Source organism: Mesoplodon densirostris, unplaced genomic scaffold (assembly GCF_025265405.1).
Source record: "Mesoplodon densirostris isolate mMesDen1 unplaced genomic scaffold, mMesDen1 primary haplotype scaffold_35, whole genome shotgun sequence".
In the NCBI taxonomy this organism is placed as follows: Eukaryota; Metazoa; Chordata; class Mammalia; order Artiodactyla; family Ziphiidae; genus Mesoplodon; species Mesoplodon densirostris.
Genome location: NW_026778195.1, coordinates 15,114,899 through 15,259,077, shown reverse-complemented (window position 1 = coordinate 15,259,077; position 144,179 = coordinate 15,114,899).

Genomic DNA, 144,179 nt, shown 5'->3' with positions numbered 1-144,179 from the left:
TGCCCTAGTCATAACAATGCTCCAAGACCCCTGTAATCACAATGCTCCATGCCCCTTTTCATCAGAATGCTCCATGAGACTTGCCATCACAAGTCTCCATGGTCTTCTCATCACAATGTTCCAGGACCTTGACATCACAATGATCAATTCCCTTGTCATCACAATGCTCCATGACCCCTGTCATCACAATAATCCATGAACATTTTCAGCCCAATGCTCCACGACCTTCTCATCACAATGCTCCATTGCCAATATCATCACAATGCTCCATGACCACTGTCATCAGAACACTCCATGACACCTGACAACACAATGATCCAGGACTCTTGTCATCACAATGCCCCATTCCCTTGTCGTCACAATGCTACATGACACCTGTCATCACAACTCTCCATGAACATTTTCAGCCCAGTGCTCCATGACCCTTATCATCACAATGATCCATGCCCTTGTCATCCCAATGCTCCATGACCCCTGTATTCACAATGCTCCTTGACGCTTGTCATCACAGTGCTCCATGACACATGTCATCACAACGCTCCATGCCTTTGTCAGCAAAATGCTACATGACCTTGTCATTACAATGCTGTATGCACTTGTCATCACAATACTCCATTTCCATTGTCATCACAATCCTCCATGAACTTTCGGATCACATTGCTTCATGCCCTTGTCATCACAATGCTCCATGCTCCTTGAAATCAAAATGATCCATGACCTCTGTCATCACAATGCTCCAAACACTTGTGATCACAATGTTCCATAACACTTGTCATCACAACGCTCCATGATGCCTGTCATCACAATACTCCATGCCCTTTTCATCACAATGCTCCATGACGTTTGTCACCACAATTCTCAATACACTTGTCATCACAATGCTCCATGACCTTTGTCACCACAATTCTCAATACACTTGTCATCACAATGCTCCCTGACACTTGTCATCAGAATGCTCCTTGAACACTGTCACGAAAAGGCTCCATGCCTTTTTCATCTTAATGCCCCATGCCATTTTCAGCACAATGCTCCATGACATTGTCATCAACATACTCCACAAGCTTGTCATCAGAATGCTCCATGACCCTTGTCATCACAATTCTCCATGCACTTGTCAGCACAATGCTCCCTGACCCTTGTCATCACAATGCTCCAAGCAATTGTCATCACAATGCTCCATTACCTTTGTCATCAGAATCCTCCCTGACACTTGGCATCACAATGCTCCATGTCATCCTCATCACAATGGGCCATTACATATGTGATCACAATGCTCCCTGACACCTGTCTTCACAATACGGCATGACCTGGTCATCACAATGCTCCATGCCCTTGTCATCACAGTGTGCCATTCCAACTCTCATCGCAATACTCCATGAAAGTTATTAGACCAATGTTCCATGCCCTTGCCATCACAATGCTCCAAGCCCTTGTTATCACAATGCTCCATGACCCTGTCATCACAATGCTCCATGACTCCAGTCATCACAATGCTTCATGACCTTTGTCATCACAATGGTCCATGCCCTCGTCATCAACAGTCTCTGTGACCTTTTTAACCACAATGTTCCATGAACTTTTCATCACAATGCTCTTTGACCCTTGTCATCACAATGCTCTATGCCTTTCTCAGCACAATGCTCCATGACCCTTGTCATCACAATGCTCCATGCGCTTGGCAGTACAATGCTCCATGACACATGTCATCACAATGCACAACGCCCTTTCCATCAAAATGCTCCATGACCTTTGTCATCACAAAGTTCCATGACCCTTGGCATCACAATGCTCCATGTCATTGTCATCACAGTGCTCCATGAACGCTCTTATCACATTGCTCCATGCCCTTGTCTTCACATAGCTCCATGACACATGTCATCAGAATGCTCCATGGCCTTCTCATCACAATGCCCCAAGCCCTTGCCATCACAATGCTCCATTACACCTGTCATAACAATGCTCCATGACCCCTGCCATCACGATGTTCCATGGCCTTGTCATCACAAGGCTCCATGACCCTTCTCATCACAGTGCTCCAAGAACACTGTAATCACAATGCTCTATGCCCCTTTTCATCTCAATGATCCTTGAACCCTGTCATCACAATGCACTATGCCCATCATCATAATGCTTCATGTTATTGTCATAACAACGAAATCAGAATGTTCCATGACCTCTGTCATAACAATGTTCTAAACCCTTGTGATCACAATATTCCATAACACTTGTCATCACAATGCCCCAGGATGCTCGTCATCACAATTATCCATGGTCTTCTCATCACATTGCTCCATGACCTTCGTCATCAAAATGCTCAATACACTTGTCATCAACATGCTCCCTGACACTTGTTGTCTGTATGCTCCTTGAACCCTGTCATGACAAGGCTCCATGCCTTTTTCATCACAATGATCCATGCCCTTTTCATCACAATGCTCCAAGTCCCATGTAATCACAATGGTCCATGCCATTGTCATCACAAAGCACAATAACTCATGCCATCAGAATGCTCCTTGGTCTATTCTTCACAATGCTCCCTGCCCTTGTCTTCACAATGTTCCAAGACCCCTGTAATCACAATGCTCCGTTCCCCTTTTAATCAGTATGCTCCATGAGACTTGTCATCACAAGGCTCCATGGTTTTGTCATCACAATGCTCCAGGACCTTGTCATCACAATGCTTCACGACTTTGTCATCAAAATTTTCAATGGCCTTTGTAATCATAATGCTCTAAACCCTAATCATCACAATGATCCATTATATTTGTCATCACACTCCTCCATTACATTTGGTATCACAAAACTCCATGCCATTGTCATCGCCATGGACCATGACATATATCATCACAATGCTCCCTGACACCTGTCTTCACAATACTCCATGACCTTATCATCACAATGCTCCATGCCCTTGTCATCACAATGCACCATGCCCACTCTCATCACAATAATCTATGAAACTTGTCAGACCAATGCTCCATGCCACTGTTATCATAATTCTCCATGCCCTTGTCATCACAATGCTCCATGACCCCTGTCATCACAATGCTCCGTGACTCCAGTCATCACAATGCTTCATAACGTTTGTCATCACAATGGTCCATGCCCGCGTCATCACAGGGCTCTGTGACCTTTGTAACCACAATGCTCCATGAACTTTTCATCACAATTCTCTGAGAAACTTGTCATCACAATGCTCCATGTCTTTGTCAGAACAGTGCTCCATGAACGTTGTCATCACAATGTGCCACGCGCATTTCATCACAACGTTCCAAACCTTGTCATTGCAATGCTCCATAAACCTTGTAATCACAATGGTCCATGCACTTCTCATCAAAATGCTCTCTCACCAGAGATATCACAATGTTCCATCACTAGTCATCACAATACACCCTCATCCTTGTAATCACAATGTTCCATGACACTGTCATCACAATGCTACATCCCCTTATCATCACAATGTTCCATGACCCCTGCCATCACAATGTTCCATAAGCCCTGTCATCAAAATGCCTCATGTCCCTTTCCATCCCAAAGCTCCAAGACCCCTGACATCACAATGTTCTATAACCCCTGCCATCAAAATGTTCCATTACACTTTTTATCAAATTGCTGCATGACCCGGTCATCAAAATGCTCCCTGCCCTTCTCATCAAAATGCTCCATGACTTGTCATCACAAAGCTCCAAGACCCTTGGCATCACAATGCTCCATGTCATTGTCATCACAATGCTCCATGAACCCTCTCATCACATTGCTCCATGCCCTTGTCATCACAAAGCTCCATGACACTTGTCATCACAATGCTCGATGCCCTTCTCATCACAATGCTCCATGCCCTTGTCATTACAGTCCTGCATGACCCATGTATCACAGTGTTCCGTGCCCTTGTCATCACAATGCTCCATGCCCACTCTCATCACAATAATCCATGAAACATTTCAGACCAAAGTTCCATACCCTTCTCATCACAATGCTCCATTACCCCTGTCATAACAATGCACCATGACACCTGCCATCACAATGATCCACGGCCTAGTCATCAAAAGGTTCCATGATAATTCTCATCACAATGCTCAAGACCCCTGATATCACAATGCTCCATGCCCTGGTCATCACAAAGCTCCATGACGCACGTCATCAGAATGCTCCATGGCCTTCTCATCACAATGCTCCTTGCCCTTGTCATCACAATGCTCCAAGACCCTTGTCATCACAATGCTCCATGCCGCTTTTCATCTCAATGCTCCATGAACCCTGTCATCACAATGCACCATGCCCATCATCATAATGCTTCAGGCTATTGTCATCACAATGAAATCAATATTCTGCATGACCTCTGTCATCATAATGCTCCAAACCCTTGTGATCACAATGTTGCATAACACGTATCATCACAACACCCCATGACGCTCATCATCACAATTATCCATGGTCTTCTCATCACAATGCTCCATGATCTTTGTCATCACAATGCTCAATACACTTGTCATCACAATGCTCCCTGACCCTTGTCGTCAGTATGCTCCTTGAACCCTGTCATGACAAGTTTCCATGCATTTTTCATCACAATGATCCATGACCATTTCATCACAATGCTCCAAGGTCCCTGTAATCACAATGCTCCATGCCCTTGTCATCACAAAACTCCATGACGCATGTCATCAGAATGCTCCATGGCCTTCTCATCACAATTCTCTATGCCCTAGTCATAACAATGCTCCAAGACCCCTGTAATCACAATGCTCCATGCCCCTTTTCATCAGAATGCTCCATGAGACTTGCCATCACAAGTCTCCATGGTCTTCTCATCACAATGTTCCAGGACCTTGACATCACAATGATCCATTCCCTTGTCATCACAATGCTCCATGACCCCTGTCATCACAATAATCCATGAACATTTTCAGCCCAATGCTCCACGACCTTCTCATCACAATGCTCCATTGCCAATATCATCACAATGCTCCATGACCACTGTCATCACAACACTCCATGACAACTGACAACACAATGATCCAGGACTCTTGTCATCACAATGCCCCATTCCCTTGTCGTCACAATGCTACATGACACCTGTCATCACAACTCTCCATGAACATTTTCAGCCCAGTGCTCCATGACCCTTGTCATCACAATGATCCATGCCCTTGTCATCCCAATGCTCCATGACCCCTGTATTCACAATGCTCCTTGACGCTTGTCATCACAGTGCTCCATGACACATGTCATCACAATGCTCCATGCCTTTGTCAGCAAAATGCTACATGACCTTGTCATTACAATGCTGTATGCACTTGTCATCACAATACTCCATTTCCATTGTCATCACAATCCTCCATGAACTTTCGGATCACATTGCTTCATGCCCTTGTCATCACAATGCTCCATGCTCCTTGAAATCAAAATGATCCATGACCTCTGTCATCACAATGCTCCAAACACTTGTGATCACAATGTTCCATAACACTTGTCATCACAACGCTCCATGATGCCTGTCATCACAATACTCCATGCCCTTTTCATCACAATGCTCCATGACGTTTGTCACCACAATTCTCAATACACTTGTCATCACAATGCTCCATGACCTTTGTCACCACAATTCTCAATACACTTGTCATCACAATGCTCCCTGACACTTGTCATCAGAATGCTCCTTGAACACTGTCACGAAAAGGCTCCATGCTTTTTTAACCTCAATGCCCCATGCCATTTTCAGCACAATGCTCCATGCCATTGTCATCAACATACTCCACAAGCTTGTCATCAGAATGCTCCATGACCCTTGTCATCACAATTCTCCATGCACTTGTCAGCACAATGCTCCCTGACCCTTGTCATCACAATGCTCCAGGCAATTGTCATCACAATGCTCCATTACCTTTGTCATCAGAATCCTCCCTGACACTTGGCATCACAATGCTCCATGCCATCCTCATCACAATGGGCCATTACATATGTGATCACAATGCTCCCTGACACCTGTCTTCACAATACGGCATGACCTGGTCATCACAATGCTCCATGCCCTTGTCATCACAGTGTGCCATTCCAACTCTCATCGCAATACTCCATGAAAGTTATTAGACCAATGTTCCATGCCCTTGCCATCACAATGCTCCAAGCCCTTGTTATCAAAATGCTCCATGACCCTGTCATCACAATGCTCCATGACTCCAGTCATCACAATGCTTCATGACCTTTGTCATCACAATGGTCCATGCCCTCGTCATCAACAGTCTCTGTGACTTTTTAACCACAATGCTCCATGAACTTTTCATCACAATGCTCTTTGACCCTTGTCATCACAATGCTCTATGCCTTTCTCAGCACAATGCTCCATGACCCTTGTCATCACAATGCTCCATGCCCTTGTCATCACAATGCACCATGCCCACTCTCATCACAATAATCTATGAAACTTGTCATACAAATGCTCCATGCCTCTGTCATCACAATGCTCCATGCCCTTGTCATCACAATGCTCCATGACCCCTGTCATCACAATGCTCCGTGACTCCAGTCATCACAATGCTTCATAACGTTTGTCATCACAATGGTCCATTCCCGCGTCATCACAAGGCTCTGTGACCTTTGTAACCACAATGCTCCATGAACTTTTCATCACAATTCTCTGAGAAACTTGTCATCACAATGCTCCATGTCTTTGTCAGAACAATGTTCCATGACCATTGTCATCACAATGTGCCACGCGCATTTCATCACAACGTTCAAAACATTGTCATTGCAATGCTCCATAAACCTTGTAATCACAATGGTCCATGCACTTCTCATCAAAATGCTCTCTCACCAGAGATATCACAATATTCCATCACTAGTCATCACAATACACCCTCATCCTTGTAATCACAATGTTCCATGACACTGTCATCACAATGCTACATCCCCTTATCATCACAATGTTCCATGACCCCTGCCATCACAATGTTCCATAAGCCCTGTCATCAAAATGCTCCATGACCCTTTCCATCCCAAAGCTCCAAGAACCCTGTCATCACAATGTTCTATAACCCCTGCCATCAAAATGTTCCATTATACTTTTTATCAAATTGCTGCATGACACGGTCATCAAAATGCTCCCTGCCCTTCTCATCAAAATGCTCCATGATTTGTCATCACAAAGCTCCAAGACCCTTGGCATCACAATGCTCCATGTCACTGTCATCACAATGCTCCATGAACCATCTCATCACATTGCTCCATCGCCTTTAATCACACAACTCCATGACACTTGTCATCACAATGCTCGATGCCCTTCTCATCACAATGCTCCATGCCCTTGTCATTACAGTCCAGCATGACCAATGTATCACAGTGTCCCTTGCCCTTGTCATCACAATGCTCCATGCCCACTCTCATCACAATAATCCATGAAACATTTCAGACCGAAGTTCCATACCCTTCTCATCACAATGCTCCATTACCCCTGTCATAACAATGCAACATGACACCTGCCAACACAGTGATCCACGGCCTAGTCATCACAAGGTTCCATGATAATTCTCATCACAATGCTCAAGACCCCTGATATCACAATGCTCCATGCCCTTGTCATCACAATGCTCCATGACGCATGTCATCAGAATGTTCCATGGCCTTCTCATCACAGTGCTCCATGCCCTTGTCATCAAAATGCTCCAAGACCCTTGTCATCAGAATGCTCCATGCCCCATTTCATCTCAATGCTCCATGAAATCTGTCATCACAATGCTCCAAGACCCTTGTAATCACAATTCTACATGCCCATTTTCATCTCAATGCTCCATGAACCCTGTCATCACAATGCACCATGCCCATCATCATAATGCTTCAGGCTATTGTCATCACAATGAAATCAATATTCTGCAGGACCTCTGTCATCATAATGCTCCAAATCCTTGTGATCACAGTGTTGCATAACACGAATCATCACAACACCCCATGACGCTCATCATTACAATTATCCATGGTCTTCTCATCACAATGCTCCAGGATCTTTGTCATCACAATGCTCAATACACTTGTCATCACAATGCTCCCGGACCCTTTTCGTCAGTATGCTCCTTGAACCCTGTCATGACAAGTTTCCATGCATTTTTCATCACAATGATCCATGACCATTTCATCACAATGCTCCAAGGTCCCTGTAATCACAATGCTCCATGCCCTTGTCATCACAAAACTCCATGACGCATGTCATCAGAATTCTCCATGGCCTTCTCATCACAATGCTCTATGCCCTAGTCATAACAATGCTCCAAGACCCCTGTAATCACAATGCTCCATGCCCCTTTTCATCAGAATGTTCCATGAGACTTGCCATCACAAGTCTCCATGGTCTTCTCATCACAATGATCCAGGACCTTGACATCACCAGGATCCATGCCCTTGTCATCACAATGCTCCATGACCCCTGTCATCACAATAATCCATGAACATTTTCAGCCCAATGCTCCACGACCTTCTCATCACAATGCTCCATTGCCAATATCATCACAATGCTCCATGACCACTGTCATCACAACACTCCATGACACCTGACAACACAATGATCCAGGACTCTTGTCATCACAATGCTCCATTCCCTTGTCGTCACAATGCTACAGGACACCTATCATCACAACTCTCCATGAACATTTTCAGCCCAGTGCTCCATGACCCTTGTCATCACAATGATCCATGCCCTTGACATCCCAATGCTCCATGACCCCTGTATTCACAATGCTCCTTGACGCTTGTCATCACAGTGCTCCATGACACATGTCATCACAATGCTCCATGCCTTTGTCAGCAAAATGCTACATGAACTTGTCATTACAATGCTCTATGCGCTTGTCATCACAATACTCCATTTCCATTGTCATCACAATCCTCCATGAACTTTGGGATCACATTGCTTCATGCCCTTGTCATCACAATGCTCCATGCTCCTTGAAATCAAAATGATCCATGACCTCTGTCATCACAATGCTCCAAACCCTTGTGATCACAATGTTCCATAACACTTGTCATCACAACGCTCCATGATGCCTGTCATCACAATACTGCATGCCCTTTTCATCACAATGCTCCATGACCTTTGTCACCACAATTCTCAATACACTTGTCATCACAATCCTCCCTGACACTTGTCATCAGAATGCTCCTTGAACCCTGTCACGAAAAGGCTCCATGCCTTTTTCATCACAATGCCCCATGCCATTTTCATCAGAATGCTCCATGCCATTTGTCATCAACATACTCCACAAGCTTGTCATCAGAATGCTCCATGACCCTTGTCATCACAATTCTCCATGCACTTTTCAGCACAATGCTCCCTGGCCCTTGTCATCACAATGCTCCAAGCCATTGTCATAACAAGGCTCCATTACATTTGTCATCAGGATCCTCCCTGACACTTGGCATCACAGTGCTCCATGCCATCCTCATCACAATGGGCCATTACACATGTGATCACAATGCTCCCTGACACCTGTCTTCACAATACGGCATGACCTGGTCATCACAATGCTCCATGCCCTTGTCCTCACTGTGTGCCATACCAACTCTCATCGCAATACTCCATGAAAGTTATTAGACCAATGTTCCATGTCCTTGTCATCACAATGCTCCATGCCCTTGTTACCACAATGCTCCATGACCCCTGTCATCACAGTGCTCCGTGACTCCAGTCATCACAATGCTTCATGACCTTTGTCATCACAATGGTCCATGCCCTCGTCATCAACAGTCTCTATGACCATTTTAACCACAATGCTCCATGAACTTTTCATCACAATGCTCTTTGACCCTTGTCATCACAATGCTCTATGCCTTTCTCAGCACAATGCTCCATGACCCTTGTCATCACAATGCTCCATGCACTTGTCAGCACAATGCTCCATGACACATGTCATCACAATGCACCATGCGCTTGTCATCACAGTGCTCCACAACTTTGTCATCACAATGCTCCATAAAATTTGTCATCACCATGCTCCATGCACTTCTCATCAAAATGCTCTCTCACCACTGATATCACAATGCTACATCACTATTTGTCACAATACTCCCTCACCCCTGTCATCACAATGTTCCATGACTCCTGTCATCACAATGCTACATGCACTTATCATCACAATGTTCGATGACCCCTGAAATCACAATGTTCCATAACACCTGTCATCAAAATATTCCTTGACACTTTTCATTAAATTGCTCCATGACACTGTCATCAGAATGCTCCCTGCCCTTCTCACCACAGTGCACAACGCCCTTGCCATCAAAATGCTCCATGACTTCTCATCACAAAGATCCATGACCCTTGGCATCACAATGCTCCATGTCATTGTCATCACAGTGCTCCATGAACGCTCTCATCACATTGCTCCATGCCCTTGTCTTCACATAGCTCCATGACACATGTCATCAGAATGCTCCATGGCCTTCTCATCACAATGCTCCAAGCCCTTGCCATCACAATGCTCCATTACCCCTGTCATAACAATGCTCCATGACCCCTGCCATCACGATGTTCCATGGCCTTGTCATCACAAGGCTCCATGACCCTTCTTATCACAATGCTCCAAGAACACTGTAATCACAATGCTCTATGCCCCTTTTCATCTCAATGATCCATGAACCCTGTCATCACAATGCACCCTGACCATCATCATAATGCTTCATGCAATTGTCATCACAACGAAATCAAAATGTTCCATGACCTCTGTCATAACAATGCTCCAAACCCTTGTGATCACAATATTCCATAACACTTGTCATCACAATGCCCCAGGATGCTCGTCATCACAATTATCCATGGTCTTCTCATCACAATGCTCCATGACCTTTGTCATCACAATGCTCAATACACTTGTCATCAACATGCTCCCTGACACTTGTTGTCTGTATGCTCCTTGAACCCTGTCATGACAAGGCTCCATGCCTTTTTCATCACAATGATCCATGCCCTTTTCATCACAATGCTCCAAGTCCCATGTAATCACAATGGTACATGCCATTGTCATCACAAAGCTCAATGACGCATGCCATCAGAATGCTCCTTGGTCTTCTCCTCACAATGCTCCATGCCCTTCTCTTCTCAATGTTTCATGCCGTTGTCATCACAATGCTCCATGCCCATGTTATCACAATGCTCCATGACCCCTGTCATCACAATGCTCCGTGACTCCGGTCATCACAATGCTTCATGACTTTTGTCATCACAATAGTCCATGCCCTCGTCATCAACCGTCTCTGTGACCTTTTTAACCACAATGCTCCATGAACATTCTCAGCACAATGCTCCATGACCCTTGTCATCACATTGCTCCATGCGCTTTTCATCACAATGCTCCATGACACATGTCATCACAATGCACCATGCGGTTGTCATCACAGTGCTCCACAACATTGTCATCACAATGCTCCATAAAATTTGTCATCACAATGCTGCATGCACTTCTCATCAAAATGCTCTCTCACCACTGATATAACAATGCTACATCACTATTTGTCACAATACGCCCTCACCCCTGTCATCACAATGTTCCATGACTCCTGTCATCACAATGCTACATGCACTTATCATCACAATGTTCGATTATCCCTGAAATCACAATGTTCCATAACACCGGTCATCAAAATGTTCCATGACACTTTTCATCAAATTGCTACATGACCCTGTCATCAGAATGCTCCCTGCCCTTCTCATCACAATGCACAACGCCCTTGCCATCAAAATGCTCCATGACCTTTGTCATCACAAAGATCCATGACCCTTGGCATCAGAATGCTCCCTGCCCTTCTCATCACAATGCACAACGCCCTTCCCATCAAAATGCTCCATGACCTATGTCATCACAAAGATCCAAGACCCTTGGCATCACAATGCTCCATGTCATTGTCATCACAATGCTCCATGAAACCTCTCATCACATTGCTCCATGCCCTTGTCATCACACAGCTCCATGACACTTGTCATCACAATGCTCGATGCCCTTCTCATCACAATGCTCCATGCCTTTGTCATTACAGTCCTGCATGACCCATGTATCACAGTGTTCCATGCCCTTGTCATCACAATGCTCCATGCCCACACTCATCACAATAATCCATGAAACATTTCAGACCAAAGTTCCATAGCCTTCTCATCACAATGCTCCATTACCCCTTTCATAACAATGCACCATGACACCTGCCATCACAATGATCCACGGCCTAGTCATCACAAGGTTCCATGATAATTCTCATCACAATGCTCAAGACCCCTGATATCACAATGCTCCATGCCCTTGTCATCACAAAGCTCCATGACGCATGTCATCAGAATGTTCCATGGCCTTCTCATCACAATGCTCCATGCCCTTGTCATCACAATGCTCCAAGACCCTTGTCATCACAATGCTCCATGACCCATTTCATCTCAATGCTCCATGAAATCTGTCATCACAATGCTCCAAGACCCTTGTAATCACAATGCTCCATGCCGCTTTTCATCTCAATGCTCCATGAACCCTGTCATCACAATGCACCATGCCCATCATCATAATGCTTCAGGCTATTGTCATCACAATGAAATCAATATTCTGCATGACCTCTGTCATCATAATGCTCCAAACCCATGTGATAACAATGTTGCATAACACGTATCATCACAAAACCCCATGATGCTCATCATCACAATTATCCATAGTCTTCTCATCACAATGCTCCATGATTTTTGTCATAAAAATGCTCAATACACTTGTCATCAAAATGCTCCCTGACCCTTGGCGTCAGTATGCTCCTTGAACCGTGTCATGACAAGTTTCCATGCATTTTTCATCACAATGATCCATGACCATTTCATCACAATGCTCCAAGGTCCCTGTAATCACAATGCTCCATGCCCTTGTCATCACAAACTCCATGACGCATGTCATCAGAATTCTCCATGGCCTTCTCATCACAATGCTCTATGCCCTAGTCATAACAATGCTCCAAGAGCCCTGTAATCACAATGCTCCATGCCCCTTTTCATCAGAATGCTCCATGAGACTTGCCATCACAAGTCTCCATGGTCTTCTCATCACAATGTTCCAGGACCTTGACATCATCATGATCCATTCCCTTGTCATCACAATGCTCCATGACCCCTGTCATCAAAATAATCCATGAACATTTTCAGCCCAATGCTCCACGACCTTCTCATCACAATGCTCCATTGCCAATATCATCACAATGCTCCATGACCAATGTCACCACAACACTTCATGACACCTGACAACACAATGATCCAGGACTTTTGTCATCACAATGCTCCATTCCCTTGTCGTCACAATGCTACATGACACCTGTCATCACAACTCTCCATGAACATTTTCAGCCCAGTGCTCCATGACCCTTGTCATCACAATGATCCATGCCCTTGTCATCCCAATGCTCCATGACCCCTGTATTCACAGTGCTCCTTGACGCTTGTCATCACAGTGCTCCATGACACATGTCATCACAATGCTCCATGCCTTTGTCAGCAAAATGCTACATGACCTTGTCATTACAATGCTCCATGCTCCTTGAAATCAAAATGATCCATGACCTCTGTCATCCCAATGCTCCAAACCCTTGTGATCACAATGTTCCATAACACTTGTCATCACAACGCTCCATGATGCAAGTCATCACAATACTCCATGCCCCTTTCATCACAATGCTCGATGACCTTTGTCACCACAATTCTCAATACACTTGTCATCGCAATGCTCCTTGACACTTGTCATCAGAATGATCCTTGAACCCTGTCACGAAATGGCTCCATGCCTTTTTCATCACAATGCCCTATGCCATTTTCATCACAATGCTCCATGCCATTGTCATCAAAATACTCCACAAGCTTGTCATCAGAATGCTCCATGACCCTTGTCATCACAATTCTCCATACACTTGTCAGCACAATGCTCCCTGACCCTTGTCATCACAATGCTCCATTACCTTTGTCATCAGGATCCTCCCTGACACTTGTCATCACAGTGCTCCATGCCATCCTCATCACAATGGGCCATTACATATGTGATCACAATGCTCCCTGACACCTGTCTTCACAATACGGCATGACCTGGTCATCACAATGCTCCATGCCCTTGTCATCACAGTGTGCCATACCAACTCTCATCGCAATACTCCATGAAAGTTATTAGACCAATGTTCCATGTCCTTGTCATCACAATGCTCCATGCCCTTGTTACCACAATGCTCCATGACCCCTGTCATCACAGTGCTCCATGACTCCTGTCATCACAATGCTTCATGACCTTTGTCATCACAATGGTCCATGCCCTCGTCATCAACAGTCTCTGTGACCATTTTAACCACAATGCTCCATGAACTTTTCATCACAATGCTCTTTGACCCTTGTCATCACAATGCTCTATGCCTTTCTCAGCACAATGCTCCATGACCCTTGTCATCACAATGCTCCTTGTGCTTGTCAGCCAATTGCTCCATGACACATGTCATCACAATGCACCATGCGCTTGTCATCACAGTGCTCCACAACATTGTCATCACAATGCTCCATAAAATTTGTCATCACAATGCTCCATGCACTTCTCATCAGAATGCTCTCTCACCACTGATATCACAATGCTACATCACTATTTGTCAAAATACTCCCTCACCCCTGTCATCACAATGTTCCATGACTCCTGTCATCACAATGCTACATGCACTTATCATCACAATGTTCGATGACCCCTCAAATCACAATGTTCCATAACACCTGTCATCAAAATATTCCTTGACACTTTTCATCAAATTGCTCCATGACCATGTCATCAGAATGCTCCCTGCCATTCTCATCACAGTGCACAACGCCCATGTCATCAAAATGCTCCATGACCTTTGTCATCACAAAGATCCATGACCCTTGGCATCACAATGCTCCATGTCATTGTCATCACAGTGCTCCATGAACGCTCTCATCACATTGCTCCATGCCCTTGTCTTCACATAGTTCCATGACACATGTCATCAGAATGCTCCATGGCCTTCTCATCACAATGCTCCAAGCCCTTGCCATCACAATGCTCCATTACCCCTGTCGTAACAATGCTCCATGACCCCTGCCATCACGATGTTCCATGGCCTTGTCATCACAAGGCTCCATGACCCTTCTCATCACAATGCTCCAAGAACACTGTAATCACAGTGCTCTATGCCCCTTTTCATCTCAATGATCCATGAACCCTGTCATCACAATGCACTATGCCCATCATCATAATGCTTCATGCTATTGTCATAACAACGAAATCAGAATGTTCCATGACCTCTGTCATAACAATGTTCCAAAACCTTGTGATCACAATATTCCATAACTCTTGTCATCACAATGCCCCAGGATGCTCGTCATCACAATTATCAATGGTCTTCTCATCACAATGCTCCATGACCTTCGTCATCAAAATGCTCAATACACTTGTCATCAACATGCTCCCTGACACTTGTTGTCTGTATGCTCCTTGAACCCTGTCATGACAAGGCTCCATGCCTTTTTCATCACAATGATCCATGCCCTTTTCATCACAATGCTCCAAGTCCCATGTAATCACAATGGTCTATGCCATTGTCATCACAAAGCTCAATGACGCATGCCATCAGAATGCTCCTTGGTCTATTCTTCACAATGCTCCCTGCTCTTGTCTTCACAATGTTCCAAGACACCTGTAATCACAATGCTCCATTCCCCTTTTAATCAGTATGCTCCATGAGACTTGTCATCACAAGGCTCCATGGTTTTGTCATCACAATGCTCCAGGACCTTGTCATCACAATGCTTCACGACCTTGTCATAAAAATTTTCAATGGCCTTTGTAATCATAATGCTCCAAACCCTAATCATCACAATGATCCATTATATTTGTCATCACAATCCTCCATTACATTTGGTATCACAAAGCTCCATGCCATTGTCATCGCCATTGACCATGACATGTGTCTTCACAATGCTCCCTGACACCTGTCTTCACAATACTCCATGACCTTATCATCATAATGCTCCATGCCCTTGTCATCACAATGCACCATGCCCACTCTCATCACAATAATCTATGAAACTTGTCAGACTAATGCTCCATGCCACTGTCATCACAATTCTCCATGCCCTTGTCATCACAATGCTCCATGACCCCTGTCATCACAATGCTCCGTGACTCCAGTCATCACAATGATTCATAACGTTTGTCATCACAATGGTCCATGCCCGCGTCATCACAAGGCTCTGTGACCTTTGTAACTACAATGCTCCATGAAGTTTTCATCACAATTCTCTGAGAAACTTGTCATCACAATGCTCCATGTCTTTGTCAGAACAGTGCTCAATGAACATTGTCATCACAATGTGCCACGCGCATTTCATCACAACGTTCCAAACTTGTCATTGCAATGCTCCATAAACCTTGTAATCACAATGGTCCATGCACTTCTCATCAAAATGCTCTCTCACCAGAGATATCACAATGTTCCATCACTAGTCATCACAATACACCCTCATCCTTGTAATCACAATGTTCCATGACACTGTCATCACAATGCTACATCCACTTATCATCACAATGTTCCATGACCCCTGCCATCACAATGTTCCATAAGCCCTGTCATCAAAATGCTCCATGACCCTTTCCATCCCAAAGCTCCAAGACCCCTGCCATCACAATGTTCTATAACACCTGCCATCAAAATGTTCCATTACACATTTTATCAAATTGCTGCATGACCCGGTCATCAAAATGGATCCTGCCCTTCTCATCAAAATTCTCCATGACTTGTCATCAAAAAGCTCCAAGACCCTTGGCATCACAATGCTCCATGTCATTGTCATCACAATGCTCCATGAACCCTCTCATCACATTGCTCCATGCCCTTGTCATCACAAAGCTCCATGACACTTGTCATCACAATGCTCGATGTCCTTCTCATCACAATGCTCCAGGCCCTTGTTATTACAGTCCTGCATGACCCATGTATCACAGTGTTCCGTGCCCTTGTCATCACAATGCTCCATGCCCACTCTCATCACAATAATCCATGAAACATTTCAGACCAAAGTTCCATACCCTTCTCATCACAATGCTCCATTACCCCTGTCATAACAATGCACCATGACACCTGCCATCACAATGATCCACGGCCTAGTAATCAAAATGTTCCATGATAATTCTCATCACAATGCTCAAGACTCCTGATATCACAATGCTCCATGCCCTGGTCATCACAAAGCTCCATGACGCACGTCATCAGAATGTTCCATGGCCTTCTCATCACAATGCTCCTTGCCCTTGTCATCACAATGCTCCTTGCCCTTGTCATCACTATGCTCCAAGACCCTTGTCATCACAATGCTCCATGCCGCTTTTCATCTCAATGCTCCATGAACCCTGTCATCACAATGCACCATGCCCATCATCATAATGCTTCAGGCTATTGTCATCAAATTGAAATCAATATTCTGCATGACCTCTGTCATCATAATGCTCCAAACCCTTGTGATCACAATGTTGCATAACAAGTATCATCACAACACCCCATGACGCTCATCATCACAATTATCCATGGTCTTCTCATCACAATGCTCCATGATCTTTGTCATCACAATGCTCAATACACTTGTCATCACAATGCTCCCTGACCCTTGTCGTCAGTATGCTCCTTGATCCCTGTCATGACAAGTTTCCATGCATTTTTCATCACAATGATCCATGACCATTTTATCACAATGCTCCAAGGTCCCTGTAATCACAATGCTCCATGCCCTTGTCATCACAAAACTCCATGACGCATGTCATCAGAATGCTCCATGGCCTTCTCATCACAATGCTCTATGCCCTAGTCATAACAATGCTCCAAGACCCCTGTATTCACAATGCTCCATGCCCCTTTTCATCAGAATGCTCCATGAGACTTGCCATCACAAGTCTCCATGGTCTTCTCATCACAATGTTCCAGGACCTTGACATCACAATGATCCATTCCCTTGTCATCACAATGCTCCATGACCCCTGTCATCACAATAATCCATGAACATTTTCAGCCCAATGCTCCACGACCTTCTCATCACAATGCTCCATTGCCAATATCATCACAATGCTCCATGACCACTGTCATCACAACATTCCATGACACCTGACAACACAATGATCCAGGACTCTTGTCATCACAATGCCCCATTTCCTTGTCGTCACAATGCTACATGACACCTGTCATCACAACTCTCCATGAACATTTTCAGCCCAGTGCTCCATGACCCATGTCATCACAATGATCCATGCCCTTGTCATCCCAATGCTCCATGACCCATGTATTCACAATGCTCCTTGACGCTTGTCATCACAGTGCTCCATGACACATGTCATCACAATGCTCCATGCCTTTGTCAGCAAAATGCTACATGACCTTGTCATTACAATGCTCTATGCGCTTGTCATCACAATACTCCATTTCCATTGTCATCACAATCCTCCATGAACTTTGGGATCACATTGCTTCATGCCCTTGTCATCACAATGCTCCATGCTCCTTGAAATCAAAATGATCCATGACCTCTGTCATCACAATGCTCCAAACCCTTGTGATCACAATGTTCCATAACACTTGTCATCACAACGCTCCATGATGCCTGTCATCACAATACTCCATGCCCTTTTCATCACAATGCTCCATGACGTTTGTCACCACAATTCTCAATACACTTATCATCACAATGCTCCATGACCTTTGTCACCACAATTCTCAATACACTTGTCATCACAATGCTCCCTGACACTTGTCATCAGAATGCTCCTTGAAACCTGTCACGAAAAGGCTCCATGCCTTTTTCATCACAATGCCCCATGCCGTTTTCATCACAATGCTCCATGCCATTGTCATCAAAATACTCCACAAGCTTTTCATCAGAATGCTCCATGACGCTTGTCATCACAATTCTCCATGCACTACTCAGCACAATGCTCACTGACGCTTGTCATCACAATGCTCCAAGCCATTGTCATCACAAAGCTCCATTACCTTTGTCCTCAGAATCTTCCATGACACTTGGCATGACAATTCTCCATGACATCAACATCATAATGGGCCATTACATATGTGATCACAATGCTCCCTGACACCTGTCTTCACAATATTGCATGACCTGGTCATCAAAATGCTCCATGCCCTTGTCATCACAATGCACCATTCCAACTGTCATCGCAACAATCCTTGAAACTTATTAGACCAATTTTCCATGCCCTTGTCATCACAATGCTCCGTACCCTTGTTATCACAATGCTCCATGACCCCTGTTATCACAATGCTCCGTGACTCCAGTCATCACAATGCTTCATGACCTTTGTCATCACAGTGGTCCATGCCCTCATCATCAACAGTCTCTGTGACCATTTTAACCACAATGCTCCATGAACTTTTCATCACAATGCACTTTGACCCTTGTCATCACAATGCTCTATGCCTTTCTCAGCACAATGCTCCATGACCCTTGTCATCACAATGCTCCATGCTCTTGTCAGCACAATGCTCCATGACGCATGTCATCACAATGCCCCATGCGCTTTTCATCACAGTGCTCCACAACCTTGTCATCACAATGCTCCATAAAATTTGTAGTCACAATGCTCCATGCACTTCTCATCAAAAGCTCTCTCACCACTGATATCACAATTCTACATCACTATTTGTCAGAGTACTCCCTCACCCCTATCAACACAATGATCCATGACTCCTGTCATGACAGTGCTACATGCACTTATCATCACAATGTTCGTTGAACCCTGACATCACAATGTTCCATAACACCTGTCATCAAAATATTCCATGACACTTTTCATCAAATTGCTCCATGACCCTGTCATCAGAATAATCCCTGCCCTCCTCATCACAATGCACAACGCCGTTGCCATCAAAATGCTCCATGACCTTTGTCATCACAAAGATCCATGACCCTTGGCATCACAACGCTCCATGTCATTGTCATCACAATGCTCTATGAACGCTCTCATCACATTGCTCCATGCCCTTGTCTTCACATAGCTGCATGACACATGTCATCAGAATGCTCCATGGCCTTCTCATCACAATACAATGCTCCATGCCCTTGCCATCACAATGCTCCATTACACCTGTCATAACAATGCTCCATGACCCCTGCCATCACGATGTTCCATGGCCTTGTCATCACAAGGCTCCATGAGCCTTCTCATCACAATGCTCCAAGAACACTGTAATCACAATGCTCTATGCCCCTTTTCATCTCAATGATCCATGAACACTGTCATCACAATGCACCATGCCCATCATCATAATGCTTCATGCTATTGTCATAACAATGAAATGAAAATGTTCCATGACCTCTGTCGTAACAATGTTCCAAACCCTTGTGATCTCAATATTCCATAACACTTGTCATCAAAATGCCCCCTGACGCTCGTCATCACAATTAACCATGGCCTTCTCATCACATGCTCCATGACCTTCGTCATCACAATGCTCAATACACTTGTCATCAAACTGCTCCCTGACACTTATTGTCTGTATGCTCCTTGAACCCTGCCATGACAAGGCTCCATGCCATTTTCATCACAATGCTCCATACCCTTTTCATCACAATGCTCCAAGACCCCTGTAATCACAATGATCCATGCCCTTGTCATCACAAAGCTCAATGACGCATGACATCAGAGTGCTCCTTGGTCTTCTCCTCACAATGCTCCATGCCCTTGTCTTCACAATGTTCCAAGACCCCTGTAATCACAATGCTCCATGCCCCTGTTCCTCAGTATGCACCATGATACTTGTCATCACAAGGCTCCATTGTTTTGTCATCACAATGCTCCATGCCCTTGTCATTACAATGCACAATTCCCACTCTCATCACAATAATCTATGCAACTTGTCAGACCAATGCTCCATGCCACTGTCATCAAAATGTTCCATGCCCTTGTCATCACAATGTTCCATGACCCCTGTCATCACAATGCTCGATGACTCCAGTCATCACAATGCTTCATAACGTTTTTCATCACTATGGTCCATCCCGCATCATCACAAGGCGCTGTGACCTTTGTAACCACAATTCTCCATGAACTTTTCATCACAATTGTCTGTGAAACTTGTCATCACAATGCTTCATGTCTTTGTCAGAACAATGCTCCATGACCACTGTCATCACAATGTGCCATGTGCATTTCATCACAACGGTCCACAACCTTGTCATTGCAATGCTACATAAACCTAGTAAGCACAATGGTCCATGCACTTCTCATCAAAATGCTCTCTCACCAGAGATATCACAATGTTCCATCACTTGTCATCACAATACTCCCTCACCCTTGTAATCACAATAGTCCATGACGCTGTCATCACAATGCTACATCACTTTATAATCACAGTGTTCCATGACCACTGCCATCACAATGTTACATAACCCCTGTCAACAAAATGCTCCATGACCCATTCCATCCCAAAGCTCCAAGACCCCTGACATCACAATGTTCTATAACCCCTGCCATCAAAATATTCCATTACACTTTTTATCAAATTGCTGCATGACCCGGTCATCAAAATGCTCCCTGCCCTTCTCATCACAATGCACCATGCCCTTGTCATCAAAATGCTCCATGACATTTGTCATCACAAAGCTCCAAGAAACTTGGAATCACAATGCTCCATGTCATTGACATCACAATGCTCCATGATCCCTCTCATCACATTGCTCCATGCCCTTGTCATCACAAAGCTCCATGACACTTGTCATCACAATGCTCGATGCCCTTCTCATCACAATGCTCCATGTCATTGTTATTACAGTCCTGCATGACCCATGTATCATAGTGTCCCGTGCCTTGGTCATCACAATGCTCCCTGCCCATTCTCATCACAATAATCCATGAAACAGTTCAGACCAAAGTTCCATATCCTTTTCATCACAATGCTCCATTACCCCTGTCATAACAATGTAAAATGACCCCTGCCATCACAATGTTCCACGGCCTAGTCATCACAAGGTTCCATGATACTTCTCATCACAATGCTCAAGACCCCTGAAATCACAGTGCTCCATGAACTTGTCATCACAATGATCCATGCTCTTGTCATCCCAATGCGCCATGACCCCTGTATTCACATTGCTCCTTGACGCTTGTCATCACAGTGCTCCACGACACATGTCTTCACAATGCTTCATGCCTTTGTCAGCAAAATTCTACATGACCTTGTCATTACAATCCTCTATGCGCTTGTCATCACAGTACTCCATTTCCATTGTCATCATAATCCTCCATGAACTTTGGGATCACATTTCTTCAAGCCCTTCTTATCACAATGCTCCATGCTCCTTGAAATAAAAATGATCCATGACCTGTGTCATCACAATGCTCCAAACACTTGTGATCACAATGTTCCATAACACTGGTCATCACAACGCTCCATGATGCCTGTCATCACAATACTCCTTGCCCTTTTCATCAAAATGCTCCATGACTTTTGTCATCACAATTCTCAATACACTTGTCATCACAATGCTCCCTGACACTTGTCGTCAGAATGCTCCTTGAACACTGTCTTGAAAAGGCTCCATGCCTTTTTCATCACAATGCACCATGCCGTTTTCATCACAATGCTCCATGCCATTGTCATCAGAATACTCCACAGGCTTGTCATCAGAATGCTCCATGACCCTTGTCATCACAATTCTCCATGCACTTGTCAGCACAATGCTCCCTGACACTTGTCATCACAATGCTCCAAGCCATTGTCATCACAATGCTCCATTACCTTTGTGATCAGAATCCTCAATGGAAGTTTGCATCACAATGCTCCATGCCATTGTCATCACAATGGGCCATTACATATGTCATCACAATGCTCCCTGACACCTCTCTTTACAATACTGCATTACCCGGTCATCACAATGCTCCCTGCCGTTCTCATCACAATGCACCACACAATTGTCATCAAAATGCTCCATGACATTTGTCATCACAAAGCTCCATGACCCTTGGCATCACAATGCTCCATGTCATTGTCATCACAATGCTCCATGAACCCTCTCATCACATTGCTCCATGCACTTGTCATCACAAAGCTCCATGGCACTTGTCATCACAATGCTCGATGCCCTTCTCATCACAATGCTCCATGCCCTTGTCATTACAATCCTCCATGACACATGTATCACAGTGTACCGTGCCCTTGTCATCACAATGCGCCATGCCCACTCTCATCACAATAATCCATGAAATATTTCAGACCAATGCTCAATGCACTTCTCATCACAATGCTCCATTACCTCTGTCATAACAAGCTCCATGACCCCTGCCATCACAAAGTTCCACGGCCTTGTCATCACAAGGCTCCAGGACCCTTGTCAGCACAATGCTCCAAGACCCATGTAATCACAATGCTCCATGCCCTTGTCATCACAAAGCTCCATGACGCATGTCATCAAAATGTTCCATGGCTTTTGCCTCACAATGCTCCATGCCCTTGTCATCACAATGCTTCAAGACCCCCGTAATCACAATGCTCCATGCCCCTTTTCATAAGAATGCCCCATTAGACTTGTCATCAGAAGTCTCCATGTTCATCTCATCACAATGCTCCAAGACCTTGTCATCAACATGCTCCATTCCCTTGTCATCACAATGCTCCATGACCCCTGTCATCACAATACTCCATGCACTTTTTTAGCCCAATGCCCCATGACCCTTGTCATCACAATTATCCATGCCCTTGTCATCACAATGCTCCATGCACTTGTCAGCACAATGCTCCCTGATCCTTGTCATCACAATGCTCCAAACCATTGTCACCACAATGCTCCATTACCTTTGTCATCAGAATCCTCCATGACACTTGGCATCACAATGCTCCATGCCATTGTCATCACAATGCTCCATGACCCCTGTCATCACAATGCTCCGTGACTACAGTCATCACAATGCTTCATAACGTATGTCATCACAAAAATCCATGCCCATGTCATCACAAGTCTCTGTGACCTTTGTAACCACAATGCTCCATGAACTTTTCATCACAATGCTCCGTGACCCTTGTCATCACAATGCTCCATGCCTTTGTCAGCAAAATGCTAAATGACCTTTTCATTACAATCCTCTATGCGCTTGTCATCGCAATACTCCATTTCCATTGTCATCACAATCCTCCATCTACCTTGGGATCACATTGCTTCATGCCCTTGTCATCACAATGCTCCATGCTCCTTGAAATCAAAATGATCCATGACCTCTGTCATCACAATGCTCCAGACCCTTGTGATCACATTGTTCCATAACACTTGTCATCACAACGCCCCATGATGCCTGTAAACACAATGCTCCATGGCCCTTTTCATCTCAATGCTCCATGAACACTGTCATAAAAATGCACCATGCCCATCATCATAATGCTTCAGGCTATTGTCATCACATTGAAATCAAAATGCTCCATGACCTTTGTCATCACAAAGCTCCATGACCCTTGGCATCACAATGCTCCATGTCATTGTCATCACAATGCTCCATGAAACCTCTCTTCACATTGCTCCATGCCCTTGTCATCACAAATCTCCATGACACTTGTCATCACAATGCTCGATGCCCTTCTCATCATAATGCTCCATGTCCTTGTCATTACAGTCCTCCATGACCCATGTATCACAGTGTACCGTGCCCTTGTCCTCACAATGCTCCATGCCCACTCTCATCAAAATAATCCATGAAACATTTCAGAACAATGCTCAATGCCCTTCTCATGAAAATGCACCATTACCTCTATCAACAATGCTCCATGCCCCCTGCCATCACAATGTTCCACGGCCTTGTTATCACAAGGCTCCATGACCATTGTCATCACAATGCTCCAAGACCCATGTAATCACAATGCTCCATGCCCTTGTCATCACAAAGCTCCATGACACATGTCATCAGAATGTTCCATGGCCATCTCCTCACAATGTTCAATGCCCTTGTCATCACAATGCTCCAAGACACTCGTAATCACAATGCTCCATGCCCCTTTTCATCAGAAGGCTCCATTATATTTGTCATCACAAGTCTCCATGTTCAACTCATCACAATGCTCCAAGACCTTGTCATCACCATGCTCCATTCCCTGGTCATCACAATGCTCCATGACCCCTGTCATCACAAGGCTCCATGACCCTTCTCATCACAATGCTCCAAACCCCTGTAATCACAATGCTCCATGCCCCTTTTCATCACAATGCTCCATGAACCCTGTCATCACAATGAACCATGCCCATCATCATAATGCTTCAGGCTATTGTCATCATAATGAAATCAAAATGCTCCATGACCTCTGTCATCACAATGCTCCAAACCCTGGTGACCACAATGTTGCATAACACTTATCATCACAAAACCCCATGACGCTAATCATCACTATTATCCATGGTCTTCTCATCACAAGGCTCCATGACCTTTGTCATCACAATTCTCAATACTCTTTTCATCACAATGCTCCCTGACACTTGTCGTCAGTATGCTCCATGAACTCTGTCATGACAAGGCTCCATGCCTTTTTCATCACAATGATCCATGCCCTTTTCATCACAGAGCTCCAAGACCACTGTAATCATAATGCTCCTTGCCCTTGTCATCACAAAGCTCCATGATGCATATCATCAGAATGTTCCATGCACTTCTCATCACAATGCTCCATGCCCTTGTCATCACAATGCTCCAAGACCCCTGTAATCACAATGCTCCATGCCCCTTTTCATCTCAATGCTCCATGAACACTGTCATAACAATGCACCATGCCCATCATCATAATGCTTCAGGCTATTGTCATCACAGTGAAATCAAAATGCTCCATGACCTCTGTCATCACAATGCTCCAAACCCTGGTGATCACAATGTTGCAAAACACTTATCATCACAACACCCCATGACGCTCATCATCACAATTATCCATGGTCTTCTCATCACAATGCTCCATGATCTTTGTCATCACAATGCTCAATACACTTGTCATCACAATGCTCCCTGACCCTAGGCTCTGTAGCTCTGTTGTTTACTTGTTTTAGGGAACACAATGCACTCCTCCAGTGAGGCAGTTGGCAATTTACATCCCGCCCATCAGCATAACAAGGCTCCCTGTTCTCCAGGGCCTGTCTTGCCTTTCTGGTTCTTACACATTTTGTGGATGTCCCTTTTGACCGGTGGGAAGTGATACTTCTTTGTAGTGCAGATTTGCATTGCCTGCTTGCTTGCTTGGCCAAAAAGGGCGTATGCGTTTTCTCCTGAATATATTCAGGAGAAAACGCATACGCCCTTTTTGGCCAAGTGCATCATTGTCCAAGTTGTGCCCCTCTTCCTGTGCTTTACAGGCGATTCCAAGGTACCTCTTGAAATCTGTTTCCTGCTATTTTGCCTCGCTTTCAAGTCCACCTCGTTGACTTCCCTCAACAGATTTTTGGACGATAGTTGTCCTTTATCACTCTGCCAGTTTGTGAATTGCTGTGCCGTTGAGCTCCATTTCTCAACTCGTTTTTTGTGAGCTGAACGCAAGTCCAAAATTTTGGATCATGTCCTATACTGGTTCTCGGTGGGTGGCTGAGACTTTGGTTAATTCTTCTTCCTGCCGGGAAATTAGAGTGACATGTGCCTGTCCAAATGCCTAACAGCTACTCTCTCATGGGTTCTCCCTCGTCCCTTCCATCCTCTGCCAAATTGGTAACGTGTGCAAACCAGAAGGTTAAATGGCCTGTCTCTCCAAGTTGGGAGATTGATAGTAATGCAGTTGGAATGTCAAACTGGAGCACCAGGAGAGGGACTATTCGTTGAGTTTTAGAAACCTTTCGTATTCACAGTGTGTCCATTCTCTAGGTTTCCTGTACATGTTATAGCTGTAGTAATATTCCCTTGAACCTGGAGAGTTGGGACCCATGGAATGGGGGCCATGCATTATTGCTTGAAAGGGTCTGCATTTGCTCACCCAATCTCACCAATCCTCTCAGTCCCAAGTGTCCAGCCTTATGCCACATCCAGCTGTCATTGTAGATAGGGTCTTTCCAGGTTTCCTCAGACACCCTGAAGGAATTGTAAAGAATTTCCCTGTTTTTTGGTTTTGCTTTTGAAATTCCTTTTTAGAGTGGGTTTGAGCTGATTCTCGCTGCCATGTTTATGCCACTCTAGACACACTTGATTCCCTTATGGAGTCATATCAATACATAGGTTTTAAGATTCTTACTAGTCAGATATATTCTTCTGCGGGAAATATGGGGTTTTGAGTCTCTTTCACTGAGGAAGGTGTAGGTCTTGTCTATTCCAAAGTTCGTTTTTGGAACGGACCCTGTGCTTATATCAAACTCTGGTTTTATGCATCACCCCACCTCTCCTTCCCCTTTATGCAGGCATAAGAGTGTTTTCTAAAAGTGAGACTCTGTTCTCTTTCCTAACTCAGTTCACGTGTAGCCATGTTTACAGGATCTTCATAAGTGATATCTTATGATAAGTTTCTTTTTCTGTGTGACTTATTTCACTTAGAATCATCGTACCTGAATCCACTCACTTTGCTGCTACTGGTCTTATGACATTGATTTCATGGCTGAGGGATATTCCATCGTACGTAAGTACCACAATGTTTTGAACCATTTTTATATTTCCTGGGATATTTAAGGTGTACCCAAGTTGAGGTTCTTGTAGTCAGTGCAGCCCTAAATTTGGAGGTGGCTCTTTCTTATTGATTTTCAGTTTTTGCAAGGTATATTCCCTAGACTGGAAGTGGCCTTGGCTCTGTAGCTCTGTTGTTTACTTGTTTTAGGGAACACAATGCACTCCTCCAGTGAGGCAGTTGGCAATTTACATCCCGCCCATCAGCATAACAAGGCTCCCTGTTCTCCAGGGCCTGTCTTGCCTTTCTGGTTTTTACACATTTTGTGGATGTCCCTTTTGACCGGTGGGAAGTGATACTTCTTTGTAGTGCAGATTTGCATTGCCTGCTTGCTTGCTTGGCCAAAAAGGGCGTATGCGTTTTCTCCTGAATATATTCAGGAGAAAACGCATACGCCCTTTTTGGCCAAGTCCATCATTGTCCAAGTTGTGCCCCTCTTCCTGTGCTTTACAGGCGATTCCAAGGTACCTCTTGAAATCTGTTTCCTGCTATTTTGCCTCGCTTTCAAGTCCGCCTCGTTGACTTCCCTCAACAGATTTTTGGACGATAGTTGTCCTTTATCACTCTGCCAGTTTGTGAATTGCTGTGCCGTTGAGCTCCATTTCTCAACTCGTTTTTTGTGAGCTGAACGCAAGTCCAAAATTTTGGATCATGTCCTATACTGGTTCCCGGTGGGTGGCTGAGACTTTGGTTAATTCTTCTTCCTGCCGGGAAATTAGAGTGACATGTGCCCGTCCACATGCCTAACAGCTACTCTCTCATGGGTTCTCCCTCGTCCCTTCCATCCTCTGCCAAATTGGGAACCTGTGCAAACCAGGAGGTTAAAGGGCCTGTCTCTCCAAGTTGGGAGATTGATAGTAAGGCAGTTGGAAAGTCAAACTGGAGCACCAGGAGAGGGACTATTCGTTGAGTTTTAGAAACCTTTCGTATTCACAGTGTGTACATTCTCTAGGTTTCCTGTACATGTTATAGCTGTAGTAATATTCCCTTCAACCTGGAGAGTTGGGACCCATGGAATGGGGGCCATGCATTATTGCTTGAAAGGGTCTGCATTTGCTCACCCAATCTCACCAATCCTCTCAGTCCCAAGTGTCCAGCCTTATGCCACATCCAGCTGTCATTGTAGATAGGGTCTTTCCAGGTTTCCTCAGACACCCTGAAGGAATTGTAAAGAATTTCCCTGTTTTTTGGTTTTGCTTTTGAAATTCATTTTTAGAGTGGGTTTGAGCTGATTCTCGCTGCCATGTTTATGCCACTGTAGACACACTTGATTCCCTTATGGAGTCATATAAATACATAGATTTTAAGATTCTTACTAGTCAGATATATTCCTCTGCGGTAAATATGGGGTTTTGAGTCTCTTTCCCTAAGGAAGGTATAGGTCTTGTCTATTCCAAAGTTGGTTTTTGAAACGGTCCCTGTGCTTATATCAAACTCTGGTGTTATGCATCACCCCACCTCTCCTTCCCCTTTATGCAGGCATAAGAGTGTTTTCTAAATGTGAGACTCTGTTCTCTTTCCTAACTCAGTTCACGTGTAGCCATGTTTACAGGATCTTCATAAGTGATATCTTATGATAAGTTTCTTTTTCTGTGTGACTTATTTCACTTAGAATCATCGTACCTGAATCCACTCACTTTGCTGCTACTGGTCTTATGACATTGATTTCATGGCTGAGGGAATTTCCATCGTACGTAAGTACCACAATGTTTGGAACCATTTTTATATTTCCTGGGATATTTAAGGTGTACCCAAGTTGAGGTTCTTGTAGTCAGTGCAGCCCTGAATTCGGAGGTGGGTCTTTCTTATTGATTTTCAGTTTTCCCAAGGTATATTCCCTAGACTGGAAGTGGCCTTGGCTCTGTAGCTCTGTTGTTTACTTGTTTTAGGGAACACAATGCACTCCTCCAGTGAGGCAGTTGGCAATTTACATCCCGCCCATCAGCATAGCAAGGCTCCCTGTTCTCCAGGGCCTGTCTTGCCTTTCTGGTTTTTACACATTTTGTGGATGTCCCTTTTGACCGGTGGGAAGTGATACTTCTTTGTAGTGCAGATTTGCATTGCCTGCTTGCTTGCTTGGCCAAAAAGGGCGTATGAGTTTTCTCCTGAATATATTCAGGAGAAAACGCATACGCCCTTTTTGGCCAAGTGCATCATTGTCCAAGTTGTGCCCCTCTTCCTGTGCTTTACAGGCGATTCCAAGGTACCTCTTGAAATCTGTTTCCTGCTATTTTGCCTCGCTTTCAAGTCCGCCTCGTTGACTTCTCTCAACAGATTTTTGGACGATAGTTGTCCTTTATCACTCTGCCTGTTTGTGAATTGCTGTGCCCCTGAGCTCCATTTCTCAACTCGTTTTTTGTGAGCTGAACGCAAGTCCAAAATTTTGGATCATGTCCTATACTAGTTCCCGGTGGGTGGCTGAGACATTGGTTAATTCTTCTTCCTGCCGGGAAATTAGAGTGACATGTGCCCGTCCAAATGCCTAACAGCTACTCTCTCATGGGTTCTCCCTCGTCCCTTCCATCCTCTGCCAAATTGGGAACCTGTGCAAACCAGGAGGTTAAAGGGCCTGTCTCTCCAAGTTGGGAGATTGATAGTAAGGCAGTTGGAAAGTCAAACTGGAGTACCAGGAGAGGGACTATTCGTTGAGTTTTAGAAACCTTTCGTATTCACAGTGTGTACATTCTCTAGGTTTCCTGTACATGTTATAGCTGTAGTAATATTCCCTTCAACCTGGAGAGTTGGGCCCCATGGAATGGGGGCCATGCATTATTGCTTGAAAGGGTCTGCATTTGCTCCCCCAATCTCACCAATCCTCTCAGTCCCAAGTGTCCAGCCTTATGCCACATCCAGCTGTCATTGTAGATAGGGTCTTTCCAGGTTTCCTCAGACACCCTGAAAGAATTGTAAAGAATTTCCCTGTTTTTTGGTTTTGCTTTTGAAATTCCTTTTTAGAGTGGGTTTGAGCTGATTCTCGCTGCCATGTTTATGCCACTGTAGACACACTTGATTCCCTTATGGAGTCATATAAATACATAGATTTTAAGATTCTTACTAGTCAGATATATTCCTCTGCGGGAAATATGGGGTTTTGAGTCTCTTTCACTAAGGAAGGTATAGGTCTTGTCTATTCCAAAGTTGGTTTTTGAAACGGTCCCTGTGCTTATATCAAACTCTGGTGTTATGCATCACCCCACCTCTCCATCCCCTTAATGCAGGCATAAGAGTGTTTTCTAAAAGTGAGACTCTGTTCTCTTTCCTAACTCAGTTCACGTGTAGCCATGTTTACAGGCTCTTCATAAGTGATATCTTATGATAAGTTTCTTTTTCTGTGTGACTTATTTCACTTAGAATCATCGTACCTGAATCCACTCACTTTGCTGCTACTGGTCTTATGACATTGATTTCATGGCTGAGGGATATTCCATCGTACGTAAGAACCACAATGTTTTGAACCATTTTTATATTTCCTGGGATATTTAAGGTGTACCCAAGTTGAGGTTCTTGTAGTCAGTGCAGCCCTAAATTTGGAGGTGGCTCTTTCTTATTGATTTTCAGTTTTCCCACGGTATATTCCCTAGACTGGAAGTGGCCTTGGCTCTGTAGCTCTGTTGTTTACTTGTTTTAGGGAACACAATGCACTCCTCCAGTGAGGCAGTTGGCAATTTACATCCCGCCCATCAGCATAACAAGGCTCCCTGTTCTCCAGGGCCTGTCTTGCCTTTCTGGTTTTTACCCATTTTTTGGCTGTCGCTTTTGACCGGTGGGAAGTGATACTTCTTTGTAGTGCAGATTTGCATTGCCCGCTTGCTTGCTTGGCCAAAAAGGGCGTATGCGTTTTCTCCTGAATATATTCAGGCGAAAACGCATACGCCCTTTTTGGCCAAGTGCATCATTGTCCAAGTTGTGCCCCTCTTCCTGTGCTTTACAGGCGATTCCAAGGTACCTCTTGAAATCTGTTTCCTGCTATTTTGCCTCGCTTTCAAGTCCGCCTCGTTGACTTCCCTCAACAGATTTTAGGACGATAGTTGTCCTTTATCACTCTGCCAGTTTGTGAATTGCTGTGCCCCTGAGCTCCATTTCTCAACTCGTTTTTTGGGAGCTGAACGCAAGTCCAAAATTTTGGATCATGTCCTATACTGGTTCCAGGTGTGTGGCTGAGACTTTGGTTAATTCTTCTTCCTGCCGGGAAATTAGAGTGACATGTGCCCGTCCAAATGCCTAACAGCTACTCTCTCATGGGTTCTCCCTCGTCCCTTCCATCCTCTGCCAAATTGGAAACCTGTGCAAACCAGGAGGTTGAAGGGCCTGTCTCTCCAAGTTGGGAGATTGATAGTAAGGCAGTTGGAAAGTCAAACTGGAGCACCAGGAGAGGGAATATTCGTTGAGTTTTAGAAACATTTCGTATTCACAGTGTGTACATTCTCTAGGATTCCTGTACATGTTATAGCTGTAGTAATATTCCCTTCAACCTGGAGAGTTGAGACCCATGAAATGGGGGCCATGCATTATTGCTTGAAAGGGTCTGCATTTGCTCACCCAATCTCACCAATCCTCTCAGTCCCAAGTGTCCAGCCTTATGCCACATCCAGCTCTCATTGTAGATAGGGTCTTTCCAGGTTTCCTCAGACACCCTGAAGGAATTGTAAAGAATTTCCCTGTTTTTTGGTTTAGCTTTTGAAATTCCTTTTTAGAGTGGGTTTGAGCTGATTCTCGCTCCCATGTTTATGCCACTCTAGACACACTTGATTCCCTTATGGAGACATATCAATACATAGGTTTTAAGATTCTTACTAGTCAGATATATTCCTCTGTGGGAAATATGGGGTTTTGAGTCTCTTTCACTGAGGAAGGTGTAGGTCTTGTCTATTCCAAAGTTGGTTTTTGGAAAGGTCCCTGTGCTTATATCAAACTCTGGTTTTATGCATCACCACACCTCTCCTTCCCCTTTATGCAGGCATAGGAGTGTTTTCGAAATGTGAGACTCTGTTCTCTTTCCTAACTCAGTTCACGTGTAGCCATGTTTACAGGATCTTCATAAGTGATATCTTATGATAAGTTTCTTTTTCTGTGTGACTTATTTCACTTAGAATCATCGTACCTGAATCCACTCACTTTGCTGCTACCGGTCTTATGACATTGATTTCATGGCTGAGGGATATTCCATCGTACGTAAGTACCAGAATGTTTTGAACCATTTTTATATTTCCTGGGATATTTAAGGTGTACCCAAGTTGAGGTTCTTGTAGTCAGTGCAGCCCTAAATTTGGAGGTGGCTCTTTCTTATTGATTTTCAGTTTTCCCAAGGTATATTCCCTAGACTGGAAGTGGCCTTGGCTCTGTAGCTCTGTTGTTTACTTCTTTTAGGGAACACAATGCACTCCTCCAGTGAGGCAGTTGGCAATTTACATCCCGCCCATCCGCATAACAAGGCTCCCTGTTCTCCAAGGCCTGTCTTGCCTTTCTGGGTTTTAGACATTTTGTGGATGTCCCTTTTGACCGGTGGGAAGTGATACTTCTTTGTAGTGCAGATTTGCATTGCCCGCTTGCTTGCTTGGCCAAAAAGGGCGTATGCGTTTTCTCCTGAATATATTCAGGGGAAAACACATACGCCCTTTTTGGCCAAGTGCATCATTGTCCAAGTTGTGCCCCTCTTCCTGTGCTTTACAGGCGATTCCAAGGTACCTCTTGAAATCTGTTTCCTGCTGTTCGGCCTTGCTTTCAAGTCCGCATCGGTGCCTTCCCTCAACAGATTTTTGGATGATAGTTGTACTTTATAATCTGCCAGTTTGTGAATTGCTGTGCCCCTGAGGTCCAGTTTTCAACTCGTTTTTTGTGAGCTGAACGCAAGTCCAAAATATTGCTTCACGACCTATGCTGGTACATAGTGCGTTGTTGAGACTTTGGGTAATTCTGCTTCCGGCGGGGAAATTAGAGTGACATGTGCCCGTCCAAATGCCTAACAGCTACTCTCTCATTGGTTCTCCCTCTTCCCTTTCATCCTCTGCCAATTTGGCAACCTGTGAGAAGCAGGAGGTTAAAGGGGCAGTCTCTCCAACTTGGGAGATTGATAGTAATGCAGTTGGAAATTCAAACCGGAGCACCAGGAGAGGGACTATTCGTTGAGTTTTAGAAACCTTTCGTATTCACAGTGTGTCCATTCTCTAGGTTTCCCGGACATGTTATACCTGTAGTAATATTCCCTTCAACCAGCAGATTTGGGACCAATGGAATGGGTGCCACTCATTATTGCTTTAAAGGGTCTGCATTTGCTCACCCAATCTCTTCAATCCTCTCAGTCCCAAGTGTCCAGCCTTATGCCACATCCAGCTGTCATTGTAGATAGGGTCATTCCCGGTTTCATCAGAGACCCTGAAGGAATTGTAAGAAATTTCCCTGTTTTTTTGTTTTGTTTTTGAAATTCCTTTTTATAGTGAGTTTGTGCTGATTCTCACTGCCATGTTTATGCCAGTCTAGACACACTTGTTTCCCTTATGGAGACATATCAATACATAGGTATTAAGATTCTTACTAGTAAGATATATTACTCTGTGGTGAATATGAGGTGTTGAGTCCCTTTCATTGAGGGAGGAGTAGGTCTTTTCTATTCCATATTTGGTTTTTGGAACGGTACATGTACTAATATCAAACTCTGCTTTTATGCATCACCCCACCTCTCCTTCCCCCTTAAGAAGGCATAAGGGTGTTTTCTAAATGTGAGACTCTCTTTTCTTTCCTAACTCAGTTCATGTGTAGCCATGTTTACAGGATCTTCATAAGTGATATCTAATGATAAGTTTCTTTTTCTGTGTGACTTATTTCACTTAGAATCATCGTACCTGAATCCAGTCATTTTGCTGCTACTGGCCTTATGACATTGATTTTATGGCTCAGGGATATTCCATCATACGTAAGTACCACAATTTCCTGAACCATTTTTGTCTTTCCTGGGATATTAAAGTGTACCCAAGTTGAGGTTTTTGTAAGCAGTGCTGCCCTGAATTTTTGTGTGGATCTGTCTTATTGATTTTCAGTTTTCCCAAGGTATATTCCCTAGATTGGAAGTGCCCTTGGCTCCATAGCTTTGTTGTTTACTTGTTTTAGGGAACACAATGCACTCCTCCAGTGAGGCAGTTGGCAATTTACATCCCGCCCATCAGCCTTACAAGGCTCCCTGTTCTCCAGGGCCTGTCTTGCCTTTCTGGTTTTTACACATTTTGCGGATGTCCTGTTTGACCAGTGTGAAGTGATACTTCATTGTAGTGCAGATTTGCATTGCCCGCTTGCTTGCTTGTCTGAAAAGGGCATATGCGTTTTCTCCTGAATATATTCACGTGAAATCCCATATGCCCTTTATGGCCATTTCCATAATTTTTGAAGTTGTGATGCTTTTCCTGTGTTTAAAGGCCATTCCAATGTACCCTTGAAATCTGTTTCATGCCATTCTGCCTCATTTTCACTTCCGCCTCGTGGCTTTCCGTCAACAGATTTTTGGAAGACAGTAGTCCTTTATAACTCTGCAGGTTAGTGAATTGCTGTGGCCCTGAGCTCCATTTTTCAACTTGAGTTTTTGTTAGCTGACCGCAGATCCACAATTTTGCTTCTGGAACTATACTGGTTCTGGGGGGGCAGGCTGAGACTTTGGTTAATTCCTCTTCATGACGGGAAATTAGAGTGACATGTGGCCATCCAAATGCCTACAGCTACTCTCTCTTTGGTTCTCTCTCTTCCCTTATATCATCTGCAGAATTTGCCAACTGTGTGAACCATGAGGTTATAGGGGCTGACTCTCCAAGTTGTGAGAGTGATAGTAAAGCAGTTGGAATGTCAAACTGGAGCACAAGGAGAGAAAAAAGTAGTAGAGTTTTAGAAACCTTTCACCATAAGTCGGTTTCCATTCTCTAGGTTCCCATACATGTTATAACTGTAGTGATATTCCCTTCTACCTGGAGAGATGGGAACCATCGAATGGGTGGCAGGCATTATTGCTTTAAAGGGTCTGCATTTTTTCACCCAATCTCACCAATCCTCTCAGTCCCAAGTGACCAGCCTTATGCCACATCCAGCTGTCATTGTAGATAGGGTCATTCCAGGTTTCATCAGAACCCCTGAAGGTATTGTGTAAGAATTTTACTGTTTTTATCTTTTGTTTTGAAATTCATTTTTATAGTGGGTTTGAGCTGATTCTCACTGCCATGTTTATGTCATTCTAGACACACTTCGTTCACTTATGGAGACATATCAATACATAGGTGTTAAAATTCTTAGTAGTCAGATATATTTCTCTGCGGGGAATAGGTATGTTGAGTTCCGTTCACTGAGGAAGGAGTAGGGCTTGTCTCTTCTGTTTTTGGATTATGGAACATTACCTGTGCTAATATCAAACTTTTGTTTTGTGCATCTCCCCACCTCTCTTTCCCCTTAAGCAAGCCTTAGAGTGTTTTCTAAATCTGAAACTCTGTTCTCTTCCCTAATTCAGTTCATATGTAGCCATGTTTACATTCCCTTCATAAGTGATATCTTATGTCAGAATGCACTATGGCTCTTGTCATAATAATGCTCCATGACGCCTGTCATCACCATGCTCCATGCCCTGGTTATCACAAAGCTCCATGTCCCTTGTCATCACAATTCTCCACGTCCTTGACATCACAATGCTACAGGACACTTCTCATCACAATGTTACATGCTCTTGTCATCACAATTCTCCATGCACTTGACCTTGCAATGCTCCATGCACTTGTCATCACAATGCTCCAAGCACTTGTCATCACAATGCTCCATGACCCCTGTCATCACAATTCTCCATGCACTTGACCTTGCAATGCTCCATGCACTTGTCATCACAATGCTCCATGCACTTGTCATCACAATGCTCCATGACCCCTGTCATCACAATGCTCCATGAAACCTGTCATCACAGTGCTTCATGCCCCTTGTCATTACAGTGCTCCATGATGCTCGACATCACAATTACCCAAGGTCTTCTCATCACAATGCTCCACGGTTTTGCCATCACCATGCTCCATGCCTTGTCATCTCAAAGCTCAATGTCCCTTGTCCTCAAAATTCTTCATGTCCTTGTCATTACAATGCTCCTTGGCACTTCACATAACAATGTTATATGCTCTTGTCATCACAATACTCCATGCACTTGTCACAGCATTGCTCCATGACCCCTGTCATAGGAAGCTCCATGCGATTTTCATCACAATGTTTCACGACCTGGACATTAAAATTATCAATGTCCCTTGATATAACAATGCTCCATGCCCTTGTCATCACAATGCTCCTTTACTTTGTCACAACAATCCTCCATGACACCTGGCATCACAATGATCCATGATATTGTCATCAAACTGGAACATGACATATTTCATCACAATGCTCACTGACAACTTACTTCACAATAATCCATGACCTTGTTATCACAGTGCTCCATGCCCTTGTCATCACAATGTGCCATGCCCACTCTTATCACAATAATCCATGAAACTTGTCAGACTAATGCTCCATGCCACTTTTCATCTCAATGCCCCATGAACGCTGTCATCACAATGCACCATGCCCATCATAATAATACTTCAGGCTATTGTCATCACAATGAAATCAAAATGATCAATGACCTCTGTCAACACAATGCTCCAAACCCTTGTGACCACAATGTTCCATAACACTTGTCATCACAATGCCCCATGACGCTGTTCAGCACAATTATCCATGGTCTTCTCATCACAATGCACCATGTCCTTGTCATCAAAATGCTCCATGACTGGTCAGCAGAAAGCTCCATGACCCCTGGCATCACAATGCTAAATGTCATTGTCATCACAATGCTACATGAACCCTCTCATAACATTGCTCTATGCCCTTGTCATCACGAAGCTCCATGACACTTGTCATCATAATGCTCGATGCCGTTCTCATCACAATGCTCCATGCCTTTGTCATTACACTCCTGCATGACGAATGTATCATAGTGTTCCGTACCCTTGTCATCACAATGCTCCATGCCCACTCTCATCACAAAAATCCATGAAATATTTCAGACCAATGTTCCATGCCCTTCTCATCACAATGCTCCATTACCTCCGTCATAAAAATGCACCATGAACCCTGCCATCACAATGTTCCACGGCCTAGTCTTCACAATATTCCATGACTCTTGTCATCACAATGCTGAAAACCACTGTAATCACAATGCTCCATGCCCTTCTCATCACAAAACTCCATGACGCATGGCATCAGAATGTTCCATGGCCTTCTCATCACAATGCTCCTTGCCCTTGTCATCACAATGCTCCAAGACCCTTGTAAACACAATGCTCCATGCCCCTTTTCATCTCAATGCTCCATGAACCCTGTCATCACAATGCATGATGCCCATCATCATAATACTTCATTTATTGTCATCACAATGAAATCAGTATTCTCCATGACCTCTGACATCATAATGCTCCAAACCCTTGTGATCACAATGTTCCATAAAACTTATCATCACAGCACCACATGAGGCTCATCATCACAATTATCCATGGTCTTCTCATCACAATGCTCCATGATCTTTGTCATCACGATGCTCAATACACTTGTCATCACAATGCTCCCTGACACTTGTCGTCAGTATTCTCCTTGAACCCTGTCATGACAAGGCTCCATGCATTTTTCATCACAATAATCCATGCCCTTTTCATCACAATGCTCCAAGATCCCTGTAATCACAATGCTTCTTGGCCTTGTCATCAAAAAGCTCCATGAGGCATGTCATCAGAATGTTTCCTGGCATTCTCATCACAATGCGCCATGCCCTTGTCATCACAATGCTCCATGACCACTTTCATCACAATAATCCATGAACATTTTCAGCCCAATTCTCCAAGACCTTCTCTTCACAATGCACCATGCCCACTCTCATCACAATAATCTTTGAAACTTGTCAGACCAATGCTCCATGCCACTGTCATCACAATGCTCCATGCCCTTGTCATCACAATGCTCCATGACCCCTGTCATCACAATGCTCCGTGACTCCAGTCATCACAATGCTTCATAAAGTTTTTCATCACACTGGTCCATGCCCGCGTCATCACAAGGCTCTGTGACCTTTGTAACCACAATGCTCCATGCCCCTTTTCATCTCAATGCTCCATGAAATCTGTCATCAAAATGCTCCAAGACCCTTGTAATCACAATGCTCCATGCCCCTTTTCATCTTAGTGCTCCATGAACCCTGTCATCACAATGCACCATACCCATCATCATAATGCTTCACGCTGTTGTCATCACAATGAAATCAATATTCTGCATGACCTCTGTCATCATAATGCTCCAAACCCTTGTGATCACAATGTTGCATAACACATATCATCACAACACCCCATGACGCTCATCATCACAATTATCCATGGTCTTCTCATCACAATGCTCCAATATCTTGTCATCACAATTCTCAATACATTTGTCATCACAATGCTCCCTGACACTTGTCGTCAGTATGCTCCTTGAACCCTGTCATGACAAGGCTCCATGCCTTTTTCATCACAATGATCCATGACCATTTCATAATAATCCTCCAAGGTCCCTGTAATCACAATGCTCCATGCCCTTGTCATCACAAAACTCCATGACGCATGTCATCAGAATGCTCCATGGCCTTCTCATCACAATGCTCTATGCCCTAGTCATCACAATGCTCCTTGACCCCTGTAAGCACAATGCTCCATGCCCCTTTTCATCAGAATGCTCCATGAGACTTGCCATCACAAGTCTCCATGGTCTTCTCATCACAATGTTCCAGGACCTTTTCATCACCATGATCCATTCCCTTGTCATCACAATTCTTCAAGATCCCTGTCATCACAGTAATCCATGAACATTTTCAGCCCAGTGCTCCACGACCTTCTCATCACAATGCTCCATTGCAAATATCATCACAATGCTCCATGACCACAGTCATCACAACACTCCATGACACCCGACAAAACAATGATCCGGGATTCTTGTCATCACAATGCTCCATTCCCTTATCGTCACAATGCTCCATGACACCTGTAATCACAACTCTCCATGAACATTTTCAGCCCAGTGCTCCATGACCCTTGTCATCACAATGATCCATGCCCTTTTCATCACAATGCTCCATGACCTTTGTCATCACAATTCTCAATACACTTGTCATCACAATGCTCCCTGACACTTGTCGTCAGAATGCTCCTTGAAACCTGTCACGAAAAGGCTCCATGCCATTTTCATCACAAAGCCCCATGCCCTTTTCATCCCAATGCTACATGCCATTGTCATCAAAATACTCCACAAGCTTGTCATCAGAATGCTCCATGACCCTTGTCATCACAATTCTCCATGCACTTGTTAGCACAATGCTCCCTGACACTTGTCATCACAATGCTCCAAGCCATTGTCATCACAATGCTCCATTACCTTTGTGATCAAAATCCTCAATGGAAGTTTACATCACAATGCTCCATGCCATTGTCATCACAGTGGGCCATTACATATATTATCACAATGCTCCCTGACACCTCTCTTTACAATACTGCATTACCTGGTCATCACAATGCTCCCTGCCGTTCTCATCACAATGCACCACACACTTGTCATCAAAATGCTCCATGACCTTTGTCATCACAAAGCTCCATGACCCTTGTCATCACAATGCTCCATGTCATTGTCATCACAATGCTCCATGAACCCTCTCATCACATTGCTCCATGCCCTTGTCATCACAAAGCTCCATGGCACTTGTCATCACAATGCTCGATGCCCTTCTCATCACAATGCTCCATGCTCTTGTCATTACAATCCTCCATGACCCATGTATCACAGTGTACCGTGCCCTTGTCATCACAATTCGCCATGCCCACTCTCATCACAATAATCCATGAAACATTTCAGACCAATGCTCAATTCACTTCTCATCACAATGCTCCATTACCTCTGTCATAACAAGCTCCATGACCACTGCCATCACAATGTTCCACGGCCTTGTCATCACAAGGCTCCAGGACCCTTGTGAGCACAATGCTCCAAGACACCTGTAATCACAATGCTCCATGCCCTAGTCATAACAAAGTTCCATGACGCATGTCATCAGAATATTCCATGGCCTTCTCCTCAAAATGCTCCATGCCCTTGTCATCACAATGCTCCATGCCCCTTTTCATCAGAATGCTCCATGAGACTTGTCATCACAAGTCTCCATGTTCATCTCATAAAAATGCTCCAGGATCTTGTCATCACCATGCTCCATTCCCTTGTCATCCCAATGCTCCATGACCCATGTCATCACAATACTCCATGAAAATTTTCAGCCCAATTCTCCATGACATTCTCATCACAATGCTCCATGACCAATATCATCACAATGCTCCAAGACCAGTGTCATCAACACACTCCATCACACCTGACAACACAATGATCCGGGACTCTTGTCATCACAATTCTCCAAGACCGCTGTAATAACAATGCTCCATGACCCCTTTCATCACAATACTCCATGAACATTTTCAGCCCTATGCTCCATGACCCTTGTCATCACAATGATCCATGCCCATGTTATCCCAATGTTCCATGACCCATGTATTCACAATGCTCCATGACGCTTCTCATCACAGTGCTCCATGACACCTGTCAGCACAATGCTCCATGCCTTTGTCAGCAAAATGTACATGACCTTGTCATTACAATGCTCTATGCACTTGTCATCACAATACTCCATTTCCATTGTCATCACAATCCTCCATGAACTTTGGGTCACATTGCTTCATGCCCTTGTCATCACAATGCTCCATGCTCCTTGAAATCAAAATGATCCATGACCTCTGTCATCACAATGCTCCAAACCCTTGTGATCACAATGTTCCATAACACTTGTCCTCACAACGCTCCATGATGCCTGTCATCACAATAATCCATGCCCATTTCATCACAATGCTCCATGACCTTTGTCATCACAATTCTCAATACACTTGTCATCACAATGCTCCCTGACACTTGTTGTCAGAATGCTCCTTGAATCCTGTCACGAAAAGGCTCCATGCCTTTTTCATCACAAAGCCCCATGCCCTTTTCATCCCAATGCTCCATGCCATTGTCATCAAAATACTCCACAAGCTTGTCATCAGAATGCTCCATGACCCTTGTCATCACAATTCTCCATGCACTTGTCAGCACAATGCTCCCTGACCCTTGTCATCACAAAGCTCCAAGCCATTGTCATCACAATGCTCCATTACCATTGTGATCAGAATCCTCAATGGAAGTTTGCATCACAATGCTCCATGCCATTGTCATCACAATGGGCCATTACATATGTCATCACAATGCTCCCTGACACCTCTCTTTACAATACTGCATTACCTGGTCATCACAATGCTGCCTGCCGTTCTCATCACAATGCACCACACCCTTGTCATCAAAATGCTCCATGACCTTTGTCATCATAAAGCTCCATGACCCTTGGCATCACAATGCTCCATGTCATTGTCATCACAATGCTCCATGAACCCTCTCATCACATTGCTCCATGCCCTTGTCATCACAAAGCTCCATGGCACTTGTCATCACAATGCTCAATGAGCTTCTCTTCACAATGCTCCATGCCCTTGTCATTACAATCCTCCATGACCCATGTATCACAGTGTACCGTGCCCTTGTCATCACAATGCGCCACGCCCACTCTCATCACAATAATCCATGAAATATTTCAGACCAATGCTCAATGCACTTCTCATCACAATGCTCCATTACCTCTGTCATAACAAGCTCCATGACCCCTGCCATCACAATATTCCACGGCCTTGTCATCACAAGGCTCCAGGACCCTTGTCAGCACAATGCTCCAAGACCCATGTAATCACAATACTCCATGCCCTTGTCATCACAAAGCTCCATGACGCATGTCATCACAATGTTCCATGGCCTTCGCCTCACAATGCTCCATGCCCTTGTCATCACAATGCTTCAAGACACCCGTAATCACAATGCTCCATGCCCCTTTTCATCAGAATGCTCCATTAGACTTGTCATCCCAAGTCTCCATGGTCGTCTCATCACAATGCTCCAAGTCCTTGTCATCAACATGCTCCATTCCCTTGTCATCACAATGCACCATGACCCCTGTCATCACAATACTCCATGCACATTTTCAGCCCAATGCTCCATGACCCTTGTCATCACAAAGCTCCATGCACTTGTCAGCACAATGCTCCCTGATCCTTGTCATCACAATGCTCCAAACCATTGTCACCACAATGCTCCATTACCTTTGTCATCAGAATCCTCCATGACACTTGGCATCACAATGCTCCATGCAATTGTCATCACAATGCTCCATGACACCTGTCATCACAATGCTCCATGACTACAGTCATCACAATGCTTCATAACGTTTGTCATCACAACAAGCCATGCCCACGTCTTCACAAGGCTCTGTGACCTTTGTAACCACAATGCTCCATGAACTTTTCATCACAATGCTCCGTGACCCTTGTCATCACAATGCTCCATGCCTTTATCAGAACAATGCTCCATGACCCTTGTCATCAAATTGTGCCATGCGCTTTTCACCACAATGATCCACAACCTTGTCATCGCTATGCTCCATAAACCTTGTAATCACAATGCTCCATGCACTTCTCATCCAAATACTCTCTCACATGAGATATCACAATGTTCCATCACTAGTCATCACAATCCTCCCTCACCCCTGTTATCACAATGTTCCATGACCCCTGTCATCACAATGCTACATCCCCTTATCAGCACAATGTTCCATGACCCCTGACATCACAATGTTCCATAACCCCTGTCATCAAAATGTTCCATGACCCTTTTCATCCCATAGCTCCATGACCCCTGGCATCACAATGTTCTATAACCCCTGGCATCAAAATGTTCCATTACACTTTTCATCAAATTGCTGCATGACCCTGTCATCAAAATGCTCCCTGCCCTTCTCATCACAATGCACCACACACTTGTCATCAAAATGCTCCATGACCTCTGTCATCACAAAGCTCCATGACCCTTGGCATCACAATGCTCCATGTCATTGTCATCACAATGCTCCATGAACCCTCTCATCACATTGCTCCATGTCCTTGTCATCACAAAGCTCCATGACACTTGTCATCACAATGCTCGATGCCATTCTCATCACAATGCTCCATGACCTTGTCATTACAATCCTCCATGACCCGTGTATCACAGTGTACCGTGCCCTTGTCCTGACAAACCGCCATGCCCACTCTCATCACAGTAATCCATGAAACATTTCAGATCAATGCTCAATGCCCTTCTCATCACAATGCTCCATTACCTCTGTCGTAACAATGCTCCATGACACCTGCCATCATAATATTCCATGGCCTTGTCATCACAAGGCTCCATGACCCTTGTCATCACAATGCTCCAAGATCCATGTAATAACAATGCTCCATGCCCTTGTCATCACAAAGCTCCATGACGCATGTCATCAGAATGTTCCAGGGTCTTCTCCTCACAATGCTCCATGCCCTTGTCATCACAATGCTCGAAGACTCCAGTAATCACAATGTTCCATTCCCTTTTTCATCAGAATGCTCCATTAGATTTGTCATCACAAGTCTCCATGGTCATCTCCTCACAATGCTCCAAGACCTTGTCATCACCATGCTCCATTCCCTTGTCATCACAATGCTCCATGACCCATGTCATCACAATACTCCATGAAAATTTTCAGCCCAATTCTCCATGACATTCTCATCACAATGCTCCATGACCAATATCATCACAATGCTCCAAGACCAGTGTCATCAACACACTCCATCACACCTGACAACACAATGATCCGGGACTCTTGTCATCACAATGCTCCAAGACCCCTGTAATAACAATGCTCCATGACCCCTGTCATCACAATACTCCATGAACATTTTCAGCCCTATGCTCCATGACCCTTGTCATCACAATGATCCATGCCCATGTTATCCCAATGTTCCATGACCCATGTATTCACAATGCTCCATGACGCTTCTCATCACAGTGCTCCATGACACCTGTCATCACAATGCTCCATGCCTTTGTCAGCAAAATGTACATGACCTTGTCATTACAATGCTCTATGCACTTGTCATCACAATACTCCATTTCCATTGTCATCACAATCCTCCATGAACTTTGGGTCACATTGCTTCATGCCCTTGTCATCACAATGCTCCATGCTCCTTGAAATCAAAATGATCCATGACCTCTGTCATCACAATGCTCCAAAGCCTTGTGATCACAATGTTCCATAACACTTGTCCTCACAACGCTCCATGATGCCTGTCATCACAATAATCCATGCCCATTTCATCACAATGCTCCATGACCTTTGTCATCACAATTCTCAATACACTTGTCATCACAATGCTCCCTGACACTTGTTGTCAGAATGCTCCTTGAATCCTGTCACGAAAAGGCTCCATGCCTTTTTCATCACAAAGCCCCATGCCCTTTTCATCCCAATGCTCCATGCCATTGTCATCAAAATACTCCACAAGCTTGTCATCAGAATGCTCCATGACCCTTGTCATCACAATTCTCCATGCACTTGTCAGCACAATGCTCCCTGACCCTTGTCATCACAAAGCTCCAAGCCATTGTCATCACAATGCTCCATTACCATTGTGATCAGAATCCTCAATGGAAGTTTGCATCACAATGCTCCATGCCATTGTCATCACAATGGGCCATTACATATGTCATCACAATGCTCCCTGACACCTCTCTTTACAATACTGCATTACCTGGTCATCACAATGCTCCCTGCCGTTCTCATCACAATGCACCACACAATTGTCATCAAAATGCTCCATGACCTTTGTCATCATAAAGCTCCATGACCCTTGGCATCACAATGCTCCATGTCATTGTCATCACAATGCTCCATGAACCCTCTCATCACATTGCTCCATGCCCTTGTCATCACAAAGCTCCATGGCACTTGTCATCACAATGCTCAATGAGCTTCTCTTCACAATGCTCCATGCCCTTGTCATTACAATCCTCCATGACCCATGTATCACAGTGTACCGTGCCCTTGTCATCACAATGCGCCACGCCCACTCTCATCACAATAATCCATGAAATATTTCAGACCAATGCTCAATGCACTTCTCATCACAATGCTCCATTACCTCTGTCATAACAAGCTGCATGACCCCTGCCATCACAATGTTCCACGGCCTTGTCATCACAAGGCTCCAGGACCCTTGTCAGCACAATGCTCGAAGACCCATGTAATCACAATGCTCCATGACATTGTCATCACAAAACTCCATGACGCATGTCATCACAATGTTCCATGGCCTTCGCCTCACAATGCTCCATGCCCTTGTCATCACAATGCTTCAAGACCCCTGTAATCACAATGCTCCATGCCCTTTTTCATCAGAATGCTCCATTAGACTTGTCATCCCAAGTCTCCATGGTCATCTCATCACAATGCTCCAAGACCTTGTCATCAACATGCTCCATTCCCTTGTCATCACAATGCTCCATGACCCCTGTCATCACAATACTCCATGCACATTTTCAGCCCAATGCTCCATGACCCTTGTCATCACAAAGCTCCATGCACTTGTCAGCACAATGCTCCCTGATCCTTGTCATCACAATGCTCCAAACCATTGTCACCACAATGCTCCATTACCTTTGTCATCAGAATCCTCCATGACACTTGGCATCACAATGCTCCATGCCATTGTCATCACAATGCTCCATGACCCCTGTCATCACAATGCTCCGTGACTACAGTCATCACAATGCTTCATAACGTTTGTCATCACAACAATCCATGCCCACGTCATCACAAGGCTCTGTGACCTTTGTAACCACAATGCTCCATGAACTTTTCATCACAATGCTCCGTGACCCTTGTCATCACAATGCTCCATGCCTTTGTCAGAACAATGCTCCATGACCCTTGTCATCAAATTGTGCCATGCGCTTTTCACCACAATGATCCACAACCTTGTCATCGCTATGCTCCATAAACCTTGTAATCACAATGCTCCATGCACTTCTCATCCAAATACTCTCTCACATGAGATATCACAATGTTCCATCACTAGTCATCACAATCCTCCCTCACCCCTGTTATCACAATGTTCCATGACCCCTGTCATCACAATGCTACATCCCCTTATCAGCACAATGTTCCATGACCCCTGACATCACAATGTTCCATAACCCCTGTCATCAAAATGCTCCATGACCCTTTTCATCCCATAGCTCCATGACCCCTGTCATCACAATGTTCTATAACCCCTGGCATCAAAATTTTCCATTACACTTTTCATCAAATTGCTGCATGACCCTGTCATCAAAATGCTCCCTGCCCTTCTCATCACAATGCACCACACACTTGTCATCAAAATGCTCCATGACCTTTGTCATCACAAAGCTCCATGACCCTTGGCATCACAATGCTCCATGTCATTGTCATCACAATGCTCCATGAACCCTCTCATCATATTGCTCCATGTCCTTGTCATCACAAAGCTCCATGACACTTGTCATCACAATGCTCGATGCCATTCTCATCACAATGCTCCATGACCTTGTCATTACAATCCTCCATGACCCGTGTATCACAGTGTACCGTGCCCTTGTCATGACAAACCGCCATGCCCACTCTCATCACAGTAATCCATGAAACATTTCAGATCAATGCTCAATGCCCTTCTCATCACAATGCTCCGTTACCTCTGTCGTAACAATGCTCCATGACACCTGCCATCATAATATTCCATGGCCTTGTCATCACAAGGCTCCATGACCCTTGTCATCACAATGCTCCAAGATCCATGTAATCACAATGCTCCATGCCCTTGTCATCACAAAGCTCCATGACGCATGTCATCAGAATGTTCCAGGGTCTTCTCCTCACAATGCTCCATGCCCTTGTCATCACAATGCTCGAAGACTCCAGTAATCACAATGTTCCATTCCCTTTTTCATCAGAATGCTCCATTAGATTTGTCATCACAAGTCTCCATGGTCATCTCCTCACAATGCTCCAAGACCTTGTCATCACCATGCTCCATTCCCTTGTCATCACAATGCTCCATGACCCCTGTCTCCACAATACTCCATGAAAATTTTCAGCCCAATTCTCCATGACATTCTCATCACAATGCTCCATGACCAATATCATCACAATGCTCCAAGACCAGTGTCATCAACACACTCCATCACACCTGACAACACAATGATCCGAGACTCTTGTCATCACAATTCTCCAAGACCGCTGTAATAACAATGCTCCATGACCCCTTTCATCACAATACTCCATGAACATTTTCAGCCCTATGACCCATGACCCTTGTCATCACAATGATCCATGCCCATGTTATCCCAATGTTCCATGACCCATGTATTCACAATGCTCCATGACGCTTGTCATCACAGTGCTCCATGACACCTGTCATCACAATGCTCCATGCCTTTGTCAGCAAAATGCTACATGACCTTGTCATTACAATGCTCTATGCACTTGTCATCACAATACTCCATTTCCATTGTCATCACAATCCTCCATGAACTTTGGGATCACATTGCTTCATGCCCTTGTCATCACAATGCTCCATGCTCCTTGAAATCAAAATGATCCATGACCTCTGTCATCACAATGCTCCAAACCCTTGTGATCACAATGTTCCATAACACTTGTCCTCACAACGCTCAATGATGCCTGTCATCACAATAATCCATGCCCATTTCATCACAATGCTCCATGACCTTTGTCATCACAATTCTCAATACACTTGTCATCACAATGCTCCCTGACACTTGTTGTCAGAATGCTCCTTGAATCCTGTCACGAAAAGGCTCCATGCCTTTTTCATCACAATGCCCCATGCCCTTTTCATCCCAATGCTCCATGACATTGTCATCAAAATACTCCACAAGCTTGTCATCAGAATGCTCCATGACCCTTGTCATCACAATTCTCCATGCACTTGTCAGCACAATGCTCCCTGACCCTTGTCATCACAAAGCTCCAAGCCATTGTCATCACAATGCTCCATTACCATTGTGATCAGAATCCTCAATGGAAGTTTGCATCACAATGCTCCATGCCATTGTCATCACAATGGGCCATTACATATGTCATCACAATGCTCCCTGACACCTCTCTTTACAATACTGCATTACCTGGTCATCACAATGCTCCCTGCCGTTCTCATCACAATGCACCACACACTTGTCATCAAAATGCTCCATGACCTTTGTCATCACAAAGCTCCATGACCCTTGGCATCACAATGCTCCATGTCATTGTCATCACAATGCTCCATGAACCCTCTCATCACATTGCTCCATGCCCTTGTCATCACAAAGCTCCATGGCACTTGTCATCACAATGCTCAATGAGCTTCTCTTCACAATGCTCCATGCCCTTGTCATTACAATCCTCCATGACCCATGTATCACAGTGTACCGTGCCCTTGTCATCACAATGCGCCACGCCCACTCTCATCAAAATAATCCATGAAATATTTCAGACCAATGCTCAATGCACTTCTCATCACAATGCTCCATTACCTCTGTCATAACAAGCTCCATGACCCCTGCCATCACAATGTTCCACGGCCTTGTCATCACAAGGCTCCAGGACCCTTGTCAGCACAATGCTCCAAGACCCATGTAATCACAATACTCCATGCCCTTGTCATCACAAAGCTCCATGACGCATGTCATCACAATGTTCCATGGCCTTCGCCTCACAATGCTCCATGCCCTTGTCATCACAATGCTTCAAGACCCCCGTAATCACAATGCTCCATGCCCCTTTTCATCAGAATGCTCCATTAGACTTGTCATCCCAAGTCTCCATTGTCATCTCATCACAATGCTCCAAGACCTTGTCATCAACATGCTCCATTCCCTTGTCATCACAATGCTCCAAGATCCATGTAATCACAATGCTCCATGCCCTTGTCATCACAAAGCTCCATGACGCATGTCATCAGAATGTTCCATGGTCTTCTCCTCAAAATGCTCCATGACCTTGTCATCACAATGCTCGAAGACTCCAGTAATCACAATGTTCCATTCCCTTTTTCATCAGAATGCTCCATTAGATTTGTCATCACAAGTCTCCATGGTCATCTCCTCACAATGCTCCAAGACCTTGTCATCACCATGCTCCATTCCCTTGTCATCACAATGCTCCATGACCCCTGTCATCACAATACTCCATGAACATTTTCAGCCCAATTCTCTATGACCTTCTCATCACAATGCTCCATGACCAATATCATCACAATGCTCCATGACCACTGTCATCACAACACTCCATGACACCTGACAACACAATGATCCGGGACTCTTGTCATCACAATGCTCCAAGACCCCTGTAATCACAATGCTCCATGACCCCTGTCATCACAATACTCCATGAACATTTTCAGCCCAATGCTCCATGACCCTTGTCATCACAATGATCCATGCCCATGTTATCCCAATGTTCCATGACCCATGTATTCACAATGCTCCATGACGCTTGTCATCACAGTGCTCCATGACACCTGTCATCTCAATGCTCCATGCCTTTGTCAGCAAAATGCTACATGACCTTGTCATTACAATGCTCTATGCACTTGTCATCACAATACTCCATTTCCATTGTCATCACAATCCTCCATGAACTTTGGGATCACATTGCTTCATGCCCTTGTCATCACAATGCTCCATGCTCCTTGAAATCAAAATGATCCATGACCTCTGTCATCACAATGCTCCAAACCCTTGTGATCACAATGTTCCATAACACTTGTCCTCACAACACTCCATGATGCCTGTCATCACAATAATCCATGCCCTTTTCATCACAATGCTCCATGACCTTTGTCATCACAATTCTCAATACACTTGTCATCACAATGCTCCCTGACACTTGTCGTCAGAATGCTCCTTGAACCCTGTCACGAAAAGGCTCCATGCCGTTTTCATCACAAAGCCCCATGCCCTTTTCATCCCAATGCTCCATGCCATTGTCATCAAAATACTCCACAAGCTTGTCATCAGAATGCTCCATGACCCTTGTCATCACAATTCTCCATGCACTTGTCAGCACAATGCTCCCTGACACTTGTCATCACAATGCTCCAAGCCATTGTCATCACAATGCTCCATTACCTTTGTGATCAGAATCCTCAATGGAAGTTTGCATCACAATGCTCCATGCCATTGTCATCACAATGGGCCATTACATATGTCATCACAATGCTCCCTGACACCTCTCTTTACAATACTGCATTACCCGGTCATCACAATGCTCCCTGCCGTTCTCATCACAATGCACCACACAATTGTCATCAAAATGCTCCATGACATTTGTCATCACAAAGCTCCATGACCCTTGGCATCACAATGCTCCATGTCATTGTCATCACAATGCTCCATGAACCCTCTCATCACATTGCTCCATGCACTTGTCATCACAAAGCTCCATGGCACTTGTCATCACAATGCTCGATGCCCTTCTCATCACAATGCTCCATGCCCTTGTCATTACAATCCTCCATGACACATGTATCACAGTGTACCGTGCCCTTGTCATCACAATGCGCCATGCCCACTCTCATCACAATAATCCATGAAATATTTCAGACCAATGCTCAATGCACTTCTCATCACAATGCTCCATTACCTCTGTCATAACAAGCTCCATGACCCCTGCCATCACAAAGTTCCACGGCCTTGTCATCACAAGGCTCCAGGACCCTTGTCAGCACAATGCTCCAAGACCCATGTAATCACAATGCTCCATGCCCTTGTCATCACAAAGCTCCATGACGCATGTCATCAAAATGTTCCATGGCTTTCGCCTCACAATGCTCCATGCCCTTGTCATCACAATGCTTCAAGACCCCCGTAATCACAATGCTCCATGCCCCTTTTCATAAGAATGCCCCATTAGACTTGTCATCAGAAGTCTCCATGTTCATCTCATCACAATGCTCCAAGACCTTGTCATCAACATGCTCCATTCCCTTGTCATCACAATGCTCCATGACCCCTGTCATCACAATACTCCATGCACTTTTTTAGCCCAATGCCCCATGACCCTTGTCATCACAATTATCCATGCCCTTGTCATCACAATGCTCCATGCACTTGTCAGCACAATGCTCCCTGATCCTTGTCATCACAATGCTCCAAACCATTGTCACCACAATGCTCCATTACCTTTGTCATCAGAATCCTCCATGACACTTGGCATCACAATGCTCCATGCCATTGTCATCACAATGCTCCATGACCCCTGTCATCACAATGCTCCGTGACTACAGTCATCACAATGCTTCATAACGTATGTCATCACAAAAATCCATGCCCATGTCATCACAAGTCTCTGTGACCTTTGTAACCACAATGCTCCATGAACTTTTCATCACAATGCTCCGTGACCCTTGTCATCACAATGCTCCATGCCTTTGTCATCACAATGCTCCAAGACCCATGTAATCACAATGCTACATGCCCTTGTCATCACAAAGCTCCATGACGCATGTCATCACAATATTCCATGGCCTTCGCCTCACAATGCTCCATGCCCTTGTCATCACAATGCTTCAAGACCCCCGTAATCACAATGCTCCATGCCCCTTTTCATCAGAATGCTCCATTAGACTTGTCATCCCAAGTCTGCATTGTCATCTCATCACAATGCTCCAAGACCTTGTCATCAACATGCTCCATTCCCTTGTCATCACAATGCTCCATGACCCCTGTCATCACAATACTCCATGCACATTATTAGCCCAATGCTCCATGACCCTTGTCATCACAAAGCTCCATGCACTTGTCAGCACAATGCTCCCTGATCCTTGTCATCACCATGCTCCAAACCATTGTCACCACAATGCTCCATTACCTTTGTCATCAGAATCCTCCATGACACTTGGCATCACAATGCTCCATGCCATTGTCATCACAATGCTCCATGACCCCTGTCATCACAATGCTCCGTGACTACAGTCATCACAATGCTTCATAACGTTTGTCATCACAACAATCCATGCCCACGTCATCACAAGTCTCTGTGACCTTTGTAACCACAATGCTCCATGAACTTTTCATCACAATGCTCCGTGACCCTTGTCATCACAATGCTCCATGCCTTTGTCAGAACAATGCTCCATGACCCTTGTCATCAAATTGTGCCATGCGCTTTTCACCACAATGATCCACAACCTTGTCATCGCTATGCTCCATAAACCTTGTAATCACAATGCTCCATGCACTTCTCATCCAAATACTCTCTCACATGAGATATCACAATGTTCCATCACTAGTCATCACAATCCTCCCTCACCCCTGTTATCACAATGTTCCATGACCCCTGTCATCACAATGCTACATCCCCTTATTAGCACAATGTTCCATGACCCCTGACATCACAATGTTCCATAACCCCTGTCATCAAAATGCTCCATGACCCTTTTCATCCCATAGCTCCATGACCCCTGGCATCACAATGTTCTATAACCCCTGGCATCAAAATGTTCCATTAAACTTTTCATCAAATTGCTGCATGACCCTGTCATCAAAATGCTCCCTGCCCTTCTCATCACAATGCACCACACACTTGTCATCAAAATGCTCCATGACCTTTGTCATCACAAAGCTCCATGACCCTTGGCATCATAATGCTCCATGTCATTGTCATCACAATGCTCCATGAACCCTCTCATCACATTGCTCCATGTCCTTGTCATCACAAAGCTCCATGACACTTGTCATCACAATGCTCGATGCCATTCTCATCACAATGCTCCATGACCTTGTCATTAAAATCCTCCATGACCCATGTATCACAGTGTACCGTGCCCTGGTCATGACAAACCGCCATGCCCACTCTCATCACAGTAATCCATGAAACATTTCAGATCAATGCTCAATGCCCTTCTCATCACAATGCTCCGTTACCTCTGTCGTAACAATGCTCCATGACACCTGCCATCATAATATTCCATGGCCTTGTCATCACAAGGCTCCATGACCCTTGTCATCACAATGCTCCAAGATCCATGTAATCACAATGCTCCATGCCCTTGTCATCACAAAGCTCCATGACGCATGTCATCAGAATGTTCCAGGGTCTTCTCCTCACAATGCTCCATGCCCTTGTCATCACAATGCTCGAAGACTCCAGTAATCACAATGTTCCATTCCCATTTTCATCAGAATGCTCCATTAGATTTGTCATCAAAAGTCTCCATGGTCATCTCCTCACAATGCTCCAAGACCTTGTCATCACCATGCTCCATTCCCTTGTCATCACAATGCTCCATGACCCCTGTCACCACAATACTCCATGAACATTTTCAGCCCAATTCTCTATGACCTTCTCATCACAATGCTCCATGACCAATATCATCACAATGCTCCATGACCACTGTCATCACAACACTCCATGACACCTGACAACACAATGATCCGGGACTCTTGTCATCACAATGCTCCAAGACCCCTGTAATCACAATGCTCCATGACCCCTGTCATCACAATATTCCATGAACATTTTCAGCCCAATGCTCCATGACCCTTGTCATCACAATGATCCATGCCCATGTTATGCCAATGTTCCATGTCCCATGTATTCACAATGCTCCATGACGCTTGTCATCACAGTGCTCCATGACACCTGTCATCACAATGCTCCATGCCTTTGTCAGCAAAATGCTACATGACCTTGTCATTACAATGCTCTATGCACTTGTCATCACAATACTCCATTTCCATTGTCATCACAATCCTCCATGAACTTTGGGATCACATTGCTTCATGCCCTTGTCATCACAATGCTCCATGCTCCTTGAAATCAAAATGATCCATGACCTCTGTCATCACAATGCTCCAAACCCTTGTGATCACAATGTTCCATAACACTTGTCCTCACAACACTCCATGATGCCTGTCATCACAATAATCCATGCCCTTTTCATCACAATGCTCCATGACATTTGTCATCACAATTCTCAATACACTTGTCATCACAATGCTCCCTGACACTTGTCGTCAGAATGCTCCTTGAACCCTGTCACGAAAAGGCTCCATGCCTTTTTCATCACAAAGCCCCATGCCCTTTTCATCCCAATGCTCCATGCCATTGTCATCAAAATACTCCACAAGCTTGTCATCAGAATGCTCCATGACCCTTGTCATCACAATTCTCCATGCACTTGTCAGCACAATGCTCCCTGACACTTGTCATCACAATGCTCCAAGCCATTGTCATCACAATGCTCCATTACCTTTGTGATCAGAATCCTCAATGGAAGTTTGCATCACAATGCTCCATGCCATTGTCATCACAATGGGCCATTACATATGTCATCACAATGCTCCCTGACACCTCTCTTTACAATACTGCATTACCTGGTCATCACAATGCTCCCTGCCGTTCTCATCACAATGCACCACACCCTTGTCATCAAAATGCTCCATGACCTTTGTCATCAGAAAGCTCCATGACCCTTGGCATCACAATGCTCCATGTCATTGTCATCACAATGCTCCATGAACCCTCTCATCACATTGCTCCATGCCCTTGTCATCACAAAGCTCCATGACACTTGTCATCACAATGCTCGATGCCCTTCTCATCACAATGCTCCATGCCCTTGTCACTACAATCCTCCATGACCCATGTATCACAGTGTACCGTGCCCTTGTCATCACAATGCGCCACGCCCACTCTCATCACAATAATGCATGAAATATTTCAGACCAATGCTCAATGCACTTCTCATCACAATGCTCCATTACCTCTGTCATAACAAGCTCCATGACCCCTGCCATCACAATGTTCCACGGCCTTGTCATCACAAGGCTCCAGGACCCTTGTCAGTACAATGCTCCAAGACCCATGTAATCACAATGCTCCATGCCCTTGTCATCACAAAGCTCCATGACGCATGTCATCACAATGTTCCATGGCCTTCGCCTCACAATGCTCCATGCCCTTGTCATCACAATGCTTCAAGACCCCCGTAATCACAATGCTCCATGCCCCTTTTCATCAGAATGCTCCATTAGACTTGTCATCCCAAGTCTGCATTGTCATCTCATCACAATGCTCCAAGACCTTGTCATCAACATGCTCCATTCCCTTGTCATCACAATGCTCCATGACCCCTGTCATCACAATACTCCATGCACATTATTAGCCCAATGCTCCATGACCCTTGTCATCACAAAGCTCCATGCACTTGTCAGCACAATGCTCCCTGATCCTTGTCATCACCATGCTCCAAACCATTGTCACCACAATGCTCCATTACCTTTGTCATCAGAATCCTCCATGACACTTGGCATCACAATGCTCCATGCCATTGTCATCACAATGCTCCATGACCCCTGTCATCACAATGCTCCGTGACTACAGTCATCACAATGCTTCATAACGTTTGTCATCACAACAATCCATGCCCACGTCATCACAAGTCTCTGTGACCTTTGTAACCACAATGCTCCATGAACTTTTCATCACAATGCTCCGTGACCCTTGTCATCACAATGCTCCATGCCTTTGTCAGAACAATGCTCCATGACCCTTGTCATCAAATTGTGCCATGCGCTTTTCACCACAATGATCTACAACCTTGTCATCGCTATGCTCCATAAACCTTGTAATCACAATGCTCCATGCACTTCTCATCCAAATACTCTCTCACATGAGATATCACAATGTTCCATCACTAGTCATCACAATCCTCCCTCACCCCTGTTATCACAATGTTCCATGACCCCTGTCATCACAATGCTACATCCCCTTATTAGCACAATGTTCCATGACCCCTGACATCACAATGTTCCATAATCCCTGTCATCAAAATGCTCCATGACCCTTTTCATCCCATAGCTCCATGACCCCTGGCATCACAATGTTCTATAACCCCTGGCATCAAAATGTTCCATTACACTTTTCATCAAATTGCTGCATGACCCTGTCATCAAAATGCTCCCTGCCCTTCTCATCACAATGCACCACACACTTGTCATCAAAATGCTCCATGACCTTTGTCATCACAAAGCTCCATGACCCTTGGCATCACAATGCTCCATGTCATTGTCATCACAATGCTCCATGAACCCTCTCATCACATTGCTCCATGTCCTTGTCATCACAAAGCTCCATGACACTTGTCATCACAATGCTCGATGCCATTCTCATCACAATGCTCCATGACCTTGTCATTAAAATCCTCCATGACCCATGTATCACAGTGTACCGTGCCCTGGTCATGACAAACCGCCATGCCCACTCTCATCACAGTAATCCATGAAACATTTCAGATCAATGCTCAATGCCCTTCTCATCACAATGCTCCGTTACCTCTGTCGTAACAATGCTCCATGACACCTGCCATCATAATATTCCATGGCCTTGTCATCACAAGGCTCCATGACCCTTGTCATCACAATGCTCCAAGATCCATGTAATCACAATGCTCCATGCCCTTGTCATCACAAAGCTCCATGACGCATGTCATCAGAATGTTCCAGGGTCTTCACCTCACAATGCTCCATGCCCTTGTCATCACAATGCTCGAAGACTCCAGTAATCACAATGTTCCATTCCCATTTTCATCAGAATGCTCCATTAGATTTGTCATCAAAAGTCTCCATGGTCATCTCCTCACAATGCTCCAAGACCTTGTCATCACCATGCTCCATTCCCTTGTCATCACAATGCTCCATGACCCCTGTCACCACAATACTCCATGAACATTTTCAGCCCAATTCTCTATGACCTTCTCATCACAATGCTCCATGACCAATATCATCACAATGCTCCATGACCACTGTCATCACAACACTCCATGACACCTGACAACACAATGATCCGGGACTCTTGTCATCACAATGCTCCAAGACCCCTGTAATCACAATGCTCCATGACCCCTGTCATCACAATACTCCATGAACATTTTCAGCCCAATGCTCCATGACCCTTGTCATCACAATGATCCATGCCCATGTTATCCCAATGTTCCATGACCCATGTATTCACAATGCTCCATGACGCTTGTCATCACAGTGCTCCATGACACCTGTCATCACAATGCTCCATGCCTTTGTCAGCAAAATATTACATGACCTTGTCATTACAATGCTCTATGCACTTGTCATCACAATACTCCATTTCCATTGTCATCACAATCCTCCATGAACTTTGGGATCACATTGCTTCATGCCCTTGTCATCACAATGCTCCATGCTCCTTGAAATCAAAATGATCCATGACCTCTGTCATCACAATGCTCCAAACCCTTGTGATCACAATGTTCCATAACACTTGTCCTCACAACGCTCCATGATGCCTGTCATCACAATAATCCATGCCCTTTTCATCACAATGCTCCATGACCTTTGTCATCACAATTCTCAATACACTTGTCATCACAATGCTCCCTGACACTTGTCGTCAGAATTCTCCTTGAACCCTGTCACGAAAAGGCTCCATGCCGTTTTCATCACAAAACCCCATGCCCTTTTCATCCCAATGCTCCATGCCATTGTCATCAAAATACTCCACAAGCTTGTCATCAGAATGCTCCATGACCCTTGTCATCACAATTCTCCATGCACTTGTCAGCACAATGCTCCCTGACACTTGTCATCACAATGCTCCAAGCCATTGTCATCACAATGCTCCATTACCTTTGTGATCAGAATCCTCAATGGAAGTTTGCATCACAATGCTCCATGCCATTGTCATCACAATGGGCCATTACATATGTCATCACAATGCTCCCTGACACCTCTCTTTACAATACTGCATTACCTGGTCATCACAATGCTCCCTGCCGTTCTCATCACAATGCACCACACACTTGTCATCAAAATGCTCCATGACCTTTGTCATCACAAAGCTCCATGACCCTTGGCATCACAATGCTCCATGTCATTGTCATCACAATGCTCCATGAACCCTCTCATCACATTGCTCCATGCCCTTGTCATCACAAAGCTCCATGGCACTTGTCATCACAATGCTCGATGCCCTTCTCATCACAATGCTCCATGCCCTTGTCATTACAATCCTCCATGACCCATGTATCACAGTGTACCGTGCCCTTGTCATCACAATGCGCCACGCCCACTCTCTCATCACAATAATCCATGAAATATTTCAGACCAATGCTCAATGCCCTTCTCATCACAATGCTCCATTACCTCTGTCATAACAAGCTCCATGACCGCTGCCATCACAATGTTCCACGGCCTTGTCATCACAAGGCTCCAGGACCCTTGTCAGCACAATGCTCCAAGACCCATGTAATCACAATGCTCCATGCCATTGTCATCACAAAGCTCCATGACGCATGTCATCAAAATGTTCCATGGCCTTCGCCTCACAATGCTCCATGCCCTTGTCATCACAATGCTTCAAGACCCCCGTAATCACAATGCTCCATGCCCCTTTTCATCAGAATGCTCCATTAGACTTGTCATCCCAAGTCTCCATTGTCATCTCATCACAATGCTCCAAGACCTTGTCATCAACATGCTCCATTCCCTTGTCATCACAATGCTCCATGACCCCTGTCATCACAATACTCCATGCACATTATTAGCCCAAAGCTCCATGCACTTGTCAGCACAATGCTCCCTGATCCTTGTCATCACAATGCTCCAAACCATTGTCACCACAATGCTCCATTACCTTTGTCATCAGAATCCTCCATGACACTTGACATCACAATGCTCCATGCCATTGTCATCACAATGCTCCATGACCCCTGTCATCACAATGCTCCGTGACTACAGTCATCACAATGCTTCATAACGTTTGTCATCACAACAATCCATGCCCACGTCATCACAAGACTCTGTGACCTTTGTAACCACAATGCTCCATGAACTTTTCATCACAATGCTCCGTGACCCTTGTCATCACAATGCTCCATGCCTTTGTCAGAACAATGCTCCATGACCCTTGTCATCAAATTGTGCCATGCGCTTTTCACCACAATGATCCACAACCTTGTCATCGCTATGCTCCATAAACCTTGTAATCACAATGCTCCATGCACTTCTCATCCAAATACTCTCTCACATGAGATATCACAATGTTCCATCACTAGTCATCACAATCCTCCCTCACCCCTGTTATCACAATGTTCCATGACCCCTGTCATCACAATGCTACATCCCCTTATCAGCACAATGTTCCATGACCCCTGACATCACAATGTTCCATAACCCCTGTCATCAAAATGCTCCATGACCCTTTTCATCCCAAAGCTCCATGACCCCTGGCATCACAATATTCTATAAGCCCTGGCATCAAAATGTTCCATTACACTTTTCATCAAATTGCTGCATGACCCTGTCATCAAAATGCTCCCTGCCCTTCTCATCACAATGCACCACACACTTGTCATCAAAATGCTCCATGACCTTTGTCATCACAAAGCTCCATGACCCTTGGCATCACAATGCTCCATGTCATTGTCATCACAATGCTCCATGAACCCTCTCATCACATTGCTCCATGTCCTTGTCATCACAAAGCTCCATGACACTTGTCATCACAATGCTCGATGCCATTCTCATCACAATGCTCCATGACCTTGTCATTACAATCCTCCATGACCCATGTATCACAGTGTACCGTGCCCTTGTCATGACAAACCGCCATGCCCACTCTCATCACAGTAATCCATGAAACATTTCATATCAATGCTCAATGCCCTTCTCATCACAATGCCCCGTTACCTCTGTCGTAACAATGCTCCATGACACCTGCCATCATAATATTCCACGGCCTTGTCATCACAAGGCTCCATGACCCTTGTCATCACAATGCTCCAAGATCCATGTAATCACAATGCTCCATGCCCTTGTCATCACAAAGCTCCATGACCTTTGTCATCACAATTCTCAATACACTTGTCATCACAATGCTCCCTGACACTTGTCGTCAGAATGCTCCTTGAACCCTGTCACGAAAAGGCTCCATGCCTTTTTCATCACAAAGCCCCATGCCCTTTTCATCCCAATGCTCCATGCCATTGTCATCAAAATACTCCACAAGCTTGTCATCAGAATGCTCCATGACCCTTGTCATCACAATTCTCCATGCACTTGTCAGCACAATGCTCCCTGACACTTGTCATCACAATGCTCCAAGCCATTGTCATCACAATGCTCCATTACCTTTGTGATCAGAATCCTCAATGGAAGTTTGCATCACAATGCTCCATGCCATTGTCATCACAATGGGCCATTACATATGTCATCACAATGCTCCCTGACACCTCTCTTTACAATACTGCATTACCTGGTCATCACAATGCTCCCTGCCGTTCTCATCACAATGCACCACACCCTTGTCATCAAAATGCTCCATGACCTTTGTCATCACAAAGCTCCATGACCCTTGGCATCACAATGCTCCATGTCATTGTCATCACAATGCTCCATGAACCCTCTCATCACATTGCTCCATGCCCTTGTCATCACAAAGCTCCATGACACTTGTCATCACAATGCTCGATGCCTTTCTCATCACAATGCTCCATGCCCTTGTCATTACAATCCTCCATGACCCATGTATCACAGTGTACCGTGCCCTTGTCATCACAATGCGCCACGCCCACTCTCATCACAATAATCCATGAAATATTTCAGACCAATGCTCAATGCACTTCTCATCACAATGATCCATTACCTCTGTCATAACAAGCTCCATGACCCCTGCCATCACAATGTTCCACTGCCTTGTCATCACAAGGCTCCAGGACCCTTGTCAGCACAATGCTCGAAGACCCATGTAATCACAATGCTCCATGCCCTTGTCATCACAAAGCTCCATGACGCATGTCATCACAATGTTCCATGGCCTTCGCCTCACAATGCTCCATGCCCTTGTCATCACAATGCTTCAAGACCCCCGTAATCACAATGCTCCATGCCCCTTTTCATCAGAATGCTCCATTAGACTTGTCATCCCAAGTCTCCATTGTCATCTCATCACAATGCTCCAAGACCTTGTCATCAACATGCTCCATTCCCTTGTCATCACAATGCTCCATGACCCCTGTCATCACAATACTCCATGCACATTATCAGCCCAATGCTCCATGACCCTTGTCATCACAAAGCTCCATGCACTTGTCAGCACAATGCTCCCTGATCCTTGTCATCACAATGCTCCAAACCATTGTCACCACAATGCTCCATTACCTTTGTCATCAGAATCCTCCATGACACTTGGCATCACAATGCTCCATGCCATTGTCATCACAATGGGCCATTACATATGTCATCACAATGCTCCCTGACACCTCCCTTTACAATACTGCATTACCTGGTCATCACAATGCTCCCTGCCATTCTCATCACAATGCACCACACCCTTGTCATCAAAATGCTCCATGACCTTTGTCATCACAAAGCTCCATGACCCTTGGCATCACAATGCTCCATGTCATTGTCATCACAATGCTCCATGAACCCTCTCATCACATTGCTCCATGCCCTTGTCATCACAAAGCTCCATGGCACTTGTCATCACAATGCTCGATGCCCTTCTCATCACAATGCTCCATGCCCTTGTCATTAGAATCCTCCATGACCCATGTATCACAGTGTACCGTGCCCTTGTCATCACAATGCGCCACGCCCACTCTCATCACAATAATCCATGAAATATTTCAGACCAATGCTCAATGCCCTTCTCATCACAATGCTCCGTTACCTCTGTTGTAACAATGCTCCATGACACCTGCCATCATAATATTCCCCGGCCTTGTCATCACAAGGCTCCATGACCCTTGTCATCACAATGCTCCAAGATCCATGTAATCACAATGCTCCATGCCCTTGTCATCACAAAGCTCCATGACGCATGTCATCAGAATGTTCCATGGTCTTCTCCTCACAATGCTCCATGCCCTTGTCATCACAATGCTCGAAGACTCCAGTAATCACAATGTTCCATTCCCTTTTTCATCAGAATGCTCCATTAGATTTGTCATCACAAGTCTCCATGGTCATCTCCTCACAATGCTCCAAGACCTTGTCATCACCATGCTCCATTCCCTTGTCATCACAATGCTCCATGACCCCTGTCATCACAATACTCCATGAACATTTTCAGCCCAATTCTCTATGACCTTCTCATCACAATGCTCCATGACCAATATCATCACAATGCTCCATGACCACTGTCATCACAACACTCCATGACACCTGACAACACAATGATCCGGGACTCTTGTCATCACAATGCTCCAAGACCCCTGTAATCACAATGCTCCATGACCCCTGTCATCACAATACTCCATGAACATTTTCAGCCCAATGCTCCATGACCCTTGTCATCACAATGATCCATGCCCATGTTATCCCAATGTTCCATGACCCATGTATTCACAATGCTCCATGACGCTTGTCATCACAGTGCTCCATGACACCTGTCATCTCAATGCTCCATGCCTTTGTCAGCAAAATGCTACATGACCTTGTCATTACAATGCTCTATGCACTTGTCATCACAATACTCCATTTCCATTGTCATCACAATCCTCCATGAACTTTGGGATCACATTGCTTCATGCCCTTGTCATCACAATGCTCCATGCTCCTTGAAATCAAAATGATCCATGACCTCTGTCATCACAATGCTCCAAACCCTTGTGATCACAATGTTCCATAACACTTGTCCTCACAACGCTCCATGATGCCAGTCATCACAATAATCCATGCCCTTTTCATCACAATGCTCCATGACCTTTGTCATCACAATTCTCAATACACTTGTCATCACAATGCTCCCTGACACTTGTCGTCAGAATGCTCCTTGAACCCTGTCACGAAAAGGCTCCATGCCTTTTTCATCACAAAGCCCCATGCCCTTTTCATCCCAATGCTCCATGCCATTGTCATCAAAATACTCCACAAGCTTGTCATCAGAATGCTCCATGACCCTTGTCATCACAATTCTCCATGCACTTGTCAGCACAATGCTCCCTGACACTTGTCATCACAATGCTCCAAGCCATTGTCATCACAATGCTCCATTAACTTTGTGATCAGAATCCTCAATGGAAGTTTGAATCACAATGCTCCATGCCATTGTCATCACAATGGGCCATTACATATGTCATCACAATGCTCCCTGACACCTCTCTTTACAATACTGCATTACCTGGTCATCACAATGCTCCCTGCCGTTCTCATCACAATGCACCACACCCTTGTCATCAAAATGCTCCATGACCTTTGTCATCACAAAGCTCCATGACCCTTGGCATCACAATGCTCCAGGTCATGGTCATCACAATGCTCCATGAACCCTCTCATCACATTGCTCCATGCCCTTGTCATCACAAAGCTCCATGGCACTTGTCATCACAATGCTCGATGCCCTTCTCATCACAATGCTCCATGCCCTTGTCATTACAATCCTCCATGACCCATGTATCACAGTGTACCGTGCCCTTGTCATCACAATGCGCCATGCCCACTCTCATCACAATAATCCATGAAATATTTCAGACCAATGCTCAATGCACTTCTCATCACAATGCTCCATTACCTCTGTCATAACAAGCTCCATGACCACTGCCATCACAATATTCCACGGCCTTGTCATCACAAGGCTCCAGGACCCTTGTCAGCACAATGCTCGAAGACCCATGTAATCACAATGCTCCATGCCCTTGTCATCACAAAGCTCCATGACGCATGTCATCACAATGTTCCATGGCCTTCGCCTCACAATGCTCCATGCCCTTGTCATCACAATGCTTCAAGACCCCCGTAATCACAATGCTCCATGCCCCTTTTCATAAGAATGCTCCATTAGACTTGTCATCACAAGTCTCCATGTTCATCTCATCACAATGCTCCAAGACCTTGTCATCAACATGCTCCATTCCCTTGTCATCACAATGCTCCATGACCCCTGTCATCACAATACTCCATGCACATTTTTAGCCCAATGCTCCATGACCCTTGTCATCACAATGATCCATGCCCTTGTCATCACAATGCTCCATGCACTTGTCAGCACAATGCTCCCTGATCCTTGACATCACAATGCTCCAAACCATTGTCACCACAATGCTCCATTACCTTTGTCATCAGAATCCTCCATGACACTTGGCATCACAATGCTCCATGCCATTGTCATCACAATGCTCCATGACCCCTGTCATCACAATGCTCCGTGACTACAGTCATCACAATGCTTCATAACGTTTGTCATCACAACAATCCATGCCCGCGTCATCACAAGGCTCTGTGACCTTTGTAACCACAATGCTCCATGAACTTTTCATCACAATGCTCCGTGACCCTTGTCATCACAATGCTCCATGCCTTTGTCAGAACAATGCTCCTTGACCCTTGTCATCAAATTGTGCCATGCGCTTTTCACCACAATGATCCACAACCTTGTCATCGCTATGCTCCATAAACCTTGTAATCACAATGCTCCATGCACTTCTCATCCAAATACTCTCTCACATGAGATATCACAATGTTCCATCACTAGTCATCACAATCCTCCCTCACCCCTGTTATCACAATGTTCCATGACCCCTGTCATCACAATGCTACATCCCCTTATCAGCACAATGTTCCATGATCCCTGACATCACAATGTTCCATAACCCTTGTCATCAAAATGCTCCATGACCCTTTTCATCCCAAAGCTCCATGACCACTGGCATCACAATGTTCTATAACCCCTGGCATCAAAATGTTCCATTACACTTTTCATCAAATTGCTGCATGACCCTGTCCTCAAAATGCTCCCTGCCCTTCTCATCACAATGCACCACACACTTGTCATCAAAATGCTCCATGACCTTTGTCATCACAAAGCTCCATGACCCTTGGCATCACAATGCTCCATGTCATTGTCATCACAATGCTCCATGAACCCTCTCATCACATTGCTCCATGTCCTTGTCATCACAAAGCTCCATGACACTTGTCATCACAATGCTCGATGCCATTCTCAACACAATGCTCCATGACCTTGTCATTACAATCCTCCATGACCCATGTATCACAGTGTACCGTGCCCTTGTCATGACAAAACGCCATGCCCACTCTCATCACAGTAATCCATGAAACATTTCAGATCAATGCTCAATGCCCTTCTCATCACAATGCTCCGTTACCTCTGTCGTAACTATGCTCCATGACACCTGCCATCATAATATTCCACGGCCTTGTCATCACAAGGCTCCATGACCCTTGTCATCACAATGCTCCAAGATCCATGTAATCACAATGCTCCATGCCCTTGTCATCACAAAGCTCCATGACGCATGTCATCAGAATGTTCCATGGTCTTCTCCTCACAATGCTCCATGCCCTTGTCATCACAATGCTCGAAGACTCCAGTAATCACAATGTTCCATTCCCTTTTTCATCAAAATGCTCCATTAGATTTGTCATCACAAGTCTCCATGGTAATCTCCTCACAATGCTCCAAGACCTTGTCATCACCATGCTCCATTCCCTTGTCATCACAATGCTCCATGACCCCTGTCATCACAATACTCCATGAACAGTTTCAGCCCAATGCTCCATGACACTTGTCATCACAATGATCCATGCCCATGTTATCCCAATGTTCCATGACCCATGTATTCACAATGCTCCATGACGCTTGTCATCACAGTGCTCCATGACACCTGTGATCACAATGCTCCATGCCTTTGTCAGCAAAATGCTACATGACCTTGTCATTACAATGCTCTATGCACTTGTCATCACAATACTCCATTTCCATTGTCATCACAATCCTCCATGAACTTTGGGATCACATTGCTTCATGCCCTTGTCATCACAATGCTCCATGCTCCTTGAAATCAAAATGATCCATGACCTCTCTCATCACAATGCTCCAAACCCTTGTGATCACAATGTTCCATAACACTTGTCCTCACAACGCTCCATGATGCCTGTCATCACAATAATCCATGCCCTTTTCATCACAATGCTCCATGACCTTTGTCATCACAATTCTCAATACACTTGTCATCACAATGCTCCCTGACACTTGTCGTCAGAATGCTCCTTGAACCCTGTCACGAAAAGGCTCCATGCCTTTTTCATCACAAAGCCCCATGCCCTTTTCATCCCAATGCTCCATGCCATTGTCATCAAAATACTCCACAAGCTTGTCATCAGAATGCTCCATGACCCTTGTCATCACAATTCTCCATGCACTTGTCAGCACAATGCTCCCTGACACTTGTCATCACAATGCTCCAAGCCATTGTCATCACAATGCTCCATTACCTTTGTGATCAGAATCCTCAATGGAAGTTTGCATCACAATGCTCCATGCCATTGTCATCACAATGGGCCATTACATATGTCATCACAATGCTCCCTGACACCTCTCTTTATAATACTGCATTACCTGGTCATCACAATGCTCCCTGCCGTTCTCATCACAATGCACCACACACTTGTCATCAAAATGCTCCATGACCTTTGTCATCACAAAGCTCCATGACCCTTGGCATCACAATGCTCCATGTCATTGTCATCACAATGCTCCATGAACCCTCTCATCACATTGCTCCATGCCCTTGTCATCACAAAGCTCCATGACACTTGTCATCACAATGCTCGATGCCCTTCTCATCACAATGCTCCATGCCCTTTTCATTACAATCCTCCATGACCCATGTATCACAGTGTACCGTGCCCTTGTCATCACAATGCGCCACGCCCACTCTCATCACAATAATCCATGAAATATTTCAGACCAATGCTCAATGCACTTCTCATCACAATGCTCCATTACCTCTGTCATAACAAGCTCCATGACACCTGCCATCACAATGGTGAACGGACTTGTCATCACAAGGCTCCAGCACACTTGTCAGCACAATGCTCCAAGACCCATGTAATCACAATGCTCCATGCCCTTGTCATCAAAAAGCTCCGTGACGCATGTCATCAGAATGTTCCATGGCCTTCGCCTCACAATGCTCCATGCCCTTGTCATCACAATGCTTCAAGACCCCCGTAATCACAATGCTCCATGCCCCTTTTCATAAGAATGCTCCATTAGACTTGTCATCACAAGTCTCCATGGTCATCTCATCACAATGCTCCAAGACCTTGTCATCAACATGCTCCATTCCCTTCTCATCACAATGCTCCATGACCCCTGTCATCACAATACTCCATGCACATTTTCAGCCCAATGCTCCATGACCCTTTTCATCACAATGATCCATGCCCTTGTCATCACAATGCTCCATGCACTTGTCAGCACAATGCTCCCTGATCCTTGTCATCACAATGCTCCAAACCATTGTCACCACAATGCTCCATTACCTTTGTCATCAGAATCCTCCATGACACTTGGCATCACAATGCTCCATGCCATTGTCATCACAATGCTCCATGACCCCTGTCATCACAATGCTCCGTGACTACAGTCATCACAATGCTTCATAACGTTTGTCATCACAACAATCCATGCCCGCGTCATCACAAGGCTCTGTGACCTTTGTAACCACAATGCTCCATGAACTTTTCATCACAATGCTCCGTGACCCTTGTCATCACAATGCTCCATGCCTTTGTCAGAACAATGCTCCATGACCCTTGTCATCAAATTGTGCCATGCGCTTTTCACCACAATGATCCACAACCTTGTCATCGCTATGCTCCATAAACCTTGTAATCACAATGCTCCATGCACTTCTCATCCAAATACTCTCTCACATGAGATATCACAATGTTCCATCACTAGTCATCACAATCCTCCCTCACCCCTGTTATCACAATGTTCCATGACCCCTGTCATCACAATGCTACATCCCCTTATCAGCACAATGTTCCATGACCCCTGACATCACAATGTTCCATAACCCTTGTCATCAAAATGCTCCATGACCCTTTTCATCCCAAAGCTCCATGACCCCTGGCATCACAATGTTCTATAACCCCTGGCATCAAAATGTTCCATTACACTTTTCATCAAATTGCTGCATGACCCTGTCATCAAAATGCTCCCTGCCCTTCTCATCACAATGCACCACACACTTGTCATCAAAATGCTTCATGACCTTTGTCATCACAAAGCTCCATGACCCTTGGCATCACAATGCTCCATGTCATTGTCATCACAATGCTCCATGAACCCTCTCATCACATTGCTCCATGTCCTTGTCATCACAAAGCTCCATGACACTTGTCATCACAATGCTCGATGCCATTCTCATCACAATGCTCCATGACCTTGTCATTACAATCCTCCATGACCCATGTATCACAGTGTACCGTGCCCTTGTCATGACAAACCGCCATGCCCACTCTCATCACAGTAATCCATGAAACATTTCAGATCAATGCTCAATGCCCTTCTCATCACAATGCTCCGTTACCTCTGTCGTAACTATGCTCCATGACACCTGCCATCATAATATTCCACGGCCTTGTCATCACAAGGCTCCATGACCCTTGTCATCACAATGCTCCAAGATCCATGTAATCACAATGCTCCATGCCCTTGTCATCACAAAGCTCCATGACGCATGTCATCAGAATGTTCCATGGTCTTCTCCTCACAATGCTCCATGCCCTTGTCATCACAATGCTCGAAGACTCCAGTAATCACAATGTTCCATTCCCTTTTTCATCAGAATGCTCCATTAGATTTGTCATCACAAGTCTCCATGGTAATCTCCTCACAATGCTCCAAGACCTTGTCATCACCATGCTCCATTCCCTTGTCATCACAATGCTCCATGACCCCTGTCATCACAATACTCCATGAACAGTTTCAGCCCAATGCTCCATGACCCTTGTCATCACAATGATCCATGCCCATGTTATCCCAATGTTCCATGACCCATGTATTCACAATGCTCCATGACGCTTGTCATCACAGTGCTCCATGACACCTGTGATCACAATGCTCCATGCCTTTGTCAGCAAAATGCTACATGACCTTGTCATTACAATGCTCTATGCACTTGTCATCACAATACTCCATTTCCATTGTCATCACAATCCTCCATGAACTTTGGGATCACATTGCTTCATGCCCTTGTCATCACAATGCTCCATGCTCCTTGAAATCAAAATGATCCATGACCTCTCTCATCACAATGCTCCAAACCCTTGTGATCACAATGTTCCATAACACTTGTCCTCACAACGCTCCATGATGCCTGTCATCACAATAATCCATGCCCTTTTCATCACAATGCTCCATGACCTTTGTCATCACAATTCTCAATACACTTGTCATCACAATGCTCCCTGACACTTGTCGTCAGAATGCTCCTTGAACCCTGTCACGAAAAGGCTCCATGCCTTTTTCATCACAAAGCCCCATGCCCTTTTCATCCCAATGCTCCATGCCATTATCATCAAAATACTCCACAAGCTTGTCATCAGAATGCTCCATGACCCTTGTCATCACAATTCTCCATGCACTTGTCAGCACAATGCTCCCTGACACTTGTCATCACAATGCTCCAAGCCATTGTCATCACAATGCTCCATTACCTTTGTGATCAGAATCCTCAATGGAAGTTTGCATCACAATGCTCCATGCCATTGTCATCACAATGGGCCATTACATATGTCATCACAATGCTCCCTGACACCTCTCTTTATAATACTGCATTACCTGGTCATCACAATGCTCCCTGCCGTTCTCATCACAATGCACCACACACTTGTCATCAAAATGCTCCATGACCTTTGTCATCACAAAGCTCCATGACCCTTGGCATCACAATGCTCCATGTCATTGTCATCACAATGCTCCATGAACCCTCTCATCACATTGCTCCATGCCCTTGTCATCACAAAGCTCCATGACACTTGTCATCACAATGCTCGATGCCCTTCTCATCACAATGCTCCATGCCCTTTTCATTACAATCCTCCATGACCCATGTATCACAGTGTACCGTGCCCTTGTCATCACAATGCGCCACGCCCACTCTCATCACAATAATCCATGAAATATTTCAGACCAATGCTCAATGCACTTCTCATCACAATGCTCCATTACCTCTGTCATAACAAGCTCCATGACACCTGCCATCACAATGGTGAACGGACTTGTCATCACAAGGCTCCAGCACACTTGTCAGCACAATGCTCCAAGACCCATGTAATCACAATGCTCCATGCCCTTGTCATCAAAAAGCTCCGTGACGCATGTCATCAGAATGTTCCATGGCCTTCGCCTCACAATGCTCCATGCCCTTGTCATCACAATGCTTCAAGACCCCCGTAATCACAATGCTCCATGCCCCTTTTCATAAGAATGCTCCATTAGACTTGTCATCACAAGTCTCCATGGTCATCTCATCACAATGCTCCAAGACCTTGTCATCAACATGCTCCATTCCCTTCTCATCACAATGCTCCATGACCCCTGTCATCACAATACTCCATGCACATTTTCAGCCCAATGCTCCATGGAACTTTTCATCACAATGATCCATGCCCTTGTCATCACAATGCTCCATGCACTTGTCAGCACAATGCTCCCTGATCCTTGTCATCACAATGCTCCAAACCATTGTCACCACAATGCTCCATTACCTTTGTCATCAGAATCCTCCATGACACTTGGCATCACAATGCTCCATGCCATTGTCATCACAATGCTCCATGACCCCTGTCATCACAATGCTCCGTGACTACAGTCATCACAATGCTTCATAACGTTTGTCATCACAACAATCCATGCCCGCGTCATCACAAGGCTCTGTGACCTTTGTAACCACAATGCTCCATGAACTTTTCATCACAATGCTCCGTGACCCTTGTCATCACAATGCTCCATGCCTTTGTCAGAACAATGCTCCATGACCCTTGTCATCAAATTGTGCCATGCGCTTTTCACCACAATGATCCACAACCTTGTCATCGCTATGCTCCATAAACCTTGTAATCACAATGCTCCATGCACTTCTCATCCAAATACTCTCTCACATGAGATATCACAATGTTCCATCACTAGTCATCACAATCCTCCCTCACCCCTGTTATCACAATGTTCCATGACCCCTGTCATCACAATGCTACATCCCCTTATCAGCACAATGTTCCATGACCCCTGACATCACAATGTTCCATAACCCTTGTCATCAAAATGCTCCATGACCCTTTTCATCCCAAAGCTCCATGACCCCTGGCATCACAATGTTCTATAACCCCTGGCATCAAAATGTTCCATTACACTTTTCATCAAATTGCTGCATGACCCTGTCATCAAAATGCTCCCTGCCCTTCTCATCACAATGCACCACACACTTGTCATCAAAATGCTCCATGACCTTTGTCATCACAAAGCTCCATGACCCTTGGCATCACAATGCTCCATGTCATTGTCATCACAATGCTCCATGAACCCTCTCATCACATTGCTCCATGTCCTTGTCATCACAAAGCTCCATGACACTTGTCATCACAATGCTCGATGCCATTCTCATCACAATGCTCCATGACCTTGTCATTACAATCCTCCATGACCCATGTATCACAGTGTATCGTGCCCTTGTCATGACAAACCGCCATGCCCACTCTCATCACAGTAATCCATGAAACATTTCAGATCAATGCTCAATGCCCTTCTCATCACAATGCTCCGTTACCTCTGTCGTAACAATGCTCCATGACAACTGCCATCATAATATTCCACGGCCTTGTCATCACAAGGCTCCATGACCCTTGTCATCACAATGCTCCAAGATCCATGTAATCACAATGCTCCATGCCCTTGTCATCACAAAGCTCCATGACGCATGTCATCAGAATGTTCCATGGTCTTCTCCTCACAATGCTCCATGCCCTTGTCATCACAATGCTCGAAGACTCCAGTAATCACAATGTTCCATTCCCTTTTTCATCAGAATGCTCCATTAGATTTGTCATCACAAGTCTCCATGGTCATCTCCTCACAATGCTCCAAGACCTTGTCATCACCATGCTCCATTCCCTTGTCATCACAATGCTCCATGAGCCCTGTCATCACAATACTCCATGAACATTTTCAGCCCAATTCTCTATGACCTTCTCATCACAATGCTCCATGACCAATATCCTCACAAAGCTCCATGACACTTGTCATCACAATGCTCGATGCCATTCTCATCACAATGCTCCATGACCTTGTCATTACAATCCTCCATGACCCATGTATCACAGTGTACCGTGCCCTTGTCATGACAAACCGCCATGCCCACTCTCATCACAGTAATCCATGAAACATTTCAGATCAATGCTCAATGCCCTTCTCATCACAATGCTCCGTTACCTCTGTCGTAACTATGCTCCATGACACCTGCCATCATAATATTCCACGGCCTTGTCATCACAAGGCTCCATGACCCTTGTCATCACAATGCTCCAAGATCCATGTAATCACAATGCTCCATGCCCTTGTCATCACAAAGCTCCATGACGCATGTCATCAGAATGTTCCATGGTCTTCTCCTCACAATGCTCCATGCCCTTGTCATCACAATGCTCGAAGACTCCAGTAATCACAATGTTCCATTCCCTTTTTCATCAGAATGCTCCATTAGATTTGTCATCACAAGTCTCCATGGTAATCTCCTCACAATGCTCCAAGACCTTGTCATCACCATGCTCCATTCCCTTGTCATCACAATGCTCCATGACCCCTGTCATCACAATACTCCATGAACAGTTTCAGCCCAATGCTCCATGACCCTTGTCATCACAATGATCCATGCCCATGTTATCCCAATGTTCCATGACCCATGTATTCACAATGCTCCATGACGCTTGTCATCACAGTGCTCCATGACACCTGTGATCACAATGCTCCATGCCTTTGTCAGCAAAATGCTACATGACCTTGTCATTACAATGCTCTATGCACTTGTCATCACAATACTCCATTTCCATTGTCATCACAATCCTCCATGAACTTTGGGATCACATTGCTTCATGCCCTTGTCATCACAATGCTCCATGCTCCTTGAAATCAAAATGATCCATGACCTCTCTCATCACAATGCTCCAAACCCTTGTGATCACAATGTTCCATAACACTTGTCCTCACAACGCTCCATGATGCCTGTCATCACAATAATCCATGCCCTTTTCATCACAATGCTCCATGACCTTTGTCATCACAATTCTCAATACACTTGTCATCACAATGCTCCCTGACACTTGTCGTCAGAATGCTCCTTGAACCCTGTCACGAAAAGGCTCCATGCCTTTTTCATCACAAAGCCCCATGCCCTTTTCATCCCAATGCTCCATGCCATTGTCATCAAAATACTCCACAAGCTTGTCATCAGAATGCTCCATGACCCTTGTCATCACAATTCTCCATGCACTTGTCAGCACAATGCTCCCTGACACTTGTCATCACAATGCTCCAAGCCATTGTCATCACAATGCTCCATTACCTTTGTGATCAGAATCCTCAATGGAAGTTTGCATCACAATGCTCCATGCCATTGTCATCACAATGGGCCATTACATATGTCATCACAATGCTCCCTGACACCTCTCTTTATAATACTGCATTACCTGGTCATCACAATGCTCCCTGCCGTTCTCATCACAATGCACCACACACTTGTCATCAAAATGCTCCATGACCTTTGTCATCACAAAGCTCCATGACCCTTGGCATCACAATGCTCCATGTCATTGTCATCACAATGCTCCATGAACCCTCTCATCACATTGCTCCATGCCCTTGTCATCACAAAGCTCCATGACACTTGTCATCACAATGCTCGATGCCCTTCTCATCACAATGTTCCATGCCCTTTTCATTACAATCCTCCATGACCCATGTATCACAGTGTACCGTGCCCTTGTCATCACAATGCGCCACGCCCACTCTCATCACAATAATCCATGAAATATTTCAGACCAATGCTCAATGCACTTCTCATCACAATGCTCCATTACCTCTGTCATAACAAGCTCCATGACACCTGCCATCACAATGGTGAACGGACTTGTCATCACAAGGCTCCAGCACACTTGTCAGCACAATGCTCCAAGACCCATGTAATCACAATGCTCCATGCCCTTGTCATCAAAAAGCTCCGTGACGCATGTCATCAGAATGTTCCATGGCCTTCGCCTCACAATGCTCCATGCCCTTGTCATCACAATGCTTCAAGACCCCCGTAATCACAATGCTCCATGCCCCTTTTCATAAGAATGCTCCATTAGACTTGTCATCACAAGTCTCCATGGTCATCTCATCACAATGCTCCAAGACCTTGTCATCAACATGCTCCATTCCCTTCTCATCACAATGCTCCATGACCCCTGTCATCACAATACTCCATGCACATTTTCAGCCCAATGCTCCATGAAACTTTTCATCACAATGATCCATGCCCTTGTCATCACAATGCTCCATGCACTTGTCAGCACAATGCTCCCTGATCCTTGTCATCACAATGCTCCAAACCATTGTCACCACAATGCTCCATTACCTTTGTCATCAGAATCCTCCATGACACTTGGCATCACAATGCTCCATGCCATTGTCATCACAATGCTCCATGACCCCTGTCATCACAATGCTCCGTGACTACAGTCATCACAATGCTTCATAACGTTTGTCATCACAACAATCCATGCCCGCGTCATCACAAGGCTCTGTGACCTTTGTAACCACAATGCTCCATGAACTTTTCATCACAATGCTCCGTGACCCTTGTCATCACAATGCTCCATGCCTTTGTCAGAACAATGCTCCATGACCCTTGTCATCAAATTGTGCCATGCGCTTTTCACCACAATGATCCACAACCTTGTCATCGCTATGCTCCATAAACCTTGTAATCACAATGCTCCATGCACTTCTCATCCAAATACTCTCTCACATGAGATATCACAATGTTCCATCACTAGTCATCACAATCCTCCCTCACCCCTGTTATCACAATGTTCCATGACCCCTGTCATCACAATGCTACATCCCCTTATCAGCACAATGTTCCATGACCCCTGACATCACAATGTTCCATAACCCTTGTCATCAAAATGCTCCATGACCCTTTTCATCCCAAAGCTCCATGACCCCTGGCATCACAATGTTCTATAACCCCTGGCATCAAAATGTTCCATTACACTTTTCATCAAATTGCTGCATGACCCTGTCATCAAAATGCTCCCTGCCCTTCTCATCACAATGCACCACACACTTGTCATCAAAATGCTCCATGACCTTTGTCATCACAAAGCTCCATGACCCTTGGCATCACAATGCTCCATGTCATTGTCATCACAATGCTCCATGAACCCTCTCATCACATTGCTCCATGTCCTTGTCATCACAAAGCTCCATGACACTTGTCATCACAATGCTCGATGCCATTCTCATCACAATGCTCCATGACCTTGTCATTACAATCCTCCATGACCCATGTATCACAGTGTATCGTGCCCTTGTCATGACAAACCGCCATGCCCACTCTCATCACAGTAATCCATGAAACATTTCAGATCAATGCTCAATGCCCTTCTCATCACAATGCTCCGTTACCTCTGTCGTAACAATGCTCCATGACAACTGCCATCATAATATTCCACGGCCTTGTCATCACAAGGCTCCATGACCCTTGTCATCACAATGCTCCAAGATCCATGTAATCACAATGCTCCATGCCCTTGTCATCACAAAGCTCCATGACGCATGTCATCAGAATGTTCCATGGTCTTCTCCTCACAATGCTCCATGCCCTTGTCATCACAATGCTCGAAGACTCCAGTAATCACAATGTTCCATTCCCTTTTTCATCAGAATGCTCCATTAGATTTGTCATCACAAGTCTCCATGGTCATCTCCTCACAATGCTCCAAGACCTTGTCATCACCATGCTCCATTCCCTTGTCATCACAATGCTCCATGAGCCCTGTCATCACAATACTCCATGAACATTTTCAGCCCAATTCTCTATGACCTTCTCATCACAATGCTCCATGAGCAATATCCTCACAATGCTCCATGACCACTGTCATCACAACACTCCATGACACCTGACAACACAATGATCCGGGACTCTTGTCATCACAATGCTCCAAGACCCCTGTAATCGCAATGCTCCATGTCCCCTGTCATCACAATACTCCATGAACATTTTCAGCCCAATGCTCCATGACCCTTGTCATCACAATGATCCATGCCCATGTTATCCCAATGTTCCATGACCCATGTATTCACAATGCTCCATGACGCATGTCATCACAGTGCTCCATGACACCTGTCATCACAATGCTCCATGCCTTTGTCAGCAAAATGCTACATGACCTTGTCATTACAATGCTCTATGCACTTGTCATCACAATACTCCATTTCCATTGTCATCACAATCCTCCATGAACTTTGGGATCACATTGCTTCATGCCCTTGTCATCACAATGCTCCATGCTCCTTGAAATCAAAATGATCCATGACCTCTGTCATCACAATGCTCCAAACCCTTGTGATCACAATGTTCCATAACACTTGTCCTCACAACGCTCCATGATGCCTGTCATCACAATAATCCATGCCCTTTTCATCACAATGCTCCATGACCTTTGTCATCACAATTCTCAATACACTTGTCATCACAATGCTCCCTGACACTTGTCGTCAGAATGCTCCTTGAACCCTGTCACGAAAAGGCTCCATGCCTTTTTCATCACAAAGCCCCATGCCCTTTTCATCCCAATGCTCCATGCCATTGTCATCAAAATACTCCACAAGCTTGTCATCAGAATGCTCCATGACCCTTGTCATCACAATTCTCCATGCACTTGTCAGCACAATGCTCCCTGACACTTGTCATCACAATGCTCCAAGCCATTGTCATCACAATGCTCCATTACCTTTGTGATCAGAATCCTCAATGGAAGTTTGCATCACAATGCTCCATGACCCTTGTCATCACAATGATCCATGCCCTTGTCATCACAATGCTCCATGCACTTGTCAGCACAATGCTCCCTGATCCTTGTCATCACAATGCTCCAAACCATTGTCACCACAATGCTCCATTACCTTTGTCATCAGAATCCTCCATGACACTTGGCATCACAATGCTCCATGCCATTGTCATCACAATGCTCCATGACCCCTGTCATCACAATGCTCCGTGACTACAGTCATCACAATGCTTCATAACGTTTGTCATCACAACAATCCATGCCCGTGTCATCACAAGGCTCTGTGACCTTTGTAACCACAATGCTCCATGAACTTTTCATCACAATGCTCCTTGACCCTTGTCATCACAATGCTCCATGCCTTTGTCAGAACAATGCTCCATGACCCTTGTCATCAAATTGTGCCATGCGCTTTTCACCACAATGATCCACAACCTTGTCATCGCTATGCTCCATAAACCTTGTAATCACAATGCTCCATGCACTTCTCATCCAAATACTCTCTCACATGAGATATCACAATGTTCCATCACTAGTCATCACAATCCTCCCTCACCCCTGTTATGACAATGTTCCATGACCCCTGTCATCACAATGCTACATCCCCTTATCAGCACAATGTTCCATGATCCCTGACATCACAATGTTCCATAACCCTTGTCATCAAAATGCTCCATGACCCTTTTCATCCCAAAGCTCCATGACCCCTGGCATCACAATGTTCTATAACCCCTGGCATCAAAATGTTCCATTACACTTTTCATCAAATTGCTGCATGACCCTGTCCTCAAAATGCTCCCTGCCCTTCTCATCACAATGCACCACACACTTGTCATCAAAATGCTCCATGATCTTTGTCATCACAAAGCTCCATGACCCTTGGCATCACAATGCTCCATGTCATTGTCATCACAATGCTCCATGAACCCTCTCATCACATTGCTCCATGTCCTTGTCATCACAAAGCTCCATGACACTTGTCATCACAATGCTCGATGCCATTCTCATCACAATGCTCCATGACCTTGTCATTACAATCCTCCATGACCCATGTATCACAGTGTACCGTGCCCTTGTCATGACAAACCGCCATGCCCACTCTCATCACAGTAATCCATGAAACATTTCAGATCAATGCTCAATGCCCTTCTCATCACAATGCTCCGTTACCTCTGTCGTAACAATGCTCCATGACACCTGCCATCATAATATTCCATGGCCTTGTCATCACAAGGCTCCATGACCCTTGTCATCACAATGCTCCAAGATCCATGTAATCACAATGCTCCATGCCCTTGTCATCACAAAGCTCCATGACGCATGTCATCAGAATGTTCCATGGTCTTCTCCTCACAATGCTCCATGCCCTTGTCATCACAATGCTCGAAGACTCCAGTAATCACAATGTTCCATTCCCTTTTTCATCAGAATGCTCCATTAGATTTGTCATCACAAGTCTCCATGGTCATCTCCTCACAATGCTCCAAGACCTTGTCATCACCATGCTCCATTCCCTTGTCATCACAATGCTCCATGACCCCTGTCATCACAATACTCCATGAACATTTTCAGCCCAATTCTCTATGACCTTCTCATCACAATGCTCCATGACCAATATCATCACAATGCTCCATGACCACTGTCATCACAACACTCCATGACACCTGACAACACAATGATCCGGGACTCTTGTCATCACAATGCTCCAAGACCCCTGTAATCACAATGCTCCATGAACCCTGTCATCACAATACTCCATGAACATTTTCAGCCCAATGCTCCATGACCCTTGTCATCACAATGATCCATGCCCATGTTATCCCAATGTTCCATGACCCATGTATTCACAATGCTCCATGACGCTTGTCATCACAGTGCTCCATGACACCTGTCATCACAATGCTCCATGCCTTTGTCAGCAAAATGCTACATGACCTTGTCATTACAATGCTCTATGCACTTGTCATCACAATACTCCATTTCCATTGTCATCACAATCCTCCATGAACTTTGGGATCACATTGCTTCATGCCCTTGTCATCACAATGCTCCATGCTCCTTGAAATCAAAATGATCCATGACCTCTGTCATCACAATGCTCCAAACCCTTGTGATCACAATGTTCCATAACACTTGTCCTCACAACGCTCCATGATGCCTGTCATCACAATAATCCATGCCCTTTTCATCACAATGCTCCATGACCTTTGTCATCACAATTCTCAATACACTTGTCATCACAATGCTCCCTGACACTTGTCGTCAGAATGCTCCTTGAACCCTGTCACGAAAAGGCTCCATGCCTTTTTCATCACAAAGCCCCATGCCCTTTTCATCCCAATGCTCCATGCCATTGTCATCAGAATACTCCACAAGCTTGTCATCAGAATGCTCCATGACCCTTGTCATCACAATTCTCCATGCACTTGTCAGCACAATGCTCCCTGACACTTGTCATCACAATGCTCCAAGCCATTGTCATCACAATGCTCCATTACCTTTGTGATCAGAATCCTCAATGGAAGTTTGCATCACAATGCTCCATGCCATTGTCATCACAATGGGCCATTACATATGTCATCACAATGCTCCCTGACACCTCCCTTTACAATACTGCATTACCTGGTCATCACAATGCTCCCTGCCATTCTCATCACAATGCACCACACACTTGTCATCAAAATGCTCCATGACCTTTGTCATCACAAAGCTCCATGACCCTTGGCATCACAATGCTCCATGTCATTGTCATCACAATGCTCCATGAACCCTCTCATCACATTGCTCCATGCCCTTGTCATCACAAAGCTCCATGGCACTTGTCATCACAATGCTCGATGCCCTTCTCATCACAATGCTCCATGCCCTTGTCATTACAATCCTCCATGACCCATGTATCACAGTGTACCGTGCCCTTGTCATCACAATGCGCCATGCCCACTCTCATCACAATAATCCATGAAATATTTCAGACCAATGCTCAATGCACTTCTCATCACAATGCTCCATTACCTCTGTCATAACAAGCTCCATGACCCCTGCCATCACAATGTTCCACGGCCTTGTCATCACAAGGCTCCAGGACCCTTGTCAGCACAATGCTCCAAGACCCATGTAATCACAATGCTCCATGCCCTTGTCATCACAAAGCTCCATGACGCATGTCATCACAATGTTCCATGGCCTTCGCCTCACAATGCTCCATGCCCTTGTCATCACAATGCTTCAAGACCCCCGTAATCACAATGCTCCATGCCCCTTTTCATAAGAATGCTCCATTAGACTTGTCATCACAAGTCTCCATGGTCATCTCATCACAATGCTCCAAGACCTTGGCATCAACATGCTCCATTCCCTTGTCATCACAATGCTCCATGACCCCTGTCATCACAATACTCCATGCACATTTTTAGCCCAATGCTCCATGACCCTTGTCATCACAATGATCCATGCCCTTGTCATCACAATGCTCCATGCACTTGTCAGCACAATGCTCCCTGATCCTTGTCATCACAATGCTCCAAACCATTGTCACCACAATGCTCCATTACCTTTGTCATCAGAATCCTCCATGACACTTGGCATCACAATGCTCCATGCCATTGTCATCACAATGCTCCATGACCCCTGTCATCACAATGCTCCGTGACTACAGTCATCACAATGCTTCATAACGTTTGTCATCACAACAATCCATGCCCGCGTCATCACAAGGCTCTGTGACCTTTGTAACCACAATGCTCCATGAACTTTTCATCACAATGCTCCGTGACCCTTGTCATCACAATGCTCCATGCCTTTGTCAGAACAATGCTCCATGACCCTTGTCATCAAATTGTGCCATGCGCTTTTCACCACAATGATCCACAACCTTGTCATCGCTATGCTCCATAAACCTTGTAATCACAATGCTCCATGCACTTCTCATCCAAATACTCTCTCACATGAGATATCACAATGTTCCATCACTAGTCATCACAATCCTCCCTCACCCCTGTTATGACAATGTTCCATGACCCCTGTCATCACAATGCTACATCCCCTTATCAGCACAATGTTCCATGATCCCTGACATCACAATGTTCCATAACCCTTGTCATCAAAATGCTCCATGACCCTTTTCATCCCAAAGCTCCATGACCCCTGGCATCACAATGTTCTATAAGCCCTGGCATCAAAATGTTCCATTACACTTTTCATCAAATTGCTGCATGACCCTGTCCTCAAAATGCTCCCTGCCCTTCTCATCACAATGCACCACACACTTGTCATCAAAATGCTCCATGATCTTTGTCATCACAAAGCTCCATGACCCTTGGCATCACAATGCTCCATGTCATTGTCATCACAATGCTCCATGAACCCTCTCATCACATTGCTCCATGTCCTTGTCATCACAAAGCTCCATGACACTTGTCATCACAATGCTCGATGCCATTCTCATCACAATGCTCCATGACCTTGTCATTACAATCCTCCATGACCCATGTATCACAGTGTACCGTGCCCTTGTCATGACAAACCGCCATGCCCACTCTCATCACAGTAATCCATGAAACATTTCAGATCAATGCTCAATGCCCTTCTCATCACAATGCTCCGTTACCTCTGTCGTAAAAATGCTCCATGACACCTGCCATCATAATATTCCACGGCCTTGTCATCACAAGGCTCCATGACCCTTGTCATCACAATGCTCCAAGATCCATGTAATCACAATGCTCCATGCCCTTGTCATCACAAAGCTCCATGACGCATGTCATCAGAATGTTCCATGGTCTTCTCCTCACAATGCTCCATGCCCTTGTCATCACAATGCTCGAAGACTCCAGTAATCACAATGTTCCATTCCCTTTTTCATCAGAATGCTCCATTAGATTTGTCATCACAAGTCTCCATGGTCATCTCCTCACAATGCTCCAAGACCTTGTCATCACCATGCTCCATTCCCTTGTCATCACAATGCTCCATGACCCCTGTCATCACAATACTCCATGAACATTTTCAGCCCAATTCTCTATGACCTTCTCATCACAATGCTCCATGACCAATATCATCACAATGCTCCATGACCACTGTCATCACAACACTCCATGACACCTGACAACACAATGATCCGGGACTCTTGTCATCACAATGCTCCAAGACCCCTGTAATCACAATGCTCCATGACCCCTGTCATCACAATACTCCATGAACATTTTCAGCCCAATGCTCCATGACCCTTGTCATCACAATGATCCATGCCCATGTTATCCCAATGTTCCATGACCCATGTATTCACAATGCTCCATGACGCTTGTCATCACAGTGCTCCATGACACCTGTCATCACAATGCTCCATGCCTTTGTCAGCAAAATGCTACATGACCTTGTCATTACAATGCTCTATGCACTTGTCATCACAATACTCCATTTCCATTGTCATCACAATCCTCCATGAACTTTGGGATCACATTGCTTCATGCCCTTGTCATCACAATGCTCCATGCTCCTTGAAATCAAAATGATCCATGACCTCTGTCATCACAATGCTCCAAACCCTTGTGATCACAATGTTCCATAACACTTGTCCTCACAACGCTCCATGATGCCTGTCATCACAATAATCCATGCCCTTTTCATCACAATGCTCCATGACCTTTGTCATCACAATTCTCAATACACTTGTCATCACAATGCTCCCTGACACTTGTCGTCAGAATGCTCCTTGAACCCTGTCACGAAAAGGCTCCATGCCTTTTTCATCACAAAGCCCCATGCCCTTTTCATCCCAATGCTCCATGCCATTGTCATCAAAATACTCCACAAGCTTGTCATCAGAATGCTCCATGACCCTTGTCATCACAATTCTCCATGCACTTGTCAGCACAATGCTCACTGACACTTGTCATCACAATGCTCCAAGCCATTGTCATCACAATGCTCCATTACCTTTGTGATCAGAATCCTCAATGGAAGTTTGCATCACAATGCTCCATGCCATTGTCATCACAATGGGCCATTACATATGTCATCACAATGCTCCCTGACACCTCCCTTTACAATACTGCATTACCTGGTCATCACAATGCTCCCTGCCGTTCTCATCACAGTGCACAACGCCCTTGCCATCAAAATGCTCCATGACTTTGTCATCACAAAGCTCCATGACCCTTGGCATCACAATGCTCCATGTCATTGTCATCACAATGCTCCATGAACCCTCTCATCACATTGCTCCATGCCCTTGTCATCACAAAGCTCCATGGCACTTGTCATCACAATGCTCGATGCCCTTCTCATCACAATGCTCCATGCCCTTGTCATTACAATCCTCCATGACGCATGTATCACAGTGTACGGTGCCCTTGTCATCACAATGCGCCATGCCTACTCTCATCACAATAATCCATGAAATATTTCAGACCAATGCTCAATGCACTTCTCATCACAATGCTCCATTACCTCTGTCATAACAAGCTCCATGACCCCTGCCATAACAATGTTCCACGGCCTTGTCATCACAAGGCTCCAGGACCCTTGTCAGCACAATGCTCCAAGACCCATGTAATCACAATGCTCCATGCCCTTGTCATCACAAAGCTCCATGACGCATGTCATCACAATGTTCCATGGGCTTCGCCTCACAATGCTCCATGCCCTTGTCATCACAATGCTTCAAGACCCCCGTAATCACAATGCTCCATGCCCCTTTTCATAAGAATGCTCCATTAGACTTGTCATCACAAGTCTCCATGGTCATCTCATCACAATGCTCCAAGACCTTGTCATCAACATGCTCCATTCCCTTGTCATCACAATGCTCCATGACCCCTGTCATCACAATACTCCATGCACATTTTTAGCCCAATGCTCCATGACCCTTGTCATCACAATGATCCATGCCCTTGTCATCACAATGCTCCATGCACTTGTCAGCACAATGCTCCCTGATCCTTGTCATCACAATGCTCCAAACCATTGTCACCACAATGCTCCATTACCTTTGTCATCAGAATCCTCCATGACACTTGGCATCACAATGCTCCATGCCATTGTCATCACAATACTCCATGACCCCTGTCATCACAATGCTCCGTGACTACAGTCATCACAATGCTTCATAACGTTTGTCATCACAACAATCCATGCCCGCGTCATCACAAGGCTCTGTGACCTTTGTAACCACAATGCTCCATGAACATTTCATCACAATGCTCCGTTACCCTTGTCATCACAATGCTCCATGCCTTTGTCAGAACAATGCTCCATGACCCTTGTCATCAAATTGTGCCATGCGCTTTTCACCACAATGATCCACAACCTTGTCATCGCTATGCTCCATAAACCTTGTAATCACAATGCTCCATGCACTTCTCATCCAAATACTCTCTCACATGAGATATCACAATGTTCCATCACTAGTCATCACAATCCTCCCTCACCCCTGTTATCACAATGTTCCATGACCCCTGTCATCACAATGCTACATCCCCTTATCAGCACAATGTTCCATGATCCCTGACATCACAATGTTCCATAACACTTGTCATCAAAATGCTCCATGACACTTTTCATCCCAAAGCTCCATGACCACTGGCATCACAATGTTCTATAACCCCTGGCATCAAAATGTTCCATTACACTTTTCATCAAATTGCTGCATGACCCTGTCCTCAAAATGCTCCCTGCCCTTCTCATCACAATGCACCACACACTTGTCATCAAAATGCTCCATGACCTTCGTCATCACAAAGCTCCATGACCCTTGGCATCACAATGCTCCATGTCATTGTCATCACAATGCTCCATGAACCCTCTCATCACATTGCTCCATGTCCTTGTCATCACAAAGCTCCATGACACTTGTCATCACAATGCTCGATGCCATTCTCATCACAATGCTCCATGACCTTGTCATTACAATCCTCCATGACCCATGTATCACAGTGTACCGTGCCCTTGTCATGACAAACCGCCATGCCCACTCTCATCACAGTAATCCATGAAACATTTCAGATCAATGCTCAATGCCCTTCTCATCACAATGCTCCGTTACCTCTGTCGTAACAATGCTCCATGACACCTGCCATCATAATATTCCACGGCCTTGTCATCACAAGGCTCCATGACCCTTGTCATCACAATGCTCCAAGATCCATGTAATCACAATGCTCCATGCACTTGTCATCACAAAGCTCCATGACGCATGTCATCAGAATGTTCCATGGTCTTCTCCTCACAATGCTCCATGCCCTTGTCATCACAATGCTCGAAGACTCCAGTAATCACAATGTTCCTTTCCCTTTTTCATCAGAATGCTCCATTAGATTTGTCATCACAAGTCTCCATGGTCATCTCCTCACAATGCTCCAAGACCTTGTCATCACCATGCTCCATTCCCTTGTCATCACAATGCTCCATGAGCCCTGTCATCACAATACTCCATGAACATTTTCAGCCCAATTCTCTATGACCTTCTCATCACAATGCTCCATGACCAATATCCTCACAAAGCTCCATGACACTTGTCATCACAATGCTCGATGCCATTCTCATCACAATGCTCCATGACCTTGTCATTACAATCCTCCATGACCCATGTATCACAGTGTACCGTGCCCTTGTCATGACAAACCGCCATGCCCACTCTCATCACAGTAATCCATGAAACATTTCAGATCAATGCTCAATGCCCTTCTCATCACAATGCTCCGTTACCTCTGTCGTAACAATGCTCCATGACAACTGCCATCATAATATTCCACGGCCTTGTCATCACAAGGCTCCATGACCCTTGTCATCACAATGCTCCAAGATCCATGTAATCACAATGCTCCATGCCCTTGTCATCACAAAGCTCCATGACGCATGTCATCAGAATGTTCCATGGTCTTCTCCTCACAATGCTCCATGCCCTTGTCATCACAATGCTCGAAGACTCCAGTAATCACAATGTTCCATTCCCTTTTTCATCAGAATGCTCCATTAGATTTGTCATCACAAGTCTCCATGGTAATCTCCTCACAATGCTCCAAGACCTTGTCATCACCATGCTCCATTCCCTTGTCATCACAATGCTCCATGACCCCTGTCATCACAATACTCCATGAACAGTTTCAGCCCAATGCTCCATGACCCTTGTCATCACAATGATCCATGCCCATGTTATCCCAATGTTCCATGACCCATGTATTCACAATGCTCCATGACGCTTGTCATCACAGTGCTCCATGACACCTGTGATCACAATGCTCCATGCCTTTGTCAGCAAAATGCTACATGACCTTGTCATTACAATGCTCTATGCACTTGTCATCACAATACTCCATTTCCATTGTCATCACAATCCTCCATGAACTTTGGGATCACATTGCTTCATGCCCTTGTCATCACAATGCTCCATGCTCCTTGAAATCAAAATGATCCATGACCTCTCTCATCACAATGCTCCAAACCCTTGTGATCACAATGTTCCATAACACTTGTCCTCACAACGCTCCATGATGCCTGTCATCACAATAATCCATGCCCTTTTCATCACAATGCTCCATGACCTTTGTCATCACAATTCTCAATACACTTGTCATCACAATGCTCCCTGACACTTGTCGTCAGAATGCTCCTTGAACCCTGTCACGAAAAGGCTCCATGCCTTTTTCATCACAAAGCCCCATGCCCTTTTCATCCCAATGCTCCATGCCATTGTCATCAAAATACTCCACAAGCTTGTCATCAGAATGCTCCATGACCCTTGTCATCACAATTCTCCATGCACTTGTCAGCACAATGCTCCCTGACACTTGTCATCACAATGCTCCAAGCCATTGTCATCACAATGCTCCATTACCTTTGTGATCAGAATCCTCAATGGAAGTTTGCATCACAATGCTCCATGCCATTGTCATCACAATGGGCCATTACATATGTCATCACAATGCTCCCTGACACCTCTCTTTATAATACTGCATTACCTGGTCATCACAATGCTCCCTGCCGTTCTCATCACAATGCACCACACACTTGTCATCAAAATGCTCCATGACCTTTGTCATCACAAAGCTCCATGACCCTTGGCATCACAATGCTCCATGTCATTGTCATCACAATGCTCCATGAACCCTCTCATCACATTGCTCCATGCCCTTGTCATCACAAAGCTCCATGACACTTGTCATCACAATGCTCGATGCCCTTCTCATCACAATGCTCCATGCCCTTTTCATTACAATCCTCCATGACCCATGTATCACAGTGTACCGTGCCCTTGTCATCACAATGCGCCACGCCCACTCTCATCACAATAATCCATGAAATATTTCAGACCAATGCTCAATGCACTTCTCATCACAATGCTCCATTACCTCTGTCATAACAAGCTCCATGACACCTGCCATCACAATGGTGAACGGACTTGTCATCACAAGGCTCCAGCACACTTGTCAGCACAATGCTCCAAGACCCATGTAATCACAATGCTCCATGCCCTTGTCATCAAAAAGCTCCGTGACGCATGTCATCAGAATGTTCCATGGCCTTCGCCTCACAATGCTCCATGCCCTTGTCATCACAATGCTTCAAGACCCCCGTAATCACAATGCTCCATGCCCCTTTTCATAAGAATGCTCCATTAGACTTGTCATCACAAGTCTCCATGGTCATCTCATCACAATGCTCCAAGACCTTGTCATCAACATGCTCCATTCCCTTCTCATCACAATGCTCCATGACCCCTGTCATCACAATACTCCATGCACATTTTCAGCCCAATGCTCCATGAAACTTTTCATCACAATGATCCATGCCCTTGTCATCACAATGCTCCATGCACTTGTCAGCACAATGCTCCCTGATCCTTGTCATCACAATGCTCCAAACCATTGTCACCACAATGCTCCATTACCTTTGTCATCAGAATCCTCCATGACACTTGGCATCACAATGCTCCATGCCATTGTCATCACAATGCTCCATGACCCCTGTCATCACAATGCTCCGTGACTACAGTCATCACAATGCTTCATAACGTTTGTCATCACAACAATCCATGCCCGCGTCATCACAAGGCTCTGTGACCTTTGTAACCACAATGCTCCATGAACTTTTCATCACAATGCTCCGTGACCCTTGTCATCACAATGCTCCATGCCTTTGTCAGAACAATGCTCCATGACCCTTGTCATCAAATTGTGCCATGCGCTTTTCACCACAATGATCCACAACCTTGTCATCGCTATGCTCCATAAACCTTGTAATCACAATGCTCCATGCACTTCTCATCCAAATACTCTCTCACATGAGATATCACAATGTTCCATCACTAGTCATCACAATCCTCCCTCACCCCTGTTATCACAATGTTCCATGACCCCTGTCATCACAATGCTACATCCCCTTATCAGCACAATGTTCCATGACCCCTGACATCACAATGTTCCATAACCCTTGTCATCAAAATGCTCCATGACCCTTTTCATCCCAAAGCTCCATGACCCCTGGCATCACAATGTTCTATAACCCCTGGCATCAAAATGTTCCATTACACTTTTCATCAAATTGCTGCATGACCCTGTCATCAAAATGCTCCCTGCCCTTCTCATCACAATGCACCACACACTTGTCATCAAAATGCTCCATGACCTTTGTCATCACAAAGCTCCATGACCCTTGGCATCACAATGCTCCATGTCATTGTCATCACAATGCTCCATGAACCCTCTCATCACATTGCTCCATGTCCTTGTCATCACAAAGCTCCATGACACTTGTCATCACAATGCTCGATGCCATTCTCATCACAATGCTCCATGACCTTGTCATTACAATCCTCCATGACCCATGTATCACAGTGTATCGTGCCCTTGTCATGACAAACCGCCATGCCCACTCTCATCACAGTAATCCATGAAACATTTCAGATCAATGCTCAATGCCCTTCTCATCACAATGCTCCGTTACCTCTGTCGTAACAATGCTCCATGACAACTGCCATCATAATATTCCACGGCCTTGTCATCACAAGGCTCCATGACCCTTGTCATCACAATGCTCCAAGATCCATGTAATCACAATGCTCCATGCCCTTGTCATCACAAAGCTCCATGACGCATGTCATCAGAATGTTCCATGGTCTTCTCCTCACAATGCTCCATGCCCTTGTCATCACAATGCTCGAAGACTCCAGTAATCACAATGTTCCATTCCCTTTTTCATCAGAATGCTCCATTAGATTTGTCATCACAAGTCTCCATGGTCATCTCCTCACAATGCTCCAAGACCTTGTCATCACCATGCTCCATTCCCTTGTCATCACAATGCTCCATGAGCCCTGTCATCACAATACTCCATGAACATTTTCAGCCCAATTCTCTATGACCTTCTCATCACAATGCTCCATGACCAATATCCTCACAATGCTCCATGACCACTGTCATCACAACACTCCATGACACCTGACAACACAATGATCCGGGACTCTTGTCATCACAATGCTCCAAGACCCCTGTAATCGCAATGCTCCATGTCCCCTGTCATCACAATACTCCATGAACATTTTCAGCCCAATGCTCCATGACCCTTGTCATCACAATGATCCATGCCCATGTTATCCCAATGTTCCATGACCCATGTATTCACAATGCTCCATGACGCATGTCATCACAGTGCTCCATGACACCTGTCATCACAATGCTCCATGCCTTTGTCAGCAAAATGCTACATGACCTTGTCATTACAATGCTCTATGCACTTGTCATCACAATACTCCATTTCCATTGTCATCACAATCCTCCATGAACTTTGGGATCACATTGCTTCATGCCCTTGTCATCACAATGCTCCATGCTCCTTGAAATCAAAATGATCCATGACCTCTGTCATCACAATGCTCCAAACCCTTGTGATCACAATGTTCCATAACACTTGTCCTCACAACGCTCCATGATGCCTGTCATCACAATAATCCATGCCCTTTTCATCACAATGCTCCATGACCTTTGTCATCACAATTCTCAATACACTTGTCATCACAATGCTCCCTGACACTTGTCGTCAGAATGCTCCTTGAACCCTGTCACGAAAAGGCTCCATGCCTTTTTCATCACAAAGCCCCATGCCCTTTTCATCCCAATGCTCCATGCCATTGTCATCAAAATACTCCACAAGCTTGTCATCAGAATGCTCCATGACCCTTGTCATCACAATTCTCCATGCACTTGTCAGCACAATGCTCCCTGACACTTGTCATCACAATGCTCCAAGCCATTGTCATCACAATGCTCCATTACCTTTGTGATCAGAATCCTCAATGGAAGTTTGCATCACAATGCTCCATGACCCTTGTCATCACAATGATCCATGCCCTTGTCATCACAATGCTCCATGCACTTGTCAGCACAATGCTCCCTGATCCTTGTCATCACAATGCTCCAAACCATTGTCACCACAATGCTCCATTACCTTTGTCATCAGAATCCTCCATGACACTTGGCATCACAATGCTCCATGCCATTGTCATCACAATGCTCCATGACCCCTGTCATCACAATGCTCCGTGACTACAGTCATCACAATGCTTCATAACGTTTGTCATCACAACAATCCATGCCCGTGTCATCACAAGGCTCTGTGACCTTTGTAACCACAATGCTCCATGAACTTTTCATCACAATGCTCCTTGACCCTTGTCATCACAATGCTCCATGCCTTTGTCAGAACAATGCTCCATGACCCTTGTCATCAAATTGTGCCATGCGCTTTTCACCACAATGATCCACAACCTTGTCATCGCTATGCTCCATAAACCTTGTAATCACAATGCTCCATGCACTTCTCATCCAAATACTCTCTCACATGAGATATCACAATGTTCCATCACTAGTCATCACAATCCTCCCTCACCCCTGTTATGACAATGTTCCATGACCCCTGTCATCACAATGCTACATCCCCTTATCAGCACAATGTTCCATGATCCCTGACATCACAATGTTCCATAACCCTTGTCATCAAAATGCTCCATGACCCTTTTCATCCCAAAGCTCCATGACCCCTGGCATCACAATGTTCTATAACCCCTGGCATCAAAATGTTCCATTACACTTTTCATCAAATTGCTGCATGACCCTGTCCTCAAAATGCTCCCTGCCCTTCTCATCACAATGCACCACACACTTGTCATCAAAATGCTCCATGATCTTTGTCATCACAAAGCTCCATGACCCTTGGCATCACAATGCTCCATGTCATTGTCATCACAATGCTCCATGAACCCTCTCATCACATTGCTCCATGTCCTTGTCATCACAAAGCTCCATGACACTTGTCATCACAATGCTCGATGCCATTCTCATCACAATGCTCCATGACCTTGTCATTACAATCCTCCATGACCCATGTATCACAGTGTACCGTGCCCTTGTCATGACAAACCGCCATGCCCACTCTCATCACAGTAATCCATGAAACATTTCAGATCAATGCTCAATGCCCTTCTCATCACAATGCTCCGTTACCTCTGTCGTAACAATGCTCCATGACACCTGCCATCATAATATTCCAGGGCCTTGTCATCACAAGGCTCCATGACCCTTGTCATCACAATGCTCCAAGATCCATGTAATCACAATGCTCCATGCCCTTGTCATCACAAAGCTCCATGACGCATGTCATCAGAATGTTCCATGGTCTTCTCCTCACAATGCTCCATGCCCTTGTCATCACAATGCTCGAAGACTCCAGTAATCACAATGTTCCATTCCCTTTTTCATCAGAATGCTCCATTAGATTTGTCATCACAAGTCTCCATGGTCATCTCCTCACAATGCTCCAAGACCTTGTCATCACCATGCTCCATTCCCTTGTCATCACAATGCTCCATGACCCCTGTCATCACAATACTCCATGAACATTTTCAGCCCAATTCTCTATGACCTTCTCATCACAATGCTCCATGACCAATATCATCACAATGCTCCATGACCACTGTCATCACAACACTCCATGACACCTGACAACACAATGATCCGGGACTCTTGTCATCACAATGCTCCAAGACCCCTGTAATCACAATGCTCCATGAACCCTGTCATCACAATACTCCATGAACATTTTCAGCCCAATGCTCCATGACCCTTGTCATCACAATGATCCATGCCCATGTTATCCCAATGTTCCATGACCCATGTATTCACAATGCTCCATGACGCTTGTCATCACAGTGCTCCATGACACCTGTCATCACAATGCTCCATGCCTTTGTCAGCAAAATGCTACATGACCTTGTCATTACAATGCTCTATGCACTTGTCATCACAATACTCCATTTCCATTGTCATCACAATCCTCCATGAACTTTGGGATCACATTGCTTCATGCCCTTGTCATCACAATGCTCCATGCTCCTTGAAATCAAAATGATCCATGACCTCTGTCATCACAATGCTCCAAACCCTTGTGATCACAATGTTCCATAACACTTGTCCTCACAACGCTCCATGATGCCTGTCATCACAATAATCCATGCCCTTTTCATCACAATGCTCCATGACCTTTGTCATCACAATTCTCAATACACTTGTCATCACAATGCTCCCTGACACTTGTCGTCAGAATGCTCCTTGAACCCTGTCACGAAAAGGCTCCATGCCTTTTTCATCACAAAGCCCCATGCCCTTTTCATCCCAATGCTCCATGCCATTGTCATCAGAATACTCCACAAGCTTGTCATCAGAATGCTCCATGACCCTTGTCATCACAATTCTCCATGCACTTGTCAGCACAATGCTCCCTGACACTTGTCATCACAATGCTCCAAGCCATTGTCATCACAATGCTCCATTACCTTTGTGATCAGAATCCTCAATGGAAGTTTGCATCACAATGCTCCATGCCATTGTCATCACAATGGGCCATTACATATGTCATCACAATGCTCCCTGACACCTCCCTTTACAATACTGCATTACCTGGTCATCACAATGCTCCCTGCCATTCTCATCACAATGCACCACACACTTGTCATCAAAATGCTCCATGACCTTTGTCATCACAAAGCTCCATGACCCTTGGCATCACAATGCTCCATGTCATTGTCATCACAATGCTCCATGAACCCTCTCATCACATTGCTCCATGCCCTTGTCATCACAAAGCTCCATGGCACTTGTCATCACAATGCTCGATGCCCTTCTCATCACAATGCTCCATGCCCTTGTCATTACAATCCTCCATGACCCATGTATCACAGTGTACCGTGCCCTTGTCATCACAATGCGCCATGCCCACTCTCATCACAATAATCCATGAAATATTTCAGACCAATGCTCAATGCACTTCTCATCACAATGCTCCATTACCTCTGTCATAACAAGCTCCATGACCCCTGCCATCACAATGTTCCACGGCCTTGTCATCACAAGGCTCCAGGACCCTTGTCAGCACAATGCTCCAAGACCCATGTAATCACAATGCTCCATGCCCTTGTCATCACAAAGCTCCATGACGCATGTCATCACAATGTTCCATGGCCTTCGCCTCACAATGCTCCATGCCCTTGTCATCACAATGCTTCAAGACCCCCGTAATCACAATGCTCCATGCCCCTTTTCATAAGAATGCTCCATTAGACTTGTCATCACAAGTCTCCATGGTCATCTCATCACAATGCTCCAAGACCTTGGCATCAACATGCTCCATTCCCTTGTCATCACAATGCTCCATGACCCCTGTCATCACAATACTCCATGCACATTTTTAGCCCAATGCTCCATGACCCTTGTCATCACAATGATCCATGCCCTTGTCATCACAATGCTCCATGCACTTGTCAGCACAATGCTCCCTGATCCTTGTCATCACAATGCTCCAAACCATTGTCACCACAATGCTCCATTACCTTTGTCATCAGAATCCTCCATGACACTTGGCATCACAATGCTCCATGCCATTGTCATCACAATGCTCCATGACCCCTGTCATCACAATGCTCCGTGACTACAGTCATCACAATGCTTCATAACGTTTGTCATCACAACAATCCATGCCCGCGTCATCACAAGGCTCTGTGACCTTTGTAACCACAATGCTCCATGAACTTTTCATCACAATGCTCCGTGACCCTTGTCATCACAATGCTCCATGCCTTTGTCAGAACAATGCTCCATGACCCTTGTCATCAAATTGTGCCATGCGCTTTTCACCACAATGATCCACAACCTTGTCATCGCTATGCTCCATAAACCTTGTAATCACAATGCTCCATGCACTTCTCATCCAAATACTCTCTCACATGAGATATCACAATGTTCCATCACTAGTCATCACAATCCTCCCTCACCCCTGTTATGACAATGTTCCATGACCCCTGTCATCACAATGCTACATCCCCTTATCAGCACAATGTTCCATGATCCCTGACATCACAATGTTCCATAACCCTTGTCATCAAAATGCTCCATGACCCTTTTCATCCCAAAGCTCCATGACCCCTGGCATCACAATGTTCTATAAGCCCTGGCATCAAAATGTTCCATTACACTTTTCATCAAATTGCTGCATGACCCTGTCCTCAAAATGCTCCCTGCCCTTCTCATCACAATGCACCACACACTTGTCATCAAAATGCTCCATGATCTTTGTCATCACAAAGCTCCATGACCCTTGGCATCACAATGCTCCATGTCATTGTCATCACAATGCTCCATGAACCCTCTCATCACATTGCTCCATGTCCTTGTCATCACAAAGCTCCATGACACTTGTCATCACAATGCTCGATGCCATTCTCATCACAATGCTCCATGACCTTGTCATTACAATCCTCCATGACCCATGTATCACAGTGTACCGTGCCCTTGTCATGACAAACCGCCATGCCCACTCTCATCACAGTAATCCATGAAACATTTCAGATCAATGCTCAATGCCCTTCTCATCACAATGCTCCGTTACCTCTGTCGTAACAATGCTCCATGACACCTGCCATCATAATATTCCACGGCCTTGTCATCACAAGGCTCCATGACCCTTGTCATCACAATGCTCCAAGATCCATGTAATCACAATGCTCCATGCCCTTGTCATCACAAAGCTCCATGACGCATGTCATCAGAATGTTCCATGGTCTTCTCCTCACAATGCTCCATGCCCTTGTCATCACAATGCTCGAAGACTCCAGTAATCACAATGTTCCATTCCCTTTTTCATCAGAATGCTCCATTAGATTTGTCATCACAAGTCTCCATGGTCATCTCCTCACAATGCTCCAAGACCTTGTCATCACCATGCTCCATTCCCTTGTCATCACAATGCTCCATGACCCCTGTCATCACAATACTCCATGAACATTTTCAGCCCAATTCTCTATGACCTTCTCATCACAATGCTCCATGACCAATATCATCACAATGCTCCATGACCACTGTCATCACAACACTCCATGACACCTGACAACACAATGATCCGGGACTCTTGTCATCACAATGCTCCAAGACCCCTGTAATCACAATGCTCCATGACCCCTGTCATCACAATACTCCATGAACATTTTCAGCCCAATGCTCCATGACCCTTGTCATCACAATGATCCATGCCCATGTTATCCCAATGTTCCATGACCCATGTATTCACAATGCTCCATGACGCTTGTCATCACAGTGCTCCATGACACCTGTCATCACAATGCTCCATGCCTTTGTCAGCAAAATGCTACATGACCTTGTCATTACAATGCTCTATGCACTTGTCATCACAATACTCCATTTCCATTGTCATCACAATCCTCCATGAACTTTGGGATCACATTGCTTCATGCCCTTGTCATCACAATGCTCCATGCTCCTTGAAATCAAAATGATCCATGACCTCTGTCATCACAATGCTCCAAACCCTTGTGATCACAATGTTCCATAACACTTGTCCTCACAACGCTCCATGATGCCTGTCATCACAATAATCCATGCCCTTTTCATCACAATGCTCCATGACCTTTGTCATCACAATTCTCAATACACTTGTCATCACAATGCTCCCTGACACTTGTCGTCAGAATGCTCCTTGAACCCTGTCACGAAAAGGCTCCATGCCTTTTTCATCACAAAGCCCCATGCCCTTTTCATCCCAATGCTCCATGCCATTGTCATCAAAATACTCCACAAGCTTGTCATCAGAATGCTCCATGACCCTTGTCATCACAATTCTCCATGCACTTGTCAGCACAATGCTCACTGACACTTGTCATCACAATGCTCCAAGCCATTGTCATCACAATGCTCCATTACCTTTGTGATCAGAATCCTCAATGGAAGTTTGCATCACAATGCTCCATGCCATTGTCATCACAATGGGCCATTACATATGTCATCACAATGCTCCCTGACACCTCCCTTTACAATACTGCATTACCTGGTCATCACAATGCTCCCTGCCGTTCTCATCACAGTGCACAACGCCCTTGCCATCAAAATGCTCCATGACCTTTGTCATCACAAAGCTCCATGACCCTTGGCATCACAATGCTCCATGTCATTGTCATCACAATGCTCCATGAACCCTCTCATCACATTGCTCCATGCCCTTGTCATCACAAAGCTCCATGGCACTTGTCATCACAATGCTCGATGCCCTTCTCATCACAATGCTCCATGCCCTTGTCATTACAATCCTCCATGACGCATGTATCACAGTGTACGGTGCCCTTGTCATCACAATGCGCCATGCCTACTCTCATCACAATAATCCATGAAATATTTCAGACCAATGCTCAATGCACTTCTCATCACAATGCTCCATTACCTCTGTCATAACAAGCTCCATGACCCCTGCCATAACAATGTTCCACGGCCTTGTCATCACAAGGCTCCAGGACCCTTGTCAGCACAATGCTCCAAGACCCATGTAATCACAATGCTCCATGCCCTTGTCATCACAAAGCTCCATGACGCATGTCATCACAATGTTCCATGGGCTTCGCCTCACAATGCTCCATGCCCTTGTCATCACAATGCTTCAAGACCCCCGTAATCACAATGCTCCATGCCCCTTTTCATAAGAATGCTCCATTAGACTTGTCATCACAAGTCTCCATGGTCATCTCATCACAATGCTCCAAGACCTTGTCATCAACATGCTCCATTCCCTTGTCATCACAATGCTCCATGACCCCTGTCATCACAATACTCCATGCACATTTTTAGCCCAATGCTCCATGACCCTTGTCATCACAATGATCCATGCCCTTGTCATCACAATGCTCCATGCACTTGTCAGCACAATGCTCCCTGATCCTTGTCATCACAATGCTCCAAACCATTGTCACCACAATGCTCCATTACCTTTGTCATCAGAATCCTCCATGACACTTGGCATCACAATGCTCCATGCCATTGTCATCACAATACTCCATGACCCCTGTCATCACAATGCTCCGTGACTACAGTCATCACAATGCTTCATAACGTTTGTCATCACAACAATCCATGCCCGCGTCATCACAAGGCTCTGTGACCTTTGTAACCACAATGCTCCATGAACATTTCATCACAATGCTCCGTTACCCTTGTCATCACAATGCTCCATGCCTTTGTCAGAACAATGCTCCATGACCCTTGTCATCAAATTTTGCCATGCGCTTTTCACCACAATGATCCACAACCTTGTCATCGCTATGCTCCATAAACCTTGTAATCACAATGCTCCATGCACTTCTCATCCAAATACTCTCTCACATGAGATATCACAATGTTCCATCACTAGTCATCACAATCCTCCCTCACCCCTGTTATCACAATGTTCCATGACCCCTGTCATCACAATGCTACATCCCCTTATCAGCACAATGTTCCATGATCCCTGACATCACAATGTTCCATAACACTTGTCATCAAAATGCTCCATGACACTTTTCATCCCAAAGCTCCATGACCACTGGCATCACAATGTTCTATAACCCCTGGCATCAAAATGTTCCATTACACTTTTCATCAAATTGCTGCATGACCCTGTCCTCAAAATGCTCCCTGCCCTTCTCATCACAATGCACCACACACTTGTCATCAAAATGCTCCATGACCTTCGTCATCACAAAGCTCCATGACCCTTGGCATCACAATGCTCCATGTCATTGTCATCACAATGCTCCATGAACCCTCTCATCACACTGCTCCATGTCCTTGTCATCACAAAGCTCCATGACACTTGTCATCACAATGCTCGATGCCATTCTCATCACAATGCTCCATGACCTTGTCATTACAATCCTCCATGACCCATGTATCACAGTGTACCGTGCCCTTGTCATGACAAACCGCCATGCCCACTCTCATCACAGTAATCCATGAAACATTTCAGATCAATGCTCAATGCCCTTCTCATCACAATGCTCCGTTACCTCTGTCGTAACAATGCTCCATGACACCTGCCATCATAATATTCCACGGCCTTGTCATCACAAGGCTCCATGACCCTTGTCATCACAATGCTCCAAGATCCATGTAATCACAATGCTCCATGCACTTGTCATCACAAAGCTCCATGACGCATGTCATCAGAATGTTCCATGGTCTTCTCCTCACAATGCTCCATGCCCTTGTCATCACAATGCTCGAAGACTCCAGTAATCACAATGTTCCTTTCCCTTTTTCATCAGAATGCTCCATTAGATTTGTCATCACAAGTCTCCATGGTCATCTCCTCACAATGCTCCAAGACCTTGTCATCACCATGCTCCATTCCCTTGTCATCACAATGCTCCATGACCCCTGTCATCACAATACTCCATGAACATTTTCAGCCCAATTCTCTATGACCTTCTCATCACAATGCTCCATGACCAATATCATCACAATGCTCCATGACCACTGTCATCACAACACTCCATGACACCTGACAACACAATGATCCGGGACTCTTGTCATCACAATGCTCCAAGACCCCTGTAATCACAATGCTCCATGACCCCTGTCATCACAATACTCCATGAACATTTTCAGCCCAATGCTCCATGACCCTTGTCATCACAATGATCCATGCCCATGTTATCCCAATGTTCCATGACCCATGTATTCACAATGCTCCATGACGCTTGTCATCACAGTGCTCCATGACACCTGTCATCTCAATGCTCCATGCCTTTGTCAGCAAAATGCTACATGACCTTGTCATTACAATGCTCTATGCACTTGTCATCACAATACTCCATTTCCATTGTCATCACAATCCTCCATGAACTTTGGGATCACATTGCTTCATGCCCTTGTCATCACAATGCTCCATGCTCCTTGAAATCAAAATGATCCATGACCTCTGTCATCACAATGCTCCAAACCCTTGTGATCACAATGTTCCATAACACTTGTCCTCACAACGCTCCATGATGCCTGTCATCACAATAATCCATGCCCTTTTCATCACAATGCTCCATGACCTTTGTCATCACAATTCTCAATACACTTGTCATCACAATGCTCCCTGACACTTGTCGTCAGAATGCTCCTTGAACCCTGTCACGAAAAGGCTCCATGCCTTTTTCATCACAAAGCCCCATGCCCTTTTCATCCCAATGCTCCATGCCATTGTCATCAAAATACTCCACAAGCTTGTCATCAGAATGCTCCATGACCCTAGTCATCACAATTCTCCATGCACTTGTCAGCACAATGCTCCCTGACACTTGTCATCACAATGCTCCAAGCCATTGTCATCACAATGCTCCATTACCTTTGTGATCAGAATCCTCAATGGAAGTTTGCATCAGAATGCTCCATGCCATTGTCATCACAATGGGCCATTACATATGTCATCACAATGCTCCCTGACAACTCTCTTTACAATACTGCATTACCTGGTCATCACAATGCTCCCTGCCGTTCTCATCACAATGCACCAAACCCTTGTCATCAAAATGCTCCATGACCTTTGTCATCACAAAGCTCCATGACCCTTGGCATCACAATGCTCCATGTCATTGTCATCACAATGCTCCATGAACCCTCTCATCACATTGCTCCATGCCCTTGTCATCACAAAGCTCCATGGCATTGTCATCACAATGCTCGATGCCATTCTCATCACAATGCTCCATGCCCTTTTCATTACAATCCTCCATGACCCATGTTTCACAGTGTACCGTGCCCTTGTCATCACAATGCGCCATGCCCACTCTCATCACAATAATCCATGAAATATTTCAGACCAATGCTCAATGCACTTCTCATCACAATGCTCCATTACCTCTGTCATAACAAGCTCCATGACCCCTGCCATCACAATGTTCCACGGCCTTGTCATCACAAGGCTCCAGGACCCTTGTCAGCACAATGCTCCAAGACCCATGTAATCACAATGCTCCATGCCCTTGTCATCACAAAGCTCCATGACGCATGTCATCACAATGTTCCATGGCCTTCGCCTCACAATGCTCCATGCCCTTGTCATCACAATGCTTCAAGACCCCCGTAATCACAATGCTCCATGCCCCTTTTCATAAGAATGCTCCATTAGACTTGTCATCACAAGTCTCCATGGTCATCTCATCACAATGCTCCAAGACCTTGTCATCAACATGCTCCATTCCCTTGTCATCACAATGCTCCATGACCCCTGTCATCACAATACTCCATGCACACTTTTAGCCCAATGCTCCATGACCCTTGTCATCACAATGATCCATGCCCTTGTCATCACAATGCTCCATGCACTTGTCAGCACAATGCTCCCTGATCCTTGTCATCACAATGCTCCAAACCATTGTCACCACAATGCTCCATTACCTTTGTCATCAGAATCCTCCATGACACTTGGCATCACAATGCTCCATGCCATTGTCATCACAATGCTCCATGACCCCTGTCATCACAATGCTCCGTGACTACAGTCATCACAATGCTTCATAACGTTTGTCATCACAACAATCCATGCCCGCGTCATCACAAGGCTCTGTGACCTTTGTAACCACAATGCTCCATGAACTTTTCATCACAATGCTCCGTGACCCTTGTCATCACAATGCTCCATGCCTTTGTCAGAACAATGCTCCATGACCCTTGTCATCAAATTGTGCCATGCGCTTTTCACCACAATGATCCACAACCTTGTCATCGCTATGCTCCATAAACCTTGTAATCACAATGCTCCATGCACTTCTCATCCAAATACTCTCTCACATGAGATATCACAATGTTCCATCACTAGTCATCACAATCCTCCCTCACCCCTGTTATCACAATGTTCCATGACCCCTGTCATCACAATGCTACATCCCCTTATCAGCACAATGTTCCATGACCCCTGACATCACAATATTCCATAACCCTTGTCATCAAAATGCTCCATGACCCTTTTCATCCCAAAGCTCCATGACCCCTGGCATCACAATGTTCTATAACCCCTGGCATCAAAATGTTCCATTACACTTTTCATCAAATTGCTGCATGACCCTGTCATCAAAATGCTCCCTGCCCTTCTCATCACAATGCACCACACACTTGTCATCAAAATGCTCCATGACCTTTGTCATCACAAAGCTCCATGACCCTTGGCATCACAATGCTCCATGTCATTGTCATCACAATGCTCCATGAACCCTCTCATCACATTGCTCCATGTCCTTGTCATCACAAAGCTCCATGACACTTGTCATCACAATGCTCGATGCCCTTCTCATCACAATGCTCCATGACCTTGTCATTACAATCCTCCATGACCCATGTATCACAGTGTACCGTGCCCTTGTCATGACAAACCGCCATGCCCACTCTCATCACAGTAATCCATGAAACATTTCAGATCAATGCTCAATGCCCTTCTCATCACAATGCTCCGTTACCTCTGTCGTAACAATGCTCCATGACACCTGCCATCATAATATTCCACGGCCTTGTCATCACAAGGCTCCATGACCCTTGTCATCACAATGCTCCAAGATCCATGTAATCACAATGCTCCATGCCTTTGTCATCACAAAGCTCCATGACGCATGTCATCAGAATGTTCCATGGTCTTCTCCTCACAATGCTCCATGCCCTTGTCATCACAATGCTCGAAGACTCCAGTAATCACAATGTTCCATTCCCTTTTTCATCAGAATGCTCCATTAGATTTGTCATCACAAGTCTCCATGGTCATCTCCTCACAATGCTCCAAGACCTTGTCATCACCATGCTCCATTCCCTTGTCATCACAATGCTCCATGACCCCTGTCATCACAATACTCCATGAACATTTTCAGCCCAATTCTCTATGACCTTCTCATCACAATGCTCCATGACCAATATCATCACAATGCTCCATGACCACTGTCATCACAACACTCCATGACACCTGACAACACAATGATCCGGGACTCTTGTCATCACAATGCTCCAAGACCCCTGTAATCACAATGCTCCATGACCCCTGTCATCACAATACTCCATGAACATTTTCAGCCAAATGCTCCATGACCCTTGTCATCACAATGATCCATGCCCATGTTATCCCAATGTTCCATGACCCATGTATTCACAATGCTCCATGACGCATGTCATCACAGTGCTCCATGACACCTGTCATCACAATGCTCCATGCCTTTGTCAGCAAAATGCTACATGACCTTGTCATTACAATGCTCTATGCACTTGTCATCACAATACTCCATTTCCATTGTCATCACAATCCTCCATGAACTTTGGGATCACATTGCTTCATGCCCTTGTCATCACAATGCTCCATGCTCCTTGAAATCAAAATGATCCATGACCTCTGTCATCACAATGCTCCAAACCCTTGTGATCACAATGTTCCATAACACTTGTCCTCACAACGCTCCATGATGCCTGTCATCACAATAATCCATGCCCTTTTCATCACAATGCTCCATGACCTTTGTCATCACAATTCTCAATACACTTGTCATCACAATGCTCCCTGACACTTGTCGTCAGAATGCTCCTTGAACCCTGTCACGAAAAGGCTCCATGCCTTTTTCATCACAAAGCCCCATGCCCTTTTCATCCCAATGCTCCATGCCATTGTCATCAAAATACTCCACAAGCTTGTCATCAGAATGCTCCATGACCCTTGTCATCACAATTCTCCATGCACTTGTCAGCACAATGCTCCCTGACACTTGTCATCACAATGCTCCAAGCCATTGTCATCACAGTGCTCCATTACCTTTGTGATCAGAATCCTCAATGGAAGTTTGCATCACAATGCTCCATGCCATTGTCATCACAATGGGCCATAACATATGTCATCACAATGCTCCCTGACACCTCTCTTTACAATACTGCATTACCTGGTCATCACAATGCTCCCTGCCGTTCTCATCACAATGCACCACACCCTTGTCATCAAAATGCTCCATGACCTTTGTCATCACAAAGCTCCATGACCCTTGACATCACAATGCTCCATGTCATTGTCATCACAATGCTCCATGAAACCTCTCATCACATTGCTCCATGCCCTTGTCATCACAAAGCTCCATGGCATTGTCATCACAATGCTCGATGCCCTTCTCATCACAATGCTCCATGCCCTTGTCATTACAATCCTCCATGACCCATGTTTCACAGTGTACCGTGCCCTTGTCATCACAATGTGCCATGCCCACTCTCATCACAATTATCCATGAAATATTTCAGACCAATGCTCAATGCACTTCTCATCACAATGCTCCATTACCTCTGTCATAACAAGCTCCATGACCCCTGCCATCACAATGTTCCACGGCCTTGTCATCACAAGGCTCCAGGACCCTTGTCAGCACAATGCTCCAAGACCCATGTAATCACAATGCTCCATGCCCTTGTCATCACAAAGCTCCATGACGCATGTCATCACAATGTTCCATGGCCTTCGCCTCACAATGCTCCATGCCCTTGTCATCACAATGCTTCAAGACCCCCGTAATCACAATGCTCCATGCCCCTTTTCATAAGAATGCTCCATTAGACTTGTCATCACAAGTCTCCATGGTCATCTCATCACAATGCTCCAAGACCTTGTCATCAACATGCTCCATTCCCTTGTCATCACAATGCTCCATGACCCCTGTCATCACAATACTCCATGCACATTTTTAGCCCAATGCTCCATGACCCTTGTCATCACAATGATCCATGGCCTTGTCATCACAATGCTCCAAGCACTTGTCAGCACAATGCTCCCTGATCCTTGTCATCACAATGCTCCAAACCATTGTCACCACAATGCTCCATTACCTTTGTCATAAGAATCCTCCATGACACTTGGCATCACAATGCTCCATGCCATTGTCATCACAATGCTCCATGACCCCTGTCATCACAATGCTCCGTGACTACAGTCATCACAATGTTTCATAACGTTTGTCATCACAACAATCCATGCCCGCGTCATCACAAGGCTCTGTGACCTTTGTAACCACAATGCTCCATGAAATTTTCATCACAATGCTCCGCAACCCTTGTCATCACAATGCTCCATGCCTTTGTCAGAACAATGCTCCATGACCCTTGTCATCAAATTGTGCCATGCGCTTTTCACCACAATGATCCACAACCTTGTCATCGCTATGCTCCATAAACCTTGTAATCACAATGCTCCATGCACTTCTCATCCAAATACTCTCTCACATGAGATATCACAATGTTCCATCACTAGTCATCACAATCCTCCCTCACCCCTGTTATCACAATGTTCCATGACCCCTGTCATCACAATGCTACATCCCCTTATCAGCACAATGTTCCATGACCCCTGACATCACAATGTTCCATAACCCTTGTCATCAAAATGCTCCATGACCCTTTTCATCCCAAAGCTCCATGACCCCTGGCATCACAATGTTCTATAACCCCTGGCATCAAAATGTTCCATTACACTTTTCATCAAATTGCTGCATGACCCTGTCATCAAAATGCTCCCTGCCCTTCTCATCACAATGCACCACACACTTGTCATCAAAATGCTCCATGACCTCTGTCATCACAAAGCTCCATGACCCTTGGCATCACAATGCTCCATGTCATTGTCATCACAATGCTCCATGAACCCTCTCATCACATTGCTCCATGTCCTTGTCATCACAAAGCTCCATGACACTTGTCATCACAATGCTCGATGCCCTTCTCATCACAATGCTCCATGACCTTGTCATTACAATCCTCCATGACCCATGTATCACAGTGTACCGTGCCCTTGTCATGACAAACCGCCATGCCCACTCTCATCACAGTAATCCATGAAACATTTCAGATCAATGCTCAATGCCCTTCTCATCACAATGCTCCGTTACCTCTGTCGTAACAATGCTCCATGACACCTGCCATCATAATATTCCACGGCCTTGTCATCACAAGGCTCCATGACCCTTGTCATCACAATGCTCCAAGATCCATGTAATCACAATGCTCCATGCCCTTGTCATCACAAAGCTCCATGACGCATGTCATCAGAATGTTCCATGGTCTTCTCCTCACAATGCTCCATGCCCTTGTCATCACAATGCTCGAAGACTCCAGTAATCACAATGTTCCATTCCCTTTTTCATCAGAATGCTCCATTAGATTTGTCATCACAAGTCTCCATGGTCATCTCCTCACAATGCACCAAGACCTTGTCATCACCATGCTCCATTCCCTTGTCATCACAATGCTCCATGACCCATGTCATCACAATAATCCATGAACATTTTCAGCCCAATTCTCTATGACCTTCTCATCACAATGCTCCATGACCAATATCATCACAATGCTCCATGACCACTGTCATCACAACACTCCATGACACCTGACAACACAATGATCCGGGACTCTTGTCATCACAATGCTCCAAGACCCCTGTAATCACAATGCTCCATGACCCCTGTCATCACAATACTCCATGAACATTTTCAGCCCAATGCTCCATGACCCTTGTCATCACAATGATCCATGCCCATGTTATCCCAATGTTCCATGACCCATGTATTCACAATGCTCCATGACGCTTGTCATCACAGTGCTCCATGACACCTGTCATCACAATGCTCCATGCCTTTGTCAGCAAAATGCTACATGACCTTGTCATTACAATGCTCTATGCACTTGTCATCACAATACTCCTTTTCCATTGTCATCACAATCCTCCATGAATTTTGGGATCACATTGCTTCATGCCCTTGTCATCACAATGCTCCATGCTCCTTGAAATCAAAATGATCCATGACCTCTGTCATCACAATGCTCCAAAGCCTTGTGATCACAATGTTCCATAACACTTGTCCTCACAACGCTCCATGATGCCTGTCATCACAATAATCCATGCCCTTTTCATCACAATGCTCCATGACCTTTGTCATCACAATTCTCAATACACTTGTCATCACAATGCTCCCTGACACTTGTCGTCAGAATGCTCCTTGAACCCTGTCACGAAAAGGCTTCATGCCTTTTTCATCACAAAGCCCCATGCCCTTTTCATCCCAATGCTCCATGCCATGGTCATCAAAATACTCCACAAGCTTGTCATCAGAATGCTCCATGACCCTTGTCATCACAATTCTCCATGCACTTGTCAGCAAAATGCTCCCTGACACTTGTCATCACAATGCTCCAAGCCATTGTCATCACAATGCTCCATTACCTTTGTGATCAGAATCCTCAATGGAAGTTTGCATCACAATGCTCCATGCCATTGTCATCACAATGGGCCATTACATATGTCATCACAATGCTCCCTGACACCTCTCTTTACAATACTGCATTACCTGGTCATCACAATGCTCCCTGCCGTTCTCATCACAATGCACCACACCCTTGTCATCAAAATGCTCCATGACCTTTGTCATCACAAAGCTCCATGACCCTTGGCATCACAATGCTCCATGTCATTGTCATCACAATGCTCCATGAACCCTCTCATCACATTGCTCCATGCCCTTGTCATCACAAAGCTACATGGCACTTGTCATCACAATGCTCGATGCCCTTCTCATCACAATGCTCCATGCCCTTGTCATTACAATCCTCCATGACCCATGTTTCACAGCGTACCGTGCCCTTGTCATCACAATGCGCCATGCCCACTCTCATCACAATAATCCATGAAATATTTCAGACCAATGCTCAATGCACTTCTCATCACAATGCTCCATTACCTCTGTCATAACAAGCTCCATGACACCTGCCATCACAATGTTGAACGGCCTTGTCATCACAAGGCTCCAGCACCCTTGTCAGCACAATGCTCCAAGACCCATGTAATCACAATGCTCCATGCCCTTGTCATCACAAAGCTCCATGACGCATGTCATCAGAATGTTCCATGGCCTTCGCCTCACAATGCTCTATGCCCTTGTCATCACAATGCTTCAAGACCCCCGTAATCACAATTCTCCATGCCCCTTTTCATAAGAATGCTCCATTAGACTTGTCATCACAAGTCTCCATGGTCATCTCATCACAATGCTCCAAGACCTTGTCATCAACATGCTCCATTCCTTTGTCATCACAATGCTCCATGACCCCTGTCATCACAATACTCCATGCACATTTTCAGCCCAATGCTCCATGACCCTTGTCATCACAATGATCCATGCCCTTGTCATCACAATGCTCCATGCACTTGTCAGCACAATGCTCCCTGATCCTTGTCATCACAATGCTCCAAACCATTGTCACCACAATGCTCCATTACCTTTGTCATCAGAATCCTCCATGACACTTGGCATCACAATGCTCCATGCCATTGTCATCACAATGCTCCATGACCCCTGTCATCACAATGCTCCGTGACTACAGTCATCACAATGCTTCATAACGTTTGTCATCACAACAATCCATGCCCGCGTCATCACAAGGCTCTGTGACCTTTGTAACCACAATGCTCCATGAACTTTTCATCACAATGCTCCGTGACCCTTGTCATCACAATGCTCCATGCCTTTGTCAGAACAATGCTCCATGACCCTTGTCATCAAATTGTGCCATGCGCTTTTCACCACAATGATCCACAACCTTGTCATCGCTATGCTCCATAAACCTTGTAATCACAATGCTCCATGCACTTCTCATCCAAATACTCTCTCACATGAGATATCACAATGTTCCATCACTAGTCATCACAATCCTCCCTCACCCCTGTTATCACAATGTTCCATGACCCCTGTCATCACAATGCTACATCCCCTTATCAGCACAATGTTCCATGACCCCTGACATCACAATGTTCCATAACCCTTGTCATCAAAATGCTCCATGACGCTTTTCATCCCAAAGCTCCATGACCCCTGGCATCACAATGTTCTATAACCCCTGGCATCAAAATGTTCCATTACACTTTTCATCAAATTGCTGCATGACCCTGTCATCAAAATGCTCCCTGCCCTTCTCATCACAATGCACCACACACTTGTCATCAAAATGCTCCATGACCTTTGTCATCACAAAGCTCCATGACCCTTGGCATCACAATGCTCCATGTCATTGTCATCACAATGCTCCATGAACCCTCTCATCACATTGCTCCATGTCCTTGTCATCACAAAGCTCCATGACACTTGTCATCACAATGCTCGATGCCATTCTCATCACAATGCTCCATGACCTTGTCATTACAATCCTCCATGACCCATGTATCACAGTGTACCGTGCCCTTGTCATGACAAACCGCCATGCCCACTCTCATCACAGTAATCCATGAAACATTTCAGATCAATGCTCAATGCCCTTCTCATCACAATGCTCCGTTACCTCTGTCGTAACAATGCTCCATGACACCTGCCATCATAATATTCCAGGGCCTTGTCATCACAAGGCTCCATGACCCTTGTCATCACAATGCTCCAAGATCCATGTAATCACAATGCTCCATGCCCTTGTCATCACAAAGCTCCATGACGCATGTCATCAGAATGTTCCATGGTTTTCTCCTCACAATGCTCCATGCCCTTGTCATCACAAAGCTCCCTGACGCATGTCATCAGAATGTTCCATGGTCTTCTCCTCACAATGCTCCATGCCCTTGTCATCACAATGCTCGAAGACTCCAGTAATCACAATGTTCCATTCCCTTTTTCATCAGAATGCTCCATTAGATTTGTCATCACAAGTCTCCATGGTCATCTCCTCACAATGCTCCAAGACCTTGTCATCACCATGCTCCATTCCCTTGTCATCACAATGCTCCATGACCCCTGTCATCACAATACTCCATGAACATTTTCAGCCCAATTCTCTATGACCTTCTCATCACAATGCTCCATGACCAATATCATCACAATGCTCCATGACCACTGTCATCACAACACTCCATGACACCTGACAACACAATGATCCGGGACTCTTGTCATCACAATGCTCCAAGACCCCTGTAATCACAATGCTCCATGACCCCTGTCATCACAATACTCCATGAACATTTTCAGCCCAATGCTCCATGACCCTTGTCATCACAATGATCCATGCCCATGTTATCCCAATGTTCCATGACCCATGTATTCACAATGCTCCATGACGCATGTCATCACAGTGCTCCATGACACCTGTCATCACAATGCTCCATGCCTTTGTCAGCAAAATGCTACATGACCTTGTCATTACAATGCTCTATGCACTTGTCATCACAATACTCCATTTCCATTGTCATCACAATCCTCCATGAACTTTGGGATCACATTGCTTCATGCCCTTGTCATCACAATGCTCCATGCTCCTTGAAATCAAAATGATCCATGACCTCTGTCATCACAATGCTCCAAACCCTTGTGATCACAATGTTCCATAACACTTGTCCTCACAACGCTCCATGATGCCTGTCATCACAATAATCCATGCCCTTTTCATCACAATGCTCCATGACCTTTGTCATCACAATTCTCAATACACTTGTCATCACAATGCTCCCTGACACTTGTCGTCAGAATGCTCCTTGAACCCTGTCACGAAAAGGCTCCATGCCTTTTTCATCACAAAGCCCCATGCCCTTTTCATCCCAATGCTCCATGCCATTGTCATCAAAATACTCCACAAGCTTGTCATCAGAATGCTCCATGACCCTTGTCATCACAATTCTCCATGCACTTGTCAGCACAATGCTCCCTGACACTTGTCATCACAATGCTCCAAGCCATTGTCATCACAGTGCTCCATTACCTTTGTGATCAGAATCCTCAATGGAAGTTTGCATCACAATGCTCCATGCCATTGTCATCACAATGGGCCATTACATATGTCATCACAATGCTCCCTGACACCTCCCTTTACAATAATGCATTACCTGGTCATCACAATGCTCCCTGCCATTCTCATCACAATGCACCACACACTTGTCCTCAAAATGCTCCATGACCTTTGTCATCACAAAGCTCCATGACCCTTGGCATCACAATGCTCCATGTCATTGTCATCACAATGCTCCATGAACCCTCTCATCACATTGCTCCATGCCCTTGTCATCACAAAGCTCCATGGCACTTGTCATCACAATGCTCGATGCCCTTCTCATCACAATGCTCCATGCCCTTGTCATTACAATCCTCCATGACCCATGTATCACAGTGTACCGTGCCCTTGTCATCACAATGTGCCATGCCCACTCTCATCACAATAATCCATGAAATATTTCAGACCAATGCTCAATGCACTTCTCATCACAATGCTCCATTACCTCTGTCATAACAAGCTCCATGACCCCTGCCATCACAATGTTCCACGGCCTTGTCATCACAAGGCTCCAGGACCCTTGTCAGCACAATGCTCCAAGACCCATGTAATCACAATGCTCCATGCCCTTGTCATCACAAAGCTCCATGACGCATGTCATCACAATGTTCCATGGCCTTCGCCTCACAATGCTCCATGCCCTTGTCATCACAATGCTTCAAGACCCCCGTAATCACAATGCTCCATGCCCCTTTTCATAAGAATGCTCCATTAGACTTGTCATCACAAGTCTCCATGGTCATCTCATCACAATGCTCCAAGACCTTGTCATCAACATGCTCCATTCCCTTGTCATCACAATGCTCCATGACCCCTGTCATCACAATACTCCATGCACATTTTTAGCCCAATGCTCCATGACCCTTGTCATCACAATGATCCATGCCCTTGTCATCACAATGCTCCATGCACTTGTCAGCACAATGCTCCCTGATCCTTGTCATCACAATGCTCCAAACCATTGTCACCACAATGCTCCATTACCTTTGTCATCAGAATCCTCCATGACACTTGGCATCACAATGCTCCATGCCATTGTCATCACAATGCTCCATGACCCCTGTCATCACAATGCTCCGTGACTACAGTCATCACAATGCTTCATAACGTTTGTCATCACAACAATCCATGCCCGCGTCATCACAAGGCTCTGTGACCTTTGTAACCACAATGCTCCATGAACTTTTCATCACAATGCTCCGTGACCCTTGTCATCACAATGCTCCATGCCTTTGTCAGAACAATGCTCCATGACCCTTGTCATCAAATTGTGCCATGCGCTTTTCACCACAATGATCCACAACCTTGTCATCGCTATGCTCCATAAACCTTGTAATCACAATGCTCCATGCACTTCTCATCCAAATACTCTCTCACATGAGATATCACAATGTTCCATCACTAGTCATCACAATCCTCCCTCACGCCTGTTATCACAATGTTCCATGACCCCTGTCATCACAATGCTACATCCCCTTATCAGCACAATGTTCCATGACCCCTGACATCACAATGTTCCATAACCCTTGTCATCAAAATGCTCCATGACCCTTTTCATCCCAAAGCTCCATGACCCCTGGCATCACAATGTTCTATAACCCCTGGCATCAAAATGTTCCATTACACTTTTCATCAAATTGCTGCATGACCCTGTCATCAAAATGCTCCCTGCCCTTCTCATCACAATGCACCACACACTTGTCATCAAAATGCTCCATGGCCTTTGTCATCACAAAGCTCCATGACCTTTGGCATCACAATGCTCCATGTCATTGTCATCACAATGCTCCATGAACCCTCTCATCACATTGCTCCATGTCCTTGTCATCACAAAGCTCCATGACACTTGTCATCACAATGCTTGATGCCATTCTCATCACAATGCTCCATGACCTTGTCATTACAATCCTCCATGACCCATGTATCACAGTGTACCGTGCCCTTGTCATGACAAACCGCCATGCCCACTCTCATCACAGTAATCCATGAAACATTTCAGATCAATGCTCAATGCCCTTCTCATCACAATGCTCCGTTACCTCTGTCGTAACAATGCTCCATGACACCTGCCATCATAATATTCCAGGGCCTTGTCATCACAAGGCTCCATGACCCTTGTCATCACAATGCTCCAAGATCCATGTAATCACAATGCTCCATGCCCTTGTCATCACAAAGCTCCATGACGCATGTCATCAGAATGTTCCATGGTCTTCTCCTCACAATGCTCCATGCCCTTGTCATCACAATGCTCGAAGACTCCAGTAATCACAATGTTCCATTCCCTTTTTCATCAGAATGCTCCATTAGATTTGTCATCACAAGTCTCCATGGTCATCTCCTCACAATGCTCCAAGACCTTGTCATCACCATGCTCCATTCCCTTGTCATCACAATGCTCCATGACCCCTGTCATCACAATACTCCATGAACATTTTCAGCCCAATTCTCTATGACCTTCTCATCACAATGCTCCATGACCAATATCATCACAATGCTCCATGACCACTGTCATCACAACACTCCATGACACCTGACAACACAATGATCCGGGACTCTTGTCATCACAATGCTCCAAGACCCCTGTAATCACAATGCTCCATGACCCCTGTCATCACAATACTCCATGAACATTTTCAGCCCAATGCTCCATGACCCTTGTCATCACAATGATCCATGCCCATGTTATCCCAATGTTCCATGACCCATGTATTCACAATGCTCCATGACGCATGTCCTCACAGTGCTCCATGACACCTGTCATCACAATGCTCCATGCCTTTGTCAGCAAAATGCTACATGACCATGTCATTACAATGCTCTATGCACTTGTCATCACAATACTCCATTTCCATTGTCATCACAATCCTCCATGAACTTTGGGATCACATTGCTTCATGCCCTTGTCATCACAATGCTCCATGCTCCTTGAAATCAAAATGATCCATGAACTCTGTCATTACAATGCTCCAAACCCTTGTGATCACAATGTTCCATAACACTTGTCCTCACAACGCTCCATGATGCCTGTCATCACAATAATCCATGCCCTTTTCATCACAATGCTCCATGACCTTTGTCATCACAATTCTCAATACACTTGTCATCACAATGCTCCCTGACACTTGTCGTCAGAATGCTCCTTGAACCCTGTCACGAAAAGGCTCCATGCCTTTTTCATCACAAAGCCCCATGCCCTTTTCATCCCAATGCTCCATGCCATTGTCATCAAAATACTCCACAAGCTTGTCATCAGAATGCTCCATGACCCTTGTCATCACAATTCTCCATGCACTTGTCAGCACAATGCTCCCTGACACTTGTCATCACAATGCTCCAAGCCATTGTCATCACAATGCTCCATTACCTTTGTGATCAGAATCCTCAATGGAAGTTTGCATCACAATGCTCCATGCCATTGTCATCACAATGGGCCATTACATATGTCATCACAATGCTCCCTGACACCTCTCTTTACAATACTGCAATACCTGGTCATCACAATGCTCCCTGCCGTTCTCATCACAATGCACCACACCCTTGTCATCAAAATGCTCCATGACCTTTGTCATCACAAAGCTCCATGACCCTTGGCATCACAATGCTCCATGTCATTGTCATCACAATGCTCCATGAACCCTCTCATCACATTGCTCCATGCCCTTGTCATCACAAAGCTCCATGGCACTTGTCATCACAATGCTCGATGCCCTTCTCATCACAATGCTCCATGCCCTTGTCATTACAATCCTCCATGACCCATGTTTCACAGTGTACCGTGCCCTTGTCATCACAATGCGCCATGCCCACTCTCATCACAATAATCCATGAAATATTTCAGACCAATGCTCAATGCACTTCTCATCACAATGCTCCATTACCTCTGTCATAACAAGCTCCATGACCCCTGCCATCACAATGTTCCACGGCCTTGTCATCACAAGGCTCCAGGACCCTTGTCAGCACAATGCTCCAAGACCCATGTAATCACAATGCTCCATGCCCTTGTCATCACAAAGCTCCATGACGCATGTCATCACAATGTTCCATGGCCTTCGCCTCACAATGCTCCATGCCCTTGTCATCACAATGCTCGAAGACTCCAGTAATCACAATGTTCCATTCCCTTTTTCATCAGAATGCTCCATTAGATTTGTCATCACAAGTCTCCATGGTCATCTCCTCACAATGCTCCAAGACCTTGTCATCACCATGCTCCATTCCCTTGTCATCACAATGCTCCATGACCCCTGTCATCACAATACTCCATGAATATTTTCAGCCCAATTCTCTATGACCTTCTCATCACAATGCTCCATGACCAATATCATCACAATGCTCCATGACCACTGTCATCACAACACTCCATGACACCTGACAACACAATGATCCGGGACTCTTGTCATCACAATGCTCCAAGACCCCTGTAATCACAATGCTCCATGACCCCTGTCATCACAATACTCCATGAACATTTTCAGCCCAATGCTCCATGACCCTTGTCATCACAATGATCCATGCCCATGTTATCCCAATGTTCCATGACCCATGTATTCACAATGCTCCATGACGCTTGTCATCACAGTGCTCCATGACACCTGTCATCACAATGCTCCATGCCTTTGTCAGCAAAATGCTACATGACCTTGTCATTACAATGCTCTATGCACTTGTCATCACAATACTCCATTTCCATTGTCATCACAATCCTCCATGAACTTTGGGATCACATTGCTTCATGCCCTTGTCATCACAATGCTCCATGCTCCTTGAAATCAAAATGATCCATGACCTCTGTCATCACAATGCTCCAAACCCTTGTGATCACAATGTTCCATAACACTTGTCCTCACAACGCTCCATGATGCCTGTCATCACAATAATCCATGCCCTTTTCATCACAATGCTCCATGACCTTTGTCATCACAATTCTCAATACACTTGTCATCACAATGCTCCCTGACACTTGTCGTCAGAATGCTCCTTGAACCCTGTCACGAAAAGGCTCCATGCCTTTTTCATCACAAAGCCCCATGCCCTTTTCATCCCAATGCTCCATGCCATTGTCATCAAAATACTCCACAAGCTTGTCATCAGAATGCTCCATGACCCTTGTCATCACAATTCTCCATGCACTTGTCAGCACAATGCTCCCTGACACTTGTCATCACAATGCTCCAAGCCATTGTCATCACAATGCTCCATTACCTTTGTGATCAGAATCCTCAATGGAAGTTTGCATCACAATGCTCCATGCCATTGTCATCACAATGGGCCATTACATATGTCATCACAATGCTCCCTGACACCTCCCTTTACAATACTGCATTACCTGGTCATCACAATGCTCCCTGCCGTTCTCATCACAATGCACCACACACTTGTCATCAAAATGCTCCATGACCTTTGTCATCACAAAGCTCCATGACCCTTGGCATCACAATGCTCCATGTCATTGTCATCACAATGCTCCATGAACCCTCTCATCACATTGCTCCATGCCCTTGTCATCACAAAGCTCCATGGCACTTGTCATCACAATGCTCGATGCCCTTCTCATCACAATGCTCCATGCCCTTGTCATTACAATCCTCCATGACCCATGTATCACAGTGTACCGTGCCCTTGTCATCACAATGCGCCATGCCCACTCTCATCACAATAATCCATGAAATATTTCAGACCAATGCTCAATGCACTTCTCATCACAATGCTCCATTACCTCTGTCATAACAAGCTCCATGACCCCTGCCATCACAATGTTCCACGGCCTTGTCATCACAAGGCTCCAGGACCCTTGTCAGCACAATGCTCCAAGACCCATGTAATCACAATGCTCCATGCCCTTGTCATCACAAAGCTCCATGATGCATGTCATCAGAATGTTCCATGGCCTTCGCCTCACAATGCTCCATGCCCTTGTCATCACAAGCTTCAAGACCCCCGTAATCACAATGCTCCATGCCCCTTTTCATAAGAATGCTCCATTAGACTTGTCATCACAAGTCTCCATGGTCATCTCCTCACAATGCTCCAAGACCTTGTCATCACCATGCTCCATTCCCTTGTCATGACAATGCTCCATGACCCCTGTCATCACAATACTCCATGAACATTTTCAGCCCAATTCTCTATGACCTTCTCATCACAATGCTCCATGACCAATATCATCACAATGCTCCATGACCACTGTCATCACAACACTCCATGACACCTGACAACACAATGATCCGGGACTCTTGTCATCACTCTGCTCCAAGACCCCTGTAATCACAATGCTCCATGACCCCTGTCATCACAATACTCCATGAACATTTTCAGCCCTATGCTCCATGACACTTGTCATCACAATGATCCATGCCCATGTTATCCCAATGTTCCATGACCCATGTATTCACAATGCTCCATGACGCTTGTCATCACAGTGCTCCATGACACCTGTCATCACAATGCTCCATGCCTTTGTCAGCAAAATGCTACATGACCTTGTCATTACAATGCTCTTTGCACTAGTCATCACAATACTCCATTTCCATTGTCATCACAATCCTCCATTAACTTTGGGATCACATTGCTTCATGCCCTTGTCATCACAAAGCTCCATGCTCCTTGAAATCAAAATGATCCATGACCTCTCTCATCACAATGCTCCAAACCCTTGTGATCACAATGTTCCATAACACTTGTCCTCACAACGCTCCATGATGCCTGTCATCACAATAATCCATGCCCTTTTCATCACAATGCTCCATGACCTTTGTCATCACAATTCTCAATACACTTGTCATCACAATGCTCCCTGACACTTGTCGTCAGAATGCTCCTTGAACCCTGTCACGAAAAGGCTCCATGCCTTTTTCATCACAAAGCCCCATGCCCTTTTCATCCCAATGCTCCATGCCATTGTCATCAAAATACTCCACAAGCTTGTCATCAGAAAGCTCCATGACCCTTGTCATCACAATGCTCCATGCACTTGTCAGCACAATGCTCCCTGACCCTTGTCATCACAATGCTCCAAGCCATTGTCATTCACAATGCTCCATTACCTTTGTCATCAGAATCCTCCCTGACACTTGGCATCACAATTCTCCATGCCATTGTCATCACAATGGGCCATTACATATGTCATCACAATGCTCCCTGACACCTATTTTCACAATACTGCATGACCTGGTCATCACAATGCTCCATGCCCTTGTCATCATAATGCGCCATTCCAAATGTCATGACAATAATCCATGGAACTTATTAGACCAATGCTCCGTGCGCTTGTCATCACAATGTTCTATGCCCTTGTTATCACAATGATCCCAGACCCCTGTAATCAGAATGCTCCATGCCCCTTTACATCAGTATGCTCCATGAGACTTGTCATCACAAGGCTCCATGGTTTTCTCATCACAATGCTCCAGGACCTTGTCATCACAATGCTTCACGACATTGTCATGAAAATTCCCAATGGCCCTTGTCATCATAATGCTCCAAGCCCTAGTCATCACAATGCTCCATTATATTTGTCATCACAATCCTTCATTATATTTGGCATCACAATGCTCTATGCCATTGTCATCGCAATGGACCATTACATATGTCATCACAATGCTCCCTGACACCTGTCTTCACAATATTCCATGCCCTTGTCATCACAAAGATCAATGCCTTGTAATCACAATGCTCCATGCCTTTGTTTTCACAATGTTCCAAGAACCCTGTAATCAGAATGCTCCATGCCCCTTTTCATCAGTATGCTCCATGAGATTTGTCATCACAAGGCTCCATGGTTTTCTCATCACAATGCTCCAGGACCTTGTCATCACAATTCTTCAAGACATTGTCCTGTAAATTCTCAATGGCCCTTGTCATCATAATGCTCCAAGCCCTAGTCATCACAATGCTCCATTATATTTGTCATCACAATCCTCCATTACATTTGGCATCACAATGCTCCATGCCATATTTATCGCAATGGACTATGAAATATGTCATCACAATGCTCCCTGACACCTGTCTTAAAAATACTCCATGCCCTTGACATCACAATGCTCCATGCCCTTGTCATCACAATGCACCATGTCCACTATCATCACAATAATCTATGAAACTTGTCAGACCAATTCTCCATGCCCCTGTCATCACAATGCTCCATGCCCTTGTCATCACAATGCTCCATGACACCTTTCATCACAATGCTCCTTGACTCCAATGCTCCATGACACCTTTCATCACAATGCTCCGTGACTCCAATCATCACAATGCTTCATGACCTTTGTCATCACAATTGTCCATGCCCTCGTCATCAACAGTCTCTGTGACCATTTTAACCACAATGCTCAATGAACTTTTCATCACAATTCTCTGTGAAACTTGTCATCACAATGCTCCATGTCTTTGTCAAAACAATGCCCCATGACCATTGTCATCACAATGTGCCACGCGCATTTCATCACAACGTTCCAATCCTTGTCATTGCAATGCTCCATAAACCTTGTAATCACAATGGTCCATGCACTTCTCATCAAAATGCGCTCTCACCAGAGATATCACAATGTTCCATCACTAGTCATCACAATACACCCTCATCCTTGTAATCACAATGTTCCATGACACTGTCATCACAATGCTACATCCCCTTATCATCACAATGTTCCATGACCCCTGCCATCACAATGTTCCATAAGCCCTGTCATCAAAATGCTCCATGACACTTTCCATCCCAAAGCTCCAAGACCCCTGCCATCACAATGTTTTATAACCCCTGCCATCAAAATGTTCCATTACACTTTTTATCAAATTGCTGCATGACCCGGTCATCAAAATGCTCCCTGCCCTTCTCATCAAAATGCACCATGCACTTGTCATTAAAATGCTCCATTACTTTTGTCATCACAATGTTCCAAGACCCTTTGCATCACAATTCTCCATGTCATTGTCATCACAATGCTCCATGAACCCTCTCATCACATTGCACCTTGCCCTTGTCATCACAAAGCTCCATGACACTTATCATCACAATGCTCCCTGCCCTTGTCATTACAGTCCTGCATGACCCATGTATCACAGTGTTCCGTGCCCTTGTCATCACAATGCTCCATGCCCACTCTCATCACAATTATCCATGAAACATTTCAGACATAAGTTCCATACCCTTCTCATCACAATGCTCCTTTACCCCTGTCATAACAATGCACCATGACCCCTACCATCACAATGTTCCACGGCCTAGTCATCACAAGGTTCCATGATACTTCTCATCACAATGCTCAAGACCCCGGAAATCACAATGCTCCATGCCCTTGTCATCACAAAGCTCCATGACGCATGTCATCAGAATGTTCCATGGGCTTCTCATCAAAATGCTCCATGCCCTTGTCATCACAATGCTTCAAGACCCTTGTAATCACAATGCTCCATGCCCCTTTTCATCTCAATGCTCCATGAACCCTGTCATCACAATGCACCATGCCCATCATCATAATGCTTCAGGCTATTGTCAGCACAATGAAATCAAAATTATCCATGACCTCTATCATCACAATGCTCCATGACCCCTGTCATCACAATACTCCATGAACGTTTTCAGCCCCATGCTCCATGACACTTGTTATCACAATGATCCATGCCCTTGTCATCACAATGCTCCATGACCCCTGTATTCACAATGCTCCGTGACGCTTGTCATCACAGTGCTCCATGTCACCTGTCATCACAATGTTCCATGCTTTTGTCAGCAAAATACTACATGACCTTGTCATTACAATGCTCTATGCGCTTGTCATCACAGTACTCCATTACCATTGTCATCAAAATCCTCCATGAACATTGGGATCTTTTTGCATCATTCCCTTTGTCATCACAATCCTCCATGCTCCTTGAAATCAAAATGATTCATGACCTCTGTCATCACAGTGCTCCAAAACCTTGTGATCACAATGTTCCATAACACTTGTCATCACAACGCTCCATGATGCCTTTTTCATCACTATTCTTTATGCCGTTTTCATCACAATGCTCCATGCCATTGTCATCAAAATACTCCACAAGCTTTTCATCAGAATGCTCCATGACGCTTGTCATCACAATTCTCCATGCACTTGTCAGCACAATGCTCCCTGACTCTTGTCATCACAATGCTCCATGTGCTTGTCAGGACAATGCTCCATGACACATGTCATCACAATGCACCATACGCTTGTCATCACAGTGCTCCACAATCTCGTCATCATAATTCTCCATAAAACTTCTCATCACAGTGCTCCATGCACTTCTCATCAAAATGATCTCTCACCCCTGATATTACAAAGTTACATCACTATTCGTCACTATACACCCTCACCCCTGTCATCACAATGTTCCATGACTCCTGTCATCACAATGCTACTTGCACTTATCATCACAATGTTCGATGACCTCTGACATCACATTATTCCAATACCCCTGTCATCAAAATGCTCCATGACCCTTTTCATCAAAATGCTCTATGACTCCTGACATCACAATGTTCCATAACACATGTCATCAAAATGTTCCATGACACTTTTCATCAAATTGCTCAATGACCCTGTCATCACACTGCTCCCGGCCCTTCTCATCACAATGCACAACGCCCTTGTCATCAAAATGCTCCATGATCTTTGTCATCACAAAGATCCATTAACCTTGGCATCACAATGCTCCATGTCATTGTCATCACAGTGCTCCATGAACGCTCTCATCACATTGCTCCATGCCCTTGTCATCACAAAGCTCCATAACACATGTCATCAGAATGCTCCATCGCTTCTCATCATAATGCTCTATGCCCTTGCCATCACAATGCTCCATTACCCCTGTCATAACAATGCTCCATGACCCCTGCCATCACGATGTTCCATGGCCTTGTTATCACAAGGCTCCATGACCCATCTCATCACAATGCTCCAAGACCCCTGTAATCACAATGCTCCATGCCCCTTTTCATCTCAATGATCCATGAACCCTGTCATCACAATGCACCATGCCCATCATCATAATGCTTCATGCTATTGTCATCACTATGAAATCAAAATGCTCCATGAACTCTGTCATAAGAATGCTCCAAACCCTTGTGATCACAATATTCCATAACACTTGTCATCACAATGCCCCATGATACTCGTCATCACAATTATCCGTGGTCTTCTCATCACAATGCTCCATGAACTTTGTCATCACAATGCTCAATACCCTCGTCATCAAAATGCTCCCTGACACTTGTTATCTGTATGCTCCTTGAATCCTGTCATGAGAAGGCTCCATGTATTTTTCATCACAATGATCCATGCCCTTTTCATCACAGTGCTCCAAGACCCCTGTAATCACAATGTTCCATGCCCTTTTCATCACAAAGCTAAATGACGCATGTCATTAGAATGCTCCTTGGCCTTCTCCTCACAAATCTTCATTCCCTTGTCAGCACAGTCTTCCAAGACCCCTATAATCTCAGTGGTACATGCCCCTTTTCATCAGTATGCTCCATGAGATTTGTCATCACAAGGCTCCATGGTTTTCTTATCACAATGCTCAAGAACATTGTCATCACAATGCTTCACGACCTTGTCATGAAAATTCTCAATGGCCCTTGTCATCATAATGCTCCAGTCCCTAGTCATCACAATGCTCCATTATATTTGTCATCAAAATCCTCCATTACATTTGGCATCACAATGCTCCAAGCCATTGTCATCGAAATGGACCGTGACATATGTCATCAAAATGCTCCCTGACACCTTTCTTCAAAATACTCCATGTACTATTTATCACAATGCTCTATGCCCCTGTCATCACAATGCTCCATGCTCTTGTCATCACAATGCTCCATGACCCCTGTCATCACAATGCTCCGTGACTCCAGTCATCACAATGCTTCATAGTATTTGTCATCACAATGGTCCATGCCCGCGTCCTCACAAGGCTCTGTGTCCTTTTTAACCACAATGCTCCATGAACTTTTCATCACAATTCTCCGTGACCCTTATCATCACAATGCTCCATGCCTTTGTCAGAAAAATGCTCCATGACCCTTGTCATTACATTGTGCCACCTGCTTTTCATCCCATCGGTCCTCAAATTTGTCATCGCAATGCTCCATAAACCTTGTAATCACAATGCTCCTTGGCTTTCTCATCACAATGCTCCATTATCCCTGTCATAACAATGCTCCATGACCCCTGCCATCACAATGTTCCACGGCCGTGTCATCACAAGGCTCCATGACACTTGACATCACAATGTTCCAAGACCACTGTAATCACAATGCTCAATGCCCCTTTTCATCAGTATGCTTCATGAGATTTGTCATCACGAGCCTCCATGGTTTCTCATCACAGTGCTCTAGGACCTTATAATCACAATGTTTCACGACTTGTCATGAAAATACTACATGGCCCGTGTCATCATAATGCTCCAATCCCTAGTCATCACAATGCTCCTTTAAATTTGTCATCACAATCCTCCATTACATTTGGCATCACAATGCTCCCTGCCATTGTCATCGCAATGGAACATGACATATGTCATCACAATGCTCCCTGACACCTGTCTTCACAATACTCCATGACCTTCTCATCACCATGATCCATGCCCTTGTCATCACAATGCACCATGTCCACTCTCATCACAATAATCTATGAAGCTTGTCAGACAAATGTACCATGCCCCTGACAACACAATGCTCCATGGCCTTGTCATCACAATACTCCATTACCATTGTCATCACAATCCTCCATGAACCTTGGGATCACATTGCTTCATGCCTTTGTCATCACAATGTGCAAAGACCACTGTAATCACAATGGTCCATGCCCCTTTTCATCAGTATGCTCGATGAGATTTGTCATCACAAGGCTCCATGGTTTCTCATCACAATGCTCCAGGAACTTGTCATCACGTTGCTTCACGACTTGTCATGAAAATTCTCAATGGCCCGTTTCATCATAATGCTCCAAGCCCTAGTCATCACAATGCTCCTTTAAATTTGTCATCACAATCCTCCATTACATTTGGCATCACAATGCTCTATGCCATTGTCATCGCAATGGACCATGACATATGTCATCACAATGCTCCCTGACACCTGTCTTCACAATACTCCATGACCTTCTCATCACCATGATCCATGCCCTTGTCATCACAATGCACCATGTCCACTCTCATGACAATAATCTATGAAACTTGTCAGACCAATGTTCCATGCCCCTGACATCACAATGCTCCATGCCCTTGTCTGCACAATGCTCCATTACCCCTGTCATCACAATGCTCCTTAACTCCAGTCATCACAATGCTTCATTATATTTGTCATCACCATGGTCCATGCCTGCGTCATCAGAAGGCTCTGTGACCTTTGTAACCACAATGCTCCATGAACTTTCCATCACAATGCTCCGTGACTCCTGTCATCACACTGCTCCCGGCCCTTCTCATCACAATGCACAACGCCCTTGTCATCAAAATGCTCCATGATCTTTGTCATCACAAAGATCCATTAACCTTGGCATCACAATGCTCCATGTCATTGTCATCACAGTGCTCCATGAACGCTCTCATCACATTGCTCCATGCCCTTGTCATCACAAAGCTCCATAACACATGTCATCAGAATGCTCCATCGCTTCTCATCATAATGCTCTATGCCCTTGCCATCACAATGCTCCATTACCCCTGTCATAACAATGCTCCATGACCCCTGCCATCACGATGTTCCATGGCCTTGTTATCACAAGGCTCCATGACCCATCTCATCACAATGCTCCAAGACCCCTGTAATCACAATGCTCCATGCCCCTTTTCATCTCAATGATCCATGAACCCTGTCATCACAATGCACCATGCCCATCATCATAATGCTTCATGCTATTGTCATCACTATGAAATCAAAATGCTCCATGAACTCTGTCATAAGAATGCTCCAAACCCTTGTGATCACAATATTCCATAAAACTTGTCATCACAATGCCCCATGATACTCGTCATCACAATTATCCGTGGTCTTCTCATCACAATGCTCCATGAACTTTGTCATCACAATGCTCAATACCCTCGTCATCAAAATGCTCACTGACACTTGTTATCTGTATGCTCCTTGAATCCTGTCATGAGAAGGCTCCATGTATTTTTCATCACAATGATCCATGCCCTTTTCATCACAGTGCTCCAAGACCCCTGTAATCACAATGTTCCATGCCCTTTTCATCACAAAGCTAAATGACGCATGTCATTAGAATGCTCCTTGGCCTTCTCCTCACAAATCTCCATTCCCTTGTCAGCACAGTCTTCCAAGACCCCTATAATCTCAGTGGTACATGCCCCTTTTCATCAGTATGCTCCATGAGATTTGTCATCACAAGGCTCCATGGTTTTCTTATCACAATGCTCAAGAACATTGTCATCACAATGCTTCACGACCTTGTCATGAAAATTCTCAATGGCCCTTGTCATCATAATGCTCCAGTCCCTAGTCATCACAATGCTCCATTATATTTGTCATCAAAATCCTCCATTACATTTGGCATCACAATGCTCCATGCCATTGTCATTGAAATGGACCGTGACATATGTCATCAAAATGCTCCCTGACAACTTTCTTCAAAATACTCCATGTACTATTTATCACAATGCTCTATGCCCCTGTCATCACAATGCTCCATGCCCTTGTCATCACAATGCTCCATGACCCCTGTCATCACAATGCTCCGTGACTCCAGTCATCACAATGCTTCATAGTATTTGTCATCACAATGGTCCATGCCCGCGTCCTCACAAGGCTCTGTGTCCTTTTTAACCACAATGCTCCATGAACTTTTCATCACAATTCTCCGTGACCCTTATCATCACAATGCTCCATGCCTTTGTCAGAAAAATGCTCCATGACCCTTGTCATTACATTGTGCCACCTGCTTTTCAACCCATCGGTCCTCAAATTTGTCATCGCAATGCTCCATAAACCTTGTAATCACAATGCTCCTTGGCTTTCTCATCACAATGCTCCATTACCCCTGTCATAACAATGCTCCATGACCCCTGCCATCACAATGTTCCACGGCCGTGTCATCACAAGGCTCCATGACACTTGACATCACAATGTTCCAAGACCCCTGTAATCACAATGCTCAATGCCCCTTTTCATCAGTATGCTTCATGAGATTTGTCATAACAAGCCTCCATGGTTTCTCATCACAGTGCTCTAGGACCTTATAATCACAATGTTTCACGACTTGTCATGAAAATACTCAATGGCCCGTGTCATCATAATGCTCCAATCCCTAGTCATCACAATGCTCCTTTAAATTTGTCATCACAATCCTCCATTACATTTGGCATCACAATGCTCCCTGCCATTGTCATCGCAATGGAACATGACATATGTCATCACAATGCTCCCTGACACCTGTCTTAAAAATACTCCATGCCCTTGACATCACAATGCTCCATGCCCTTGTCATCACAATGCACCATGTCCACTATCATCACAATAATCTATGAAACTTGTCAGACCAATTCTCCATGCCCCTGTCATCACAATGCTCCATGCCCTTGTCATCACAATGCTCCATGACACCTTTCATCACAATGCTCCGTGACTCCAATGCTCCATGACACCTTTCATCACAATGCTCCGTGACTCCAATCATCACAATGCTTCATGACCTTTGTCATCACAATTGTCCATGCCCTCGTCATCAACAGTCTCTGTGACCATTTTAACCACAATGCTCAATGAACTTTTCATCACAATTCTCTGTGAAACTTGTCATCACAATGCTCCATGTCTTTGTCAAAACAATGCTCCATGACCATTGTCATCACAATGTGCCACGCGCATTTCATCACAACGTTCCAAACCTTGTCATTGCAATGCTCCATAAACCTTGTAATCACAATGGTCCATGCACTTCTCATCAAAATGCTCTCTCACCAGAGATATCACAATGTTCCATCACTAGTCATCACAATACACCCTCATCCTTGTAATCACAATGTTCCATGACACTGTCATCACAATGCTACATCCCCTTATCATCACAATGTTCCATGACCCCTGCCATCACAATGTTCCATAAGCCCTGTCATCAAAATGCCTCATGTCCCTTTCCATCCCAAAGCTCCAAGACCCCTGACATCACAATGTTCTATAACCCCTGCCATCAAAATGTTCCATTACACTTTTTATCAAATTGCTGCATGACCCGGTCATCAAAATGCTCCCTACCCTTCTCATCAAAATGCACCATGCACTTGTCATTAAAATGCTCCATTACTTTTGTCATCACAATGTTCCAAGACCCTTTGCATCACAATTCTCCATGTCATTGTCATCACAATGCTCCATGAACCCTCTCATCACATTGCACCTTGCCCTTGTCATCACAAAGCTCCATGACACTTGTCATCACAATGCTCCCTACCCTTGTCATTACAGTCCTGCATGACCCATGTATCACAGTGTTCCGTGCCCTTGTCATCACAATGCTCCATGCCCACTCTCATCACAATAATCCATGAAACATTTCAAACATAAGTTCCATACCCTTCTCATCACAATGCTCCTTTACCCCTGTCATAACAATGCACCATGACCCCTACCATCACTATGTTCCACGGCCTAGTCATCACAAGGTTCCATGATACTTCTCATCACAATGCTCAAGACCCCGGAAATCACAATGCTCCATGCCCTTGTCATCACAAAGCTCCATGACGCATGTCATCAGAATGTTCCATGGGCTTCTCATCAAAATGTTCCATGCCCTTGTCATCACAATGCTTCAAGACCCTTGTAATCACAATGCTCCATGCCCCTTTTCATCTCAATGCTCCATGAACCCTGTCATCACAATGCACCATGCCCATCATCATAATGCTTCAGGCTATTGTCAGCACAATGAAATCAAAATTATCCATGACCTCTATCATCACAATGCTCCATGACCCCTGTCATCACAATACTCCATGAACGTTTTCAGCCCCATGCTCCATGACACTTGTTATCACAATGATCCATGCCCTTGTCATCACAATGCTCCATGACCCCTGTATTCACAATGCTCCGTGACGCTTGTCATCACAGTGCTCCATGTCACCTGTCATCACAATGCTCCATGCTTTTGTCAGCAAAATACTACATGACCTTGTCATTACAATGCTCTATGCGCTTGTCATCACAGTACTCCATTACCATTGTCATCAAAATCCTCCATGAACATTGGGATCTCTTTGCTTCATTCCCTTTGTCATCACAATCCTCCATGCTCCTTGAAATCAAAATGATTCATGACCTCTGTCATCACAGTGCTCCAAAACCTTGTGATCACAATGTTCCATAACACTTGTCATCACAACGCTCCATGATGCCTTTTTCATCACTATTCTTTATGCCGTTTTCATCACAATGCTCCATGCCATTGTCATCAAAATACTCCACAAGCTTTTCATCAGAATGCTCCATGACGCTTGTCATCACAATTCTCCATGCACTTGTCAGCACAATGCTCCCTGACTCTTGTCATCACAATGCTCCATGTGCTTGTCAGGACAATGCTCCATGACACATGTCATCACAATGCACCATACGCTTGTCATCACAGTGCTCCACAATCTCGTCATCATAATTCTCCATAAAACTTCTCATCACAGTGCTCCATGCACTTCTCATCAAAATGATCTCTCACCCCTGATATTACAAAGTTACATCACTATTCGTCACTATACACCCTCACCCCTGTCATCACAATGTTCCATGACTCCTGTCATCACAATGCTACTTGCACTTATCATCACAATGTTCGATGACCTCTGACATCACATTATTCCAATACCCCTGTCATCAAAATGCTCCATGACCCTTTTCATCAAAATGCTCTATGACTCCTGACATCACAATGTTCCATAACACATGTCATCAAAATGTTCCATGACACTTTTCATCAAATTGCTCAATGACCCTGTCATCACACTGCTCCCGGCCCTTCTCATCACAATGCACAACGCCCTTGTCATCAAAATGCTCCATGATCTTTGTCATCACAAAGATCCATTAACCTTGGCATCACAATGCTCCATGTCATTGTCATCACAGTGCTCCATGAACGCTCTCATCACATTGCTCCATGCCCTTGTCATCACAAAGCTCCATAACACATGTCATCAGAATGCTCCATCGCTTCTCATCATAATGCTCTATGCCCTTGCCATCACAATGCTCCATTACCCCTGTCATAACAATGCTCCATGACCCCTGCCATCACGATGTTCCATGGCCTTGTTATCACAAGGCTCCATGACCCATCTCATCACAATGCTCCAAGACCCCTGTAATCACAATGCTCCATGCCCCTTTTCATCTCAATGATCCATGAACCCTGTCATCACAATGCACCATGCCCATCATCATAATGCTTCATGCTATTGTCATCACTATGAAATCAAAATGCTCCATGAACTCTGTCATAAGAATGCTCCAAACCCTTGTGATCACAATATTCCATAACACTTGTCATCACAATGCCCCATGATACTCGTCATCACAATTATCCGTGGTCTTCTCATCACAATGCTCCATGAACTTTGTCATCACAATGCTCAATACCCTCGTCATCAAAATGCTCACTGACACTTGTTATCTGTATGCTCCTTGAATCCTGTCATGAGAAGGCTCCATGTATTTTTCATCACAATGATCCATGCCCTTTTCATCACAGTGCTCCAAGACCCCTGTAATCACAATGTTCCATGCCCTTTTCATCACAAAGCTAAATGACGCATGTCATTAGAATGCTCCTTGGCCTTCTCCTCACAAATCTCCATTCCCTTGTCAGCACAGTCTTCCAAGTCCCCTATAATCTCAGTGGTACATGCCCCTTTTCATCAGTATGCTCCATGAGATTTGTCATCACAAGGCTCCATGGTTTTCTTATCACAATGCTCAAGAACATTGTCATCACAATGCTTCACGACCTTGTCATGAAAATTCTCAATGGCCCTTGTCATCATAATGCTCCAGTCCCTAGTCATCACAATGCTCCATTATATTTGTCATCAAAATCCTCCATTACATTTGGCATCACAATGCTCCATGCCATTGTCATCGAAATGGACCGTGACATATGTCATCAAAATGCTCCCTGACACCTTTCTTCAAAATACTCCATGTACTATTTATCACAATGCTCTATGCCCCTGTCATCACAATGCTCCATGCCCTTGTCATCACAATGCTCCATGACCCCTGTCATCACAATGCTCCGTGACTCCAGTCATCACAATGCTTCATAGTATTTGTCATCACAATGGTCCATGCCCGCGTCCTCACAAGGCTCTGTGTCCTTTTTAACCACAATGCTCCATGAACTTTTCATCACAATTCTCCGTGACCCTTATCATCACAATGCTCCATGCCTTTGTCAGAAAAATGCTCCATGACCCTTGTCATTACATTGTGCCACCTGCTTTTCATCCCATCGGTCCTCAAATTTGTCATCGCAATGCTCCATAAACCTTGTAATCACAATGCTCCTTGGCTTTCTCATCACAATGCTCCATTACCCCTGTCATAACAATGCTCCATGACCCCTGCCATCACAATGTTCCACGGCCGTGTCATCACAAGGCTCCATGACACTTGACATCACAATGTTCCAAGACCCCTGTAATCACAATGCTCAATGCCCCTTTTCATCAGTATGCTTCATGAGATTTGTCATCACAAGCCTCCATGGTTTCTCATCACAGTGCTCTAGGACCTTATAATCACAATGTTTCACGACTTGTCATGAAAATACTCAATGGCCCGTGTCATCATAATGCTCCAATCCCTAGTCATCACAATGCTCCTTTAAATTTGTCATCACAATCCTCCATTACATTTGGCATCACAATGCTCCCTGCCATTGTCATCGCAATGGAACATGACATATGTCATCACAATGCTCCCTGACACCTGTCTTCACAATACTCCATGACCTTCTCATCACCATGATCCATGCCCTTGTCATCACAATGCACCATGTCCACTCTCATCACAATAATCTATGAAGCTTGTCAGACAAATGCACCATGCCCCTGACAACACAATGCTCCATGGCCTTGTCATCACAATACTCCATTACCATTGTCATCACAATCCTCCATGAACCTTGGGATCACATTGCTTCATGCCTTTGTCATCACAATGTGCAAAGACCACTGTAATCACAATGGTCCATGCCCCTTTTCATCAGTATGCTCGATGAGATTTGTCATCACAAGGCTCCATGGTTTCTCATCACAATGCTCCAGGACCTTGTCATCACGTTGCTTCACGACTTGTCATGAAAATTCTCAATGGCCCATTTCATCATAATGCTCCAATCCCTAGTCATCACAATGCTCCTTTAAATTTGTCATCACAATCCTCCATTACATTTGGCATCACAATGCTCTATGCCATTGTCATCGCAATGGACCATGACATATGTCATCACAATGCTCCCTGACACCTGTCTTCACAATACTCCATGACCTTCTCATCACCATGATCCATGCCCTTGTCATCACAATGCACCATGTCCACTCTCATGACAATAATCTATGAAACTTGTCAGACCAATGTTCCATGCCCCTGACATCACAATGCTCCATGCCCTTGTCTGCACAATGCTCCATTACCCCTGTCATCACAATGCTCCTTAACTCCAGTCATCACAATGCTTCATTATATTTGTCATCACCATGGTCCATGCCTGCGTCATCAGAAGGCTCTGTGACCTTTGTAACCACAATGCTCCATGAACTTTCCATCACAATGCTCCGTGACTCCTGTCATCACAGTGCTCCATGCCTTTGTCAGAAAAATGCTCCATGACACTTGTCATCTCAATGTGCCACGCGCTTTTCATAACAACGGTCCAAAAATTTGTCATGGCAATGTTCCATAAACTTTGTAATCACAATGCTCCATGTCCTTCTCATCACAATGCTGCATTACCCCTGTCATAACAATGCTCCATGACCACTGCCATCACAATGTTCCACGGCCTTGTCATCACAATGCTCCATGACACTTGTCATCACAATGCTCGAAGACCCCTGTAATCACAATGCTCCATGGCCTTGTCATCACAAACCTCCATGACACATATCATCAGAATGTTCCATGGCCTTCTCATCAAAATGCTCCATGCCCTTGTTTTCAAATTGCTTAATGACCGCTGTAATCACAATGCTACATGCCCCTTTTCATCTCAATGCTCCTTGAACCCTGTCATCACAATGCATCATGCCCATAATCATAATGCTTAAGGCAATTGTCATCAAAATGAAATCAAAATGCTACATAACCTCTGTCATCACAATGCTCCACATCGTTGTGATCACAATATTCCATAACACTTATCATCACAACACCCCATGACGCTCATAATCACAATTATCCATGGTCTTCTCATCACTATGCTCCATAACCTTTGTCATCACAATGCTCAATACACTTGTCATCACAATGCTCCCTGACGCTTGTTGTCAGTATGCTCCTTGAACACTGTCATGACAAGGGTCCATGCGTTTTTCATCACAATGATCCATGCCCTTTACATCAAAATGCTCCAAGACACCTATAATCACATTGTTCCATAAAATTCTCATCACAGTGCTCCATGACACATTCATCAGAATGCTCCATGTCCTGCTCTTCAAAATGCTCCATGCCCTTGTCATAACAATGCTCAAAGACACCTGTCATCACAATGCTCCATGCCCCTTTTCATCAGAATACTCCATGAGACTTGTCATCACAAGTCTCCATGGTCTTCTCATCACAATGCTCCAGGACTTTGTCATCACCATGCTCCATTACCTTGTCATCACAATGTTCCATGACCCCTGTCATCACAGTACTCCATGATCATTTTCAGCCTAATGCACCATGACCTTCTCATCACAATGCTCCATGATCAATATCATCACAATGCTCCAGGACCACTGTCATCACAACACTCCATTACCCCTGACAACACAGTATTCGGGGACTCTTGTCATCACAATGCTCCATGACACCTGTCATCACAATACTCCATGAACATTTTCAGCCCAATGTTCCATGACACTTGTCATCACAATGATCCATGCCCTTGTCATCCCAATGCTCCATGACCCCTGTATTCACAATGCTGTGTGACGCATGTCATCACAGTGGTCCATGACACCTGTCATCACAATGCTCAATGCCTTTGTCAGCAAAATGCTACATGACATTGTCATTACAATGTTCTATGTGCTTGTCATCACAATACTCCATTACCATTGTCTTCAAAATCCTCCATGAACCTTGGGATAACATTGTTTCATGCCCTTGTCATCACAGTGCTCCATGATCCTTGAAATCAAAATGATTCATGACCGGTTTCATCACAATGCTCCAAACACTTGTGATCACAATGTTCCATAACACTTGTCATGACAACGCTCCATGATGCCTGTCATCAAAATACTCCATGCCCTTTTCATCACAATGCTCCATGACCTTTGTCATAACAATTCACAATACACTTGTCATCACAATGCTCCCTGACACTTGTCATCAGAATGCTCCATGAACCCTGTCACAAAAAGGCTCCATGCCTTTTTCATCACAATGCCACATGCAGTTTTCATCACAATGCTCCATGCCATTGTCATCCAAATACTCCACAAGCTTGTCATCAGAATGCTCCATGACCCTTGTCATCACAATTCTCCATGCACTTACCAGCACTATGCTCCCTGACCCTTTTCATCACAATGCTCCAAGCCATTGTCATCACAATGTTCCATTACATTTGTCATCAGAATCCTCCATGACACTTGCATCACAATGCTCCATGCCATTGTAATCACAATGGGTCATTACATATGTCCTCACAATGCTCCCTGACACCTGTCTTCCAATACTGTATGACCTGGTCTTCACAATGCTCCATCCCCTTGTCATCACAATGCGCCATTCCAACTGTCATTGCAATAATCCATGAAACATATTAGACCAATGATCCATGCCCTTGTCATCACAATGCTCCATGCCCTTGTTATCACAATGCTCCATGACCCCTGTCATCACAATGCTCCGTGACTCCAGTCATCACAGTGCTTCATGACCTTTGTCATCACAGTGGTCCATGCCCTCGTCATCAACAGTCTCTGTGACCTTTTTAACCATAATGCTCCATGAACTTTTCATCACAATGCTCTTTGACCCTTGTCATCACAATACTGTATGCCTTTCTCAGCACAATGCTCCAAGACCGTTGTTATTACAATGCTCCATGTGCTTGTCAGCACAATGCTCCATGACACATATCATCACAATTTGCCATGCCCTTGTCATCAAGTGCTCCACAATCTTGTCATCACAATGCTCCATAAACCTTGTCATCACAATGCTCCATGCACTTCTCAACAAAATGCTCTCTCCAACTGATATCACAATGTTTCATCACTATTCATCACAATACTCCCTCAGCCCTGTCATCACAATGTTCTATGACTCCTGTCATCACAATGCTACATGCACTTATCATCACAATGTTCGATGACCCTTGACATCACATTGTTCCATAACCCCTGTCATCAAAATGCTCCATGACCCTATTCATCAAAACGTTCCATGTCCACTGACATCACAATGCTCCATGACCCCTGTCATCACAATGCTCCATGCCCTTTTCATCACAATGCTCCATGCCATTGTCATCACAATAATCCATAAGCTTGTCATCAGAATGCTCCGTGACACTTGTCATCACAATGCTCTATATGCACTGTCATCACAATGCTCCATACCCCTTGTCATTACAGTGCTCCATGACGCTCGTCATTCACAATTATCCATGGTCTTCTCATCACAATGCTCCACGCCCTTGTCATCTACATGCTCCATGACACTTGTCATCTCAATGCTCCATGGCCACTCTCATCACAATGCTCCATACCCCTTGTCATTATAGCGCTCCATGACGCTCGTCATCACAATTATCCATGGTCTTCTCATCACAATGCTCCACGGTCTTGCCATCACAATGCTCCATGCCCTGGTCATCACAATGCTCCATGTTCCCTATCATCACAATTCTCCACGTTCTTGGCATCACTATGTTCCATGACACTTCCCATCACAGTGTTAAATGCTTTGTCATCACAATACTCCTCAAGCTTGTCATCAGAATACTCCATGACCCTTGTCATCACAATGATCCATGACCCCTGTCATCACAATGCTCTATGAGACATATCATCACAATGCGCCATGCCCCTTGTCATTACAGTGCTCCATGATGTTCGTCCCCAGAATTATCCATGGTCTTCTCATCACAGTGCTCCACGTTCTTGCCATCACAATGCTCCATGCCCTGGTCATCTCAATGCTCCATGTCCCTTGTCATCACAATTTTCCAGGTCCTTTTCATCACAATGCTCCATGACATTTCTCATCACAATGTTACATGCTATTGTCATCACAATTCTCCATGCACTTGTCATTGTAATGCCCCATGACCAGTGTCATAGCAATCTCCATGCCTTTGTCATCACAAAGCTTCACTACATTTTCATCAAAATTCTCAATGGCCGTTGTCATCACAATGCTCCATGCCCTTGTCATCACAATGCTCCATGACCCTTGTCATCACAATGCTCCAAGCCCTTATCATCACAATGCACCATTACCTTTGTCATCACAATCCTCCATAACACTTGGCATCACAATGCTCCATGCAATTGTCATCACAATGGAACATGAAATATGCTATCACAATGCTCCCTGACACCTGTCTTCACAATACTCCATGACCTTGTCATCACAATGCTCCATGCCCTTGTCATCACAAAGTGCTATGCCCACTGTAAACACAATTATCCATGAAACTTGTCAGACCAATGCTCCATGCCCCTGTCATCACAATGCTACATGACAACATTCATCAAAATGCTCCGTGTGTCCCATCATCACAAGGCTTCATGACCTGTGTCATCACAATGGTCAATGCCCTCATCATCACAAGGCTCTGTGAAATTTGTCACCACAATGCTCCATGAACTTTTCATCACAATGCTCCATGTCATTGTCATCACAATTCTCCATGAACGCTCTCATCACATTGCTCCATGACCTTGTCATCACAAAGCTCCATGATGCATGTCATCAGAATGCTCCATGGCCTTCTCATCACAATGTTCCATGCCCTTGCCATCACAAAGCTCCATTAGCCCTATCATAACAATGCTCCATGACCCCTGCCATCACGATGTTCCATGGACTTGTCATCACAAGGTTCCATGACGATTCTCATCACAATGCTCCAAGACCCCTGTAATCACAATGCTCCATGCCGCTTTTCATTTCAATGATCCATGAACCCTGTCATCACAATGCACCATGCCCATCATCATAATGCTTCATGCTATTGTCATCACAATGAAATCAGAATTCTCCATGACCTCTGTCATCATAATGCTCCAAACCATTGTGATCACGATGTTCCATAACACTTATCATCACAACACCCCATGACACTCGTCATCACAATTATCCATGGTCTTCTCATCACAATGCTCCATGACCTTTGTCATCACAATGCTCAATACACTTGTCATCACAATGCTCCTTGACACTTGTCGTCAGTATGCTCCTTGAACCCTGTCATGACAAGGTTCCATGCCTTTTTCATCACAATGTTCCATGCCCTTGTAATCACAAAGCTCCATGATGCATGTCATCAGAACGCTCCATGGCCATCTCATCCCAATGCTCGATGCCCTTGTCATCAGAATGCTCCACGACTCCTGTAATCACAATGCTCCATGCTCCTTTTCATCAGAATATTCCATGAGACTTGTCATCACAAGTTTCCATGGTCTTCTCATCACAATGCTCCAGTACCTTGTCATCACAATCCTCCAGGATCCCTGTCATCACAATACTCCATGAACATTTTCAGCCCATTGCTCCTTGACCTTCTCATCACAATGCTCCATGACCCCTGTGATCTCAATGCTCCATGACCCCTGTCATCACAACGATCCATGAACCCTGACAACAAAATGATCCGGGACTCTTGTCATCAAAATCCTCCATGCCCTTGTCATCCCAATGCTCCATGACCCCTGTAATCACAATGCTCCATGACACTTGTCATCACAGTGCTCCATGAACCTTGTCATCACAATGCTCCATGCCTTTGTCAGCAATATGCTACATAATCTTTTCTTCAAAATGTTCCATGCGCTTGTCATCACAATCCTTCATGACCCTTGGGATCACATTGCTTCATGCCCTTGTCATCTCCCTCTTGCCGTTCTGGTTTTTACAGATTTTCAGATGTCCCTTTTGACCCGTGGGAAGTGACAATTCTTTGTAGTGTGGATTTGCATTGCACTCTTGCTAGATTGACCAAAAAGGGCGTATGCGTTTTCTCCTGAATATATTCAGGAGAAAAGGCATACGCCCTTTTTGGCCAAGTGCATCATTGTCAAAGTTGTGATTATTTTCCTGTGCTTTAAAGGCGATTCCAATTTACCTCTTGAAATATGTTTTGTGCAATTCTGCCTCATTTTCAAGTCAGCTTCGTTGCCTTCCCTAAACAGATTTTTGGAAGAGAGTAGTCCTTTATAACTCTGTAGTTTTGTGAATTGCTGTGCCCGTGAGCTCCAATTTTCAAATCCCATTTTTGGGAGCTGACCGCAAATCCACAATTTTGCTTCAGGACCTATACTTGTACCAGGGCTGGCTATACTGTTCCCTGTGGGTGGCTGAGGCTTTGGTTAATTCTTCTTCCTGACGGGAATTTAGAGTGACATGTGCCCGTCGAAATGCCTACGTCTACTCTCTGATTTGTTCTCCCTCTTCCCTTTCATCCTTTGCACAATTAGCAAACTGTGCGAACCAGGAGGTTATAGGGGCTGGCTGTCCTAAGTTGGGAGATTGATAGTAAAGCAGTTGCAATGCCAAACTGGAGCACAAGGAGTGGAAAAATTAGGAGACTTTTAGAAACCTTTCGCCATCACAGGGTGTCCATGCTCTAGGTTTCCCATACACGTTATAACTGTAGTGATATTCCCTTCTACCTGGAGATTTGGGATCCATGGAATGGTGGCATGCATTACTACTTTAAAGGGTCTGCATTTTCTCTCCCAATCTCCAGTCCTCTCAGTCCCAAGTGTCCAGCCTTATGTCTCATCCAGCTGTCTTTGCAGAGAGGGTCATTCCCGGTTTCATCAGAACCCCTGAAGGAATTGTGTAAGAATTTCGCTTTTTTTGTGTGTGTGTTTTTGAAATTCATTTTTATAATGGGGTTGAGCTGATTTTCACTGACGTATTTATGCCGGTCTAGACACACTTGATTCCCTTACGGAGACATATCAATACATAGGTTTTAAGATTCTTACTAGTCAGATATATTCCTCTGCAGGGAATAGGGGTTTTCAGTCCCGTTCACTGAGGAAGGGGTAGGTCTCGTCTATTCTGTATTTGGTTTATGGAATGGTACCTGTGCTAATATCAAACTCTGGTTTTATGCATCACCCCACCTCTCCTTTCCCATTAAACAGGCATAAGAGTGTTTTCTAAATGTGAGACTCTGTTCTCTTTCTTAATTCAGTTCATGTGTTGTGATGTTGACATTCCCTCTGTAAGTGATATCTTATGATAAGATTCTTTTTCTGTGTGACTAATTTCACTTAGAATCATCATACCTAAATCCACTCTTTATGCTGCTACTGGCCTTATGACATTGATTTCACGTCTGAGTGATATTCCATTGTACAAAATTACCACAAGTTATTTATGCATTTCTCTTTTTCCTGGGATATTTAAGGTGTACCGAAGTTGAGGTTCTTGTATGCAGAGCAGCCCTAAATTTTGGGGTGCCTGTGTCTTGTCAATATTTAGTCTTCCCAAGTTATATGCCCATGAGTTGAAGTCCCCTTTCCTCCGGGGCTTTGTATTTAAATGTTTTAGGAAACAGCATACACTTCTTCAGAGTGGCTCTTGGATATTTATACCCCACCCATCAGCGTGACTAGGCTCCCTGTTCTCCATGGCCTCTCCAGCATTTCTGGTTTGTACACATTTTTCGGATGGCCTTTCTGATCAGTGGACATTGAGACTTCTTTGTTGTGCGGATTTGCATTTACCGCTTGCTTGGTTGGCCAAAAACTCTGTATGCGTTTTTTTCCTAAAGATATTCACGAAAAAAACGCATACACCCTTTTGCCCAACTGCATCATTTGAGAAATTCTGCTGCTTTCCATATGCTTTAAATGTGAGTACAATCTACCTTTTGAAATCTGTTTCCTGCAATTCTGCCTCTCATTCAGATCCTCTTCGTTGCCTTACCTGAATATATTTTTGGACGTTGGTTATCATTTATATCTTTGCAGGTCTTTGAATTGTCTGCCCCTGAGCTCCATTTTGCAACTCGTTGTTTTTGTGAGCTGGCCGCCAAACCTTTGGATTGCTTCTGGCCCTATTCTGGTTCTGAGGAGGCAGGCTGAGCCTTTGGTTAATTCTTCTTCCTAATGGGAAATTAGAGTGACATGTGCCTGTCAAAACTCCTACAGCTAATCTCTCATTGGTTCCCCCCTTCCCATTTATCCTCTGCACAAATTGCAAACTGTGTGAAACAGGAGGTTAAAGGTGCTTATTCTCCAAGTGGGGAGATTGTTAGTAATGTGACTGGAATGGCGAACCCCAGCACCAGGAGATCAAAAATGAGGTGCATTTTAGACACCTTTCCTGAGCACACGGTGTACATTCATCTCGGTTTCCCAGGCATGTTTTTGCTGTCAGAAGATTCCCTTGAACCTGCCGATTTGGGACCCATGGAATGGGTACCAGGCAGTATTAATTTAAAAGGTCTGCATTTCCTCACACAGCCTCTCTAACATCTCTTAGCCTGTATAGCTTCCAGCCTTATATATCATCCTGCTGTGGGTCTACATGTGTTCAATCCCTGTTACATTGTAGCCCTTCAACAACTGTTGTAAGAATTTTTGTCTGTCTCACTGTTTTTATAAATATTTTAAAATTTATTTTTATATTGGTTACAGCTGATTTTCAAAGCTCTGTTTTTTGCTGCTGTACATCCACTTGATTCATGTACTGAGAGACAACAATAAATTATTTTTCAGATGCTTACGAGTCATATGTATTATTGTCCACTGACTTGAGTGGGCTGAGTGCAGTTCTTTGAGGTACTGTGTAGGCCTTGTCAGTTATTCAATTCGGTACTTGGAATGGTATCTTTGCTTATTTCAACCTCCTGGATAATACCTCACCATTCCCCACCTTTCCCATTTAGCAGCCTTATGTCTATTTTCTACATATTTGACTATGTTTCTGTTTTGTAGTTTATTTCATGTGTAGCCATTTTTGATTCCACCTTTAAGTGACATCTTATGATATGTGTCTTTTTCTTTCTGACATATGTCACTTAGAATGATCGTATGTAACTCCTCCAGAGTTGTTACAACTGGCCTTATTTCATGGATTTCTGGATGAGTAATATTCCACTCTACATAAGTACCCCATCTCTTTTATCCATTTTATCCTTCCAGGGACATTTAGGTTATATCCAAGTGGAGGCCCTTTTTAACAGAGAGGTGGTAAATGTTGGCGTGCCTGTTTTCTGTCCATTTTTGTTTTTCCCAAAGTATACGCCCATGAGTGCAAGTGCCCTATGCTCTGTAGCTCATCTTTTAGATGTTTTAGCAAACACAATACACTTCTCCAGAGTAGCCGTTGGCAAATTACATTTCCACTATCAGCCTCACAGGGCTTCCTTTTCTCCTCAACCTGTCCTGCATTTCTGGTGTTTACACTTTATGTGGATGGCCCTTCTGACTGATGTGAAGTGATACATTTTGTAGTATTGATTTCCAGTGCCCACCTGTTTGGTTGGATAAAAAGTGTGTATGGCCTTTACTTGAATATATTCAGAAAAAAAAATGCATACGCCCTTTTGGGAAAACTGCATCATTGGCGATGTTCAGCCCCTTTTCTTGTGCTTTAATGGGGAGTCCTTTCTACCTCTTCAAATCTGTTTCCTGCCACTCTCCCTTGCTTACAAGTCCTTTTCTGTGACTTACCTCAAGATATTTTTCGACAATAGATATTTTCAACTCTGCAGTTTCATGAATTTTAGTGCCCCTGAGTTCCATTATTCAACCTGTGTTTTTGGAAACTGGACACAAAACAGCAGGATTTCCTCTAGCCCTATTCTGTTTCCGTGGGCAATTCTAGCCTTTGATGAATTTGTCTTCCGGATTGGAAATTAGAGTGGCATGTGCCTGTCCGAACAACTAAGACTTGCCTCTAATTTTTTCTCATCCTTCCGCTTCATCCTCTGGACAAATTCCAAACTGTGTGCAACAGGATGTTGACGGTGCTGATATCCCCAAGTGAGGAGATTGTTAGGAAAGATGCTGGAGGGGTGAACCCGAGCACCAGGCGATGAGGAGATGAGGTGCCTTTTCCAAACTCTTTCCGATCAAACGGTGTACCATCCTCTAGGTGTGACAGGCATGTTTTAGCTGTAGGAAGGGTCCCGTGCATGTAAGGAGAACACCAGGGATTTTTCCAAATCAGTGTCTCCCCGAACCCCAAATTGGGGAATTTTTAAGCTACGGCTACACGTATGTCCATTAAGGGCCTTGGGAAATAGGCAGAGCCCAAACTTTAGATGATTGAAATCTTCAGGGTCAGAAGTGTTCACCATCGGCCTTGCTTAGGTTACATTTTATCTGTCATTGATAGATGATGTCAATAAAAATATCGATTCTTTTTCAGATTATTTCCCCTTATAGGTTATTGCAAAATATTCTGTGTAGTTCCCTGTGCTATACAGTAGTTCCTTGTTGATGATCTATTTTATACATAGCAGTGTGTATGTGTTAATCCCAAACTGTTAATATATCCCTTCTCCTACCTTTCCCCTTTGGTAATAATAAATTATAAGATTTTATACTTCTCAGAAACGGGGGAGCTGAAAGAGAGGTATCCTTTTCAATGGAAAAGCATTCAAAACAAATTGAAGCTTCAGCCAAGAGTATTCGATGTACATCCATGGAAATCAATCACTTCATTTCTCTAATGTTGACCTGACAAATAAGACAGACGTCTTCACTGAACTTGCTTATAGTAAAGTGATGGAAATATCAAAGGTAAGTCTTAGAAACATCTTATTTTACCCTAGCATTATACACTGCTCTATGTAAACTACAGTTTGGCTCACACATCTGTTCATTGAAGTTACAATGTTCTCAATTTCTGTTACTGATCCTCCAGAGTGGACCCCAACAGGAGTCCCCATGCCCAGTGTCATTGGAACCAACAGATCAAGACTGAGTTTGGTTCAGAAGCAAAGGAAACATTATTTTTAAAACAGAATGGAGGGGTGAGAGCGTGCACTCCCCCAAGGGCTGTGGGATGGGATGCTGTGTAGGGATCCCGGCAGCATCCTTGGGTGGGAGGGGATGGAGCTCTCGAGGGCTGGGTTGGCTGCAGCTCAGGCTCTATGCCATGGAGTCTGCATGGGAACCCGCTAGCTGAGGTGTCGACCCAGCCATTCTGCACTAGGAAATCGGGTCTGAAGTGCCAGGTGTGGGACCTCTGCATGCGGAACCCTAGGAGCACGTGAAATTAGACAAAGCACAAAGAAAAAACAGGTTAGACTTTATTTTATTGCCCAGATTCTCTTTTTATCTCCCAGGAATTTTTAATGAATGTTGCCGGAGACGAACACTTCCTCTGCTTTTTGTTCCGTTCCTCATTCTTGGGGTGTTGACTGTGCAGACCCCTCTTTTGTAAGTGCTTCATGCTGTGGTGGGAGCCCTGATACATGGGGGGAGGGGCAAAACATCTCCCCACCAGCCGCCAGGTGAGGTTGATTGTCCCAAGGCCTCCTGCCCAACTTCTCGTCTGCCTGAGCACCAGCACTGGAAATGTTACAGATTCTAATGACCTTTAATGGTCCAGGAAAGAGATGAGCAGAGATGCAGCAGTGGCAGGTTTCACCCCACCCCACATTTGTTTGGCGACCTTAGGTTGACGGTTTTTGCCAGCCTAGATGCTCTGACCAGTAGTCTGTGCTTTCTTTAATTAGGTCCCTGAATTAATGTACAAACAGCACCATGTGTCAGAACCCTGGCCGCGCAACTCCCAGACAGTCCAGGGTCAGTTGTGATCCAGGACCATGACGTCCACTGAGTCAACGGCCTTTAGAAGTAGCCAGCAGTCCAGCCGGTCATATTGGCCACCATCACCGCGGTGTCTGTAGGGTTTTCTATGGTGAAAGCGTGATATACGTTTCCCCCGCCAAGCTTATTAGCTCCCCTCTGGGTGCAGGAAGTCCTGCAAGCAGTAGTCTGCTCTTTCGGGGCACAGCCTTGTTGTTTTCTGAGAGAAACTCCATGTCAAGTGATGGTCACACGAGTCATCTTGGTGGCCCGTTGCTCCCGTTTGTCTCTCTGGAGGTTGGAGTTGGAGGGCCTCCTCACTCGAAGTCAGTGTGCCCAAAGAGTGACCCCTGCAACTTCAGGGCATGATGGGTGGTTAGGATCACCACGTGGGGTCCTTTTCCCTTAGGAGGGAGCTGGCCTTGCGGGCTGCTGATTTCCAGCTTTTTAGATACCCCAGTATCCTGGCCTGATGAGTCGGTGGGCAAAGCCCTTGGTGACCATAGTTTATCATACCTGAAGGGCATTCTTGTGTTGCTCCATTTCAAGTGGTCCCAGTTTTTGCACTAAGGCTCCAAGGACGATTAACCTTTGACCGGGTATGTAAAGGTCAAAAGGTTTAGCTAAATTAGGGAGTTCCTTGGCAAGGGTCTGAATTGACTGCTCTTTCCATTCTTGAAAGGCTGCTTCTGGATTCTGTACAAAAGGATCATCATCTTTCTGTGTCAGTGTTTCATGTAGAGGCCCAGCTATTAGACTGTAGTTAGGGATCCAGATGCAGAAAACCTTGGCCTCTGCAGGAACCCCTAAGCTGTCTTCTAGTTTTAGAAGAGGTAAGGCTGCAAATGGCTTCTTCCCTATCCTGGGATGCGTTTCTCCGAATATCTGTGAGAATGAAGCCCAGACATGTCACCTTAGCCTGGGATATTTGAGCCTTTTTCTTGGACACCTTTTATCCTTTCTTGGCTAGGTAGTTCAGAGGCGTCTTTAGTAGGCCTGGGGATCAGAATGTCATCTGCATATTGAAAGAGGGTTCCCTTTTACAGAGGTAGAACGTTTAGGTCTTTAGAGGACATTTCCCCAATGATGGTGTGGGGATTTTTGAACCATTGGGGCAGGACGGCCCAGCATTATTGCTTGTGTTGCATGTTGTTTCCTGCCACTCACAAGCCGAAAATTCTTGTGACTCTGAGATGAATGGAATACAGAAGAAGGCATCATTGAAGTCTAATACAG